The 144,179-nt window shown below is 38.5% G+C and overlaps 2 protein-coding genes across 5 annotated transcripts; both read right to left on the minus strand.

The window, feature by feature from the left end:
* Window positions 1–3,302: 3,302 nt before the first annotated feature.
* EIF1AX (eukaryotic translation initiation factor 1A X-linked) lies at window positions 3,303–13,038 on the minus strand. The gene is made up of 7 exons (XM_080349295.1): window positions 12,856–13,038; window positions 11,729–11,812; window positions 8,779–8,882; window positions 7,070–7,120; window positions 5,995–6,076; window positions 5,796–5,887; window positions 3,303–3,694 (listed from the first exon to the last, which is right to left on the minus strand). The coding sequence occupies exons 1-7, from the start codon at window positions 12,869–12,871 to the stop codon at window positions 3,689–3,691; spliced, it is 435 nt and encodes a 144-aa protein (XP_080205421.1). The 5' UTR covers window positions 12,872–13,038; the 3' UTR covers window positions 3,303–3,688.
* A 1,734-nt stretch (window positions 13,039–14,772) lies between these two features.
* Window positions 14,773–91,691, minus strand: RPS6KA3 (ribosomal protein S6 kinase A3). 4 transcript variants are annotated; one of them, XM_080340717.1, is made up of 22 exons: window positions 91,479–91,691; window positions 78,553–78,609; window positions 57,897–58,013; window positions 55,501–55,582; window positions 51,604–51,684; window positions 50,512–50,591; window positions 48,070–48,176; window positions 44,690–44,727; window positions 44,173–44,315; window positions 41,110–41,180; window positions 37,252–37,340; window positions 36,914–36,978; window positions 36,714–36,816; window positions 35,654–35,778; window positions 33,543–33,665; window positions 31,660–31,749; window positions 27,227–27,385; window positions 23,739–23,900; window positions 23,463–23,539; window positions 22,257–22,374; window positions 20,024–20,164; window positions 14,773–18,865 (listed from the first exon to the last, which is right to left on the minus strand). In XM_080340717.1, the coding sequence occupies exons 1-22, from the start codon at window positions 91,548–91,550 to the stop codon at window positions 18,743–18,745; spliced, it is 2,223 nt and encodes a 740-aa protein (XP_080196843.1). In that variant the 5' UTR covers window positions 91,551–91,691; the 3' UTR covers window positions 14,773–18,742. The 4 variants fall into 4 exon arrangements, 2 of the variants coding, with proteins under 2 accessions (XP_080196843.1, XP_080196842.1); XM_080340716.1 differs by having other exon boundaries at window positions 33,543–33,668; XR_013921911.1 differs by lacking the exon at window positions 22,257–22,374 and having other exon boundaries at window positions 18,729–18,865; window positions 33,543–33,668.
* Between the last annotated feature and the right edge of the window lie 52,488 nt (window positions 91,692–144,179).

Consider the following 144,179-nt stretch of genomic DNA (forward strand, 5'->3'; position numbering starts at 1 on the left):
ATTGTTTTGTGTCAAAATGAGAAAGCATTTGCAACAGCTACCTTCACAAAAGCCAGCAACAGGCCTCAAGTTTACAGGGACAAGTAAAGCTGCACTCAGACTGCTCCAAGATGATTTAAAATAATACTTCCTTCTTCCCACACATCTTTCAGAGGGCCACAATGATTTTAACTTTCAAGTCCTCACTTCTGTGAAGTGGTCAAACTGCCTGTAGGATTGCACAGACAAAAATCATGGCTTGAGTCCTCTACTGAACCATATAATAGAGGCATTCAAGTCCCATGATATTAATGTTCAGTAAACAGCAAATAATTATGGCTCAGACTGGATCTCACTCAACAGCAGGAACAGTCAATACCCCAACATACCTGAAAACAGGACTTACCTTGTCACCAGAGGGCCTAGGGGAGCAACAACCCAGCACTGGTTGACAACCAAGACCACGAGCCCCATCCGTTCATCACGAAGAACCTGGACAGCAGTACAGCCGACTACCAAACCCAGCGACCTGTCCCACTCAGTCACTGGCTCTTTTTCATTCATAGACATCACTCAGATTACAGAGCAATTATTGTGCCAGCCTCATCTCTACCAGCTTGTATACTCTATACTAATTGAAGTGTGTGTGAGTATATATGTTACCATATACATGTATGGCATCTATCACATACATGTGGCATTAGCATATAGTACCACATATATGTATACTAGCACATACAGTACAGAGTCATATGATATAATCTATCAGCAGTAACAAATAAATGGCATGGAGTTCAACAATCATGGCTTACTAGCTCTTCCTCCTCTTGCATAAGGAGAGGTGGTGTTTTTTTCTTTTTACTTCCCCATGTACTTTTTTTTTTTTCCAATTAGTGTGTCTGGACTATATCTGGAAAGGACTAGGGTGGAAAAGCATCAGGACCAACCAACCAAATGCACAGCTGCCCCTACTATAATGTGATGAGACAAAGAAGATTTGAAACAATGAACAAAAATCATGTTTCAAAGTTTTAATCGCAGAGAAGACCTCAAAGTAAGAAACATCTTAGAGAACACAAAGTTTATACTTTAGCTGCAGAAAATTAATTTTTGAATCTTTACTTTCAATTTTACACTATAGATAAAAAGTGAGCAGCAGTTCCCAAATTCAAACAAGAGTTATTAAAAAATTGTCTAGAAAATACTCTCTCAGATGAGCACCTTTCATTGCTTTAGTGTCTGCAGTCTTGCAAGCCTCTACCTGGCAGCTGCTGTTCTACTGCTGTTCTTTAGCTGGAGACACTGAAAAGAGAGTTACTTGTGCAAGCTGTTTTTCCCTTCCAAAGAAAAGAGAAGCAAGGAGGGACAATTTAAAACTCTCTAGATTGGGCTATGAAAGGAGTGGTCAGAGAAACAAGATGAGGAAGTGTGTTCAAGGAAGGCAATGCAGTCTAGCTCATATGTAGGAACCACATGGTGCTGAGCCAGAGCATTAAAAATAAATTAATAATTAAATTGGAAACTTCCTTAAAAACTTTGCAGAGTTCAGGGTGAGCCACGTGTGAGCCTGGGAGCAATTAAGATTGGAAGGAACCTCATGGCAAACCATGACCAATTCTGCCAGGAACAGTTTCATTTTTGTCCCATAGGTGAAGTCTCTGTTATACTGGGGAACTCAGGTCCAGTGAAATAAGTTCTTTACAACAGCACTACAATCATTTGTATTTCTCCTTACCACCGACCATTCACTTTACATTTTTCCCACATGTACAAGATTGGTTTTGGCAAGTATCATTTCTATAATAACTGTATCTTCAGTAAACATTCATTGTAATTTGATCACCAACATTTCTGTTAGCACAACTGAAAGAACAGACACTGTCTGCACTTGCACATCAAGACCAGTTTTGAGAGCTTTTAACCATTTTCCAAGCTGCTCATAGTCTACTTAGTATGTTGAGGAAACCAACGAGCTTGGGAATGGTTTATAAACCTTAGTCTGAAACATTACAGCATTTATGTTGCTTGATATAACTGAACCTTTTAGGCACATAAAGACAGTAAATTGATATACTTGGAAGATCAGTGGAGTAAGAATGCTATGTTGGCAGTATCTTTTCTCAATATTTAGCAAGTTTGTACAATAGATATTTAAAATAGATATTTAAAATCCATGAAACATTTGGCAAAATTACTTAGTACTAAGAAATCCTTATCCCTAGAATAAGATACCAGATCCACATAAGGAAAATAGACACTATAATGAAAGAAAAAAGTAAATGAGATGTTTCTGCAAAAGCTCTGGAAGTTCAAATCTAGCCCCAAACTTCTCCTTAAAAATCATATAAAGCAATGAGGCCACTCCATATTTAAAGCCATTTTGTTTTTATCTATTGGGGTAGTCACTTTACATCATAGCAAAAAGACTGTATAACGAATACAAGTGTCAAGAATCAGATTTTTATGGCACAAAAGGAAGTTTTCCATTAACCTGCTTTCAGAGTTAAATACATAATTGAAGACAAAGAAACTAAGGCTACCACAAAATAATATTTGCATGATGATGTTAGTCTTTATTCAGCTTCTTAATTGACTCCTCCAGTCTGAAGGTGGAGAAGAATCTTTCCATTAGTTTGTTTCAGTGATTTATTCTGGATGAAAAGATCCTTTTCCTACATTTAACAGAAATTTTCTCATTTATATTGTTATTTAAAGTTCACATAACCTTTAAAGTTGTACCTTACAATGTATGGAAAATTTAAGATGAAAATAAAACTCTAAACATAACCTTTTCTATAATGTAAAAATATTCTACATGTTTAACATATCAAGAATGTTAAGCATTCGCTTCGGGGAAAAACTAGTTTATGTATTTTTCAGCACAAACCCAACTATTAACGTTTTGTAGTATTGTATCCCTGTTAAGTTGGGTGCCACCCAGTGTTCATCTTCTGCAACTACAGCTTGACCACTGTACTTACAAGAGCTCTGAATGCAAGACAGTTTTCAACTGCAAAGTTGAGATGCTGCTAATTTTTAGCTTTCCTTCTCCCCTACCCCTCCGCTGTGGCAAATTTACATCTTTGAAATAATGAGTGTTTTTAATTATCAAAATCAGTATAAAAATAGCAGCATGCTACTAGACGTGAAAAGCAGATTCATCATGCATTATGAATTTAAATGCAGATCTCTGCCTTCCTTTTATATTATCAAAATCTTTTCAAAGTTAACATCAAGGCAAGGGGTATAAGGACAAACACTGCATAGTATGATTTGATACGAATCTCAACTGGGTACTTGTGTTTAATCAAAATCCATGATAATTACAGGGTAAACAACTTTTATTTCAAAATACAAGTTTAACTGGAATTGTAGTGATGAAAGCAGAAGCGGGAATGCAGTCTTTTACAGCCCATGTCACTGTATCTCACTTACATCCAGAGATAAAAGCTCTAATTGGTGAAGAGACAAAATATTTGTGGCGTTTCATTGAACCTTTGTGATAATCCAGCATTATCCATTTCTAAAGAAATATAAATACTTTAAAACAAACATTGAAAATAAATCCTTTTGATGTAACAAACTACACTCTTTACCGAGAATTTTCAGTCTTCTTAAAAGAAAGGGACTTCACCCAAAAAATAATCGAAATATCAATGTAGAACAATCCTTGGAGGAAAAACGTCGGAATGTAAACCTCTGTTCCAAATTAGATCTGAAAAGCAAAACATCAGACCATGTATTTAATTCACATGCATTTTTTCATCAAACAATTCTGTCTTTAGGCTACTTTTATGGTTCAACAGGAGACTTCCTGAACTCAGTACAGTACTGATTTTGCCTCAGCTCATATCCCGTTTCCTTAACATGTGAAAGACGACTCCTCTTACGTCCTGTGATTCTGTCCTCACCACCATCAAAATACCACAATTATGCAGGAAAGCAGTTTTGCCAATATTATGCATAAGTACTGCAGAAATAAATGAGACCATGCTTCTCAAAAATGAAAACAAAATCAAGTTTAAAGATAACTTCCCTAAGCAGTGACTATGCAAGCTGATTTGGTGGCAAAAATGAACCGTTTTCTAACCAATCTTTTGACGCAGGCAACAGCGGAAAGCTTCCGCCAAGTCTTTCACATTAACTATGACCCTGGAAGCTGCACTTCATTCTAGGCAGACTAGGATGATCCTCAGAAAGGTCATTCACATTCTATCTCTTTATGTCTTTTCCTTTCTTAAAGCACGACATTAATATTGCATAGCTGACAGAAGCTTAAAAACAATCATAGCTATGCACTTAAATACATTATCCCACACAAAGATCCATTAATTTGCAGATTTTATTATTTCAATATTCCTACAGCTACTTATCACTTTGACTTTTACAATAGTTTCATTATTAAAAGCACGCAGTATTATAAACTATTGCTAGCTTCACTAAGCTAAAACTTCAGTAAGCTCAACCACTGACAAGTCAAAAGTGAAATTTTAAGAAGCCTGAATAGAAATTCACCATTGTTGGTATTTTAAAAATATTTAATCTAATGCATCATACATTGAGAACCTCAAAGTAGTCAAAATAAAGTGAGCATTTAAAGATAATCAGTCACATTACTAACTCAGAGAGAGAGGACTAAAAAGATGAAGAATTAAAACATAATAATATACTTAGAACAGTCTATCCAATTAAGTTAACTCACTGGCTCAGTAAGTTACTACTTATCCTCTCAGCCAGTTGACCCTGCACACAGTCATCTCTCAACTGAAAAATGAAGTGCATCATCTTAGGAAACATTTCACAGCAGAATCTACTTCTGCAATTTACTATATAATTTGAACTATAACAATTTTACTCCTACAATTTAAGAGTGTGGTCAGTTACTGTGGCTTAGTGGTAAGTACTAACACAACTGATTGTGAAAAATCTGTAAATTCAGGATTACAGTTGACTTTGTTAACTACTAAAATGCAGCTTTTTATGATTTTCATGTAAACAAAAATGGAGACTTAAAGTCTTTGGTTTTTTAAAAACAAAAATATCTCAATTATTTCTCTACGTATTATTAGATAGTCAGGTTGTTAAAACTACAGAGGAATCAGAGAGGTGAAACCGGCACCTGTTTGTGCAGATTGCCAAGACACATACATAACCTGTCACTTGCTTCAGCAGCTGGTGTCCAATGGAGTTTATGGCTCTATCTGCCTCAACTGAGCTGCCTCACATGGCACAGGAGTCGACCAAGAGGTCTTTCTGGCTCACTGAGCAGGGTACGCAAGGAAATCCCAGCAGTCTGCAAAACCTTCCTAAATCTTTTACTTCGCTTTCCATCACAAGCTTGTTGTAAGAAGCTTGCACTTCAGAGAGCAATACTAAGTGCTACGTTCAGCTCCTTCAATACGAACACAGCCAGCCACATCCACATGTGGTCATCGACTTGTGTTAACTGCAACTCCTCAGGCGCGCGCACACACACAATCGTTTGAATGGATGCTGCTACATAACTCTAGGTCTTTGGGGTGAACTGACTTTGATTTTCTTTTTTAGGCATCTTAAGGGTTTTGACAAGACTACTCTCCATGTGTACTTTAAGAGTATGACCCTAAGCATACATTTGCTAGAGAAGGGTTGCAGGACAGAGAGAACAGGAAGCTGCCATGCATACATCTACACCACTTTCTGAAGCAGTCCTTGAGAAGGTGAGCTATTCTGAACATCAGTGTATTATTTTACTTGCTCTAAACCAAGGAAAAGCAGCTTATTGCCAAAGATGATAGTTTCAAGCATATGACATAGAATCTATGTTTACTACTTACATCATCAATGTCTTCATCATCATCTCCAATATCATCAAATTGGATTTCATCATCATCTCCAGGACCAAATGTGTCTGTTTCATTGATTTTAGCTAAAATGTAATTTTGAAAAGTTAAGGAGTGCACTCACACCAAGTCAAGATAGATTGAATATTCCTGTCCAATATGAACTTTCAATTTGAAGTGAAAAGATTCTTACCATGTTCTGGAAGCTCTCCATATGCTTTCAGACTTCTGGCTTCATCTGCATTGTACTTTAGAATAACATCAGCCTTGTTATCCTAAATAAGAATTTATTAGTCATCTATGGAGAAAAAAACCTCCCTATTAATCTCAGCAGACTAGTAACACCTACATTATTTAAAGAACAGGACCAATACTATTTACAGAAGAATAACACCTATGTTATTTACAGAATAATATCTTGTTCCTCCTTCCCCTTCAGTTCCTTTAAATGTGAAGTAAAAAAATCCTTATCTGTAGAATATCTCGATTTATTCTGGGCGATAACTTTATTCTCTCCTGTTATAATTAATTTCAGAAGTTCAGTTTCATGCCTTTGAAACTAATCTTTCTTCAGAGAACACACATGGTGAGGTGTTTGGTGGCTAGTCAGAATGTGTCGAAACTTCCTAGTTTGAAGTAGTTCCATATATACAGTAAATTACAATATCTTAAATGTCTTACAATTCTAATGTACATTTCAGAAGCAGAATCGGTCTTCAAACAACTGATGACACAACACTAACATTCATGAAAAAGCATTTACCTAATGATAATATGACAATTGTTTTCCATTAACCTTTACATTAGGTAAAATTGTGCTACTTCATTTTTGGAAATTTAAGTAGAAACTCGCCACTGATAACTGGCCTCTTAAGGTAAAAGGCTAAAAATCAAGGCTCCAAAATTCTCATTACCAAAAATTCACATTATCACAAAAAATGTTTGGTGCTTGACTCAGTCTCCATTATATCACAGGATCCAAGCATCAAACAGCTACACCTGGAAAAAAAAGGTCAGGTGTTACGCCAATAAGCACCTTCTCTCACAAACTCTCATGGTGCAATTCAGAAAAACAAGTTGAACCAGGATTTGTCATCTACTTATGACAATCTTTCTGTAATACAAGGAAACTAGAAGTCATGATTTAGCATCACTAAATACATATTCAAAGTTAGATGGGAGTTTCCTTATGATACGTGCTGCAATTTAACACTAAATAAAGTTGTTTGTAAAACATTCTTCATTGGCAAATTACACTGCATTTTTACCTGGTAGTCTCTTAAGCCAACCAATATAATATCAGATGTATTTATCCAAACCTGGAAGAGAAAATATGTTATATTGCAGGAATTCAATTTTTGTTGTATAACACAAGAGTCAAACAGCACAATTTGGTTTGCTGAAGGACACAAAACATTTCACTAGAGCCCCCATTTTCACTTTCTAACCAGTATACTGGAAATATCCAGTTTCATATTTTAACAGCAAAACCAGTGTTAGAAATACTCATAGATACATTATTTCACATTACAGAGCTATTACTAAGTTAAATCAAACTTCTTTGTAGAGCTTCTAGCCAACAAGGTGGTTATGAAGTCACAGCTTCTGAGAAAACAGAAATAATGCATCAAGCCACCACCCTCTCAACAGAGCTCTACAAGGGCAAAAACAAAAGAAAGGTCTGATGAAGTAGATGATGGACAAGCACAATGAAGAGCACAAGAAAATGAATAGATTTGTTTCTAGCAACTGACTATGTTGATCAGTCAAGCCAAAGCCAGAAGCCTGCAAAACAGCACAAGCTAATTTAATTGCATACAATAGTTCTATCTCACATCAGCTTGATTTTTTTGGAGATAAAAATACATTTCAGTTGAGCTTTCCTTTCTTTGAGACATGAGGAATAGATAGGTGATGCTTTCAGTAGCAAGAAATTAATTCTGCAGCACCTAGCATTTATCACTATACATCTTCCATCACCCTCAACAGCTTATTGCAGTGCATTACAGGCAGCGAGCAGGGCTCACACTGATACTAAGATATGAGCGTTCACTGGTCTCCAAAAACAGAGAGGTGGAACAATCCCAAATGAACACAGTGAATGTCTGTTTTTATTGGGAACAGACTGAGAGGACCTCCTCCATACCATACACCAGCAGAGGACAGAAAGCTGTAATATTTGACAAGGGCAAGAGGGAACACCATGCAAAGATGGCAAACACATACACCTGACTTCCCTGAAGGTATGAACTTTTGTAGGTCAGCTTTGCACAAAAGTATTTTGGGAACTTTAGGTGGACAATGAAATTATGGCATCTGAGGTGCCTGCAGGAAGCTATAAAGAAACCTTCTGAAACCACCCTTATTGAACCATTCAGATAAGTCACCCAGCGAGAAGATGATAATTATTCAGTTTCTCCCCGGATCAAACTAAGTGGGGTACCAAACCCTGATTCTTTACTGTTCAGGAAGTAGCATACGAAAATACGGCTTTGGAAAACCCTCTTACACCTTTATTTTCCAATGCTGGGAGTCAATCTTCCTGTTTGAAGTTCTCCTGCCAAGCTAAGTACTGATCTAGTCTCAGCTATAACATGCTGATTTTCCAAATAGTTATCAAGTTCCTCATGTACAATTATGGAGTTTTTAAATATTTCCTATACATATAAGTTTCTAGAATATGAAAAATTATTATGCCATAAACAGGCAAAAAAGTCCCCCCTGAAATGTGCACATCCAAAGGCAGCCCTTCAATTACCAGCTTCTCTCAAAAGCCAGAGACTGCCTGGCTTTTGCTGGCATTTTGCATTGTGCTGGCAATACAAACAGAACAAACTAGTTTACTATCAAAAAAGTAAGTTTAGTATATTAAATACAGCAGAAATATTAACTTTTGTAATGAGCTACACACATAATTTTTTACAATTACATATCCTGCATAATGCCATTCTTCTTTACTGTAACGCTTTGGAATTACCTTTTTTCTTAGTTTCCCTCTAATATGACATAACCTCTTCACGCCATCAAAACATAAGGCCTCCAGTCTTCCATTGCCTAACATCTTGATCACCTGGGCATATTCTGAAAGAGATGGTAACATATAGCAAAACTTTTAAACAAATACAGCCTCATGAAACAACCAATAGCTTTTGCCACTGTAACCAAAATTTGCTGTAACATTTTATCAAACAGGAACGGCTGAAAGCAGCTGGCCACACAGGCCACTGAATGTATCGCAGTTTTCATATTGTTGTTGACATTAACATTTTCAAGCACTGCTCATCCTTGATTGTATCTATGCTTTTGTTCCCTCCAAAATGCTTACTACAGATAATTTTTAGAGCTAGAAAGTCAGAGTTTGAAAGTTTATAACAGCATGACGGTGCCTGTCCTAATGGACAAAATCTTGTGCTATCATTGCGGGAAGAGGAAAAAGCAGAACATTCTGTACACCCCATTGATACTCTGAATCCCTTCTGCAGAGGCTCTGTGGAAACAAATGCTGTTCCTGAAACAACATGTTCTGGTGTTCCCAGAAACTGTCTGAAAGGCAAGTATCAGGCTTCATCTGAAAACTATGAAGCTTCTCTTCAACACCTACCCTCAATCTCTCATCTTGTATTTTATCTCCTTTCCTCACCAGGTTCCAGAAAATACTACTGAAGTACTTCACACACACTATTAAAAGTTTGCATTTAACTAAAAGAATAAAGTTCGTAAGAACCACAACATTATTGTTCTTACAAGCTTTATAATAATAACATTATCTGACCACTTACACACACCAGGAAAAAAAATTCCCAAATAGCCAGAGGTGCATTTCAATATTCTAAAATCTTTACTTAGCACAAGCTCGGTAGTTTAACAAACCATATGAGAATTTTAACTGAGAATGTTTCATCGTTGCTGATGGCTTGCACAAGCATACTCTTCACCGATAAAAAACTGCCTGGATGGCTGGACCCGAAGAGCTGTGGTGAATGGAGTTAAAAGCAGGTGGTGGCCAGTGACGAGTGGTGTTTCCCAGGGCTCAGTACTGGAGTCAGTTCTGTTTAATCTCTTTATCAATGATCTGGACGAGGGGATTAAGTAAACCCTCAGTAAGTCTGCAGATAAAAACAACTGGGTGGGAGTGTTATCTGCTGGAGGGTAGGAAGACCATACAGAGGGATCTGGACAGGCTGGATTGATGGTCTGAGGCCAACTGTATGAGGTTTAACAAGACCAGGTACCGGGTCCTGCACCTGGGTCACAACAACCCCAGGCAGCACTACAGGCTCAGGGAAGAGTGGCTGGAAAGCTGCCTGGTGGAAAAGGACCTGCAGGTGTTAATAGACAGCTGGCTGAACATGAGCCAGCAGTGTGCCCAGGTGGCCAAGAAGGCCAACAGTATCCTGGCTTGTATCAGGAATAGTGTGGCCAGCAGGGCTAGAGAAGTGATCATCCCCTTGTACTCACCCTTGGTGAGGCCACACCTCAAATCCTGTGTTCTGTTTTGGGCCTCTCACTACAGGAAAGTCATTGAGGTGCTGGAGAGATGTCAGAGAAGGGCAATGAAGCTGGTGAGGGGTCTGGAGCACAAGTCTGATGAGGAGCAGCTGAGGGAACTGGGGCTGTTCAGCCTGGAGAAAAGGAGGCTGAGGGGAGACCTTATCGCTCTCTGCAGCTCCCTGAAAGGAGGTTGTAGCATGGAGGGGGTTGGTCTCTTCTCCCAAGTAGCAAGTGACCGGACAAAAGGAAATGGCCTCAAGTTGTGCCAGGGGAGGTTCAGATTGGATATTAGTAAACATTTATTCACAAAAAGGGTTGCCAGGCATTGGAACAGGCTGCCCAGGGAAGTGGTTGGGTTGCCATCCCTGGTGATGTCTAAAAGACACACAGATGAGGTTCTCAAGGACAGGGTGTAGAGCTAGACTTGGCAGAGAGAGGTTGATGGTTGGACTTCATGATCTTAAAGGTCCTTTCCAACCTAAATGATTCTATGATTCAGTAGATTTTGCTTGGGAGTTGAAAAGGATTTTAAGTTTCATGGGTGCATCAAAATCAACTTCTTTTTTGCTTATAGCTGTGACAAAATATCAGAAAAAGCTTAAAAAATTAGTTCAGTGGTCACTTATTTTACAGTAATTTAAGTCAGTTCCTTTCCTGTATTTCTAACAAAGCACCTGATTAACTGGTCACTAGGCAAGTACTCGTATGTATGTGAGCAACCACAAGTATGTGACACACAAGACAGGGTAAGCCAAAAGGCAGGTGAGATCACTGTCGCTAACAGGCAAAGGAGAGGGGAATCCTAGTCATCACCCTCCAGCTGAACACTCCTGTGGCTTACCTTACCTGACAGCGTTCAAGTATGGACCTTACCTATTGCTCATTTCAGTAATTGTTAGACATCCCAACCCAGAAGCCAGTTCAACCAAACCATCAGGGAAAAGTAGAAGCGAGATGTCACTGTTCTGCCAGGCCAGTGACTTCAGAGAGCTCATCAAAGGATCCAAGAAAAGGTATAGTTGGTATAAAACAGAAAGCGGAACTGTGCATCCAAGGGACAACGAATAACTACTGGCAACACTGAACTACATCAGCCAAGACAGCTGCTTACAGATCCTCACACAGAGCAACTCAAGGGATTTCTGGGCAATGTTTACATACATACTGTATTACACACAGCATCAAAATAACGTCAAGGAGAGGCAAGCTTCATTCTTAAGTGGTGAAGCTATTTAAAATTTCCCTTTGCCTAATGTCTTCCTCCTGCACTCACTGTGTCATTTAGAATTCAAATACAAACCCAATAAGAATACCTTTCACACAATAACTTTTGTATTTCTCATACATCCAGCTGTTCTGTATAAATTTCCAATGTACATCACTTACAACATCTGACTGAAAACAATGGCATTGCTGTACTATAGTTAAAAACTCACCTTGCCCATCTTCCTTGAACACCAGTTCTCTTTTTTCTGATTCATTCTCATTCTTACCTCGTCGCCTGTTTTTACCTCCTTTGCCTAAATTACAGGACGTAAAACAAAGAGCATGTATTACTATCTGGGAATACAGTGAATCAAATAATCAGACTTATGGAGATTTCTGTGCTTGTTCTCTAAATGGTTGTTTTGAATATCTTATCCAAATCTAGATTTTTTGATTGGTGATTTTTAGCTCTATTTTTAAAACTGAGTAGTAACATCATAATTAAAAGATTAGAGCCTCCACTATTTAAGATGTCCTGGTTGCTCTGGAGCGACAGTACCCTTCAACAAGGATTTGCACAAGATTGCCATTTTCAGTTTTTGTGATGGCTGCTACCAAATACCTCATAAATAACGGTGGGATAACCTTATGCACCTAACCACCAAGGAGCAGAATAATAACCCGAGGGGGGTACGGTAGTGCTGAAATTCCTGAAATCCTCAGAGGGAAGCTTATGCTCCAAGCAAAAATGCCCTTTTTAAAAGGCACATACGTGGAGATTAGATGCTCTTCATGAAGCCGCAGACGACCAGCTCCTACTTCCCCCCCCCCGCCGCCCCGTAACAAAAAACTGCTGTTCCCTTTCTCTCACTTTCTTCTTCTTTTTCATTAATCAGCGGGGTGAGCGACAAGGGGAGCAGCGGCAGCGCCCAGCGAGCGCACGGAGGAGCACGCACAACCCGCCGCTTCCTCAGCGGCCACCCCCGAGGGGCGGCGGGCACGGCCACCCCTAACAGCCCAATCCCGCCAGGGCCTCCTCGTCCCGGTCGGCCAGGCCCCAGAGGCCTCCGGCACGTCGCTGGGCCGCGCAGTACCGGCGCCAGGCTGGGACTCACGGCTGAGAAGGGCTGGTAGCGGGGAGGGGGAAGCGGCCGCAGGGACCCGTGGGCACGGCGGGGTTGCCGGAAGGGCTCCTCCGCCCCCTCCCCGCCCCGCCCGCGGGCACCAGGCCGCGGCGGCTCCCACGTGAGAAGCAGCGGCCGGCGCGGGGGCGTCCCCAGGCCTCCCCGGCGCGGCCGGGCCGGGCCTCGTCGCCACGGCGAAGGGACGGACCGCCGCAGAAGGGAGGGCGCCTCACCTTTATTCTTGGGCATGGCGCCGGGCGCTCCGCCGCGGAGGGGCTGCGGGCAGGGGCGGCGGTTGGGGCTTCACGCGGCTCTCGCGAGGCGGAGGCGGGCAGAGGCTCCGGGCGGGATCGGCGGCGGCTCCTCGCGCGGCGGGGCCGGGGCAGCGCCTGACGCGTGCGTTCCGGCCGCTGGCGCCGATCCGACCCACGGCGCCCCCTGGCGTGTGGGCGGACTGGCCGCCCCCCGGCAGGGCCGGGTGTGCGCATGCGCCTGACGCCCTCCTGGCAGTATGTCCGGCTCCTAGCGGCGTAGCGATGCCGGGGACACACACCTCAGTGGGCGTCGTGATCGGCGGGCGCCGCGCCCATTGGCCAGGACTCTGCGCCGGGCGGGCAGAGGCCAATCAGGGGCTCCACGGGACGGCTGTGGGCGCGAGCGGCGGTGCAGGGCCGGCGCGGAAGGCGCGTGGCGTGGGCTGTGCCGGGCAGCGCGACCGCGGGGCGCTGCCGTCTCTCCCGAACGCGCACGAATCCGAATTGGCCGCTGGAGCCTCGGCACTCGCTTGTTTTAGTTTTTTACAACGCCGACCCCAAGGGACGGTGCGGGCGGGCGGGCGCCCCTTTGCTCCCCTCGCAGCCGGTCGCCACGGTCCCGCTACCCGCCTGCAGCCGCCGCTCTCCCCCTGCTCCCGTCCTGGGAGTGGGGCTCAGCATCCGCTTCGGGAACGGCAGCTCCCGGGGCACTACGAGGACTTCGGAGCGGATTTTAAGGAAAAGAAGGAGGTCCCGCCCCTCTGACCGGAGGAGCGGGCAGCGCGCGCCAACCGAGCCCGAGGGTGGGGGGTGGGGCGTGAACCTCTCACGAAGAGGAAACACGTTGTTACAAACGCCTGTGATAAACGGACACAAACGGGAGGGTACGAACGTCTGAAAGCTTAACGTGAGGGACGAGCGTATAGTCAGGATCCCATGTTGTATCGCCACCGCCCCCCCCCCCCCCCCCCCCAACTTTTTTCCTTTCCGGAGCTTCTCAAGGCTTGCGGATTATCCAGTTTACTCGAAAATCAAATTTAAAATGTTTTTATTTAGGCAGCATAAAGCCTTGCGTGGGCACAGGGCTGCACCAGTGCGCACGCCGGCTCCAAGGTGTGAATTTCGTTTAGGAGATAAGGCTGCCCTCACTTTCCCTTGTGCTTTGTTCTGCCCGTTACCAAACCTCTCTCCATGCTCTCTTACAGCCTTTTTTTTTTTTTTTAGTATGCTTAGTACTGTGACCACTAGTTACGTTCCTCATATATTCTCTGTTGCAATTATTGTAATTTTATATAGACTAAGATTTTCCATCTTTCCCTGGTTGCAAGGCTAAAAAGAATGACTGTTGTAAGCTTCAGAGTTGGGTAAGCTCCCTGAACATGTGGGCATGCTGTTTATGCAGTACTTACGCATACATTCTCATTTTTCCAAATGTGTAAAGGTTCATTAATTATCAAATATGCCTCTATTTTCAATGTCCAGAGCAATGCAGGCATTGCAAGCATTATTTAGCAGCCTCCCCTTAAGGTGTACTTTACAGGGTATTTAAATATAATATATGCACTTTAGTCTTGCTGTGCCATATACTGGGTCTCCTGAATACAAGTGTTTTTTCTTTGGTTCCTCTTTTTACCTGAGTAATCGTGATCTGACTCAAGATGCTGTAATATAGTGACATTTTAACTGACAAACATTTATTAAAAACTTTCTGGTTGGAAACGGACATGTGGTATGCTGAAGATGTAATTCAATGTCAATGATGAACAAACAATGTTTATAACTGGGAAGAAAAAGTGATTAACCAGAAACACACTTTAAGATGTTTGAAAGTTTATTCATAGTAGAAATTTCTATTTCTTTTGAAGACTACAAAACCTGCCATTAGACAGGAGTACAAGCAATGGTATCTTTCCAGAACTGCTCATAGTTACATCTGGAACAGTTCTAATTACACATTAATAGCATGATTGGAACATTTCCTAGATCAGACTCTGAATAAAACAATCATTTAAAGTATTCAGTACATTTTTTTTTACTAGCATTTCAGTTCTATGACAGCAGTGCCAAGCATCTAACAGATGCTATTGTAATGGTCTAGAACAAGGTACAAACCACTGATCTCCTGGAACAGTACCTTGGAATCACTTACATGCCATGCTGAGAAAACTAGTATAAAGTATGATTGTATAGAACTGTAGAAAAATATCTGTCATTTTGTCATTTTTTAAAAATGTTTTAAGTAGACTTCCCCCTCCCCCCAACTAGGTTGCAAAATAATTACATCCCTCATAAGTACACCTTCCCTTTGATTAGGTCAAGAGTATCAAGATAAAGCTAATCATTTACATCATTTTCATAAGTGAAAATTCATTTATTAACCACTGCTGCTTACTAAGGACCAGCGGACTTTGAATCCTTTCCTTCCAATAATAGAAAAGCACAGCTTTAGTTGGTACACCACATTTACAAAAGCAAAACACACACAAAAAAATCCCAGACACGTAAATCTATTTTCTTATGCCCTTGTCTCTTTAGAAAAACGTTTTAAATATTATCTTGAAAAAAATCCTTATAGTTTAATTCAACATTACAGTAATTATGAAGAAAGAACTTTGCCCTTACTGGATATAGATGGCATTTAAAGAGTATTGCAACTATGCTCTTCCCTCTGTTCTCTCATGCTCTCAAGCACAGTAAGTGGTAATCTCGCACTACAAAACAACAACAACAACAACAACAACACAAAATAAAAAAAATGAAACAAAAAGCCATGGTCTACATATGGAAAATTCACTTGCATCTGCAGTTCTTTTTTTTTTTATCCTCTGCAACTCTGTATCCCAGAGGTGCCTGCTGTGCTTTGCAGACCAAGAACCAGTCCGGCAATGAATTTGCACAGTGTGCCATATATACTCACATTCTAACAGAAAGGTGCTGGGATTCAAAGAAGCATTATGTGGATTTCTTTATAGCTTTTAACAACTGCAGCTACGAAAACAAAAATAAATGTGAGAGTTGTGAACATGGATCCAAAACAGGAGCTAAGGTACATAAACCCATGTAAGTCTAGCCTGTAAAATACACCTCCTGCATCAACAGGCCCTTTTATATCTTGGTTTAGAAATTAACTTAAAAATATAGAGGATCGAGACTTTTGAGATAGCATGTGCTAAACTGCCCTGTTTTGTTAACATTTAAAATGTTCATCCTATGCTGCTATATACATGACACAGTAGCAACATCTGTAAAGTCTAGATTAAACGAACAGCTTACTTGAGACGGTAGATACATAAAATGTAGGAGTTCACTTTGCTTCATTATTTGGCTAATGACCAGTGAGCTTGAGGGCCACAAAATCTGGCTAATATAAAATTACTGAAAGTACTTTTGTATTATTTTAACATAGATATTGCCTATTATGAAGGACCTTCACAATTCCTCCCTTTGCTCTGTTATTTGCCAGGTGCCTATACATATATACACACTGAGACCACATGAGAAATTCCTTCCTGAACTGAAATGCTATTATTGACACACTAGCAAGTACTGTCATCCCTCTATTTCAACAGTATCTGTTTTAAATTTTGTTTGTTGACTAGATACCACAGTCCTCAGATTAACACTCTTAAAAGCCACTCCAGAAGGTACAGTTTCTAGATTCTGATGAGCCTGACTTGCCATCACTAAACAGGGCTGAAAATCCATTTTCTGAAAGGTAAAAGTTTTACTAAATTCCTCTGGAACTGCAGACGCCGTCAAAGAAGAATTAAAATGGCATTTTTCTGCCTCTAGTTGAAGATGTTTCTTGAAGGACAGATAGATAATCTGTACAGCTAAAGGGAACTTAAATGCTAGACCATCAAATAAGGGGAAAATGCTAATTGCTTGGAAGAGCTGTGTTTTCAGATTTCTAAGATCCATAGTAATTTAAGAATCCTTGTTCATGAAACAAATTACTTAACAATTATATGATGGATTAAATATTTAACAGATTTTTGAGGGCAATAAAAGTGGGATCCTTTGCAAGTCAAACAAAGCTTTCCCAAGGAACTTGGAAGAACCTGTGGCAGAAGGAACACACTCACATTCCTTTAGAGCAAATTTGTGGTGTCATAAAGATGGATTCTCCCTTTCAGCAAACCTCTGATGATTTCAGGGAAACTAGCAAATTAATCACCATGAAAGAAATTTTATACCACTAAATCAAGAAAATAGCTTCTAATGCAAAACACAAAATTGCACCTTTCAGTTTTTAAATGGTATTGTTCACACAGAGCTTTTCACGTAGATCCATATTTACTTGAATTCCCAACAGCCACTTCTGTATCTGGAATGAGCTGATGCAGCATACCATTCTGGTGGAGTGGGACACTCACCGAATTCAAACACAATCCAGTGCATGTTCTCATGTGAGCAAAACTGATCTTTCAGGATTGGCCATCAATATGTGCCTTTAATTACTTAAGACACCAAGGGGCCAGGAGTATTAAAAGTTTATATTAGTCTTTACAATTAGTTTTTCACTCTTGTTACAAACTTGCTTCCATCTGGGCAAAAGTGAGACCACACACTCTGAACAGCTTCGTTCTACCTGACTGGGACAATAGTATTTTAATGGTAAATTATAATGACCCTTTTCTAACTGCAGACAAATCTGGATGACTCTCTTCTTGTTTTGCTTTGGCTGTTAAGTAAAATTATCAGAACTGACAGAACATTACATCCATCAGTTTTACAACCGCAGTGAATGCAGTTTAAACCTACTTTTTGCAGGCTTCTGCTTATTAGTGGACAATATGTTCTGCTTTGTCTTCAATGCTGCCTTTCTTCTTATAATGCAAACATTCACTTAACAAATCCTTTGCAGCTTAAACAGAAGTCACAGGATAGAGATAAAATATTAACAATGGATTATAAGAATAAACAATATAGAAATGTCCTCTATCAGAAAGTATTTAGCAACGATTCCTGAGTCCAGAGATTAGATGGGAGAGAATAAAAGCGAGGAGAGGGGGAAAAAGACAGAGTGAGATATGGAGCAAGTTATCTTTTCTCTGGGTTATATTACCTATTGTATATATATAGTATGGTGAGAGATCCACTGTTTCAATTTTGAATACCATAAACAGTATCCTGATTTTCATCACATGACATGCAGCGTCAAAACCACGGAAATGTAGAAAAGACATAGGCAAGGAGAAATATGTATTCATAGTATTACATTCAATAGCTGTTTAACAGTCAGGCTTCTTTTAGAGCTGTCCAACAACGCTGATTAATCCAGGTGAACTGTTTAATCAGACTTAATTGTCAAAATGATTAATAATATCTAAGTAAAACAAGGCATGTATACATTAAAGAAAACAGCACGGAAATGTACTGCTTATGAACTGTTTACAAAAACATACAAAATGTTGGATGGCACAAAGTATATAGTGCTAATATAAACAGATTGTTTAAGATAAGTGCTTAACATAAACTGTCCATTTCTACCTGTAACAAAGAATATCTTAGGGGACAAAAAATATTCCTTATAAAAATAATGCTATGTGGTGCAGAGTGCTTTTTTTCAGTGTATTTTTGACAGAGGTGGCATTCGTAATTCTTCTGGTTTATTCAATTGTCAACATGACCGTTTTCATTGTGTTTCCACTTGTCACTCCATTTGAAGCTCCACTAAGATCAGTAACTTGCCATCAACAGTTTAAAGCGAGAATAGATGAAAGCAGCAGCAGGAGCAGCAGCATTATAGGTACCCAGCTGGGACAGAGTGTGCTTGCAAGTATCTGTCAGATATGTGCTACCTGTCGCCATGATTTGTGCTATCATCTTATGCCATGGTACCAAATATCTGGTTGAGGTCACTTCACAGGGCTGTTGAGGTAATTTTTTTGATACCTCTCCTCTGAGCAAGAGTAGAACGGCCGACTGGCTCCAAAACTGGTGACTGATTACGATTCAAAGCAGAGTAAGTTGCTGCCATTGCACCCTGCGGGACAGAGGGGAAAACAAACAAGATGACCTTGTGACTGATGCACACATGGGAGATCACACAGCGCTAAGTGCCAGAGATTCTGAACAAGTTTTAACTTCAGTCTATTTTCATCTACAAAAACATACCACTGCATTACTCAAATACGAACAATGTTTGAAGTGAGCATTTTTTAGGATAAATAAATAGTTTTCAGATCAATCTAAAGCAATTTTACCTTTCTGGAAACAAAACCAAACCAAACCCAACCCAGATAGTTAAATTAAGTTCTCTCTTCATGCTTGTGATTAGCTGGGGAATGAAACCCCATCAGTGGGCTGTCTCTGCTTACCACTTATACAACCATTTCAGTTTTCAACAAAATATTTAAAAAATCACCCACACTATTCACAGCACATCAAAATTTATTAAAAAAAAAAAGTTAGAAAGGTGTGAGCTATGGGATCAGAACTTCCTCCTCTTTTCACTTGTTTTTTGATGCTAGAAATTTCTAATAGCTGACTCAGAGAGAGTGTTAATTATATTCCTCAGTTCCCTTTTATGTTGCACAACAGAGAATCTTGGATGTAGGATTGAAGGCAGGGTGGAATACAGAGAAGGGGAATTCAATTATTTTTTATTTTTCTCTGCTTGTTCAAAGTAAAAAAGTTTATCAGGGTCAAAGCCAGATTGTGTTTCAGACAGAATGCAGAACAGTATGGTACCATAGTAATTAAGACTGCCTTTTTGACTTCTTTTTAGCTTATACTGTGATCATGAATTATACTGTTTTTGTTCGGTCACTGACAATTAACCTCCTCTATTTTTCAGCTCCCTTATAGCCACCTGACGGCGTTTTCACTACCAGAATGATTTATTCTATGCCTTTTTTTAAGGAAGTTAAGCCTCCCTGTATAAGGAAGTCAAATAAATTTCAAACCCAAGAAAATGAAAGTCTTTTTCAAATGTATTAGATTTATTTCCCCATGACCGGATTCTTATGGAATCCTTTTACATACTACAAGTTCAGTTTATGGCTTAGTGCAACTCTCAGTCATAAGAACTTTAAAATAGTATTTAGAGGAAACACATGCCACAGTAACTTTTTTTTTTTTTTTAAAAATCCTTTTGTTTACATCAATTTTGGCTAAACAGCAAGCTTAAATACCTACTTACTTTCACTAAATGGGGAGCATCCTGCCTGTTCAGCTGGTATTGAGGCAACTGGTCACAGTGAACGATCCAGGGGTGACTAAGAACTTGGGCTGCAGTCAATCTTTGATGTGGGTCAACATGAAGCATTTTTGAAACAAGGTCCTGTCGATAACATACAAAGAGTCAATGCAAATAACAGTAAAACTTCAACTTTACAACAGATGACAGTTCAAAACTGAAGACTTTAGTGGTATAAAATGATGTTCTTAACAACAGTTTGAAACAGCTGAAAAACTGTCCTAATGCTGTATCTTTCAATTATGTAACTTAGTTGAAGTTTGGCAACACAACAGGAAAGTATCCAATTAAGTTAGGCAAAATACACAAACATAACAATATGCACATTGGGCTAAAGTAGAGGCACCACTATACCATGGTGGGTTTTTTGTTTGTTTCTTTTTAATATATATATATATATATTTTTTTACACAATGATAAATAGCCAATATGTAGCAAATGAGTACTGAAAAACAATTGAGAAAACAGAGATGATCCTTCCCTTTGCATGTTTCCCCATTGTCTAACATTCTTTCAAAAGCTGTGCAACTTGAAGGTTGAATTTTAGTATTCCTGCTGACCATAAATGAATCCTTAGTGATTTTTACCTCATCACCTCTGACTTATTTTGTTGCTTATATTTTTTCCCCCTCCCTTCTCAAACACCTTTCATTGTTGTTTCACAATTAAGTCGTGAACCACATGAACAGGTAATTAATTTTCTTTGTTTTTTAATTTCTGCAGAATATAACAATGATTCCTGGCTTCCCTAATAAAACCATCATATGAGAAAACAGGAATTAGTCTTTCCTTCTTTGTATCATCAGTGAAATGATATCTTTTGTCTGTCATGTCAGTCAACTTTGCTGATATGAAACACTATATTCTGTTTATTCTCTTTACATGGAAGTGGCTCCTGACATCCTGAAAAGATTTTCAGCTTCATTTTGGTACATCCTTTTCTACCACCTTTTCAACTCCTATTTTATTTTTTTCAAATTATGGTGAGAACTGCATACAACACTCAAAATGTTGAAAACAAATTTATACAGCAGCACAATATTTTATAGATGACTTTAGATGTCAGTCAGTAAGAGTAAACTATAAATAACATTTCTGCATTAAACGATCACCTGTGAAGAAACATATTTAGTTGACTACAACTGGATTTAAGATAATTTAAGTGACATTAGCAATACTGGACATTTTCATATAAAACATTCTTTGTTCAGTAATTCAAATTGAGAATTTCAACATAAAGATAGTATTAAAAAGGAATCTAAGATTTTTGGCTCATTTTAGACTCCCAAGTACGACTGAATAGAATGGCACTGGAGGAAGAAAAAAGCTGATGCTACCGGAGTTCAGTGTAAATACGTTATTCGAACAGGCTGATTTGTCAACCAAATAAATAACATAATTTGTGGTAACATGGTTGAGTTATGAGAACAGTATATTAAAAAACATGTCAGTAATTCAATTAGCAAGAAAGAGTACAATATACATAAACAATTTTTCCAGAAAACTTTAGTGCTTTACTGTAGCTACACAGAAGGCAGGTACAAATGCAGTAAAAAGAAAGTATAATTCCTATAATACTTCATATATATATATTTTTTAAGTAGATACGACATCCTTAAATGCCCAAAATTTCTTAAAGTACTTAAAAGACTAAACTGTTCAAATCCTAATGAAAGAGCACAAGATAAACTGTTGTGGGTAACTCTGAGGAACTGACCCAAACAGAAAAATGTGAAAACCCATTTATTTTGCTACCCTGCATCAGTGGAGCATATGGTAATGATGGAAATATTTTTACTATCATAATTTAAATTATCTGTATGGTTTTCAAATGTCATACTTCCACATGAAGTTTTATTACAGCACTTCTCATCACGGATAATTGTGCATGTGTATGAATACTGACAAAATACATTATATTTCTAAGGACACTTGTTAATGACTGTAGCATAAGGCACACTTGTTTTTCTTCATAGATGCAAGTAACTGGTGAAACATGAAAGGATCATGAACAGGAAATAAATTTCTAGGCACATAAAGGATCATGTCAGTAGTTAAAAATAACAAAAATAATGGGTGGAACTTACTCAATCATATATAACATAACATATACATTATAAGCAACACGTTACATTGCAATTTCTCATCCCCCAAAGGACAAAGCAAATGTACTTGCCTTAGCTGTATCTGAAACAGTATTCCAATAACCACCGCTGAGAGAGAACTTGCCACTACCTATTCGGGCCAAAATCTCCTCTGGGGTATCATCAGGACCATTTGCAAAAGGAGTGTAGCTATTTAACCAAACAATTTCAGTGTTAATAACTTCCATAACCTGGACCTCAGTAGTTATTATAAACCTAACCATAATATTCAGCAGGTTCAACATAATTACAGGCAACAGATACTCAAACAGCTGTAAAGGGAAATTATTCCTAACATGTGAAAATACACTGCCTTGACTACAGATCTGTTCTTACTGAACGTATTCCCTCTGTATTGGGTCTGAAAACTGGTTATTTCCTACAGCTTCTTAACTACTGGTGGTTCCTGAATTATGGAAAGTATCCCTTAAGCCTCCATATTTTAGAGAAGTACTAAACCAAGATGTTATAAAATCAAATGTGAAGACTTTATGATGAACCTAAAAAAAGAATAAATGTTGGTTTGATACTAGAGGAAGGTGCAGCAATTTTTCTTGCTTCACTATAAGCATTCTTGCTGCTACCAGAATATCCACAATCAGAAAAGGTACATTTAAAACCAAATACATTTGTCATTTATTTATTTTAAAATGCCAAAACATCTCTGATGATGTTAACTCTCAACCAAAGTGGCAATCTGAATAATCCATCATAAAAATATAATCTATTTGGCAAGTGCAACAGTAACTATCTTTTGAACTTGTGGAACTAGAGTTGAATTTATTATTCAACTTTTATATATGAAACAGAAATGAATTGTATAAACACATCTCTCATATCCTAACTGCATCACTTCAAACTATCCAGTTGCTAAATTTTGCACACGATCATGCTCCAATGCACTGCAATTATATTTGCAACATGTATTTCCTTCAACATATATGCTACTTAATCAGTTAATTCTCACATGAAACAATCAATTCTAACTCTTAAATCACCATAAAATAGAAATTAAACATCCAAAATAGACGAGACATGAGAAGCCAAGAATTTCTCACATTGGTCCTTGCAAACTTCATTCTACTGAAGGCAAAGCATATTCTACCCCCACTGAAGCTAAAGTTGAGATTAATCGGTGCCTTGATAGAAACACCTTCAACAGTGGGCCTACATTTATTTTTCTTTTTATTTGTATAGGTTTACTATTCTACAGCAAAGCAAACTAAAATTACCCTTACCCGGTAAGCATAGTATATAGTAGAACACCAAGGCTCCATATGTCACAGGCAGCATCATAACCTTGCCGCTTTAAAACCTGAGGAAAACAAATATATTTTTCTGAAAAAAAAAAAAAGCTTAGAAATGCTTTGATTATGCCACGAAAATAGTGAGACTTCACATTTGTAGTGTTTCCAAAGTGATTTCACTTGTTACACAAGAATGAAACAAGCCTCTAACTAGCAAAAAAATGCCATCAAAATAGATCAAGAGATATAACCTATGCTGGTATTTACCTCTGGTGCAACAAAATTTGCTGTGTAACATGGAGTCATCAGAAGACCATTTTCTGCTCGTAGTTGTTTTGCAAAGCCAAAATCACAAATTCTAATTGATTCTGGATTACCAGATTCATCAACATAAAGAATATTGCTAGGCTTCAGGTCTCTATGAACAACCTAAAAATACAAAACAAACCAGTAAATACAAATAAGGTAAATATAGGAAAGGCTTTACATTATAATTACCAATTCTGCTCCTTAATTTCAAATCTCCCATCAGCAATCAGTTTCTGGGTTTCCAACTTCTACCATGAGCTGCAGTATTCTGATGCCCAGTGGTGTCTAGAGTACTACAGTTCTAACTTGGAAACTTAACCATAAAGCCCTGCTCCAAACACTTTGTACAGACATTTCCAAATGCTGTGTTCTAATGGGTGAATATATGTATTTTATATTTTAACATGCATACCTACAAGGTTCTTTAAGTCAGAACCTTTGGCGAGTAATATCTTTTGGAGTTACAGATGACTGTAGCTACTGATGTGCTGCTGTGCTACATAACCACGGACCAGTTATGGCTGGAGTAACCCTCTATACTTTATTCTCTTAATTCAAATAACTTGAATTAATCTCACTGCAAACATTTAAGGCCTGATTAAGGAGGAATTTTAATACAGCTCTGCCAAAGAATAACAAAATATCAAAGAGGTATATTTCCAATTGACTGTCATGTCAAAAAAAGTCTCTCCTGGTTCCCAAGTGGCTGTTTTGGAGGGGCCTGAGGTGTAAAATGCCGAACAAAAACTGTAGAAGCTGTCAAAGTTCTGGCAGAGTGAATCTGATCTTACTTTAAGCCATGTTATAAACAAGCCTTAATAAAACCTGGAATGCACAAGGACAGTCTTTGAAACCAGATGACCTGTTATATTTTCTTCACAAGTTAGGCTAAAGTCTCTAGAGGCTTTGCCCTCTGTAAGGAAAAGGGTTTATACTGCTGTAAGACAGTAGAGTGGATCTAAATGTCCTCTTTTAAATATTTAAATAGACCTGCTATCAATTCCTTTATCTTCCTGGTTGTTGTATGTATTTGATTAATATTAAACACAACTTTTCATGGTTAAATTTGAATGGAAGACTCATCTTCTCTTGGAAAAGATTGGGGTGAAACATTTCAAGAAGGCAATCACACTAGAATGAGAAGATACCCGAAACTCCTGCAAGTAAGCGATGTGCAGAATCAGAAGCTCTACGCACTCCTCCAGAAAGCTAGCACTGTTTCAGGAAAGTAATACAAGATCAAGAAGTAAGAGACTGCAGAGGGTCTGCAGATTGTAAAGCCATTTAACGCAGTAATCTGTTTAGTAGAGGCTTTTTTAGCAGGTAAATACTTTGCAACTCTCAGATTTAATAAAACAAATACTTAAAATTATGTAAATAAGCACCTTGTAAGCTTAAATACACAAAACGGTATTAAAGAATTTGAGTCAGAACAGCAGATATTAAGGAGAACATCCTGCCTTGACATGTCAGTGTAGGAGACAACCAGCTCCTAATAGCCCTCATGTTTTGGTGTTTAGATAAACTGCAGAAGAAAAAAACCCCACAGTTTTATTCTACCTGGTGTTTGTTTTTTTTCTTTTTAAAAGATCCTAAAAAGGGTAGAAAGGAAGAGGTGGGTAACAGAAGCAGCACAGAGTTGGGGATTTGGCAGACTGTTTCTAGAATCAGTCTGCTTGAATTGTACTTTTTTTGGAAGAAGGGAAAGCAATTCTCAAGTGGGAGGAAGAGTAAGTGTAACAGTCTAGTTCAAATCCAAACGCTATTTCTGAAGCAATCAAAATGTTTATGTCAAAGAATAACTAAAATACTTTCCTGTATTAAGCTGTTTACCAAAGGTAATTTTTAAAAAGATGTCAGGTTGTTTATATTGATATTTTGACCAGAAATAACATTTTAGAGCAATGGAAGAGAACAAAACAATATGCAGGACATTTCAGTTCTTAGCAACATGCTTTCGATTATCTACCAGCATGCAGAAGCATTCTGCTCCAAGATGGCATGACACTTCTTGTTTATCCTTTTTATGATGTCTATTGTTGTAACCCTTAACTGTTGTATGCTGCCCTAATACTTTTAGAATGGTTTGTGTGAGAGTTGGAAGTATTGCTTATCCTGAAGAAGAGGATTTCATTCCTTGCTTAGCTAATTTTTCAGTTTATAAGTATCCTATGAATGTCCCTGAGGAAAATCCTTCTGGGAAGAGTTCTGGAGACTGCACACAGATTTATAATCTGTCAAACCAAATATTTAACTAATACCATATTCAAATGAGCTCCTCTGGTGTCCAAAGGAGCTACAAAAGGAAAATCCATTGAAGATAGGAAGAGCTCTTCCAGACAAAAATGAGACCGCTGAAGTGCTAACTATTTACATATATGGCCATCTTTCATGTGGAAGTGTACTTATCATAAGACAACCTGAAAATTTCTAAAAGTTTAAGTTCCAAAGAGCATGTGATCTAATGCAAGTTAAAATGCCAGTACTAACAAAAAACTACAGTAACGAAACAAGCAAAACCCTATAAAATCCGTTACTTGATGCAAGGACACTGGGCCTTTTTTGGCCACCTGTGGTAAGAAGGAAGCATGTTATGATTTGTGTTATTCTATTATTTATATGTCCATACAGAAGGTATTGAGGTTTATTCATAATTCCCACGGATGCTGTTGGCCAAGGACTCCAGTCCTGTGCACAGATGCTCTAATAAAAACCCACGTGTGAGCAAGTGATTGAAGAAAGCGATGAACCACAGAGTAAGATACACCAGATAACTTTGATCTTAAGTTTTCTGAAATAATTGCTCCCTAATAAATGTCCAAGAGTGCTGAATTGTTATTTGTTTCTTAAAATAATTCAAGAACTATCCATTCTGAAGCAGCTTTTCTTGGATAACATTAGCTGTTAGCAGCTTGATCTTCCCCTTGCACCTTTACTTTCTGCTTTTTCTCTATCCTCCTTTTCTTGTGTACTTAAAAATGCAACACAAGTTGTCATTCTTGGCATGCAATTGTCACACTCGCCTCCTCTAAATTCTGTAAGAGTTTACATATGTGATAGGTGGAAAATACATTTCTAGGGTCTGTCACAGGATGGGGTTGGAATTACATTATGTCCCTTGGGTAAGCAATAGCACTGGTTCTAGCACTTCTTCCAGTCTTACTTCTTCTCATACCCTATCTGTTAGTCGTTATCTGCATATTCCACAGAACTGCTGACAGACTGCATGCAGGACAAGAGAGATGGCTGCATCATCTCCTTTATCTGGACATCTACACAGCTGATGAGGAATATTTTGATTTCAACACAAATTCCTGCTGCAATGTAATTGTTTTTCAAAAATTACTTAATTACTGCACGGAAGAACGTATCAAGATATGACTTTATACTTCTGAAAGAGAAGAATATTAACATCTATAAGCATTTTGTCCCAGATGAAAACTTACCCCTTGTGCATGGAGATATTCAACCGTTTTTGTTATTGTGAACAGAACAGCACTAGCTTCTCGTTCAGAGAAAAATTTTTGTCTAAGAATTTTATCCAGCAGTTCTCCTCCTTTCATAAGTTCTGTTACTACATATACATATTTTCCATCATCATACACCTGCAAAAAAGTACATCAAGATGTAAACTTGAAAATATTTATTCTCTGCTATCTCCCTGTGAAATGCACAAAAAAGATAGTGCAGCTGCATCCACAAGTTGTTTTCTTCAATTATTTTTCCCGTATTTATCACCACCCACACTATCCAAACATTGTTCATCTTTGGAAATGGACACAAAACCTTCTACAGAAAGGTAGTAGAGTAATAACAAAAATACTGGCATGTAAATGTTTAAAGACAAAAGAGGATGAATAACATGAATTTTCCCCACACAGTTTTACTGAAACTAATTAAACTAGACATGGGAGAAATTAAGAAGTAGTAATAAATGGAACCTAGTCTAATTGAGGCAGAACTAGAGCTAATTCTAGAAGCAATTATTGCACCAAATTACAAATAAGAATAGAGATCATTCCAACTGAACAGTCAGACAAAGAAAAAATATATCAAGTAGTCCCTGTGAACACTGAATTTAATGCATACAAAAGCTGCTATGATAAAATCCTGCAACTTGTGCATTACTGTGCACATAAAGCCTAAACCGAATTCTCAAAATACTAAAACATGTATATTTTAACCCTTCCAGTTATGGAAAATGGCTTATTTTTTGCTTGGCTTTTATCTTCTAGAGAAACATCAGTTGCGAGTTATTTATATTATCACCAGGGGGCACTACAGACTGAACCACACTTTAATGTATACTTAAGAATTTAGTTTCAGTTTCACTTTCCTGGGGTTTTCACTTAATCGAAAAAGTGGTTCCTGCTTTAGATAAACCTTTTACAGATTCTGTTCCCTATTATTATTTCAACCTATTTTTTTATGGTGACGTTGGAATAGTCCTCTTCAGTAATGCATGTGAAATAAAAAATTACCTTAAGTAGAAACAATCATCCAAGTTGTAGTAAAGTAGATTTAGGAACAGATGTCAACTAAATTAAAAAGAGTTTTCATTCTCATTTCCTTGTCTTAAGCTACCTGGGAAATAAAGGCCACTAAAGTTCTAAGCTTAGAATTTTTGTGCTCTTAATTACACTGAAAGGATGTATTTTCTCACGAAATAAAAAAAAGAAGAAGTGTTAAAGAAATAATTCTGCAAGGCTTTACAAGCTTATGATGTTAAGGAGAAGACGACATGATGGGTTTTTCTGCTCTAATTTAACAGCAATGTTTCCCCCATGAAATATAAATGACTGATCATCTGAATGTGTTTCTATTAAGACTTTAAATATTATGCAGTATTAAAAAGCAGAATTATCTAATTCTAGATACTAAACTGGCATTTTAGATTTTTTTTTAAAATAGGCATGCACTCTCTTATCCTGCTATAACATGAAGAAATAAGCTTATTTCATTTGACATGACAAAGCGTATGCATTTCAGTACTGCAGGGGGCATTCCAGCAAAATTTGCGTTTAGTTCCTGTTTCATCTGCTACCCCTTGCTGGTCCTGTCTGGCTGCCAAAACCAAAACCCCACTCCAAACAAACCGTTCCCCTTGCCTGGATTTCTCTAATGGTATTATCAATTTAGTTGTTTGCACTGAAAAAATACTGTTGAAGTTTTCTGCAGTTAGGTGCACAGTATTATGCTGAGCTCATAAATGTGATGCTAGTTTTCAAAATGAACTCCTGGAACACACCCAATATGTCTTTTCTGTCAAGCAAACTGGAAGAAACTATAGTGAGAAACAGACATAGGCACATGAACAGAATATAATCTAATGGAGAAAGAGAACATGTTTTTTCAAAGTGAAGTAAGACTTCACACACATATTAGGAGCTTTTTGAACTCATAAGTAAGCACTTGGATAAGGAGACTGGATATACTGTATTTAGATTTCTAAAGCATTTCTAAAATGCTTCTGAAAAGGTTCTTCAGCCAATGCTTTAAATAACTCAAGACAGGACAAAAGTTCTGTTATGGAACAGTAACTAATAGGTAAAAAAGGGTAAAATACATGAAATGGTCTGGCACAGGAAGTTTCCAGGTGACAGTTTGTTGGAAGCTGTGTGCTTCTTCCGTTCTTACACCGTTTCCTAGGCTTCGACTAATGGCCACTGTCAGAGGCAGGATATTGGATAAGAAGGACATCTGATTTAGCACAATATAGCTCCTTCTTTTGTTAATATACAGTGTAACTGAAAAAGACCACTGATAATAATCAGAGGGAAAAACCCCAGAGGATTGTTCATTGCAGAAAAAATTTGGTCTTTTGAATTTCCATTGTTTCAATCCGAACACCTTCAGAATTAAATTACATGTAAATGCACAGCAAGAATGAAATTTTCCATCCTAAGCTAAATTCAAATATTACTGCATTTATTCCAGAAAGACAAGAAAATAAATAAATTATTTCTTGCAGAGTAATAATTTCCAAAGGAGCGCACTTAATGTTGAAACATTTTATTTTGGCATTTCAAAACAGAAACATTCAAATTTTGGTGCAGAACCGAATTAAAAATAGAGTCAAATTAACACTGAGTTTTATTCGTACAGTAGTACATAGTGCTCTTGATGAGTTTGAGGCCTGAAGGCCAAGTATTCTGTATTCATTCCTCTGAAACCTGTAATAGCACACCACTATATTGCGGGACATACAAGCAATCTGCCCTATGCATCTATATTAGGACAATGAAAAGCTAAAACAATGTTACAGTTTTACAGTAGTAGATATTATACAAGTTTCTAACATACATGAATCCTAGGCCTCTTTCCTTAAACTGGACATACTTCCATAAATTGGCCCTGAGGAACTCATCTGAAGTAGAAAAAAGTGAGAATTATAGCCTTATGTGAGAATTATAGGTCTTATCTTCCTCTATAGACCTAAGGCTTGTTGTTATTGTTGTTGTCTCCTTTTGTTATGTGTATATTACTGTTGGTGTGAATTAAAGATGGCTCCTACTGGAAGATGACTGATGAAGAATTAATTACAAAGTAGAATGATTCAATATATGTGGCAACTTTTCAAAGCTGCCTACATTTCTCTGCTCTTAGTGAAAAATATTCTTTATACTTAAGTTCAAGTAACTACTCACATTCCTTGTGTTTGTCTTGCTGCTTAGATAACATAATCTCTATTATGAATTAAAGTAACACATTAACCTAGCATGCAGCACAAAAAACAACCTGAATGCTGATGCAGGTTCTGTGTTAGCACAGTTGCTTTTGGGTAGTTCTATTGTCCAACCACATGAGACAGAACAAACAGAAACTGGGACTGTAATCATGATACCTAGCCTGCAGTAAGGTAAGCTCTATGGTGGGCTCCCTTGTATATCTGACTTATTTTGTTCTCCCACGAAAGGGCCAAGCTACATGATATTGATAAAGACAGATAACAATAGGAGAAGATCTTTAGGCAGAGTTCTCTAGTACTCATCTCCACAGTATTCACAGGCTACTGTTTTAATGACTTCAAAATGCCTGATAATCTCCCTTCAGCTGAGCTCAGCTTCCTGTAAATGGTTAGCTGTTTGGCTTGAGGTTTGGTTTTGGGGACCAGAATAGTTTCTTGTAGACTAAGTCAGTCATTAAGCATATGCCTTTTTAATTTTTAATCCTCTTTAATGCATAATCAAGGAGAGAAAGCCAATTCTCTTTTTCCGTTAGATCACCAGGATCTACCAATCACTACAAAAAACCTCTGCCTCCCAACTTATGCTATTCTCTGCTTTTTGTGGTCAGTGTTTCCATGGTCATAGCAAATATAGTAATACAAGAAAAAAATAGCTCAATAATCTTCCAATACAAAGACTAGATAAAGATACTAGGATAAAAAAAAAGTTATGGCCATAGATATGAAAAGATTCTGTCCACTACTGAGTAAAACTCATTACTGTCAATGAAAGCTACTTTGGGTATTGTGCTACCTCAAACAGTGAGTCTCCAGTTACGTAACAACTTTAAAATTGCTTTTGACTAACGTAAACAAAAGTAGACTCAAAAAGCAACCAGTAAACCTTGCTTGTTCATTTAAAAATACAGGCAACATAATATGATTTATTCCTGTGTTAGGCTTTATGAAGGATGAGCTATTTGACTGCTTAGGATTAAGTTGCACCAAAATAAGAGCACCTTTAAGAAAAAGATGACAATGAGACATCTCAGTTAAAAAATGTATATTGTTGAATAAATTGCATTAGGACACTTATTTTTAAATATTGAAAGACAGTAACATAAATCTAAAACTTGTGGTTTGTCATGTCTCAAATTAGAAAGTGACATGCAATTGTAATATACCAAAGGAAGTCTTTAACAGAATACTTACATCTTTTAGGGTAATAATATTTGGATGCTGTCCATAGCGCAGTAGGATTTCAATCTCCTCTGTTGGATCTCTTTTACTCTTGTCAATGATCTATAAGAGCAAATAGATACAAAGGCATGATTATTTTTGTGAATATTATATAGTGCAACACTTTAGAGTGCTTACTAGCATAAACAGATAAGCAGTATTTATTGTTGCTGGTAAAGGGCATGGATTATACACAAAGTTTGTTGAACTGGAACAGCAAGGCAAAGCAAAAAATATTGGAACAACATGGAAAAATCTCTCAGTTAAAAACAGTTTTCGAGGATAAGTGATCTGATCCCTCAGTCTATGATAAATAATGCAAGGCTTATTAGTAGGTAAGACTTCAGTCACCCACCATTTAATAAAATAGGATGTTCTTAAATCAACACGAGATACTGGTTTGACGATGCTAATGAACAGATTTTCACAAAGCTAATCTTAAACAAATATTAGTGCAGTAAAAGACAAAGCAGGAGAGTAAGGGAATCAAATATATATGTATTAAAAAAACCCCACCAAACCAAAACAGAAAAATTCTCAGAGTTAATTTAGACAAGCATTCCATTATGAAACTTCATTCGAATCTCTGGAGGCTTGCTATCAAGCTCTGAAATTCTCCCGGTACAAACAAGCAAAATATTATTTTGCCCTACTTAAAAAGTATTCTTATTGTTCTTTTGTTTTCCTCTCCTTCTGAACTATAGAATTTCCTCTAATGTCTTCTCCATCTCTGTCTTACTCCTTCCTCTTGACATCCTGAAGCCTTTACTTATACCAGCACCATCCTAACACACGGGACATTGATCACCGTATTCTTTTTTCATGATTCCTCAAGGTAAAAAAGCCACAACAAAGTCAACAGGAAAAAAGTGAGGCAATATGCAAAATGAATATTATGGCTTAGAAAATTAACTATGCAAGTACATTCCATCCAGTTTCAAGAAATTACTTCAAATTGTAAGCACAGAGGTCAAATCTGTTCCTCGCCAGAGCCAGAATAAAGACAAGTATAAACTGAAATTGGAGAGTTTCCAAGTAGACTATCTGTGTACAAGGATACAGCCAAACAGACTTAAATATGTAAAATGCAAAGATAAATTAAGTAGTAAACTGTTCAAGAATTCAAAAAAGAGAACAGCCTCATAGTACAGATTTTTTTTTTTTTTTGTCTTTTTGCATAACACTGTAGGGCTAAATGGTTACTCTGAAAGCAGGAGTGTGTATTAGTGGACTTTAAAAGGAAAACAAAACAAAAACTTATTCTACTCCTGGGAACTCTGCTGATTTCAACTAAGAATTCAGTGTCTTTACAGAAGTGCTAGGAAGCCCGATAGAATAACATAAAAACAGCATTAGAAACCTTGTTGAAAACTAGGAAGCAAAGACAAAGAGTTGAAGTTTATTCTGGAAGGAATACCAGACTTAAACACTGTTATGAACTCCTAGCTATCTGACAGTTCATGAATCTACTTTGGAAGCAAAAATCCCACATAACTAAAAGTAATCCCATTTTTTAAAAATGCTGAAGAGTCATGTAAGCTTGTCATAGTACATTTCCTTCTAGAAGCAGTCGTGTAACTCCCATCATTTTTACCATAATTACATAGGTGTTTCAAAGACGGCAAATTGCTTTTCACTACCCAAACCAGCATACAGATAACAAACCCCATAGCAATTCTATATACATATCTGCCAGTAAATATTCTATTTGGTTAATTAGCATAATTGATACTTGCATCTAAAATCTTTTTATATTAAAAATTATCTTATTTTGCTTTGTTTTTTTATGGCAACTAAATAATGCCCAATGTCTACGATGCTAAAGCATGAAAAGTGTTTTATAACAAAGTAATTACCTTTACAGCATATTCCATGTTTGAAGCTTTATGAATACATCTCTTGCAGATAGAGTAAGACCCAACTCCGATATCTTCCTTTACTTCATATCCATCAGTAAACTGAATGCTGTTCCTGTGCAACTGCTACCAAAATAACATTATCAATTGATGAATATTCTAAATATGTAACTGCTCGTTATATTGAAAATAAGTTTTTTAATACCTACTGATTTGCTTTGAATTTTAACCTGATGGCTGTACTAGGTCAAAGTGGTCTAAATAGCCACTACCATCCGTTTGATATTAGTATGAGATAAATTATACATTGGACACATTGTAAATAACGCAACACTGACAACATGATTTTTGTAGTTACTGATTTAAAAATAGAATCTCTAAACCAAAAAAGATCAGAAGACTGCATGATAAAATAATGATAAAATAATAGTAAAAAAGCATCACTATTTCTATTATCTGAATAGATGGATGCCAGCTGGGAAATTCAGACATACTGAATAGAATCAGATTAACTGGAAATTGCATGGAATGGCTATCAAAAATCCTTTCACAGAAATAAAAAGCTGAGAGAAGGACAAGTGTTCACTCTTGTAAGGGAAGGAAATAGTGTTCTACTATTTGGAGTTTGTGCAAAGGATGCAAAGCATTTGCAGGAAACCATCTGGGTATCCGGCAGCATAGAAAAGAGGAAATAGGAGTGAGGAAGTGGTGGAGGGGCACAAAAGAAAGGCAGCAGAGTAACAGACCCATACAAGAGAAGGAAACCATATACAAAGAACAAGAATTTCATCCACAAAAATATGCATGAAAGAAGGAGCACAGAAAAGACTACTGAAACTTTTAGCAAGACTTCAGGACCAGAACTCATTCTGACACATATACCAAATCTGATTGCTTCTTTAGAACAAAAAAAGGATCTAAAACCCCTTGAAAAGCATAGTTTATTACACATGAAACGGCTAATGTATACAAACAAGCATGTTATAACTATACTAGACATGAGAGGATTAAAGAAATAAAAGAACAATTCAGGTTCTGAATTATTTTTTAAAAAAATTATCAGATATTTCCAAAATATCCTTACAGTGAAAATATAAATAAACCAAATCCTACAGCATACCTCTTTTTTCCTACCTGTCAATCAACAACAAGTTTTCAACACAATTTAGATCAGTTGGTTTTCACAACTCAGTCTTCCTCAGTAATTAGAATTATTAAAAGCAGAAAGATGTCATAGAAATACAATTTTTGCAGAGGGCTTCCAGTTTTCTTTCCTGTACATGTATCTGCCTTTCCAACCCAGCTGGCTGGAACTCTCCAGTGCAGAAGCCTGCTTTTAGGATGACCTCAGGCTCATAAGGAGGCAAGACATGCCTTTCCCCCATTCTAGCATGAGGTCCACTTTTCTCATCTCACACAAAAATTGCACCTAAACAAAGCTTTGTTGTCCAAAAATAAGCAGCCTTGGCAATAATAGAATATATAAGAATAGCAACTGCATTAGGCTACTAAAAGTGACAACCTCACAATCATTAATATGGGAGACTGTATTGGAGTAATTCTGATGCTAATAGGAAGCCAAAGCTTGTGTGCATACTGTAACATTGACTTGCATGATACACTGGAATTGGTCACAAAATATCAGATTAGCACATTAACTTAAGTGGCTCGGGAGGAATGAAATATGTCATGGGTTCCAAAACATTCAGATACAATTCACAATTATGCTCCAGTGCCTCCTACCGCACTGTGGGAATCGGTTGACATGTGTATGCATAGGACAAAAACATCAAGAGGTCTGTTATTCCCCTCCACCTTACAAATATAGTTTGATACTAAAGAGTTAACACAGTGCAGATGGTAGAATGTTTTCATTTAAGGGTTGAAGCCTATTCACACCCAGGGCTGCTCAGTAATTTAACAGATCCTGTACCTTCAGAGCTTGTGTTTGGATAAAATAATCTGATCTTTACTTTTCTTGTATAAAGCTGATAAAGAGTTGGCCATGGTACTTCACTCTGCAATAATGGAAACAATCCCTCCACCAAGAGACAGCAATACTGTTTTACTGACTTTTTAAAAAAATTTTTATTTAGAGCAGATGTACTCACCTGGACAATTGAATGCACTCCAACTGTCTGCATTGCTTGGCTTTCATCATCTGATGCAATAGCTACAAAACTAAATCCCCGAAAAAGTTGATGTGCATTAGCACTAGGTGGGATACCAGGCGAATCTGTAAAACACATCATCTATTTACAAGCAGAGTTTTTGAAATGTAGAGATGAGATTACGTCTACTCTATAGAATAGAGACGTAGTTTGCTCTTCAAAGTACACAGAAACTGGAATTTGCAGAAAGTGTTTGAGGACCAAAATACAAATAATTATTGAATTGTTTTGCATATACTATCTAGAAACACAACTGACAGTCAATGACTACAAAGATCATACTACTGTCAGGCAATATTTTACTATACAAAGAACAGTACCTTGCAGAAAACATTTACATAAAGCAGCATATCTGTATGACATTTACAGAGAAGTACTTTAATTTTGGTAACACCCTAAATTTGTGAAGACAAACATTTGTATCAGAGCTTGAAAGGATCAGTGTAAAACTATACAAAGACAGATTGCACTGAAAGACAAATTTTGCCACCCAAAGTCTGAAATGACTAAGCTTCTACATATACATAGTATGCAGAATCACCATCATGAACTAAATGAAGCCCTATATAGCAGGCGTGTCAAACTCATTTTCACCAGGGGCCACATCAGCCTTGTGGTGGCCTTCAAAAGGGCCAAATGTAATCTTAGGACTGTAGAAATGTAGAAGTAGTTACTATAGAGTATAGCCTTTAAAGAGACACAGACATGGCTAATCTTTTTGAATTAAAATAAATGAGATGACTTAGATAAATAAAACTGAACGTATGTATACATTTCGTGGCTGAGGGTTACTTTATTTTTAACATAGGACTTCTCTATTGTGCCTCAGGATATATTTATACCAAAGACCACAAAAGCTTCCATGAACTATGGAATACTTGTTTGTGAACATTCATTTAGCCAAGCAACATCTGGAAGAACAAGACATTTTACATAAGCTGAACGGGAACAATGTGTCTAATTTTTGAATACGTAAGTTGTTTAATTCTTCTCTTTTTACCTTTTGGAGTTTTTGCTGTAAACTCAGGGTCAAAATAAAATGTATCTTCAGGTCTGCCAGTTGCAGGTTTAAAAGGGGGATGAATTTCTCTCCTGTACAATTTCTGTAGAGAAGACGTATGTCAGAATGAATTAGAAGTTACAAAACACCAAACACTTAACTAAGAAATTTTCTGAATTAATTTTGAGTTTGATACTCACATTCCAATCTATTTTGGAAAAGAATGCATGCCTTTTAATTTCTTCAACTCCATCTGGACCCGCTCCTTTTAAAAGGAAGAAAAACATCTGTGAATTATTTTCTTCTTTGTCAAAAGGACTAGCAAAATTGTATTTCTTTTTTCTTCTGCATTCATTTTAGGCATGAATAACAGAAATGGTAATATTTTGTTGATCGTTAGAAGAGCAAACAGTCAAACTATGTTCTTACTTCAAAGCCTACTTTACAGAAAAAACTAAATTTACTTGGTCAATTTAATGATCACTGATGTTATCAATACTATGATCAAATTTAAGATATTCTCCACTATACACTTTACCTAATCTGTTTGCTGGGTTTCTTTTGAAGAGCATTCGCAGAAGACTTTGTGCTTCAGGACTCAAGAACTGGGGCATTCCAAGTTTGGCCCTATAGAATAAAAATAATTAATAGCATACAAACATGTTTAGGCAAGAATTAACTGCATTCCCCCATCCTTTGTGATTCAACAAATCCATATCAAACAAAATAGCATCACTGAGAAATTGCCTTCAGACATCAGAAACAGAGTAAAAGTGCTGTCAGTCATGTAAACCTGTAATTTTTTTTTTTAGTAGTATAATACTTTCAGTAATGACTCAGGAATTTAAGTAGAGGAAGAGGTATTAAAAATGCAGAAAAGAATAGTTACAGAGTAACAGTTTACAAACTTGTAAATTTTTGTAATATGTAAACTTCAGTTATAATATTACCAAGTGACACCAAATGAGCAAATCCATTCTGATAGTAAAAGACATTTTAGAAGGGGTAGGAAAACTATCCCATGCATGAAAGAACACCCAAGCAAAACAACAGGAAAGCTAAGCTAGAAGATAGGAATTGCATTAAAGTAAAACAGATCTTGCAAGATTATCCAGTAAAAAAAAAAAAAAAGAGAAAAAGATCACTCCTTTCTTTCTTTTTGCTTCCCCCGATCCATTTCAAATATTACTTTCCAACTTGCTAATCTTGAATTTTTAGATTTAAGTTACCCTAGTTCTGTCATTTAAGTTTGTTTTGCAATTCTCGTCGTATTGTCCTCCTCTCCATTTAATGTTAAGGCTCCATCCTCTCACTGTTACGAGGTCTCTCTTTCTGATAACCATGATAATGGTATGGATTCATGCAATTCCCTCCTTTCCATCTCTCACTCAACCTGTAGCTTGTATTTTTCCATAACAATTCATGACACAAGCTTTCTCTTTGTTTCAACCAGAAGATACAATTTGCCTTGTGCTCCAGCTATTTGCAGATGTCCACCTCTGTGTCACTTTGGCAAGTGCATATACGCTGCCATTGTTTCACTATTTATTACTTTAAAACTAGAATTTACTGAATTTTCCATTCCTTTCAGCATTAAAGAAGCCAGGGAGGAGGGATCGGGAAGTCTGAAAAACTTGGCCTTCTTTGGGATCTTCAATTACAGACTACAGGCAGATCAAGAGCACCAGTGGAATGGAGGAATGGGCAGTGGGCCATCGCCATGAACCGCTACCAGCCGAATTCATACTCATGCACTTTATATGCAGTGATTTCACTGCACATTCCCTTGATGTCATTCCTGCTCACAGCTCTTACAGAGCTATGCTGTAAGAGACAGCAAGGAACGCATTGTCTGCAGAAGCACAATGGTATCAATTTACAATGTTATTGAAGGACAGAGAACAGAAAACAAAATATGATAGGACTGTGCTGGAGTGGGTAGAAATCTCTGCCTTATTACAATCCAAACTGGCTCCAACAGTAGGATGCAGCCCTGAGGGTTCAGCATGAGAGGCCAAAAGACATAACTGCAATTAATCTTACAGAGAAGTGATTCAATGAACAGAAACAGAATAAGTAGAAGAAATTCTAGAGGACTGGTATGTAATGCAGTCACACTGGAGTGAATTGGAAGCCCTTGTGCAAACCACAGAGATTAAGAAAGTTGTTGCTCCCTTTCCATTGTTAAGGAGCAACTTTTATAAAATCCTTTACTGGCCACATGACACACCAGAAGAAAAGATTACCAGGTCCTCACAGTTCTTAGGTTATACAACTACATGAGTGACAGCAATTTTTTTCTGACATTCCTGATGGATGAAGACAAATTTTATATGAAGGCATACCTCTTCAGTAAAGGAGAGAAGATGCTTTAAAAACTTAACTCTATTGCTGCAAACACTGATTTCTTCAAATTGCAGAGTTTCTCAGTTTTAGGTAAAACACACAAGAATAAACAAGAACCTGTCTTGGTAACGTTGTAAGAAATAAAGAGCTCAGAAAAACATGTGTTGTAAGAATACATATTCTGTGGATTTTCAGGAACAGAAGGTAAGAAAAGCAAAATATCTGAAATTATACACTACAAAAATATTAATTTGTATGTACACGTGTCCATTTCAAACAGTGTTATGAAAAATTTAAGGAGAAATATAGTACAGTTACTACTATACAGAAAAGAACAAGAAAACATACTGCCATTCTTATGGGGCCAGACAAAAAATGTGAACTTTTCAAAAAAGCCTTTAAAATACCTTCTGTTTTTTTAGCTATGCATATTACAAACAGCAAAACAGATTTATATGCAATAAACAGAAGTGTACAGAACATTAAAACAGAGGAAAAATTTCCTTACTTTGTACCACATTTTTTGTGCTGCTCTCCACAACTAATAACAATTACAAAGACTAGAAGGTGAGAAAAGAAAAAGATAGGAAAGGAAATCAGAGATACATGCTCAGATGAACTCTGAATGTAATTATGAATGTCAGTTAACTGGGGATGCAAGGAAGATATTCTACACAGCAGCTGAATACAGAAGACTTTTGTAGTAGCAGTGGAAAGACTGTTGGGGAACAGAGTGGGGTCACATGCAGGCAGAGGAAAGAAGATGAGACTTGTGAGGCATGGGTAGAAAAAAAAGGCATGGCTCCGGAAATACATGAGTGTAGCAAAACTATCTCAGACTAGCTTCTCATAAATAGGAGGTGGTCAGAAGGATGTTACACTTGCTGTGAATAGATAGAACCTTTTAGTTAAAGACATTCAATAATCACAACACAGAGATTTGAACTGGCATGGTGTTGAGACAGCAGAAGAAACTAGCATTACTAAATACATTTGCAAATATAAGGTGAGGAAGAAAACCAAAGGCAAAGAATAACACAACACGTATGCATTATGAAAGCAAAAGCAAGGAAAAGAATGAGTTTGTTTTCTAGAGGTTTTCACATCCTAATTATATAGAAAAAATATGAAAGAATTTAATATATTTATTTTTCGAAACAGGTTGTTGGTGCAAAAGAAATGCTGGCTTCAAATATAGGTAGACAAGTGTAACAGGACTAAGAACAATGATAAACAATTAAGCAGAAAGCAAATGAGGAAACTAAAATAGTATTATAAGCCTCCATGGGGGAAAAAAAAATGGTATTAGTAAAAAATGGATGGAAGCAGAGAAGTGAAACTATGATATGAAGAAATAGAGTTGTTTGCACAGCATTAGATTACAGTCCCAAAAGTGGGAGAATAATGTCATAGGCTGTGTTAGTTCAGAGGATATGCAGGAGATCAGCAATTAAAAAAAAAAAGCAGGCCTTCATTAGCAAAAACAATATAGCTAACGCAAAATCTATACTGCAAATAGCAAAGGGGAAAACTGGAGCTTGGGTAAGCCATAGGAAAGTAGATAAGGGAGGATGGACTTAAGAAAACAGGAGAAGTATCGGGGGAGCAAGTTGTTTGCAGCACCAGTAATAAAAATAGGGTGAGGAGTTGGTAACAAGAGAAGGATAAGGAGAGAAAATACTTTCTCAAAAAAAAAAAAAACCAACCCAAAACAAACCTAAAACAAAAAACAACAAGGAAAAAAATGCACAGGATATCAAAAAGGATAAGAAAGTTGAAAAATATTATGGAAGTAGGATGGGAAAGATCATATGGTTGGAGAAGTTATTATTACAGACTGTTGAGCTGCTATGAAGTTCTTTGTACCTGGTATGGGGGAGGAATAGAAAGGCAAATTAGATAGGCAGCAAAGGGAATTAATAGTATGGAATAGGGAGTGAGGATTTACCAGTACCTTTGGAAATGAGGGAAGAGTAGAAATTAGATATTGCAGCCCGGAGGGCATCCCTGTAGAATACCTGATGAGATATATAAATAAGAGTGTACTCACTTGAGAATCATAGTCATGGTTTCTTTTCTGTCTTTCCCTTGGAAAGGTAGAGTACCAGTGAGCATTTCAAACTGTATAGAGTAAAACTTTCATCAATTACATTACCTGGACAAAAATCTAATTTTTGACAAAACTACTTAGCATCTTAACCTTCCAAAATTCATGCATGTTAAAACCCAAGTCTGTGCAAAACAACTTCTCATTGTATGATTTAAATTACTATGAACACTGAGCAGCGTCTGCCATCTTTAAAGCTGCAAAATATTTTCCTATATTGATACTTTGCTTTACATGCTTTTATCTGAAAAATTTAGACTATAATGTTTTGTGCTTCATTTCTGACTAAAAACTTTATTCTTGTAAGAATTGATCTATACAACTTTATTTTAGTTTTCAAGAGAATGGGGGGTAGGGAAAAAGATTCCCCTTCCAAAAGTTAGTGATGATTTCTCCTCATGCAGAAATAATTAAAAAGGTCAAGAGTTTTAAAACTGGCATGTACATAACTTTCCTTGGAAAGGGGAAAAGGGTTAGTTGATTGACAAAGACATGCATGATGAAAAGTGGTTACTATATGCATACAGCAGAAATAAAGCCTGAAGGAACACGTAACAGCTACACAGTACGTTCATGCACATTCTACAGTGCCTGGTAGCAGGCAACAGACACTTAAAATACTGATTTGTTCTGAAAGCGACTGAGTAAAAATAGATAAATACAGAGGCACTTCCATTGAGCTGCAGCATACTGCAGGGATATCAGATCTAAGTAAGGCAGTGAAAGCAGTCTGGCAGCAGCCATGGCAGCCACCACTTTGAGGCAGAAATCCTGATTTTTGGTTTAAGAATTGAAAAATAATTTAATTTAATGAAATTTCATGGCATGCACTTAAAGCCATCAAAATTAAAATAATTATAAAGGAACCTTCTAAACAGCTTATGCAAACTTAATTCATCCTGAACAAAAGGTATCCTCTATTCTGTACAACCCAAACATTTAGCCTTCTAAACATCAAAAATATATACGGATAACTTGAGTGAATAATGTGTGACTGCAGTATTTTTAGATCTAAAGTAAGAGTGTGAAGTTGCACTAACAGCATTCTGTAAACACCCTTTTTATTAAAATAGAATTTTAAATTCCTTATTATCCAATAAAGTATTCAGAGAATAAAAGCTGTCAACAGTTTACTAATGCTACATATTTTGTACTCTATATATTATTTTTACATATATAATTATATTTAAAATTTTAAATTTAATATAATGCCAACATGAAAAAAACCCCTACTTTTAGCCTTAGCACTTCTTAAGACAATTGTCACGAAGACGGGAGGGGCATAAGTCAAAACTATGAAAAGTATTCACCTTTTGTTTGTAGTTTAGAATGATCTTCACGAATTGCACTTCCAAAAAAACTTTTTTAAAGGTACATTTGTAGTGCTGCGTATTTTGCTTACACTTGCTTGAAATAAAAGGTTTCTTTAGCAAGGTCCTACTTGTCACAAGCATACACACTTGTATTAACAACTCGGTATATGTGTTCCATGCTCCCTCAAAATGTACTATATTCCAACATTAACAGGCAAATAGTACTTTAAGAATAAGCCAACATTGGCCTTCTCTAGTGATCACCTTTCGTTTCAGGAGGAGAGAACCTCAACAAATACATAGCACTCCTGAAAACTTTATATTAATGTTTTCAGTTATCTGACGATCCCTTCAAACAGTCACTGTTTAAAGAACAAATTAGAATATGCTTCTCAAGAATGGTCTCAATATATTTAGTGTCTAGCAGCAGGAGAAAAGAGGCCGAATTATTTGTTGAGATATCTTTCTAGTGTCCGTTTTTTGTTAAAACTCCTGTTCAATCTAGACACTGTGTACTCATACCACACTAACAACTACTCAATCAACACAGATTCTAAATAAGAATGATTTAGAGTGGATATATACGGATTGTCTATGAAAGTTACCACACAAATGAGAAATGCAAGTGACAAAGTGTCACTATATTCCATATACTAATGTAAAAAATTTCACATCTAGCATCTTTGAACAATTTTCAGTTCTAACATATGTACTTCATAAGCACAAAATCTTTTCCAGCGTTATAAAGTAAAGATGAAGTTTTACTATTTTTGTGTTATCAACAACTAATATGTGAGGGGGGTGTGTGTGCTTGTTTGTCTGGAGAGAGTTTAGTTATCAGGTGCTACTTTTACATAGTCAGTTTTCAGACCACAACAGCATTCTAGATGACTAAAAGGTGACAGAATGACTTATTTTCAGACACAAGAGTCCTTGTTGTACTACAAAGCACACAAGTTAGTTGTGCTGTTACAGTCATATGTAGCAGAAGCAGTAAGAAACAAAAACATTTCCTTTAAAAATACAATTACTTAATCTTTATGCCAAAACCACACACATATTATAAATGTTAAAAGCCACTCAGCATTCCTGAAATACCAAGTGTGATCTATTTTTCTTTTCCAAAGCCATATTTGATACACAACATTATTTCCCCTGACCCTACAACTTCAGAAGTTAACTCCTTGCAGAAACAGCATAAGCAACTGAGCAACTATATCCCATATCAGTTCAGTGTCATTTAGATTATTTTGATGTGTGAGAGCAACAGCTGTGATGATTCCACTAAGTTGTAATTACACTGGAGACTAATTATAAAGTTATCACTCATTTTTCTCCACTTGAGAATAAATTCAAATTTAAAATTTGGATCTAAATTTCCTTCCTGCCTTGGAAAAGACAGTATTTTCCCTGTATACTTCAGTATTCCTATTAATCTCTGTAACATTCAAATCAAAATAGATGGATAATATTTCAATACAACAATAAGAGAAATATGGCATATTGTTGATGTTGATATGAGACCTAGTCCATGTTCTTGATCCAAACTCTGTGGTATTGTTATTAATTTAATATAATTTTGACTTTCTTTTGGTAGTTAGAATTCATTTAAAGCTCACCTTACAGTTCAATTTGTTTCACCAAACCTTGCAAAGCACAGTTCTGCTATTATTTACATTTACCAGAAACCTACCATTAGAACACCAAAAGACCACCAGTCTGCACTCTGCGTATGGCCTCGTCTATTAACAACTTCTGGTGCCATATACTCCACTGTTCCACAGAAAGAGTAGGCTTTTTTTTCATGATCAATTGACTCTTTACTTAAGCCAAAATCTGGAAGGAAAAAAAAAAACAAAACCTCTAAATATAATTTTTTTTAATCACTTATAGTTAATACTTTCACCCTAATGTGAAATGTGATGATTCTATCATTTGTATATACAACCAGATACACATATGGGAATTACAGAATTCTCCTCCCCACATTATCACAGGTCCACAACAACAGATATACTTGTAAAGCAGACGTTTTATTTAAATATTTATATACTTAATTTATCTCAACTCCTTATACTATTTGCTCCACAGCAAAATTTACTCAGTTAAAATTACTTAGTTTACCATACTGCTTTACCAAGAAAAAGGAAAATGCAAAGGTTTTATTATGAACAGAAAAGATCTAGACATTGCAATTTCCCTTTATTCACCTGTCAATTTGATATGTCCTTCCTCATCAAGCAGGATGCTAAAAAACAAGAAAAAGAATAAAACAAACAAATTAAAATATCTTCTAACTGTTATTTCAGACAATGTACTGGTAACATTTATGAATAAACAGAACATCATACACAAAGAAAAGCAGAATTGAACATGCATGAAAATGAGTCATTAGGAGGAGATGCTACAAAGAGCTATCAAGATGATGAGGGGTCTGAAGGATCTTATCAGAAGAGACAGAGGGAGCTGGGCCTGTTCAGCCTGGAGAAGAGAAGGCTGAGAGGGGATCTCATCAATGTTTATAAAATTTCAAGGGTGGGTGTCAAGAGGATGGGACCAGACTCTTTTCATGGTGCCCAGTGATAGGATCAGGGGCAACAGACACAGACTGAGGCACAGGAGGTTCCATCTGAATATTAGGAGAAACTTCTTCACAGTGAGGGTGCCAGAGCCCTGGAACAGGCTGCCCAGAGACATTGTGGAGTCTCCTTCTCTGAAGACATTCAAAACCTGCCCTGCTGTATTCTTGTGCGATCTGCTCTAGGGGAACCTGCTTTAGCAGGTGGGTTGGACTGCATCATCTCCAGAGGCCCCTTCAAACCTCAACCATTCTGTAATTCTATGCTTTGAGCATGTTCATTTTCTTTTTCTTCAATTATTTATTTTTTTAAAAGATTATGAAACATAATCGGCATATCAACAAGTTCAACAAGGGCAAGCACAGGGTCCTGCACCTGGGGATGAATAACCCAAGGCACCAGTACAGGTTAGGGGTTGACCTGCTGGAAAGCAACCATTGCAGAGAAGGACTTGAGAGTTCTGGTTGACAACAGGCTGACCATGAGCCAGCAATGTGCTCTTGTGGCCGAGGCAGTCAACAGTATCCTGTGCTGCATTAAGAAAAGTGTGACCAGCACATCAAGGCAGGTTCTCCTCCCCCTCTACTCTGCCCTGGTGAGGCTGCATCTGGAGTACTGCATCCAGAGCCCAATGACAGAATGAGGTGCAACAGGCACAGACTGAAGCACAGGAGGTTCCATCTGAATATGAGGAGAAACTTCTTTACTTTGAGGGTGCCAGAGCACTGGAACAGGCTGCCCAGAGAAGCTGTGGAGTCTCCTTCTCTGGAGACATTCAAAACCTGCCTGGACACATTCCTGTGTGATCTGCTCCAGGTGAACCTGCTTTAGCAGGTGGGTTGGACTAGATGATCTCCAGAGGTCCCTTCCAACCCCAAACATTCTGTCATTCTGTGATATCGGAGTTTTATTTACCTATTTGGTTGAATTCAGCACAGCATGTAGTAACATTTATCTTGACGTTTCAGTTTTGGCCATCTGTAGCATGTGTCATCACAATTGTTAAAAATAGAGATATAGCTCTATTTCTCTTAAACTGAGCAAGATATGTTAATATAATTTACGTTTGCATGTGTATACAAAATGAGTATTCATTTGTAATTATCATTTCAAAGGGTGCTGACCCCTTCAAATAACATCAAGTAGTAAGTATTCTCATGTCGTACCAAAGGACAGGAGTCATGGGCCCTATACTTAGAGCAGGCCTTATGCTTCCACCTGTTTAATCACAAAAAGGGCTGCACTGAGATGCCAACTATCCTCAACCACAACAGAATACAATCACAATTCCAAGCATGCAAAGTATTTCAGAATGGGACTCTGTAACACCACCTACACAGCAGGCCTAGTTCTTTCAGCTTGTCCTGTGGGGAGCTGTGCTTCACCGCAGGGATGAGACCTGACCCAGGCACACACTGCATGGCCATTTCCCCTGCCCTTTCCTTTTTCTCCTTTGCAGTTTCCATGGTGGAAAACAGCCCCAGAGAATTGATACAGCCCAGGAGAGTCACTACTATCTCATCTAAAACTTGAAGGAAATTACAACCTTTGATTTTTTTTTTAATCAAATACACCCAAGGCTTTAAATCAGGGCTTTTCAACAGGTATAGACACATGCAAAAAAACCCCACCACACTGTTTGAGGCAGTAGCTCCTTAGTTTTCTGACAGTTACTGTTTTGTTCTTTTCCTCTTGGAAGTAAGCATCAGCAAAATAAATAAAGTTCTCTCACTTTGCTTTTTAAATATCTTTTTCTACTTAGTAAGCCTATTTTTCCTCACTTCAGAATTACTTAAACAGAACACTCTCAAAGTTTAAACATAATTAATTCCCCGTTCATTTGTAAGTGCAACTCCATGCCAAAAGTCTCCAAATTTCTGATTTGAGTGCGAATCATTCTCCTCTTGTCAGTCAGGGCTAAGCATTTTTAAATTTGTATCTTTTTTCTAGGAGATGCACAAAAGACATGCTCTCTTAATGGAACTTTCATGTAATGGCCGGATTCTGTAATACCTGTACTAATTTTTGCTCTTTTTCACTAATACTTTACATGAGACAATTATCTCATACAGAATTTTCAGGTTCCCCATATAGCTGTAAGAGAGAAGTGAGATCATCGAGGACATCAGGACTTAAGAACTATTACAGGTTTCCTTGTAATGAGGCAGAGTATGTTCACTATCTGATTAAGCACAACAGAAGATGCATGCATTATATTGTCACTTAGATTCCTCTCCAGGTAGAGGAATAACACTACAGTATGCATTTATATCTGAAATATTCAAATGTTCCAGATGATAGCACTGACATTTTCTTCTTTACATCGTCTAAAACTAAAAAAAATACTGGAGCAAAGACATAAACAGGAGACAGAATTCAGTCATTTGAATGAAGCACAGATGACTAACACTGAGACAACACCATACCAGAATTGTAACTTCAAGCTTATTTTAAGTTTTCAGTGTAATTATGTGATCACCAATATGTTAAATAAAGCCTCCTATTTTACTTTAAAATTAAAACTGCATTCTGCTCTTACTGCAGTGGATTTTAAAAATCAGCATTGCAAAAGATGTTTGCTGTTAGGTTTTCAAATCCAAAGATACAACGTTCCACTGCAACTTTGTATAATCCATTTGTTCTATGTTCATTGCTAGTCTGGAAATTCTATAATAATGACAAAAACAAAAGGCCAAGAAGACCTCTTCTCCATTGCACACCTTAAACCATCTGGAAAGTGAAAGGCAACAATATTTCAGTGTTGCCTTTACTTAAAATAACATGGATTATAGTACTTGCCATATCACTCTGCAACTAGATGTTCATGTTATAATGGAAATAAAATCCAACCTTTTTAATTAAAAAAACCCGCAAAAAGCTTCCCCTACCTCCCTCCTTGCTCAGTTTATATAGCAAATTACTGAGCTTTAACAGCTGGAAAGATAAGTGCATAGGTAGAAGTGCTATACAAATCAAATTAATACACTGCATTCGCTGCAGAGGAGTCTTACTTTTCTGGTTTTAGGTCCCGGTATATTATTCCAAGACTATGTAGATGGTCTAAAGCAAGTGCTAATTCTGCAAGGTAAAATTTAACATCATCTTCTGTGAACATCACCTGAAAAAGCAAAACAATGTATTTTACATGTAAAATCTGTAATGCTTACACCAGCACCAACTAAACAACTGTAACACTGGTTTTGAAGAACAGTTCTTCATAATGCTTGAATTCATTTCTTTAAAAAACCCTAGAATTTCAAATTTCTTGGTTAGACAAAAACTAGGATTTTATAATCAATACTATTTCATGCTACATACTAGAAAAAGAACTTCTGAAGCCAATATCTTCTTATTCTTTCTGAGGTTATTTGCTTCTGATTGTTCAAGAGAACAGATAGACACATTGTAGTGCGACCAAAATTTTTGGGAAGTATTTAAAGAATGTGACTACCTCTTTACTGAATGTGATCATTTCATTCCAGAAAACAAATTTGGACTGAAGAGGTCCAAATGCCTGAATGTTGTCTACAAAGTCAGAGAGATGAGAAAAGCTTAAGCATCTTGTTTTTGAGGAGACTGCCTATAAGTACCATAAGAAATAATTTTCAGTGATGGTAAAACCCCCGAGATGCAGCCTGAGATGTGACTGCTGAAAAGGTAGATCAAAGAGTAAACTAAGGAAATAGCCTATGTAAGAGCACAGGTAAGACGTCAGATAGCAATTTCATATTTTCTGTTAGGAAGAGAAACTAATCCTGTTTACTGAGAATTGAGAAAAAGATGAAAATAAAATTTAAAAAATCCTCCATAATTTGATTCTACCTCACTTACTAGTCTGTATTTAAAACTAACATCTTTAGATACAGTATATAGACTTGGAAAAAATAATGGCAATGGAGAGCACAGATTAACACTGTTTTAAGCAAGTATCGAGAATGGAGAACACCACATACGTTCCTCTTAGTAGTTTAAAGGAAGAAAGTGATATCAAAGCTTGTTCAAAAAGTTGTTGCTGATGTCACTTTTTAAAAAGAGTCAACATTTAGTACAGGGACATTCAAGAAGGGAAGTTTCTATAAGAAACATTTAGAAGCTCAAATAGTGAACAATCCCAGGAAGATGATAATATACTCATACTATGTTCTTTAAAAACATTGCATGGAATTAATCTCTCCTAACCTTAAACATCTGCAGTATAGATGTCTAGCTCTGAATTAGTAACTTTTCCCTTTTTAGTCAATAGGGAAAAAGCAGGAACTTTTAGGCTGCAGTTCATCTGATCTATTTATAAATCACATGAATTGATATAAGGATGACATTGATTGCATCCAGCATGCCCATTTCACTCCATCAGTTATGAACAACTAGCTTAGATTCAGGTACCTGTAATGAATATTTCTTATCTAACCATATTACATCTTTTAAAATTTGAGTGGCTCAAGATGAAAATATTATCATCAGGAAAGCAATATACATTCATTCTTTCTTGGGAACCAAGAAGCAGCTATGGATTTTAAGAAAAAAGTATCTCAATTTTAGAGTACTAATAACTTTCTAATTATCTGTGGCAAAACAAACTAAAAGAAGCAACTTGAAACAGATGGCTTTCCTGAATTAAATGTCATCATTCATATCATCAGCACAGATCTATACACAAAATGCATTGCATTTTACTCTCTTCTTAATAACTGTAGAGCTTTGTAGTGGTGACCCAACTGTACCAGATACTCTGTAGCAAGGGAAATGCAAAACAGCTACAATTACAAGTTCTGGCTACTAGATATACATTGGATATATTTATATCTCTATCCTACTATGTATTTGCTGGAAGTTTTTGCATGAGTGCTAAAAAAAAAAATAAAAATCTGATATATGAAATGTCAGCACTTATTTTGGGAGTTAAATTAATTTGAGGTAATTAAACTTTCCAAAACCATTATTTCACACATCTACCCAGAGATATCATCAGCATGACAAAGGCAAAGTCTACTTGTTTGGAAAATTACCAATACAGGTAGAATATAATTCTTGCTTTTAAAATATTTATAAAGAATGCAATTTTGTGTTCATATGTAAATCATTAAAAAGTCACTAAATTTTGATAATAAAACCAGAAATAAATCAGTTAATTTGAATACAACTACTTTATATTAATCCATGCTCTGAGACTCAAAAATGGCAGCAATAGAAGAAAATTTTGCAAGGTGTAAAAAGCAGCAGAGTGAGACTGTCTAAGTCTTTTTTCAGAAACAATGTAGATTACCAACAGCATTTTCATGAAGTGACTACTTCATGCTAAAAACCTCAAGCAAATTAAAAAAAACCAACTATCTGATTAAAAAAAATATATTCAAAATTTTATTCAATGAAAACAGAAGATAAAAAGTAAACTCTCCTAATATAGGCAATTTATAGTCAAATGTTATCACAAATTTCAAGTTAAAAAAGTTTACCTCTTTGGATAAACGTGTAAACAAGTCTCCTCCCCTGAGAAAATCCAAAATAAGATATAGCTTCCCTTCTGTTTGAAAAGCTGGAAAGATCAATTAAAAAAATTAAACATTGTCTACTCTTACTCTTGATCAGAAGAATAACATACACAATAATTCACCTGTATTTTCATTATCAAATGAATTATTCTTCTTTCTCCTTTGCAGAAAAAAAAATATTTAAATGAATGAAGTAACTGTTCCTCTATCATAGACCAAGTAACTCTCATGCCATATGAAAACAAAGCAAATCACCAATGGAACTCCTAAGAAAATAAACTGTACTTAGGTTAGTCTGCATTTCATTCCAGATTTTAGGAAGTAAAAAGCCTAGATTTAAAAGGGTAAATTAGCAACTAATGCATATATTCTAAAACCTCTGGGAACTCATTTTAACAGGGAGATCTTGTCTACTTTGCAAAAGAGTGACAAGTAATACAGTGAAAGCTGTATATAATCCACTTCAGAGAATGAGGTTTGAACTATTGGAAAAACTGGATCCTAAAAGAAAATTCAACTGCAAAAATTAAAACCAGAAACTATTATCTATCTTTTCTCAGTTTAGTTTCTGCATGACATGTTAAGAGTACTGATTTCCTCCCCTCCTCCCCCCTAATAATTTTTTAGGACTGCCCATACTACTAAAATTAGAAGGCATATTTCCACCAATTTTGATGCAACTTGAAGTAATGTCATTGCATATGCTTTCTATAGATTAACTAAAGTAAGGATAAGAAATAATTAGAAAAAAATAAGTGAATGACATATACAAAAGAGAAGAGGTTCTGGAAAAGAAGGGCTAGATCTAAGTAGGTAACTGCTTTCTAGTAAAGCAAAGGGCTACAAGACCCAGTCCTAGAAAGACATAACACTGTGCATCAAGTTAGAAGTGTGCTTACTTTGCATGAGAATTACTACACGGGAAGTCTTTGTGGAATCAGGATTTAGATAGCACACTAATTTTGTATGATTCTCTGAACTACAAAGCAAATACTAGGTACTATATTGACAAGCACCCTTTCTTACAATATAAAACTGAATTTTTCTGCAACTCACCATAATGTAACTTGACAATGAAAGGATGGTTAACTTCTACTAGGATATCACGTTCCATTTTTGTTCGAACTCGATCTCGAACTACAACAGAACATAAGCAAGATAAAAAAATAAAATAATATCCATTGCAAATCAGTATTTTTCCTATGTTTCCTGACGTACTTCACATCGTATCCCATAATATTACAATTGCCTACAGGTCACTATACACAGAATAGACTTCAGAGAGATTTATGTCACAGTGCAGTTTTCTGATAGATCCCTTCATGCATTTCAATTTGCTTCAGTTTCTGCTATCGGCAAAAATCTGACACTGGGTAAACAAATTTAACAAAAGCACAAGAAAAAAATGTAAGTGCCCTTCAGTCAGCCCTATACTTAGTTAACCTTTTAAACAGTAGAGCAAAACTGCCACAGCTATGTATAGTAAACATAGCCATTTTCTCTACTGTTGAAAAGTAGGGAGAATTAAAGTTATAGCAAAGCAAACTTATAAGTAAAATTATACTATCATAAAGATGCTTACACTGGTTTAACTCATTCAAATAACTTGCACTATTAAGTACCTTCACAACCTGCCTGGACACCTTCCTGTGTAACCTCATCTAGATGTTCCTGCTCTGGTAGGGGGATTGGACTAGATGATCTTTTGAGGTCCCTTCCAATCCCTAACATTCTGTGATTCACAATTTGTAAGGGATTTTTTAAAAAACTTCCTTTTTTATTGTGAACTTAAAATAAAAATAATATCCATTCAATGTAGTGTGTATTTTTAAAAAGACTTACTGAAAATAAATATGTGCATGAAGGGCTATATCAGATGTCAGAAGCAGTTACTGCTCAAGCTGCCTATGCTGTCCCACCACAGCTCAGAATGGGACACATACCTGCTCCTGTGCCACTATGGACTGCACTGAGGACCCCAGGCAGATGCCCCCCATATGGGGCTGGCAATCCTTGAGCCAGGCAGGACCCACTTCAGGCACCCCAGGCAGCTCCCCCGCCTTTCCAGGCAGCGCCTGGTTCCCACTCAAAGCTCTAAATCCACCAGGACACAGTCAAAATTCAGAACTCTCACAGATGAGAGCTAACGAAGTTTGCTACAGTGGTTTAAGATGTTGCATTTCTCTTTCCCTTATTCTATGTTTTGTTACTGACCCTTTTCAGAATGTTACGAATTCTTGAAAGAAGCACCCCAGTCCAAAGTTTAAGTCACCGGCATCTCTGGTACAGTTAACAAGCCAGAGTTCTCAGATATTAAAACATAACATGACAAGAAAAAAAGTCAAGAAGGAAAAAGGTCTTTCAGAAGTTTAGCTATCTTTTCCCAGAAACTTGCACTTACAATAATACAGGCACTTGTGAAATTTAGTTATATAGATACATTTTTATGAATAAAGCTATCAAGTTTCCATCTCCCTGCAGAACAGATTCCTAAAAATGGAAGCAATTGAAATAAGTGCTCTCCAAACACAGAGCAAGCATCACATTTGAATTGTGACCTTTACATCTGAAGTCATGAAAATTTCATAGGACAGCTATGCAGTTTTGCTGTTCCAAGGGTTCATATGAATTATAAAACTGAAATTCAGAATATTTTTTTTTTTAAGCAGATTCAGTTGAGAAAATATTCAAGACTTAAGTGCCTATAGATATGCAACAGTTGCATGGATAACAAGCCTATTTCTGAAAAGCCAGAGAAAGCCCAGATTTACAAAATCTCAACCAAAAAGAACCACAAGGAACTGAGGTAATTTCAGATCTCAGTATTAGCCATTAAAAAATCTGACTTTCGTTGACTGTACTTGCCACACATGTACTGCTAAAATATCGATGCCAGATTCTCTAGCAATGATTTGGCCCCATTTCTCTCTCTCCCCATCATAAAGGGGCATTGAAAGACGATACCTTCTATCTGAGTGTATTAATAAACTAGTCTCTGCACTAAAGAAAGTTGTACGTGTATATTCTTGGATTTGTTCTAAACATTAAAAGGTTGGACCATGCAGTTACATCAACATGTTCTGGCTAATATAGTTGCATTCCTATGAAAACATTCTTTCTAAATTTGATTTGTGAATCATGCACACTGCTTTTGATAAAGAAGTAGTCTTAAAGGGCACTTTTATCTGTAATTTTAGAACACAAAAATAACTCTATGAAATAAATTTGAAAGAGCCAAGACAAGACCTTAGACAAATCGAGTAACACAGTATTTAAAATTACAACATTAAATCTCTAAAAATGTTGCAATTATGGAAAAAATAATTAATTTCAGTTAATTTCATATTACGACTTCAACAGTAACCTACATTTGCTTGCAGCTCCACTCTTTTTAAAACTTAAATCACAAACAGAAAACACTCAAAAGCATCTGAAACTTCAGAGACAAGGTGTGGAAAAATGTGGCATCTTCCTGCTACTCTCACCAAAAGGCTCAAGCCTTTTGCATCCTTGAATTCTCAGTGCCCACGAGTCTCGCTTCTCCAGCCAGAAGCCAAGCTTCAGTACTTATCAGTCTCTGCCATCTGTAGGCAAAACTAGATCCACAGCTTGGACTGGAATTTTTACATGTAAGGTTAAAACACAATCAAAAGGTGATGGAGAGAGGCCCTCAAGCATTTTAAAAAAGCAGCTGCTGAATGACCTCTGACTCCAGTTCTGAGCCATTAACAGGCTGGAGAATGAAAGGCTGTTGAGGATATCAAAGTACATTAAATGAGTGGAAATCGATTTCAGAAAAATAGGAAGTAAATAATGAGAATAACACGTGCCACAAAACACAGAGGAATCAAAATATAGGAAACTGTTCAAAAGCACTCAAACCCTCTGTAATAGTTTTAAGGGAAAGCGATATTTAATGAGATTTGTGAGACAGATGTTCAGCACTAGATCTTAAGCAGAAAAATTTCATTCAACATTTTAGCAGAAGCTCACAATCAATGCAAGGTTTTGTCCCATCTATCATTCTACGAATATTTTAAGATGAAACAAAGTTAAAACTGCAAATCAATACAATAATCAATAATAAAGTACTAGAGATTGTTGGAAATACCCCAAAACTATCACAACAATTTCAATGCAGTCATGAGTCAGAAGAACTACAAATAGAAGTCTTAAACAATGGCATTAAGCAACAAATACACATTCTGGTCAAGGGACTGATGTGAAAGATTGCCTTCATTTTGATCTACAGTAAAATATACATTTATCTTTTCTTATGGAGTTGCCCAGGACAGAACCGAGATTGTTCAGATTTGAAATTATTTTGTTCCTGATACCATTCAAGACCAAAACCACCCAAGAAATAAAACAATTTACACCTGTTTGTTTTTTTTTTTTTTTCTCATATAATTTAAGATGATTAAGATTCATCAAATATATCCTACATCCAGAACAAGTGCCAAAAGTTTGACGAAAATGTATGGTATACTTCTGTTTTAAAGACAGACAAACTCCTTTGCTTAGAACTTTTAGAATAAACCAGCTGATATAATGCACTTCTAAATATCATGATCTAAATATAAACTGAGTAAAAGGTATTAACTGTATCCTTGGTGATACACAGCAAACGAAAAATAAATGATATTAAGTTTCAAATAACAGCTCAGGAGCAAGTTGGGTGGCAGATATAACAACTACTCTATTAAACCACCATCACCTAACACACTCGGCATGGAAGGAACCTACTTTCCCCTATAACTACCAATATAGTCCTGCTGTTTACTTAATCCTTCTGGGTTTACAATATAAGGAAGCATATTTTGCTATTTGCTGTTTGATAGAAGAAAGTTCTAAGATACAATTTGTAGAACAACATGTGTGTAAAGATTAAGTTTTGGTTTTATGTCCCTGATTTCTCTCTCTTTTTTCCTCCGCTCTCTAAACAGTGCTTACCTTTCAAGGTGGCCTTTTTCAATACCTTCATTGCATAAAGCTGTCTAGCATCTGATCCTGAGATTTTTTTGACAAGAAAGACCTGCATTGAAAATTAAAAAGAATTCTTAAAAGAAAATTAAAGGCCAGTCATCAGTATACTTTGCTATAAAATTCAAATACTCAGTATTATTTAAAGTGAAAGTTGACCTTATTATTCCTTCCAATGCTATTATTTTCTGAATAGTTTTAAATTCCGCAAAGTCAAACAAAATTCCCTTGCATTTTTTCCTACTATTCCTTCATTTCATAATCTAAAAGGTTCATTTAAGGCAAACAGTCTGCCAAATTAATTTTGATTTAACTTAATTTATTCCACTGTGGAAAAAAAAAGGATGAATTTTGATTCTTTCAGAAGTCGAGACAAACTTGAAATACAAAATCCAGCTTTTTGGTTTTACTCTCTAAATAGTTTTATCTTATTAAAATTGAGAAGATGGCATAGCAAAAGTGCTAATAATTTTCAGATACGAAAATAAATGTGTAGAAAAATTGATCCAGAAAACTATATAAACCAATGCATAACAAAATAATTTTTTTTTAAGTAACCTATAAAATTATAAGAACCAACCTCTTGTGTCACAAAACCTAATGTTTTTTATGGTATGCTTTGGTTGAGTTTTGCACATATCAATAAAGTACAACCAGTCTCCATTAAAGTCTGTTTCGTCTCCTTCTCAGTGTAACGGGATTTCTTGAGTATGATTGTTTTTAATATCCTTAACATGAAATTGATTCCAGTAGAGCCAAATTTTAGATTTAGAAATGAAGAAGAAAAAAAAAAAATAATAATAATAAAAAAATATAAATATACCTGCCACAGGTTTTCTGGTTATTTATGAAAAAGTGTCAAAGAAATGTTATGGTATATGAGAATGTTAAACATGCTATATGAAGTTAGTTTTATGTTTGGTTTTGTGTCCCATTCCCACTTACATTAACATTCCTTTGCACTATCCACAGATTATCAGAATATCATCAAGAGACCTTGAAAAGCATGCAAATTAGTCTTTTAAAACTGAATGGGCAGTAGTGACATCTTCCCAAATGATAAGAAAAAAAGGGATTACAGGTTTTGCAATATTATTCCTTTTTGCATAAAGCCTAGAACAATTGCATCTATAAAAGACTTTGAGTCAGCTAGGCAGTTAAATATTTTTGCTTTTTCAAAACTTGCACCCTCCCTCAAAGTTATAGCAATGAATTAAATAATATCAATAAAATAAAAGGGACTGAGAAAATTATAATTTATCTTACTTTTTCTTGCCCTTGAATGTTTTACTTCTCCTGATTTGAAGATTTACAAATAAAAAGTTTGTTATGATTCCAGATGAAATCAAACAACATAAGAAACCACATTTAGAATTCCATTTCTCTGAATTCGTCCTAGTTTGACTACAAAATTTTATAGTTTCTAAACATCTAGATTTCCAAGGTTAACTGGACTGCTACTCCAATAATGTATCTAACAGCAACTTCCTACCACCACGAGAGAATTGGACTGATTATTTTCATTTCCCCACCATATCCAAGATGGATTTGGCATTATATATATATTAACATCACATTCAGAATTGCAATTAAGGCTGAAAACAGATGTAGAGGCTCTGTTGTCTTACATGGCATATGCCATTTTGTTTCAATTATGTGTCTTGACACATGAAGTTAATGCCTTCCTTCCAAGTTAGATTTGGACAACTGAAAGTATGAATCATGTACACCTCAGTGAGGTCCCAATGTGGGTAGTACTCATGACATGCCAAAAATGGATCTTCAGATAAACATCAAGGTACGTTGTGCCTTAACCAAATTATGACAGATAATGCCTAGCATGAACACAACTACAGTACATCATGTTTATTTCAGCAGCCATTATTGCCTAAAATTTGTTCTTTACAATTACAATCTGCTACAAAAATAAATTCTGACTATAACTTCTGTACTGGTGATAACCTAGCAATAGCAAGTTAGCAACTAGGAATACTTATTAAAAAAAAAAAACACAAAAAAAAACCCCAAACAAACAAACAAAAAACCTTCAACCCTTGCCCTCTCAAATATAGAAGAACCGTTATAGAAAAATGACATTCCATTTTAACAGTGAATACTCAATTACTTCATATCAAGCCAATTTTTCTATGGACCTTGGAGATCTACATATCATACAAACTAGAAGATGACTCAGTGCTTCAAAAAGATCTGCCACAATCACAGTGGCTAGTTAACACTAATTTAGAAAGTAGTTTTCACTTGCAACACTGCTTTAATGCAAGACGGTGGCTGTTCTAAATGTTTCACTCAAACTGTTATTCAGTGCTACATTTCCAAATAACCGGCTCAAGAGTTCATTTACTAACCTTCCCAAAGGATCCTTGTCCTAGTACTTTCAGAAGTTCAAACTGTGAAGGGTCTGCTTTCTCATGTCCTTCCTTTACGTGGTGAGTTATTGCAATTTCTTTGATATTTCCTTCTTCCTGACAGGAGAAGAGGGGAATAATTTTCTGTTAGTGGTGCATCTTCTGAAAATGTTTATAAATTCACAATATGTTGAAGAATACCAGTGCCACTGAATCCTACCAACGACACACTCCCAAATATAGATAAAAATCACTGAGCAACACTGTTTGCATAATTAAAACAGGAAAAAAAAATGTTACAGGAGGCAGTATTAGTTCAGTAACTTTATGGCTTAAACTTTCAGGGATGCATCAGAATCCACACAATAACAGAGCTGACAGTAACATGACAGCAATTCTCAAGCTTTCGTGCTTAGGCCCATATTGTTTGGTTCATAATCTCCATTCCCAATTCACAACTCATTAATGGAAACCAATCTTCTTAAGAATTTAGTCCTCTTAAAGCATACCTACAGTGCATCAAACAGATCAGATCTCTGAGGAAAGCTCTCCATTTTAACACTTGAATGAGGACCACTATGCTGCAGTGATGCTAATGTTCACCTTTATGAGACAGTGTAAGACTCGAGACATTTGCCCACAAAGCAGCACACCCTCCACCTGATTCTGGTGAGGAAAGGAATCTCATTGCCTCTCTTATCAAGGATAGTCTGTTCTATAAAACTGGCCAGTCTTCAACATTCCCCCTTCTGTCAGAAACTGAAGTCACCAGAAAGCTCTAAAGGGCAGCAGATCCAGTCTTTTTGTGCTCTGCACTTAATTCAGTATTTTCTGCCCAGAATTTAAAAATCTCCTGAAAAGCAACACTCTTTGCCACACAAGGAAAGAATTTAAAAACTTATCAGCAGCTGTTCAAGAGCAAGTAAAAAACTGCATTCTTATCAATGTCATCTGAAGAACCATCTAGGCATTACATGTAATCCAACCAAAACAGCACTGACTATAAGCTAACTTACATAAACCTACTAACTACAATTTCAACATCTTGTGCATTCTCTTCCTATTCTTTCTATGTGCTATACTGAATTAAATAAATCTGATAATTCTCCTCCTCTATTTAATGAGGAGGTCTCAGATTTGTTTCACAGAATCACAGACTGGTTGACCTCTAGAGATCATCTGGTCCAACCCCCTGCTCAGGCAGGGTCACCTACATCCATGACCATGTGCAGGCAGCTTTTGACTTTCTCCAAGGATGGAGACTCCACAGCCTCCCTGGGCAACCTGTGCCAGGGCTTGGTCACCCTCACAGTGAAAAGGTGTTTTCTGATGTTCAGAGGGCACCTCCCGTGTTTCAGTTTGTATCCATTGCCTCTGGTCCTGTCATTGGGCATTGCTGAAAAATGCCTGGCTCCACATTCTATGCATCCTCTCTTAGGTGGGTCAAATTTGACTTTACTGTTGTAAATTCAGGCTGACTAATCTCAACAATTTTTTTGTCCTTTTTGTACATGGAAATGGCTTACAGGATTACTTGGTTCCATGACCTTTCCAGGGATGGTGTAACTGACCACCCTGTGGTTCCCCGGGTCCTCCTTCTTGACCTTTTTGAAGAAAATAGTGACATTTGCTTTCCTTCAGTCCTCAGGCGCCTCTCTCCCAGTCACCATGATCATCAGAAGATAATAAAGAGTGGCCTCACAGTGACATCTGCCAGATCTCTCAGCACTTGTGTGTGTATTCTATCAGGACCCGTGGACTTATGTACATGCAGTTTTCTTAAGTATTCTCTAACATGACCCTTTTCCACAAAAGGTATGTCTTCCTTGCTCCAGACTTTCTCTTTATTTATATACACCAACAGGCGCAGAAGTTAGCTATAGTGATGGGAAAGTAGAGACAGCATTCTGAAGCTGTGCTTCTGAAGCACCAATTCATGCATTTTTCAAGTATCAAGCAATATTTGTGTGCATGAATTATTGCTGAAAATATCCTTTTGTATTTGGTCATTTCAGTATCGTGTATAAGTGCACAGAAACTCTCCATACACATCAGCATGCTCAAACACATGCTTCTCCTAGATCAGCATTTCTCCTTCAGAAGATTCCAACCAAAGTTGGAAACAAACTGCACATAACAAATCCTGAGCACCTATGTGTGAGTGTGTACATATACATACATAAAAATAATCCAGTGTACACCTTGAAATAATGCACAGCACATTCTGCCAACTTTCAAAATCAGAAAGTGAAAAAGGATATTTTAATGTAAGGGACTTGGATTTGTCTTGGGTGTTCTAAAACTAAGATGACCGATAAGGTTAGGTGGCAGTTTCCAATGTAGGACAGTGAAAATTTTGCGTGCATGTATGCATGCTGTGTACTACTCCTAATAAACCTAAACTCCTTTTTTCATTGAGGAGAAAACGCTACCATCATTTACTCAAGGCTGAATCTTTATAGAGTTTCAAAGAAATATTGATTCCTTCCACTTGTCAAGGGAATTATTTGCTGGTGGACATCTGTATTTTCATCTTTTAAATTAGTACGTGAACAGTTGGACTACATACTACTTAAACCACCCACTGCAATCTTAGAGAATCGTGGGGTGGAATAGAACAGTAGAACAGATTGCCAAGTACACATTACTTCAGATACTTTGAATCATTTCTGTTTAACTGTTTTTATCTATTAGCTCCCTGGCAATCTTGGGAAAGTAAAAAATGTGTGCAAGAACTTCCCCGAATCTCTCCGTTATCTACTCAGATTCAGGGACACAAAGCAATGAGGTGGACACATTGCTTTAAAAGCATTACAAAATGTAACAAAAACAAGAAATGAATAAGAAAAGACATTAAGTTGTTCTCCATACACAAACAAAAAATGGAATGCAATTATTATGCAACCAACTTTCTGGTGGTTATTTTGGGCACCCTCTGGAAAAACAAAAACAAAAAACAAACCCCAAACCACTACTTCACATTCCCGATACTAAGAGAATGTTCCCAGCCTTCACACTTTCTCAGGGTTCCAACGCTCTCCAGTTCTTATAAGGCAGACCCAATACACCTCTATTTTAAACAAAATGAAACTCTGATCATATACTAATTTAGTAGCTTTTTCCAGAACACAGGCTTGGGAGCAACATTTATGATGAATAGGTACCCACAAATTTGCAGTTTCCTTTTTTGACATAATTGCGAAACGTTCGTTATTTTTACCTAAACAGCATTTTGCAAATGCAGTTAAAAATGTAAAAGAGAGGATATTCAACTTACATGCAGAAGTAATCAATCCTCACTTTACCCACTATCTAGCTGAATCAAAATACAAGCCTTTCACACTGTAAGAAGAGAGATCTCTTTCTGAGCTAATTGCACTAATCACATCAGTCAATAGATGCTGTCTTACAGGAAACTGGAAGAGAAACCAGCCATCCGGTGTGGTACAGAATTTGTCTTAAGCTCTGCCCCTGATCATTCCCTGATATTCAGAGAAAACATGCTGCAATGGTGAGATCTTCTTTCCAGTCATAACTACACCCTGCTGCCTGTATTTTATTTCTGTCATTTATAGCCTTGGAAAGCTCTCTTTTCTCAAGCCTTATACTGTGGCAACGTCTAAACAGAAGTCCCAAGACATAAATTTCTTTTTCTAGTTATGCAGCTCTCACTTAAGGCCATCACATTAGAAAGTAAAACTCTCGCAGGAAGTCACATTAAACAACAAAAATCCAAAAACAAACCTCAAAAAACTGTGTTAGTCAACTTAAAGTGGTTGCTACTGGTTTCCTTTTTCACAAAACTAAATATAGAACACAAGGAAATAAACAGAAGGTAATACTACTCTGAGTTTCCTTAACATTTCCTTAACAGTATAATAGCATTAAGTCAACACTGGCCTGGAAGGCAAGTGACAAGCTTTAGTATGAATTTAAAACACCACTATTTCAGAATAACTTCCTGTACTGATATAGTTCACAAGTCCAAACTATTCTAGTCAGTAAGTATCTCAACAAAAGTAAGCTCTTAGTAATGTACCTCACAATATATGTCTATGCACAGGAATGCATACTCACTTAGGAAAGAACAGTGGATGGACTATATTCCACGGACAAATCAAATCTAAAAGAGAAGAGCTACCAAAAAAAAGGGAATTTATGCTAATTTATTTTATGTTCACTTTCAGAGACTAAATTAATTTTGTTGTAAAATCAAATATTTGTACTTATTTCTGAGATCTTATTACAGGAACACCTGCTAGATAATGTACTAAACGCAAGCAGGACTCCAGGCCCTAAAGGAAGTAGAAGCAGAAGATCCTTACTAGTAATTCTTTCTCAGTAGTAATGAAAGAGCTAAAAAAAGCAAGAGAAAAAAGTGCATTTATTTATACATATCTGCAATTTATCCTTTGGATCTCTGAATTTTCACCAGGAGATCTGAAAACAGTTTTGTGTGTAAAGAAATGGCCCATGCAGATCTGTATGGCAAAACACACTGCTTGCTTTATATAGTTTATATAGTTTATCTGCAGACCTTATTCTGAGGTTTATGTTCCAGGGACAACTGAAAAGCTGGTCTAGGACTAGTAAACTGGGCTCCGAACTGCTAGGAGGGCTGCTGGTATCATCCTCATTATCGTTCCTGTTACCATTACCATTCCTCACAGGCTTGTAATTTCCACTTCTCTTATTACTCCTAGTAATTCCAATCTTTTTACAGATCAATTTTCTGAAAATAATGTGACAGTGGTATGAAAGGAAAAACAAGTAAAAGGGATCTGTGAGAGAATTCTGGAGTCTGAGCTTAAACTGTCTGCAGACACCTTACAAGGGGGCTGCCAGACATGCACTTACAATAAGTACTACGAGTGCCATATGAGAGATATTCTTATGACACAACCTAAATCTGATAAACTTAGAAAATGCAACAAACACTCATTAGAATTTAAATATTATAGCACCTCAAAAAATATAAGTATTCTTAGTCCACAAATTTTATATGAAAAGGACACAGAAACCACCAACTAAAGATAAAAATAATTAAAAACACATTTAAACGTATGCTGTGACACTGACAAAATAATCCACAAGGAAAAAGCTCTGAATTATCTATGTATAGTTACAGACTTAGTTATGACTTAATTTGCCCCTTAAGCTAAGTGAGAGGTTTGGTTGGTTGGTTGGTTTTGTTTGTTTGTTTTTCTGTAAAGAGACCTTCCAGCTACTTGTCTTCTAAGGTCTTCTCTGAATAGTTTTTTTTATTTTTAATACTTGATTTTTCTTTGTGTGTGTGTTATTTTGGAAGTCCTTGCATCCCGGCTAGACGCAGTAACAAGGGACTGATTTTATGCCATGTATAGAGTAATGGCCCCTACTACTCTTGGCCACAATCTTCCTGCCTCGACCTGCAGAGACAGCCGCTGCCAAGGCACCAACCAGAAGGCTGCGTTCAGCTGGGTGTGCAGTGGTACTGGTAGTTCTTCTGGAGCCAGAAACCAGAATAGGAGGGGGAAAAAAAAAACCCACAAAACCAAAAAAGCAACAAAAACCCTAAAACAAACAAACCAAACGAACGTACAACTTTCTGCTGCTTTTAATCACAACAACTAAGTTGGATGTATATTGCCAGCACTGGTGAATAGCCTCCTCAAATATTACCCATCTTTCAAGATGACAGCCATAAAATAAATTTTAGAATTTAGTTTCTGAAATAAAGATATAAATATTTCAACAGTGTGGAAGTGCAATCCTCTTCTTTAAAGACAGGTCATAGTAATTTGTATCGGTGTAAAGGTCAGTTCACAGTGTACTTCCCTGTAATACTTTTCAACTGCAATTAATGAATTTTAAGTTATGTGACAAACACACAGCTATATCAGTTTATACTATTTTTGACTTGAAAGTAGAACAGCAATGAAAATACTGCTTTTTTTTCAGTTGTTTTTGTTAGTATTAGGTATGTGGCTACACTGATTTTTCCATTTCCATTATGGAAGCAGCAGCTTTGTTTTCACCCCTCTCAATCTCTTTTTTCAGGAATGTTTTGCTTCCTCTAGACAAATGCACATTCTTGAGGCACATGTACATTCAGTACAAGTGAAGATAAGGCTGAAAACAGAAAAATGGATTCCCCAGCAAGTTACTTAATGCTGTTCCAACCACAGTTGCAGGTTTCCTTTTACTACTTTGTCAGCCGTCATTGTACTTATCAGAGCTCAGTTAGACATTGCAGCATCTGGCAAAATATTTTTCTATCTGCCACAGGCAGAATAATGTCGATCCCTGTAATCAAATAGAAACCACTTCTGAAATATTGGCTATGGTGTTAAAGCTACATAAAGCAGTTATGTCCTGTAAGGACAGTAAGCTTATTGGATATCAAGTGATTTTAAAAGGATGAGTCAGTGTTGGCACAGTTCCCAGCTCATATACATAATTTCCTTTTCCTCCCCTCCCTTGAATCAGGAAGTCTCCTGATGCATTTTTACTTTCCCAACTTGTTATGAAAGCACGATGAATTTTCAGTATTACTTGAAGAAATAAAACCCAAACAAGCTATGTTTTTTGAAGTAAAATATAACCAACAAATATAACCAATCACTTTCACTTTTTGTATTAGGGCTTATAGAAATCCTTATTAAGTTAAAAACAGGAGTTCAAAGTGTGAGAATTGCACCACTCTAGGTATTTTTTAAAATCTCAAACACATTCTGTATGCATTCTATGCTCATTATGCTCCTAACTTTATATTCAAAATTGTCTTTGAAAAAAAGTAATTCAATGTCCAACAAGCATTTCACAATCTCCTGTTACTTCAGTAAGCAGTGTTAGCGACCTAAATCATGGAATAAAAACATTCCTTATATTTGTGACTAATATTAAATTTGAGTCACTTAACAGAACTAATGATTACTTAAATGCTTGTACACAAACAATTGTTCTAAAAAGCTGATTAAAAATTCTGCTTTTGAAGTAGTAATTATTCTAATACAACAAAAAGCAAAGCATTGCCATGCATAAAGTCAAGCTGACCTGAGGATATTCTGCGTATGTTGACTGTTTTACACTAATACCAAAGAAAAGTAGATGTTTAACTAACATGGACATTTAAATTCAGTAATACAGGTTTTCACAATTTATGTTTTTGCTTCTTTTTAAAAGATGGAAAAACATATTCAACTGACATCAAATTTCTTGTTGCAAATAGTATCTATTGTTATCTGTCAGAAAATAAGATTCCCTAAAAGCAAACTCTGCAAAGGTTTAGTTTTTGTTTTGTTTGTTTTTGTTTGGGTTTTTTATTTTGTTTGTTTGTTTAATTATTAAACTGTTAAGTGTCTAGGAGAAAAACAATGCATAGAGATAATAAAGAAAAATTGCTGTACTTATTCCTTACTCTCTATACCTTCTACTCTTTTCCATTCCTGGCTTTCTACTGCAACAAAGTTGAGATCTAGAAGGAGGTCTATTTCGGCATTTGTTCCAGGTGGCCATCTCACTCACATAATGATGACTGCAGACCTGGTTGCTGAGACTGAGCACCCCCCATTCTTTTGGTGTTACAGGTGAAGCAGATGGGAGTTTGAAGAGCAAGTCCTGTCCCAGAGCAACTATTAAAAGGATGAATGAGGCCCTCTGGATAAACATGACTGACCAGGCTAGGAGGGGAATTCTGAAGATGCTTTCCCTCCTCAGAGTGAAAATACAAAGGCCAGGACAGAAGTAGGACTTTAGTCCTTCCTTCCCAAAGGAACTCTGAGTAGTAGGTTGTTTAGCAGCATTTTAAAAACTCAGTGTTGGTCACCAAGCGCAGTTTTGTAATGCAATTCTCTTTTGATCAAACACCACAAAATTATCTCATGAACTAGACTGTGCATGTCAGCATTGGAAAAAAATACTCATTGGGTGTAACTTTCATTTCTCAGTAACTCTCATATACGTTTTATTCCTACTTCGTAAGCAGTAACATTTCAGAGCATCACAATTAAAAGAAATAATTCAAAGTTAAATAAAATCTATAAGCATATTCAGCACTAGCCTCTGAAAGCTATGGTCCCTGTTTTATTGAGATAATATCTTAAACATACCCTAAAATGTATATGGGCTGAAAACTTTTAGTTTGGTTTGCACTGTCTAGCATTTTAAAAAAATTAACAGAATGTTAAAGACCATATAATCAAGCTGCCGTAAGTAGATAACAATGTCATTTTTTTTTGTTCAGAGACTTCTAAGAAATAACCTTTCATGTTGCCTCTGGCAAAGAACTAGAATTCAGGACTATAAGTTCATAAATGTGTATTTTAAAAGGTTTACATTAAAAAACTGTATATAAAGCAGCTTATGTTCTATTGTTTTACACACCTATCTTTTCTAGTGTTTCAGTCATGGCAAGCAAATTCAACTTCATTTCCTAACACATATGGCGAAGTATAAACCAATACATAGACTAGTGGGTAATAAATTCACATCCCTTTTATTTACAAATTAACAGACCTGCTTCACTTAAGATGTTAAGACAGTACACAAGAAGTTGGTTCACCCTTCCCACCACTGAAAAGTGTTTGCAGACTTACAGAGGGAAAAAATGAAAAGTTATTTTAGTTTTAACACTAAAAAGCTCTGTCACATTGCATGTCTACATGTATTATTAAATAGTTCAGAAACGGTGCTCAGGATAATACAGTTCTCTGCTAGAGATTTTTCTCAACAGAAAAAAAAATCCTTTTATGTTTAAATATATGCTCAACAACAAGACAAATTATACAAATTAAATGTCTGCTATAACTCTAAATTACCATTTAAAAGCTGAAATAACCACAACATTAATTGTAATCCAAGAGTGTCACTATTCTTAACACTGTTTTCAGAAGTAAATTAAAGATATTAATAAGCTTGAGTTATTTTAACTGTCACTCAACACATAAGCATATTTTACAGTTTAAATTACTACATGAAAAATGAAACTATTAAAATAATCACTACGTATTAATTTTAAAAATACCAACATTTTTAATAAAATTAGACTCTTAGTGAGAAAACAACATAAAGCTAAGCTCATACAGTTTTGGAAGAAAAAAAAGTTAGTTTTACAGTATTTACATACAGGTAAACCTTTCCCAATAAGGCTAAATTATCAGCAGGTACCTTAGAAACTTCTACTAAATACAAGCACACCAGATTTTTTTTTTAAAGAAAATAGAAAAGGCTTTGTATACAAACAGCACTAATTCCAAACCAGTGAAAGACTAAAATTGCTAATTTCCACCTTCTCCCCTTATTCTTTTAAATAATAAACTACGCTCACCCGAATTGAACGAACACGTAGAGAAAGAAACTTAAACATGACTAAGAAACCATGATGTTTAGATTTTCTGACTGAGCGATCATAAGTCCAGCAGGGAAGACCAACCCTGGCGTTTTTGCTGTGACCAGCTGTTCCGGCAATTAGAAAATTTCCTGTCAGGCAAGTCAGACACAGTTGGGGGGTGGGGAGAGAAAAGGGAGGGGAAAAAAAAAAGAGACATTGATTCCCTTCCCTTGCCCCACGGTAAAGAAAAACTGGGCAGCAGTGGCACTCATGTTGTTGATGCTGTAGAGATCAGCACAGGAAATTTAAGCAGATTGTCTGATAGCAACATGCTGTTGCAGATGTTAATTTATTCCTGGTTACCAGAAAAGAACAAAAAGAGATCAACATCTATTTCAGAAATCATGCTACTATGCCACATTTCACTAGTTAAGCAGAATATCAACTATTTCAAATCCTACATGTGATTATTATATTTTTATGACTTTAAACTTAATTTCACAAAATATTTTAAGATTACTTTTTAGAGTTAAATGCAGAGAAAGAGGTATGCTTGTGCTTAAAGACTATTTTTATTCACTAGAGTTGTTAGAGGACCAAACAGACCCTGCATATAGCCCTTTGAAATCCTGCACATCGAAAATGCTACACAGATGTTATGGAGGTTAGGTCAAGACAGACTGCAGAAATTATTTGAACTGGATTGCTCAGTTCAAATGTCTAACTTACACACCAATATAATAATGTTCTGTAGAGAGGGAAACATTTCTTAAAGTACTAAAATACCTAAGCTTTCTTTCAATTTTAAAAAAACCTTCAAATATTTCTAAGAATTAGAATTCAATCTAATGACTTTGAACAACTAGAGATGAGGTTTTTAATTTGACCTCTCTCCAGATTTAGTAAAGAAGTTACTGTTCTGAATATTGAGAGTATCTTCAGCTTTTTTATATTTATTAAAAACACTGAGTTGCACAGTGCATGCTCCATTAGAACATGGAGCAAGAATGCTTCTCCTCAAGCAATAAAGACGGACAAGTAACAACATTTAGTCAAAGGCATATACAAGTACTCAGCTATGAACAGATCCAGGTGACTCCATTTAGTGAATCTATACCAAAGGAAACGTACAGCAAAACACTGTACTTCTTCCTGCACAAGATACCGAAACAAACAAACCCTCCAAGCTCCCTCCCTTGACTGGGTTCTAACAAATATCTGGATTACTGCAATTTTTTTAGATTTGCATTCCTCTTCAGAAGACAAAGCAAATAATTTATTTAAGTGACAGAACATGTTGCTTCTACCTCTATATCTCACATCCTGGACATTTACAGTATCGGTTTCTAACTTTGCCTTTACAACCTGGATTACATGTCTACCCAGTGTAAGCAAAAATCCTCTTGCCCAAATGCAGAGATGAAGTAAAGACCCTGGCTTTATCAGGAGCCTGCAAGCAAAAATGTGCCTTTTTTTGTGGTCTCTTGTACTACTCTGGCTGTTTCTTTATGTTACATCCACAGGGAGGGATCTTTCAAATTCTATGCACTGCATATATACAGTTATTATAGATTACACAGGCATTCAGTAACTATTACTACACCTTGAGTACTCAATTACAATGTACTCTTTACAGTCCAGTGTGTTACAGCCTTTTTGGAAGAAACAGCCTCTACTACAACAGCAGTAACACAGCATGAAAAATGATTCAATATTTGTTTCAGGATAGACACACTTCCTGAACACAAGGAGGTTCCTGCAACACAAGGTTTTCAAGTATTTGATAAATGGTACAAAAATTTCTTGAAGTTTTTCTCTCTTCAACGGTTTTAAACCCCCAGTTATACCCTCCTCAAAACCGAAATGTCTCAAAAATCGCAGTTTAACAGCAATAGAGTTGTTTACATTTTGAAGACTTAAAACCAGCTTAATTATTTAAGTGGTAGACCATTCAATCTCTCTGCCTTACCTTGTCAAGAACATGTATGAATGCACTAAAAGCAGAGTCATCAGGAATCTCCGAATCACTAACTCAACTCTATGGTAGCAAGGGGAGCTAAAAGCAGGAATGGAGAGTAAGTGGTAAAACTTACACTAACTATAACGTTCTTTAAATCTGAAAAGACACTGTGGCTAAATAACGATTTTCTTATCTTTTTTTTGTAAGAGTATGAGTGTATTCTGCTGCAGATAAGCTGTATCTGCTAAGGGTGATGGGAATAAGGCATTTCAACTGCAACATTCGTACAACTATTGACTACTGCTCTCCCAAACCTTTTATGTGACCTCCCAGTCAAGTACAAAGCACAGTGCTCAGAGGTCAGCGGGGTTACTTCACAACAATAGTTCTCTTATAACTGGCATGGGTCTGCAGCAGGTGGAAGAAATTTCTTGTGTTCTGGGAGAATAAAGCTTGCATGGTTCCCAAAGAGCACCACCAGCCAACCAGAAACATTAAGATATATGCTCCATAATTCATTTTGAGAATCTCTGAGAGCTTGCCCTTTTAAATATTCCTTCGTATGAGAAGGAGACAGGTTAGAGGGCAGCAGTCCCCAACAGGGAAGTCTGTGATAACAAGGACAAAAACTGCTCCCCTTACCTTGAAGTCTTTGATAAGGATTTGTGTTATACATGTTTACTACGAAACACAATTGTTTCCAAAAAAAAAACCAACAGGAATTTGCTATGCCTATCAGTGACAGTCAATTGCAGAAATCCACTTGTACAATGCATCTCCTCCTCCAGTACAGAAAAACAAAGCAAGTTAATCTCCCATTCTCCCCTCCTCTCCTTTTAAATTGGATGCTCCGAATTCACAAAAAATAAGAGAAAATGTTATGAGACTTGCTGTCCAAGCATTAAAGAGAATAGAGCTCACAGCCTCCATAGAGAGCAGGAGAAGTGAAAGATGCTCGAAAAACTCACAAAGCGGTACAGAACATGTGGGAATTCATAGGTTTTCCTGAGTAAAACATGCACGCTACAGAGGGATGCTCACTTTTATACATAACCAGAAAAAGCTAGGTAGACTGACAGTCTTCCAGGAAGTGTACTAATGCAAATTAAGTCTTTATGCTGCTAGCCAAACACAGCTCTGTAGTATGGTTTGCTTTCAATTATCCAGAAAAAAAACAGAGTACACATAAGAAATGAGAAGTCCTCATTTGATGAAGGTCAAGAGTTGAGGAAGAGAGAGCAACTTTTTGGAGTTTCCAGAAGCTGAATAATACACTTCTCTTCACAATAAATACGTTTGTATACCCAAAGCAGCAATATTCTATTAATCAGGGGGTGTGGCAGTTTCCATCTGCTAGTTTACAGGCTTTTCAGGGCTACCATCTGTTTTCTTTTCATGTAAGAAGTAAGCAGCTTGACTTCTAATGTTGCTTACACTGTAAAATTATCCAGTTTTCTGATCAAGATTCAGAAAGTATGCTGCACCTAAGACACTAACTGCAAAATAAGCCACTTTCAAAAACCATTAGAAGACATGAACAGAAGAGCTTTGCTGTAACCTTTCCTCCACACCTGATGACATTTTGGGGAAGAGATATGTTCCAGGAATTGCCTTCTTTACGTTGGTTTGATATGCAAGAGTCGACATCTCTGACTAAAAGCTTTGCACTGTCTACAAGCCTGCTGTAACTTCTTATGTGAAGACCATTGAGTCCATTCTTACACAGGTAAGGTAAGTGCACTTCACTGTAAGATTCTGGCAAAATTCACCCAAGTTATAGCACAGCACAGTACTTTGGAAGCTAATGAACTTCCAATTTCATTACATTCAAAGGATAAAGGTATTCTGTTTTTTACAAAGGAAAATTGAGGCACGGAGAAGGGATAACTGGATTTAAGTTTCAGAGACAAAAATGGTTTGCCTGGCAAACTTCTTTGTCCAAGCAGCAAGTTATTTGATTGTAAAACAGAATTAAATATATGAGTACAAATATATAAGTATATTTAGTGAAATACATTAAAAGGAATGTAAGGATTATGGACAAACTTAAAGTCTGAGTTTAGTACTGGTGACCTAGATTGTTTCCTTCACTCCATTACACAATGGATAGTTTCATTACATGGCCAGGTTATCAGCTAGCTTTAATAGAAACTACAACTTCACAACAAGGAACATGGTGTTACACTGCATTATGTAATATTATGGTTTAAAACAATTGCATTGCTATGGCTGTAAAGAAAGCTTCCTTGCTTTGATATCCATATGAACAGGCAATAACTCCACATTCAAGAATGTGTAAGCAATGTGAAATAATAACTTGACTGTATACTTCATTTCTCAGTAAAACTATGAAAAGTTTAAATTGTCACTGCTTTACTACTGATAAGCTATCCAAGTAGCTGTCTCAGCTGATATTATTAGTCTGTAAAAAATGAGAAATCTCAAACTCAATAGTCTAAGAACACTTGTGAAAGTAAATAAATCTGTAATATTTAACAAATTCTAGCTATGTCTTAAAACCTCTACCACAGACCCAAGAATTTACATCAAAATACTGACAAAAATGTACACAGAAAAAATTGAAATGCAAAGGTTATGCCAGCAGAAGGAAAACAAACATCAAAACAATCAGAAATATGTTCAGTCATCTTAATACCAATGATTTTTCTTGTAATTGGTAAACCCTTACTGAGCACACGAAGAGCAATATCCAACAGAAGTTTGGAGCAGTCCCGAAACAGTGCTTCAACCTGCCGAAGTGCTAAATTTTTGAAATTAAGAGTTCTCACTAGTTCAATGCTATGACATTAAAAATTGAGGTGAAACTAAAAATCAGTTAAAGCCTCTCTCAAATGTTTTGAAATCTAAACATTTGTCAGTTTCATTACATGCTTTTTTTGTTGAATTACTTCATTTTAACATTCTTATCTTTCATTATTTTCATGGATGGTGGCACAACAAATGAGATTACCCCAGATTATTCTGGTTTTAGTATTTCACCTGGGTGACAGGGGGGATGTTTTGCCTGTGACTGCAACTGGTAAGCGATTTTCCTGTCCTTCTCTTGACACCTCTCTGTACCCCCCAACAGGCTGACCAGTGTTATATACATTCATAGTAAATTGTACAGTATAGATGCATGTATAATAAAGAATCTCAATGTTTTACTAAATATAGTTGAGTGATCAACTTCAGTACTGTGACAAAGAGACTATATTGTTCACATGCTTCAAAATATTTTTCTAATCTATCTTTAAGCCTTTACTAAGATCACATTTTCCTTATAAACTCTTCTATTAAAACATTAATTGGCAACACAAAGGCCATAATTTTCATCTCTCCTGATTGAAAACAGTCGATTTACATTCTATCAGAGAAAAATAAATGAAAACGACATTTTTAACTACTGACTTTTCTTTGAAAGCATTTCTTACACTACCTTTTGACTACCCACTGACTACAGTCTTATTTATCTTAGTTATATATTTTTAGTAAGAGGATGACAACTACTGAGATTTAGTTTTTCATCATCCAGATCAGCATATTTTAATATACTGCTTTAAGCTTTAGTGCTATTTAATTCTATGTATGCTTTAATTCTCATTTAAAAGTAGCATTTTAAAAAGTTTTACCAAAGCATACAAGAAGTCAAGTGTAATAAATAATATTACCCAACCACCTCCACCAGAAAGAAAGTTTACTTTTTCATCCCAGTTTGAACCTGAATAGGTTCCACTCCCACCTGTACTGACAAAAAGCAACCTTCAGTCCCTGCCGGTTACCCAAAAGAAATATTAATGAGTTTTTCTGCAACTTACAAAGTATTACTGAAAACAACTTTTCACAAATGCTTAGAACCTAATATTTTTGTATGTTTAATAATTATGCTTAAGCTAGTGGGCTGCAAGGGTAATACATCAGTTGTACTAAGCGTTAACAGCTAAATTGAATCCAGATAACAGAACGGAACAAAGAACAGCACACGCGACATGCTCTTCAGATACACACAAAAGATACTTGCCAGACCAGCTGTAGCTTCTGGTTAGCTGTAACTAGTAGTACAGCATAGATCATGATTTTAAGAGCTCAAAACAGTTATTTTGCTCAGGTAAATTACTTAATCTCTATTTACAAAGAGATACAAAAAGCAACGGTAGACAGTAGAAGAGTGAAAAAGGTAGCAAACAAAAGGCTTTAAATAGCTTCCCCTCTTTCAGTAACATTCACTTAAGCATTCACATTAGGTCAAGCTTCAGCCAGTTGTTTACTTGTTCTTATATTTATTTCCTGCTGGAACCAGAAAATTTATGAGATACATCAGATAAAAACCATTCACAGCAAGCTATAAAGCCAGATATAACCAATATATTAATTGTAATAAAACTAGAATATTGAATGATTCCTCTTAGGAGGAGTGAGACTTTGAACTATATAGCATCTTGGACTCCTCAGAAACAGGCAGGTACCAGTATAGCTCCTGTTTTTCTTAAAACAAACTACCGAGAGTCTGAATCAATGCTACACAACTCAGACTCTCCTGCCAATTAACTTTACTTTTGACCAAAAGAACAAAATGTAATTAATCTTTTGATATGCAGAATACTAGAAAGACTTCCTATGCAGATTTAACTGGTAACCTTTAACATTTATTTTAAAGTTCTTACCTGATTTGCATAATGAGCATACTATCCAAACATGCATGCAGTACATCAAGTTTTCAACATCATCTATCTCCACAGAATGACAGGAACTCTCTATCCTGAACTTGCATACCTTATACATCTATCAAAATATTTTGTCTTCTTACATGATGTGCTAGCACATGCTAGGCCCATTCACTCTACTGTCCTCAGTTACAGCTGAGAAAATTCATAAATTGTCAGTGACCACAAACTGATAAAAGTTCATTTCAGTGTGAAGTTAAACGGGAGAACTTAAATGAGTTTCAGTGGTAATTTAGAATTAGTCTTTATCTTGCAGCAAAACAGATATGAAGCACTGAAAGACTATCACATCCCAGCTCAAGTGGTATTTTATTAGCTGACAGACAGCAAAGACTAGCTACCAGCTAGCTTCCAGCTATAACTGAGTAGCTGTAGTAATTTTTTGTGTAAAACACCTGGATTATTTTACATCACCACTGGCAACCTTTTACTCACTATAAACCAGAAATAAATGCAAAATAAATTCCTAAAACACTAGTCTGAGGCACTAAAGAGCTAAAAACAATCTTAACAAAGTAGCTGAAGCATGACAGAAAGAATATTAAAGAACTATTTTAATTTTCTGACTGTCATATCAGGCCCTGTCAGCATGGGTTTAAGAAAGGCAGGTCCTGCTTGACTAACTTGATCTCCTCCTGTGACAAGATGACCCGCTCAGTGGCTGAGGGAAAGAAAGGCTGTGGATCTTGATTACTCAGACTTTAATGAAGTCTTTGCCACTGTTTCCCATAGCATTCTCCTAGAGAAGCTTGCAGCTCATGGCTTGGACAGGCATATTCTTCCTGGGTAAAGGGCCAGGCCCAAATAGTTGTGGTGAATGGAGCCAAATCCAGCTTGTCATGAGTGGTGTTCACTAGGGCTCAGTACTGGGGCCAGTTCTGTTTAATCTCTTTATCAGTGATCTGGATGAGGGGATTGAGTGTACCCTTAGTAAGTTTGCAGAAGACACCAAGTTGAGTGGGAACATTGATCTGCTGTAGGGTAGGAAGGCTCTGCAGAGTGATCTGGACTGGCTGGATAAACGGGCCAAGGTCAGCTGTATGAGATTTAACAAGGCCAAGTGCCGGGTCCTATGCTTGGGTCACAACAACCCCAGGCAGTGCTACAGGCTCAGGGAAGAGCGGCTGGAAAGCTGCCTGGTGGAAAAGGACCTGTGGGTGTTGATCAACAGTTGGCTGAACATGAGCCAAAAGGGTGCCCAGGTTTCCAAAGAAGGCCAACAGCATCCTGGCTTGTATCCGAAACAGTGTGGCCAGCAGGACTAGAGAAGTGATCATCCCCTTGTACTCAGCTCTGGTGAGGCCACACCTTAGATACTGTGTTCAGCTTTGGTCCCCTCACTACAGGAAAGACACCGAGGTGCTGCAGAGAGTTCAGAGAAAGGCAACAAAGATGGTGAGGAGTCTGGAGCAAAAGTCTGATGAGGAGTGGCTGAGGGAACTGGGGCTGTTCAACCTGGAGAAAAGGAGGCTGAGGGGAGACCTGATCGCTCTCTGCAACTACCTCAAAGGAGGTTGCAGCATGGAGGGGGTTGGTCTCTTCTCCCAAGCAAGAAGATGAGAAGAAATGGCTTCAAATTGTGCCAGGAAAGGTTCAGATCGGATATTAGGAAAAATTTCTTCATGGAAAGGGTTGTCAGGCATTGGAACAGGCTGCCCAGGAAAGTGACAGAATCACCATCCCTGGAGGAATTTAAGACTCGTAGATGAGGCTCTTAGGGACACGGTTTAGAGGTAGACTTGGCAACGTTATGTTAACAGTTGGACTTAATGATCTTAGATGTCATTTCCAACCTAAATGATTCTATGATATTGTGTTGAAACAGGTAGTTTGTCAAAAAAGCAGCAGTTTGAAAATGTCTGAAGAAAGTATAGAAAACCACTTGTAAGTAATTCTGCAGTTATCATCCTGAAAGAGAAATTTGATAGTTGTGGTGGGTTAACCTTGGATGCCTGTCAAATACCCACCCAGCCACTCTCACTAACCTTCCTCACTGATGGGCTCAGCTTTGGCCAGTGGCAGGTCCGGTTTGGACCTGCGAAGAACTGGTTCTATCTCACATGGTGGGCCAGCCCCCATCCCCACCAAAACCTTGTCATGTAAACCTAATACAATAGATAAATATAATTGTAGCAGATAAAAACCAAAAAAGTTCATAGGAAGAACGTGAAGTTACAAACTCAAAACACAGAAATCATCATCAAGCACTGGCACTAGTCAGAATAAATTAACAAATGAAATGTGAACACCTTGCCCAAAAGAAGTGTTCTAGTTCAAACAAGAATTCAAGCACTGTAGTCTGTGTTATCTCCTCCTAGTGTTGCCTTCTAACCACACAAATATTGTTCCTTTCTTACTCTTTTACACTGCACTACTTTAGAGTCATCTGTCAGCACTTGCCTTGTTTCTTCACCCTGTCTTAAAGACAGCAGAGCCCTGTACGGTATGAGGAGCAACCAAAAGCCGTTATGTAGTACAAGCTTTTAATCTCTTTTTCACGTCAGCTTAAGAGCTACATCTATTACTGGTAAGTTTGAAGACAAGCATGGTAAAGGCATAAAGGCAACCTCACTCATTATCTAAACTGGCTCTCTCCATGACTGCTATGGTGTTGCAATTATATCCATGCTGCATAGATGGAAACAGCTTTGACCACCTCATCACAAGCTAAAGTCTGCACAATATGCAATATCAACATATGAACCCTGAACTCCAACCAAACGCAGAGTTCCAAAAATTGTGTTTTATTGGTAAGGTCATCTATCACCAGGCCTAACATAAGTCAGTTACTACTCTCTGACACAAAACTACAAGTAAACACTAAAGCTGCCATGGTATCTGAGTGAGAGTCACAGGCACTGCAATAAGTAATCTGAATTCACTGGTGTCTTCACATTATAAAATTTTGTAAACTGTAAGGTCAACATGAAGATAAGGAACTTACTCAAATTACCAATGAACTTTCCTGACTTTGATCTTCTCTTTAGCAGCAACTTCTATTTTCAGGAAATCCAGGTTAAGAATTCCTTTGATTAAGGCCTTTCAGTAACAAGAGCAATGGAAATTACAGGTTCACGGTACTGGTTCACCCCAGACAAACTACCAGAAGCAGGCAGGAGTATAAGCTATGATCTTTTAGAATATACAGATAGCTGAAATCAAACCAAACCAACAAGTTATGGGGAAGAAAGAAAAAAAGGAATAGATATCTGGGGTGTTTTTTTGTGTTTACTTGCTAGTTTGAGCTCTGAGTGATCACTCTACTCCTACGTGTGCTTTACAACGTATTAGTTCAGAGCTCTCTAATGCTTACTGTCCAGATCTGATTTACAGCAAAAACTCAACATCTACATTAATACTTCAGCTGCTGCCTTTGGCTATTCTATTACTATGAAAATTTCACTAAGCATGTTTCAGCATTCAGCATCTTACGGGAGGCAGAGAAGGGGTCTTAAGTCACCACCTAAATTGATACAGCTACCATCTTTGAGTATCTCCATGCAAACATTTTTGGAGCCCCATGCCTTGTCAGCTCTGAACCAATGTAGAGAAGTTCTCTTCCACTCTAACTTAGCCATATTAAAATCACAAGATGAAAGTTGGAATCCACAACAACAGAGGAAAGACTAAGGAACCCCCTGGCCCTCAATGGACTAGCTTTACTATTACTGAAAGTACACCAATGTGACACATCTGAACTTTTCTACTAGAAGCCCAAGAAGAGGACCTAAAATTTTGTATCTTGATTTTATGGAGAAAGGGCAGAGAAAGAATCTTTCAGGCTAATGAAGATTTATTAAGCAAACAATCTAGTTTTACACAGGTCAATATGGAAAATATGAAATGACGAATGCTAACAACAAAAAGACACAGACAGATACTGGCAAGAAATCTTATTACAGTATGGAAAAACAAAGGTGATGACTGCTGTTACACATTGTATATCAAACTAGAAGGGGGAAAGCAAAGGTGTACACTGCCAGGGTGAAAGAATTCTATTTCATACAGTACGTGCACGTGTCTGTAACTGAATCTGTGTGGAATTTAACCATGAGACAATCCATTGTTTTGACATGACAAAACTGAAACCTTAACTATTAATAAAGCATACTTCTGGAACTCACAGATGTAAAATATTTTCACCTATGCACTGATGAGACTAACAGCAGTCAATGGAAGCACTTTCCTCATTGGCACTAAGAAAAGTGGATAGTAAAAAAGAACTACATGTTTTTAAGGTTGCTAAGAAAACGGGAGCTCAACCTCCCCATTCAGGAATGCTCTAACTAGCCACCATCTTACTACCAAACTCAACTAGCCACCACCTTACTACCACTCCTCAACCCAATTGTAACTTCTACCATATTCAGCTTTGTGCTTTCCACAGGAAAGCATACCTCATACTAAAAATACTAGGGAGAGCCTATATCATCCAGAAATACTAGGGAAAGAATAAAACTTAATCAGAAGAAACAGTAGAATACTGAACCAGACAAGATGGCCAGTGAGAGAGAATCTCTCAAAAATATCAGGATCCTAGATTGCACCTCATGTCAAGCAAACCTAAACAACAAAACATTAGTGGTAAACCACCTGTAAATGAAAGATCAGTGTGCTACAATATTGTATTATCTATCTTTATAACAACCATCATTTACTCACAGTTTGTGGGTTGATATCATCTTCTCCCATAGGTTCATCCACAATTTGCTGTCCATTCTGTAAAAACAGACACAGCAAGTTACTAGAAATGCTGAATCTAAGTACAGAAATAAATATATTGCAGCTGCGCTTTCATGGTATGCTACTGTACAGGGTCAAATGTTCTCTTCTCCATGTTCTATTAAAAAAAACCAGAAAGTAAACACAGAAGATGGCACATTGCTAGCACACAATACCACTCTCACTTTGATCCTTGTGTATTATCAAACCTGATGTCACGGTACGAAATACATAAAACAATCTGGCATTAGAATCCTTACTACTACACAGCTAGACATTATTTTCCACTACTATGACTTCTGCAAAAGAATTAAACCTGATGAAGACTGAACAGCAAAAAGCCACAACAAAGAACAGATGAACAGGTTCTTTCTAAGAGCAAGACCTTATGTAGAAACACTCAGTCCTTACTCTACCATGACTACTTCAAGAACCTTTAGAACTATAGTATAGCCGTAGGAAAACTATGAATGCGATGCTTATTTTCTTATCCAGCATTTACTACTTTCTGTACTCTTCTCAGGACCATTCTAAAAAGTCATACAAAAATAAGTTTTTAAATGTGAAACTTAGACACATAGATTTTTAAAAAGCTTAAATACCTTGTTGGTCAACAAATGCTTTATTTTCCTCATCAAAGAAAATAGGAGAATCTCTAAGAGACATTTTTCTCAGAAAGACTGAGAATGACCTTGCTTACACAACAAGCATGAATATTAACAAATTGTACGGAAAAATATGTATTTCCTAAGTTATAATATGGGATATCACCTGGAGCATTAACTCTTAGTTTGCTCCTAAACAGCAATTCAATATGATTTTAGAAACAAATGAAAAACTATTAAAAATTGTTATATTTTCCATTAGCACCGGAGGAATAATTTAAGTTCATTTATGCATTGTTTCCCTAGAGAATACAAGGCCTAATTAATCTATTTTTTTAGAACTGAATTTACTTAAGATAAAGTTACATGCCTCTCTGGATAGATATTTTCTAGTTGTTATAAAGCTAAGAAAAGCTGCTCAGAGATTTTAGCTTTGATATATACCTTCCTTCCCACAGCTCAGTTTTTCAGCACACTTCATACATGGAACCTTCCTTGCATTTTTCTGTAAAAACTTCTGATTAGTCTTCCAGCTTGCACATGGTTGGAGGAAAATCTTTTGTATGAAGTGACAGATTAAATTCTAAGAATTTATGAATTCAATTTTCAAATATTGCAAACACACTGAATGTTCAATCTCAAATGACTACCAGCTCTCTACTAAGTTTTCTCCTGAGCATATTTTGCTAAAGATGCAGCTGGATAAAGCTAAGTCATGAGAATTATGGATTGTCCAAAGATGACACAGGCTTTTTTTTTTTTTTTTTTTTTTTCTAAAGGGGATGGGGAGAGTAAGAAGGTTCCGCTTCCGATAGTCTATCTAGTGCAGAGTTCTGGCACATGGTAACTGCCATTTTCTCAACTAGCTTCAGGAAGATACTAGAGACTTCTAATACGACTCCAGCTTACTCTAGAAGTCATCTTTCCATGAGAGAGGACTAGTAAGAAATCAGTTTCACATGTTATACATTACTACAGACGTGGATATAATTTTCATGAGCTCAGTTAAGAGTAGTCAGCATCACAACTTCTAGTTGTACAGCTAAGGGTAATTTGTCAAGATGATGGTCCAAAAAGCCTAAATTCCTCTCACTGTAGCATCTTTTACTTACATACTAATGCACAAACAGTGAATATTGTACTATTCTTCCTTAAGACACATAAAAAGTTGAAATAAACTACCATGAAAATACCAGCTTAGCTAAGTAACAGAAATGAGTGCTTTTAATAAAGCCTATTCTCAAAGAAGCATATTGTGTATACACACATCATTACCATCAAGGCCACAGTTCACATACTTTCCCTTTTCTCAAATCTATGGCATGTATTTAAATTAAATTAACAATTGTATTTTAGCTACATGTCTCTATATACTGTTCATGCTACAAGATAGTTTCCAAAGTATCTTGTCAATGTGAACAAATGAGAAGAACAGTAGAACAAATAAGACAATTGACTTGAGCTGGAAAGGAGGAGTCTACAATGTCCTAACAACTAACGACAGCTAAACTCTGGGGCCTAGAATAAGGCAACTTGTGTATCAAAGGCATGTGGTCTAAACTGACTCCACATGCAGATTTTCAGAAATAGTAATTTGTGCTACAACACTGAATAATAATGTGCATTAACTGCAGGTTAAGTAATAATTTACTATACAGTAAACTTTAATATCTCATGCTTACTATTTTAAGTCAACTGAAACACAGCTGAAAGTGGAACACACTATCGGAGACTTGAGACAAGCCTCTCTTTGAAGACAAAAAGGCAAAATCAACTGCTGTTTTAAAAAAGGCTCTAATCTTTAACCTCACTGACTTTTTCAACATTTTATCAGTCTACCAGAAAAAACACAGCAAACTTTTGCATAATGAATTAATTGTTTTGTACAATCTAGTTTTTCTGTGCAGTCCTGCATTGCCTTCAGTTGCTTTTCAGTTGAATTCAAGCAATACATTCACTACACACTTATTAGAATGAACTCAAGAAATCAGTGTGTGTGCCATGCGGTCAAGTCTGAGCCAGATCACTGGATTAGCAAGATCTTTTTAAATAGGTCTACCCAAGCAATGATTATGCTTAAGGAATCACTGGATGGTAGAACCAGTTTTTCTCATAACAGTCTGAGCCATGTAGGTAAAGAAGTATAAGTATATATGATTTATGGTTTGCTGGTATATGATAGTTTTAAATGGAAAGCAGCTGTGCGTTCAGAAAGTCTACAAAGCATACTGCCCTTCTTATGAGTTAAAACATAAAGCCAAAAGGTCCCTACTGGAAGTGGCAATATTTAAATGACTGTGTTGTGAGGAGGTCAGCAGCATGCTTAAGAGGTGAGTGAATGAAATAGGTTCCATTTTGCTGGTCTTAGACTTGCTCTAGTATTTAACTAGAATGAAGGGCATCTCTCCATGACATAACTAGTAGTCAAACGAATACAGAAGAGGAGAAGGCTGACTGTATCTGTCACGTGTACAGGTTGGTCTAATTCAAAAGGCAGACTCTAGACCTTGATTATTCTTCAGCTGCACTCCTCCTGTGGTGGGATGCTAAGCAAGCAGAACAGATCAAAGATCTGGTTATTTCCAATATTCTGGCTTCAAAAGTACAACATATTTCAGGCGATGGCACAAGAGAACTCTTAAGGAGGGGGGAGAAAAAAAAAAAAAAAAATCACAGAAATGTCCACAGAAAGTTCCTACTCAGACCTAAACATATTAGCAATCGCAATCAATTCATGCCATGAAAGGAGTGCACATATCCCTCATAACAAAATGCTCATTCAATTAACTCAAATTCTGTTATCCAGTGGAAACTGTGATGTTAAGTTAGCCACAAATTTCACTCCCAAAAGCTTTTAAACTAGTTGCCATATTTCACTAAATTGGTAGAAATGAATATGTAAACACAGTTGGGTTCCAGCAATTTTCCTGAAGGCACATGGAAAGGAACACAAAAGAGATCCTACAGGCTCCCTAATTGAGCATAAAGCAGACAAACATCAGGGAATCTGCACCAGGCTGTTGGAACATGAATGTCCCCCATATGAACCAACAGAACCTCTGACACAAAAGACAATCAATGACATAACAGGAAATCAACCACCAGTATTCCTAGTAATCAAAAATTACAGGATTAAACCTGCCAAACTCTTAGTGCATAATCAAGCACTGGATTTTCCTAGCAAAAATACAGTTCCACTTCTTGACCAGTAACGCACACCCATAAATCACTGCACTGGAAGGGACCAAGAGGTAGCAAGTAGTGGCATATGCAAGGGTACTGGTATAGAGAAAATCTAGTAACACCAAATCCTTTCTAAGAACGGAGTACATCAAGAAATGCAGTGCACATCCCACACGCAACCAATTAATCACTTTTTTGTGAAGCAGGGAATATCCTGCACTCTACACACTACAAATACATATTGATCTGCAGTCTTCATGTCACCTTTTTTTTTTAATTATGGTTCCAAAACGTACCGCAAGAGATCCAATTCACCTCAGAAGTCTGGCAAAACTGTAGTATCTTGGGCACAATAAACCTAATGCTGTTCCCGTCCATCCTTCTGATTCAGCACTGGGCTCACATGGATGAACTTGTATGTAAAATACACCATCTAGCATCTGTAACAGCAATCTGAATGTACCAATTCAGTGCAGAATATCTTACGTTAATAATAATTTTAGGTATCCATCATTCCCATAACTATTTTTTACAACTATCTAAACCATATTAATGATTTGTCCAATTAATATTTCAATTATGTTTCATGTAGTGCTCACTTTTTCCTATTTTCCATATCAGTTTCATCAATGATATTACAGACAGTATATACTTGAAGTTTCTAGATTTAGTTTAGTATCTGCATTCTCACATTTGATTTACAAACCAAAGTTCTGCTAATTTGGACTTGCCTCCCTGAACTTTATGCTCTTTCCTACAGTCTTAATAGACTTTTTTTTTTTTTTTGAAGGACATAAGTTTGTCTCCAAAGCTTCTTCAACATTAGATACTACCATATATCTTCTTCCTCCCCCAAACCATCTCTGCTTTGTGTTTAGACTATTGCTAGACTATTTTGGGATGTCTAAGTAGCCTCTCTGCCAACTATTTTAACTTTGTTAGCCGACTATGTTTGTCAGTTATTTTAAAACCCCTCATGAAATTGATACCAGTTACAGCTTTTAGTATAATTCTTCTGCCATTAACCTCAAAATTTCCTAAATATTAATACTGGGCTTGAGAATTTAAGTTAGTAACCAGTCTTGACATTATTAATAGAGTTCAGTATGTTATATAACTATTGAGCTTTCCATATAATTGGTAGTTTTTAGGAGAACCATACCCCCCAACTAAAATATAATTTAAAAAAACTGTTATATTCTTACACTTACTAATTGGACAAATCAAGAATTATGAACTATGTATCAATACAGGATGATGTTTTGAATACACAAATAAGCAGACAAGATAAGATGTCTGAATCATGCCACTTAAAAATCATCATCTAGACGCTGTAACATGCCAATGAGTAACACAGGTGATGATTTAACTATGCTTTGGAATTATAATTTAAATAAATTACCTGGGTAAGTCTGAAACTTCTCCCAAGTAATTCCTAGTTTTCAGCTACCAAAACTTCCAGACTTATCCAATAACTTTTAAACACAATTATAGGGTTTAACAGATTCTACCCCTCCCCGCCATTTAAGCCTTCTGAAAGACAGTTTAGGGTACAAAAAATAAGTAATTCAAAACACACAAGAACTTGAAGTATTATTTATTATTTAATCATTAAAACACATATGTAGATCAGAGCACTTATACTCTGGTATTTTCAAGGTACTCTCAACTGGCAGATAAAGCTCAAGAACCCTGTGATCCTTGAATTGAGTACAACTGTAACAATGCTGCTGGCTTGTTTCAAAGCAGCACAGACTACAGTTTTCCTACTGAACATTCGTAACAAATTTGCTGTTAGCAATGCCAAGGTGCTGCATGGAACTACATTCAATAAAAGCTTTCTGAACTGTACACGTTCAAATTTGCTATTCTAAACAGCAATGAGCTACTCCAAGGAAAAAAAATCGTAGGTCCATAGAAAAATAGTTGAAAATAGACTGAGGGGACCTTGAGAGGTCATCCAGTCTATGTCAGTACACCAAGGCATGACCAGCTAATCCTACAATGTTGCTCACAAGAAATTTATGTCTAACCCCTTCTTAAATCTTCAGTAATGGAGTTTTTGGAATGTATTCCAGTGCTTAACTAAAATACCAGGCTTTATGAGGATGTGAATTAATGACTTATGCCCTAACTCCTGAGCTGTGAAGCCACACTGATCCAAAGCACTTACCTAAATCCTAATCTGATTACAATTTATTATATGCAAGTGGCAGAAATGAGCTATCATTTTAGACTTCTTTAACTTTCAATTCCTAACATTCTGTGATTCTGTGTTCTCTCATAGCAGATATACATCTTGCATATACTATGTTAAAAATAGTACATGCAAGTATTAAAAAGTCCTTAATTAAGAAGAAAAAAAAAAAAAAAAAATCGAGCAAAACCCTAAAGACAGGAGCCTTTATTTCTATGAAACTTAAAATCACTACAAATATTTATTTTATATAAAACTTTGTTACTTCAAGATCCATTAATTGCATATAATTTATTCTAAACTTCATTGACTAAGGTGACTGACTTCTTCCTTTACTGAGTATTAAAAGAAACAGCAATAAATTGAAATTTGCCTTTTCTGTAGATAATCAACCTCAAATATTGGCCACCAACATGCAGATCATTTAGGTACAAAGCCATTATTTCCTTAAGCTGGGATACTTGGGCAAATTTAACCATGTGATTTTGTACACTCTACCTACTTTACACTATCACTTTCTTATCTGCTATGACTCAGTATAGTTTAACAATACAGAAAAGCAGTTCCCTTTCCTCCACTGCAGTGGTTTCCTTGGCACTGGCATATGTCCAGCTCTGTGCCAAGATAGGTCAGAAAAGGAAACTTAAAAAAAAAAAAAAAGAGTTTACAGTTCTCCGTAAGTTTAATCCTCTAAATTAACTCAGTTTAAAGTCAGAAAAGTGCCAAGGCATTAGCCAAAATGCCAAACATACAGTATCATTAAATCTTTGTCCAGGCCAACCCCTTTTTGCAGCTAATACAAGCTCCAAATCATGTATGTTCATTTGTTCAGGGAAAAAAAAAAAAAAAAAAAGAGACAGGGAAGTGAAATTATTACACTTTACACACAAATTCAACAGCCTCAGTAAAAACAAAACAAAAAAACAAACCAACAAAAAAAAACCCAACAAAAGAACAGCAACAAAAACACCAACTAAAAAAACCCCTTCAAATACATCATCTATTCCCCCTTCATTTACTCCAAAAGGAAGACGACACATACATGTAGAAATCGCTCACTTCAATATATCAAATCACTGCTGCATATGTGAAAAAAAAATCCTTCTTGGCTCACACACATCATCTTAAGAGTGACTACAGCACCTGACAGCATACAAATCTTATTACCAAGGCTGTACTTGCAGAAGGTAGGGGTACACACTTCACCTTCACTGCCCTCTGCAGTCCCAGGCCTACCGTAACGCCCTGCACCGGGCTGGGCTCCTTCCCAAGGGGACCAGGGCACACGCAAGGGAGAACGTGCCATGTCCCTGCCCCAGGAGTCGGGGGCAGCCAAGGGGCCCAGCAAGGCTGCGGTTCCTTACAATGCAGACACAGGTTTTCAGACATCAGTTAGTTTCTTAGAATCTCTTCGCATGATAAATGACAAAGGTTGAAATTTAATACTGAAGTCAATGAAAGCAGTACTCGTTTATTGTCATTTAGCTACTTTAATAAATTCTTCAAAGAGACGAAGCTATGGAACAACTTCGCCATTTCCTAAAATTCAGGATTTCCAAGGTGACTACACAACAAATGTCAACTGCTGGAAGACAGAAGGAGAAAGACTTTCTTTTAAGTGAAAAAAAACCAAAACAAAGCAAACATGTAAGTTCTAACAGTAACTAATTTTGGCAACCATGTTTTGTAAGGAATAATGCAAATAATACTAAACCTGATCTGATTACAGGCTGAAACTATCACCTTTTAAGCCTGCAGGACAAAGAAGATTTTATTTTTCCAAGCTGTGTTTTGTTGGACATTTAAAATCACAATAGAACACCATTTCTCCACAACTTCTGTATATACATAAGCATGTTCCAATAAATTAATACTTGAAATTAAATCTTAAATGTAAATGTAATTAATTTAGTTAAATGGAGCCTCAGAAATTGTGTCAGAAAACAGACCTAGGTAATAATAATGTATTTAGAAGACGTGCTACTTTTTACACAATTGATTGTTTCACTCTTTTTTTTTTTTTTTTTTTTTTTTCAAGGCAGCACATTTCCTTCAAAAAGAGTCAAGTAGAGCATTAGGCATACCACAGGGGGTTCCTTACATCAAAGAGAACATATGGTAACTGTTAGTGATAAGAATGAGCTAGCAGTTAACTTTGTGGTTGAGCCACTGGAGTAGGTCCCTCAAAATCAGAGTTCACCTCCTAGTTCTAGAACAGACCCCATGAATTATGCTACATGAACTCACTAAGCTGTTGAACCTCATTTTCCCATCTGCTACACAGGACTTTTTTCTCCCTCTGTTTCCAATACATGAGGCGTTTAACCTTATTTCAGAGACTAAGGAGAGAATAAGTAGCACAGTATCACGTATGCAAGCATATAGCACAATACTGGCAGTAATCAAACACTTCAGCTTGTCTAAATTTAAATTTAAAAATTCCCTTAAGATATTCTAACTTACTGGATTTTACTGATTAAATTATTGCCTTGAAAGTCACCAAGAATGAAAAAAATATCACAAGGTTTTACTGTTACCTGAAAAACTGCTTAAAAGTTTCACTATCGGAATATGACTATGAGTTTTATTTGGAAAAAATCCAAACAAACAAATAACAAAAAAACAAAACAACCACCAGAAAAACAAAACAAAACAAAAACAAAGAAACAAAAAAAGCCCAATTCAAAACAAAAAAAATCCACCACAACAAAACACAAAACCCTCCAAAACCAAATACCACAATAAACCACAACTCAAAACCGGTATCTTGAATGAGTTCTTACAGTTGATAGATCTGTCCACTACCAGGATAAATCAACTCATAAAGCTAATATTTCTGATGTGCAGAAATAATTAAATGCTCACCTTAGTCTATGTATCATTGTGAATCTAAATCAAGCATTTCAAATGTCAAAAAACTGCAGTTACTATGACAGATCAAAACCAATCCAAACACTACAGACATGCCTTTAAATGTGTCAGTCTGCTTATATCTGCTTTGCGTTAGATGTCGCAGCTGTGGCAAGAAATATTACCCATGCTATACTGAACAAAACAATAACAAGCTAAGAACTGCTGATGTCATTAAAAAAAACTAAAGGAATGCTTCAAGAAGTCAAAATTAACACCTTTCACGAGGAAACCAAGAGCTGTGGAGCACACATGATACTGCATGAAGGTACTGAATTCAGCAAAGTAAAGCACCTGCTCCCTCCCACCCCACCCAGCTGACAGCATGACATAGTAGGAATGTATTAACTAAGAAACAGTAAAGGTAAAATTGTACCATTAAGGATCTGAAAAAGCTGATGAAAAAAATTCTGCACACCTAAACATCTTTCATGCAGGTGATATGTTTCTCAAGACAGTATTTACACATATGTAGCATGTTATCTGTCTATCACAGTAGTTTATGGAATACAGAGTGAACTATTTATTTAAATGAGAACTAGATGGCGAATTGCCACTTTTAACCCATTGTAAGATAATGTAACTCCACAAATCTGCAAAAAACCCAGACTTCAGAATGCACTGTACTGACAGCAGATCAGTTTGAGAAGTGATAGCCGAGTGCTGGAGATAATTCTGCCTATAATGGAAAGATGACAGATAGTCATCAAAATCCACACAGACCAGGCCATTTGGGTGATTCCATTTTGGCTTTGAATTGTTTACCTGTGTGGGCCATACCAGAAATTACTGTAAATACAGCCTTTGTGCCTGTGGAACATAAGTACAACACCCATTACACAGACTGGTATAGAATGTAAAGACAATCACAACCATAGCTTCATGGCTACAGGTAGCAAGACATCTGATAAATTCCAGATTGCACACCAAAGGTGTACATTGATATTGTCATATGGACATCAGAATTAAATTACAAAGCAAAAATTACATTATACCAGATTCTCTAAAGCATTATCATAACCTTTAAATGCTAGCACCTCTTGTCTCTTGCAAGGTTCAAATAATTCTGGATACAGAAGATAAACCAAGGAATTCTGCAAAGGGGGGTTCATACCATCTATTTTGACACCTAAATAGGTGATCATAAATTCCCTGTCAAGAGCAGCGGAAAAAACTGAACTTTCTCCACAGCCAATTTAGAGCACCTAAATTAAAACTCCTAAAGATAGGTGGCACAAATGCTTCCCAGAAAGTCTAACAAATGGTATCTCCTTATGATGGCCATCTCTTTCAACATACTGGTGTCCAAAATTTCACTGCTATAACTATTCATTCTGCTCCAGTTGACATTAATATACACTGCTGGGAGTACACATCAAAGGATCAGGCTAGTTATTTAGGCATTCACATAGAAACTCAAAACATCAATACTTAATTTTCTTGAAAGCAGACAACTTGAAACAACAGGAACATTCTTACCATGAAAAACAAACACATGCTTATTAACTATACTGTATTCCAATGTAATGATATTCTAACATAAAGGTATTCTATTCCTCCTAATAAATTTGCTCACACATCACAACAAATCACCTCCTCAGTGGTACCAGTATAAAACCAAATGCAGGATGGCAAGTGGAAACAAATGAAAAAGTAATCCAGTTAAAACCAAGTTTTTAGGACAAGAAAACTGAGCTGAGTTTTAAAGCTTAATTTGTAATTTCATATGGATCACACAATGTTACAAGAACTGAGTCAACAAGTCTGAGAGGTTAGCAGAAACTTTTAATCTCACTTAGTATTATAGCTAAAGATATTATTAGTATCAAACTATGACTGAAATCAGAATGAGTTTCCAGGTGGATGTAAAAAGTACTTTTGCGCAAGGATACTATTGCAGGATAGGGTTTGGTATTAGTATATTGCTATGCTACAGAAAAACACAACTCATGCAAATTTAAAATATGTTATGTATTTAGGTCATTTGTTTATGTGTTTGACTTATAAAAAAGATATTTTAGTGAGAATAGATAAGTTAACAACTCATTTCAGGTAAGCAATGTTTCTCAGTTTACCTTTTAAGGGTGACCTGAGAAGCTTTTACAGGTGCAGCCTGGTCTTTTCAAGAACTGAGTGTTTATTCTAGACTAGGGCCTTAGAGTGCAAACTTGTCAGTTCATTGCTGTTTCATGTTTTATTAGCGGTCCTAGAAGATTTTTCGGTGATAAACTGTTGTAGACTTATGCCAGTGTAAGTGTTTAATTATTTTTTTAGTAAGAGGTAAAATACACTTGTTTCAAGAAGTTTATGACAGCAGTTTAAAAACAAACAACATCAGAAATACTCTAAAACAAATAAAGTAAAATCAACTGTGCACACACACACACACATTCCAAATCATGTAATTTCTTTTGCTACCTTTCCAGCATATATGCCATTATTGAAGTTACATAGATTATATGTAGCGAGCATAGAATACTAAAGTAACAGTACAGATATCTTCTCTAAATCATTAGTCTAAGGGGTCTTGCAGAAACATCTCCCCACCAACTTCTCCTCTGCCTTCAAGCATCACACTACTACTGTAGTTACTCTCCATTAAAAAAAAAAAAAAAAAAGACCTCATCTAAGATCACCACTTTAGAAATCGGTAAATAACTGGCAAGAATTTAAAAGCAACTACAGTAACTGGCAAGAATTTAAGACCAATCTGCCTGTCAGATCAAAACTGCAGTCACTTTAAGGAGAAAGAAGACAAGACAAATATTAGAAGGACAGATACATCTGATACTGCAGAAACTTTGCATCAGTTCCTCTTTGCTCCACTCACTTAGGAATAAGTCCTAACCTTGCGAATAATTGTTGTAAACTGGCCTGAGTCCATACCATTCATATTCAGCATCACTTGAAGCAGCCTGGCTCCATATCAGCTGGAGCAAATTCAGGTAGAAGCTGCACTGTCAGAGGAAGCTACTGCTTTTCAGATGGGAGTCTGGTCGCAAACTAGCATATACATTGTGGGCTACGAGGGAATCACGGAGCAAACACAACCGACTGTGTAGGTGTACTATTTACATAGATCCAAACCAACACAGTAGTACACTGTAGGAAAAAAATGAAAGTAACTGAAGGCATCTATGGCTTCGGTGAATCTAATTTCCAGCCACCCTCATTATCTCAGCCTAAGAAAGCTGACACGCGTCTTGCCTAACAAGGGCAGCAGCATAACACGAACTCCCCGCTACCGACAGCGGGAAACCACACTGCTCTCCATCCCAGGGATGTTCCCAGAAACGCCACCAAGCACACAGCTTCACCCATGCGAAACGTCCCTGCGGTTTCCCAAACGCTTGCGAAACTGCAGAGACAACCCCATCGTGCTTAGATAAGGGAACAGCGGTACCCGGGCGGGGATGGCCCTTGGCCATCGTGGGGAGAGCCGCGGCAAAGCGAGGGCACCGGGCACGGTGAGGGCAGGCCTCGGCCCCCCCGGGCCGTGCTGGCGGAGGCGGCGGGGCCGCCCCGGGAAGGAAAAATCGCCGTGACAGTAACCAGACACCGCACTGGAACAAAAGCGCCCGAGTCGGCCGCCGCAGAAGCAGGTTACTCCCTCCCGGAGAAGGGGGCGGAAGGGGAGGGAGCGAGCCGGGAGCAGCCCTGTCCCGTGAAACACGCCCCGAGTCCCGGCGCGGGGGAGTCCCGGCCGGTCCCGGCCGTGAGTCAGTGCCCCGGAGAGGAAGCGGCGCGTCGGGGCCGGCCGGCAGGCGCCACCGTTCACCCCGAGCGGCCCGGGGGTTCGGCGCCCCGCAGCGCCCCGTCCCCGCGCCGGGCCACTGTCCCCCGGCTCCTCCTGGCCCCCCGCCCGCGAAGGGAAACTCTGCCCGTCCCTTGAGCGGCGCCGCCGGTGGGAGCCCGGGTCCCGCCGCCTCTTCACAACTTTCCCCGCAGCACCCCCCCCGCTCGCCCCGTACCTCGGTGCTGCTTTCGGCTGTGCTCTCCACAGCCATCTTCTGCCACGGGTCCGCCAGCTGCGCCAGGGGCATCTTCCCCGCCCGGCTCCCGCAGCCTCCGCTCTCCGCTTTCCCGCACCCCGGCGGCGAGGCGGGGGAGGCGAGGCAGACAGCGAGCCCTCCGAAGGACGCGGGACACTCCGGCTGGCTCTAGCGGCGACTGCTGCCCGCTACCGCCGTCCGTCCGTCCCTCCTCCCGCCCCCTCCCCGCTGCCAGGCGGGGCCGCGCTTCCGCCCTCCCCCCGGCCCGCCGCTCGGGCCTGGCTTCCGCTCACAACATGGCGCCCGGCCCGTACCTGCCCGCCTGATGGCGCCTGCGCGCGCCACGGCCGGGCGGGTCTGCTGCCGCCGCGGCCCTCGCCGCCCGCAGGTGCTGCGCCGGGCCGCCAGGCGGAGCGGGGCGGCGAGCCGAGCCGAGCCGAGCCGAGCTGAGCCGAGCCGAGCCGAGCCGAGCCGGGCTAGACTTGGCCCCGGGGGTAGGGGCAGTGAGGCGCGCCTGGCTCAGCGGGAGGCAGCAGGCGCGCACGGCGGAGCGGAGCCGTGCCGTGCCGTGCCGAGCCGAGTTTAGCCGCGGGCGAGAGTCTGGATGGACCGGGTCAGTCACGGGCGCGGTTCTGCCGCCGCCTACGGCCGGCGGGTGGGGAAAGCCCTAGGTGACCGCAGGCAGCCGGGCCGGTGCGGGGCCGGGGCTCCCGGGGTGAGATCCGTCCGTGCTTCGCCGCTATCCAGCCTCAGCCGGTTTTGCCCAGTGCTGTGGTGGCGAGCAGGCCCGCCGGGCTGAAGGGCGACAGCGGCCCTTGATACGAAGAGCCCGTGTGGGGTTTCCCCCCCAGCGCTGCTGCTGCTGCGAGGTTCAGTCAGGCCGGTCCCAACGGAGAGATGAAAAGTTTGTTTGCATAAACAGCAGAGCAGATGGAGAACCTGGGAGGCAAGTGAATACAGGGCGGAAGGCATAGTGTTGTGCAGAATATCATTAGGCAAAGAGGGAGAAGAATTGAGATGCAGGAATTTGTTTTGGGAGCAATACTATTTACATAGTGGTTGGACTGCATGAGTAAGAATTGCCTGGAAGCAGGAAAGTCATACTTCTGCAGGCCAAGAGACATGAAGATAAAGATGTCAAAAAAACCCCCACAGGTTCTGAAAACAGCCCTTATCTTAGAATCATAGAATCATTTAGGTTGGAATAGACCCTCAGGATCATCGAGGCCAATCATAACCTAACCTAACGCAACTTTAGCATTAAACCATGTCCCTAAGAACCTTGTCTAAACACCTTTTAAACCCCTCCAGGGATGGTGACTCCACCACTTCCCTGGGCAGCCTGTTCCAGTGCCCGACAACCCCTTCCATGAAGAATTTTTTCCTTGTATCCAATCTGAACCTCCCCTGGCACAACTTGAGGCCATCTTCTCTTGTCCTATCACTTGCTGCTCAGAAGACCAACACCCTCCATGCTACAAACTCCTTTCAGGTAGTTGTAGAGAGCAATAAGGTCTCCCCTCAGCCTCCTTTTCTCCAGGCTAAACAGCCCCAGTTCCCTCAGCTGCTCCTCATCAGACTTGTGTTCCAGACCCTTCACCTACCTCATCACCCTTCTCTGAACTCTTTCTAGCACCTCAATGTCTTTCCTATAGTGAGGGGCCCAAAACTGAACACAGGATTTGAGGTGGGGCTCACAAACAGCTGAGTTAAACATATACTGAGATCCACTAACATATGCGGTCTTGCAGCATTCTCTTGAAATGTTAAGCACTTTAATAAACACTCATCCCATTGCAACGTCAGATGGCGTGGCTAATGGAGGAGAAATGTTAAATCAGCAACGAGATGGGTGCTGGTTTTGGGCATCTTGCTGTCAAAGCCAAATTTTTCAAAACTCTTTGAGAAGGACACTTTATTTTCAACAGCCTCGCTGTCCCAAAGCATTTTTAAATTTTGACAGGTCACGTGCTTTGCTCCATCCGTGATAAAAGTTAGCATTCTTTTAATATTTGGAGGAGTTTGGGGTGTGGGAGGAATGGCATGAGTGCTAGTAGTTAAAAATATGTGTTTGTGTGTGTGTGTGTGTGTGCATGCACACAGGCTACTTCTGTTTCTGCTTGGCAGCATTTTTGATAGTACTTTATATTGACATAAGTGTGAATACCAATCTACAAAGAGGTACAAAGAAGTGGATAGGCAGTTGCTTATAATGAATTAGACTTCAACTAGTACCTAGAGAGGCTTCCATATCTGGAGTAAAAGGTCATAGCTGAATGATCACTTGAAGCCATCACTACTGCCAGGAGCAGCTGTGTCCTCCTCTTGCTCACTGCTATTCAGGCTGACCCTTGCATCAGCTTCTCTTTTAAAATGGTGCAATTGCTTGTGCTGCCACTTGGTGAGTTATAAGAGGGAATAGATCTATGTCAAAACTAACCCTACCCTTTTTACGTCCTGCTGTCTGAAAAAAAAAAAAAAAGGCAACCAACCCTATAAAAGTTGAGTTGGGTTGAAGAGAGATCAGGGATGTGTCCTTCAAAAACGGGCAATTTGCAAAACTCTGTCCAGCTAATGGTGCGACATTTAGAAGAAGGTAATAGAAAACAGATAATTCAGTAGTGCTTGGCAGTCTCTATGCTTAATTTTTTGTAGTCTGATCAACACCAGGTCACTTCAGTCTCAGACTGTCTGCTGGAATGTTAAATAGAAAACTCATATTCACAGCATTTGTATGTTATGTGTTTGACACACAAATTGAGACTTTAAAAAAAATCCTTGAGTTCATGTAAACTCTATAATTAAAAAAAAAAAAAAAAAAAAAAAATCCTTCCATGCCTCTGGAAACAACAGTTTCTATTCCCTTTCAGGGATAATTCACTTTATGTTATCAAAGCTAATGCATTTGTACCTGCATCAACTACACAGTCAGGTACATACATCTGAGACATGCTGTTAGGGAAAAGAACCTGAGCACCTGAAAGGTGGCAACTGCAAGAGTAAAAAAACCCCATAAACCTAAGCTTGCATTTAACCTGGTTCAAGCAATCTCTTTTTATATGATAAGACTTCCTCTAAATAAAAAATCCATTATCTCTTCCTTTCATAGTCATCTAGTCCTTTCCTGCCATAGGTACCTATTCCAAATTATTTGTTTGAATTAAAAACTCTTTTAGAAGGAGAGTAGGTGTCACATTTCAGTTAGTGTCTCTACATTTTGTATGTTGGTCATCTTTTGTCCCTCCCTGTATGTATGCTACAAATCCAGAAAAAACAAGGGCAAAGATCTTATGCACTAGCTTATAAGAGGGCTGCAAACAATAGAAAGCTGACCTTTTCTCGGGCACTGGAGTGCAGAGGGTAGGCAGAAGCATGCCATTTCATTGTTTAGGGGTTTGAGTATTACCACACGTTTAACTTTTATAATGGAGAAAGCTGCATCAGGATTTTAATAGAAGCTACTATGCAAGAACAGGCTTCAGGGCAAGAAAATAATCTGTAAATTGTCTCCACAGGGAAGAGAAACACAACAGTTAATCTCTTGGAGATGCAGGGGATTCTGACTTTCAGATCCTGCTAAGCTCAGAGTTAGGTTGTCATCCCTGTGAGAAGTAAGATGCTGAAGATATTTTGCCTCAGGACAGCAGCTCCTATTTTTCATTCCCTTTGTCTCAGAGTGAAGCAAGATCATGCTTTCACCCGTGGCAGAAGACCTTTGCTTTCACCCTCTTTCTCTCTAGGCACAGCCATCACCACTTGACTGTAGTCACCACTAATAACTGTCTGTCGCCAGACTTGCTTGTGGAGGTTGATTTCACCTTTGCATAAGTGGTTGCAATCGTATTGCATCCAAACAGATGTTTTACATGCATTGCACTGGAAAATTTGGTCTTTAGGGAAGGGGTAGCATATGGCACTGAAATGACAGTGCTGTATAAAATCCTGTTAAACTGTCCTCATGTGAATTAGGTGGACTTCACAAGTGCCACCGTTTTTTGATCTCACTTCTTACAAATCTCACTAAAATGTCACCTTGTTGAAAAGGAGGCTTCAGGTTAATAGGATTTACCTGTCTTTCCTCACAGAAGGCATCTTGATGTGCAAATAGAAATTTGGGAAGGTTGCTTACGGCAGGTGGTACCAAATGCTTTGTCTAGGTTTGAAGTAGTACCTACTTACTCTTTGCAGAATTCATGACAGAGTTTGTAAATCACCATAGTCATACCCCGGAAATCAGTTAATGAGAATAAAACATGATTAGTTTGCTAATATTACTATCAGAATAATATGTGGGAGCTTGAACTTGCATTAAAATACAAATAAAAAGGGGGAAAACCAAAGCAAACTACTTAGGGCGTTGGAACATAATCTGACACTCATCTAGAAGGTTTAGCAGTTTATTAGGTGTGCATTATAATGCAGTATTTTCTGGGTTAAAATGAATAGAATATGAAAAGGAGTGAAATTCAGTTTCAAGTATTACAACCATAGTATTGAAGTGTATAATTTGATTTAATGCACAAGAAAATAGACAGAAGTTACTGTCCAAATTTACATGAGAAAAATCTCCAAGGAGTTAAAAAAAAAAACAAACACAATTTATTTGTATAGCTAGTAGATGCAGAGAGTCTCTTATTTGTAAGACACCTGGATATAATTCATAGCAAATCACAAAGGACAATTGTGTAATTTAGTAGAGTCACTTAATATAGATGTTTCAACTAAGGAGACTTATTCTTGCTTAATGATGTTTTCAAAAGTGTGAAGAGGCCTTGATTGGAGAAACATAAATACATCCTGCCAAAATAGACTAAGGAAGCCTTTGTGCTAATTAGAACTGGTTGCTCCGTGCTTTAGTTGCAAATGTGAAGAACATCTCCTTAACCTCATTGGGATATTGAAAGGATGGTTTCATTGATGTTTGGAGAGCTGACGAAGACCAGGGAGAGAGAGACAAAGTGCTGCAAGAAGTTTCCAGCTGGTGTAAGTTGTCATAGCAGAGACACCAACATGATTTGCTATACGAACCAGGGTTAAAGAGAGTTATAAGGGATAATTAAAAAGGGAAGGACTGAAATTAATGTCTGTTGTGTATTAAGACGTAACCTGACCTTTCAAACATCTGCTGAAGGGTATTTTCACCATTGCAGACTCCTGCATGATGGAATCATACAGGAATGCAAACATTTCCTACAATTTCCTCTGGCAGGCTCTTCTTTGAAGTTCTGATCCTGCAAGTGTAGTAGAAGACATGATAATGATAATAAGAATACTTCTAAATCCTACATGTATTAGAGATATAGTGTCTGACTCACCACTTAAAACTCTAGCTTTTCTGGATGTATGTATGTTTACACAAAACTGCACTGAAAGAGTAAAGCATAATGGATCAGGCTCAATGGTATTACTGCTCTGAGTTTTATCTGTGGTCACTGTACTAGCAGGAAATACTGTGCCTGTGGTTTCTACATCCTGAGTGGAAACCTGGAGTTCAATAAAATATGGTCTAATTACAGCATACCTGTCTCCAACATATGTTCTCATTTTAGTGTTTCTGTACATATGGGTAGCTCAGATTTATCTTCTGAGTGACAAAGATCATCCTGTTCACTGCAGAGTATGAGAAACCTTTTGCTGAGCTTTGAAATCTTACATGGAAACCTGCTATCAAATACTGAACACAAGCTGTCACCCTGGAACAGTGGATCAGAATTGCAGATTGTGATATTTTGAAACAAAAAGGAAACAGTAGAGTATGAAAAAGGATGTCTCAGAGGGCTGGGGTTCTCATGGGTTACTTACAACACAACCTAAGTTCACAAAAACAGAAGAAAAAATACAAAGGTGATAGAGGTAGAATGTGAAATTATATTATACAAGATAGTATAGCAATAACAAACTTGTCAGCTTCAGAAGTCAGTGCTATAAAACACACCAGACATAGAGGAGACTGTAGCATTATATGCACCCTACCTGTCTCCTCCTCCAGACCTAGGAGTTTAAAGGTTACATACCTATGATTGTTGTCAAATGAAGTCTGAATTAAAGAGACTACTGATAAGCAAAGCCCGGTTTATCTACTTTTCTTGGGATCTAACCTTACTACCTCAATTTCCTGATTTTTATGTCTTTTCTGAAATACCTGCTGTTGAAGTGATCAGACCTAAAATTATAGGTTGCTACCTCTACTGATTTGAAAGATCCATGTATTCTCTCAAGACAGTTCACTCGCTCTTCCTGCAACATCTCACATTTGTGTCTTGCCTTTTCCACTGTGGAGAACCAAGCAGTACCATTTAGAGGGGGGCCTAGGTTTGTGGTCGTGCCCGTGTTTGCCTGTGTTCAATAAAACTTGTTGTATCATCAAATGTAAATCACAAAGGATCATAATTGTGCAGGTTGTACAACGGGCTGTATGCATGTAGTATTTTCCTCTTCTCCCTGTATGATGTCTGCTGTTCCCAGTGCAGCTGGGCAATTCCTGCCCTGAGCCCTCGCCCCCTCATAGTTCAGGTACATGCTGGGTTCACACTCCCTTCTATTTGTTGTGTGCTTGTTTGACTGAAAGTGGGTTAATTTTCTTCATGCACTTAGAAGCTTTTCTTTTTTTTTTTTGTAGCTAGCACAGTTGTTTGAATTGAGTTTGAGAACAAGAATGTAATATCTCGGGACAGGGTTGATGTTTTTCTTCAAGTAACTTTCCAGTGTTTGTAAGTTGGAACAAAGAGGATATAAGAGCTTACTGTTATCTTAGCTGTTGTCTGGGAGCCAAAGTCTTTCTGAGTGCTCTGCCCACAGGTGTGAGGCAGCTGGGAAGGCAGGCGTAGATGGGATAGACCTTGACTGACATCCAGACTGATCAATAGGAATATTCCATGCCATTAGCATCATGCTTCATATTTAATGAGAGCTGGGTTTTCTGGCTAGGGAGGTGGAAACCTGTTCCAGTTCTGCTCTGTTTTGATGGAGTTCCAGTCAGGAGCATGTTTTAGTTTGGCCTTTTGCCATCCTGCCATTTGGCAGCTGACCTCTGGGCCTTTCTGCTTTTTTGCTTCTTTTTGCTTTTTGTGTGTGTGTGTGTGTGTGTGTGTGTATGTTTTTGGGAGTTTTTTTGGTGTTTTTATTGTTGTTGTTGTTGTTGGTTTTTGTTTTGTTTTGTTTGTTTGTTTTCCCAGGATCCTCTGGTTCCAGGGTGCTCTCTTCCTGGGACTGCCTGTTCAGCACAGATAGAGTTTGTGAAGAATTGCATTGAGTATCTTTAATTTTATATTCTATTTCCATTTTACATATATAAGTTGCAGTATATTATTATTTTCTTTTTTTTATTAAACTGTGTTTATCTCAATCCATGAGTTTCTCTGTTCTCTTTTGATTCTCTCCCCTATCTGAGAGTGGGGGGAGTGAGTGAGCAGCTATTGTGGGTTTGATTGCTAGCTTGGGTTAAACAGTGACATATTGATATATGACTTCTGTGAAAAAAGAAACTTCACTGATGGTTGACCTACCCTGAAGTATTTCTTCACCACTTGGCAAAATCCAAAACATACTGGCACCCTTCCTTGTGTTCCATGGGTGATTTACTGGTGAAAAGGTGCCGACTCTGGATATGGGTATTTTAGATCCCCAGCAATCATTCCAGGACCATATGATGCCACAGTTCCACAGTGAGTGCTCGTTTCCGTCACGCAAAGTCCGTGCTTTCTAAATGGAGGCATGAATGTGATGGAAACCAGCTCATTATCTAGAAGGAGTGAAGAGAAATGTGTTAGCTGAAACAACTTGGTCCCCCTCATGGGTACCATGCTATGTCCCTGCTGTGTTGACCCACTTTGTCCTATTTGATGGGACAAAGACATCCTCAAAGCCTTACTTCAGAGTCACAACCTTGCCAAAAGGAGTAGCAAGATGAGGAGGCAGGAATATTTATCCAGTATGGCAGAGCAGCTGAAGGCTGTGTGAAGACATGGTCCCTTATTTCGGGCTTTGGTGTTGCAAAAAGGTCTGTATGTGACAGGTGAGTCAGAAACTATAAAGTCTGTGCTGTCTGAGCTGTGAAAGGTTCTCAGCTATGGTGTGCTTAAGGTAATAAGTGGTATGGACTTGACCTGCTACTAGATCAGACAAGATACCTTACACAGAACCACAGAATGGTTGGGGTTGGAAGGCACCTCTGGAGATCATCTAGTCCAACCCACCTGCTAAAGCAGATTCACCAGAGTAGATCACACAAGAATGTCTCCAGGTCGGTTTTGAATGTCTGCAGAGAAGGAGACTCCACAGCCTCTCTGGGCAGCTTGTTCCAGTGTCCTGTCACCCTCAAAGTAAAGAAGTTTCTCCTGTGCGTGTTGCCCCTCATCCTGTCGCTGGGCACCACTGGAAAGAGTCTGGTTCCATCCTCTTGATACCCACATGTGAGATATTTAAAAACATTGATGAGATTCCCCTCTCAGGCTTCTCTTCTCCAGGCTGAACAGACCCAGCTCTCCCAGTCTCTCCTCATAAGAAAGATGCTTCAGACCCCTAAGGTGGAGAAGGGCAGGTCATGGAAGATTTTAGGCTTCTTGGTCATTCTGCATTAAGTGAAAAGGAAGGTAGTATAAGATTTTGGTAGGAAACAAAAAGGGTAGGCTGAGGAGATGTCTATTTAAAGAGGGAAGAAGAAAAAGAGCAAAACAATTCTAAAAAGCATATAAACAGCAGTTGTGCCTTGGAAATGAATAGCCAGTTAATCCTGTATAATAATTTTTGTGTCAATGTTTAATGAATCACAAGGAATTGGAGAGGCTGATGTGTTAATAGTGATAAACCATAGATAGGCTCTAAGCAGTTTTAGACATCTGCCAATATTTTCTTTTTTGGAGTCATTGATACAAGATTAATGAAACAAACAGCCATTCAGTGTCTCCTTCCATCAGTTGCAACCAGATAAAATTTCCAATGGCTTCAGCTAAATGTTTGCAGTTAGAAGCAAATTTTCAGCTCATGAGTGGGCCCACAAGTTAATAGAGTCTTTGGTATTACATCACTTCAGACAGAAGAAAGGATTAAACAAGTTGCCAGGATTATATTCCTCCTCTACTGATCCACTTTCAGCAAAACTGAAACTTTGTCTGACTTCAAAGAAGCTATTTTAAAAATCACAATTTTCAGGAAGGAATGACGTTATTTTGCCTGCTTCACCAGAATGAATGCTCCTCTGCTGTGCACAAATGAGCTGCTTGCCCTAGTTGAACAAAAGCTACGATGAGGGCTTTGATCAGTGTTGACAGTGTTCCTGCAGTATTTCAGTGTCTCATTCCTTTGTGCTTTCTAGAACCACTACTAATGACGTTGGTTATGAGAGAGTGTAAATTACAATAAGATGGCCATCTCCAGAGAGTGCTGTATTGGTCTGTTGCAAGGATTCTTTAATTATTAATTTCATTGCTGCAGATTTTTTTTTGGTTTATTAGTGTCTCAGGACAAAGAGATCCTTTGTGAGCTCCGTAAAGCACCAGTCATCTATATTACAAAATTTGTCCACTTCAGTCCACAGGAACCCCTTTTACATTAGTGATGCACCAATGCTTTTGTTTAAAGGGTTACATTCCACACTGGGTTTATTTTTCCTTGGAGACAAGCAGGAAATCTGTCACTAATTTCCTTCCAGCCAGCTCTGACCGCCTTTTCTCAGTCTTCTTAATTCTCTGTATATTTCTTCTTCTCCATTTTATCTTCTGAAGACAGGCCTGGTTCTCTTAACTTTGTTCTTGTGTTTCTTTCAAGGTGTTCTTCCTCCTTTTGACACGGGTCCAAGTTGGCACTTGGCAGAAGAAGCAGGTTGTCTGCTCTCCCTGCAATACATCCAGTGGATCTGAGGTGGTCACCGACCTTGTGTACATCTATTTTCTTATTGAGCACACCTCCTCTTTCTTGCCCAGACATCCTTGCTTTTACATATCTTTGCATTGCATGTGGCACATCCAAAACTTTCCTTCCCCTTTTCACACCTAAACCCTTTCTCTTAATACCTTCCCATTTGCTGTGCAAGAAACCTCTCAAATCCTCCGTGTCAAGTCATCAACTTCTCATTAAATCATGTACCTTCAGGAGCTACGTATTTGCAATTCAGCATTTCCTGTTGTTGCCATTGCCAGGAGTTGCAGTCCTGTTGCTGCAACATTCGCATAACCTCACGTCTCATCACTCACTGACAAAGCCAAACTGCTCCCATCTCTCTTGGCATTTCTGCACCTTCAATTCTTTCTGCTTCTTGCTTGGGTTTAGCTTTGTGGCTCAGCAGAACTCTGTCCTGGATTATTTCACTTGTCCCATTTTAGTCTTTGCCTTATTCATGGTGCCCTATCATTCTGTATCTTCTTTCTTACTGCTTCTCAGCCTCATGCATTTTTTATGTCACTTTGTTCTTCAGGCTTCTCAGGCAGAAAGCCCTGCTCTTCCCTGTATCCCCTTGAGTCTTCTTGTATCCACCTTAATAGTGTCTCTCAGCTGCCGTCCTAGAAAGTGTATTTTTTCCAAGTTTGAAAACTTTTCAAAGTACATCCTTTGCGCTGTCAAAAAGCAGAAGCTTTTTCACCTGCTCTTTAAAAGTACGGAGTGCACTTGAGAGAGGGGTATTTTTGCAGATGTAGAGCTACATTCTATACTGTTCTCCAGGGCTCATAGGTTGGGCATCTAAAGACTGACAGACTCCATGTAAGGTCACTTTTGAACATTTTGGCAAATGGTTTAAACTCTTCTGTATTTTATTTAGGTGCAATTCTAAAGTATTTGGAGGACTTGTTCCCACTTAATACAAGGCTAAAATTGCTGTTAAACTTAGGTGTTGGTGTTCCCTAGAGAAAGAGAGAAAAAATCTATTCAGTTACAGGCCTTTGAAAAATGCATATATACTTTCAAGCATGGAATGACAATTGGAAAAAATACCTAATTTGAGGGAGTAGGTGCAAAGGAAATATATTAGGAGTAGGCATGAGAAAAAGTTAGGCTTCCCTTTCTCTCTTTTATGCTTCTCCTTTACCAGTGCTGTGGAGACTGAAAATAACTCCACTCTCAGTGATGTCATCACCATTAGATGCCTGCTGTCAGCTTAATTTGTTTTCTGACTTCAGCAGAGGAAATAGAATCTGACTGCTGACTCACTTGTTAAGTCTGAAGTAAAGTACTTACTATTTGGCCATGAGTTTGGAGCTTTAAATATCCCCCCTCCTTTGTAGCAGGTACAGGTACTCCTATTCATGAAGGAAAAGGGAAGTGAAGAGTCTGAAATAGCTCTGCACTTTGTTATCTTAGAGAAGATGTTGTCTAAAGCAGGAAGAGATAAGATTTTCACAAAGTTGCCCTACTGAATACTTTTTTTCTTTCATACTAGGCTGCAGCAGTGGTCGAACTGTTGGTTGTCTGGGGTGGATGAGCTGTTGTTACCTTAACCTCAGCCTCAGCAGCTGACGCAGTAGCGCTGGTGTCAGCAAGCAATGGTTTGGCTGCAGATCCATTGCTCAGATGCTTTTATTTTACTTTCTTGGCCTGCCACCTAATGTCTCTGCAAGCTGAAGTGAAGATGTCTTGTGGGAAATGAGTGTGCAAATGGACCCCTCTTTTGTCTGTTTCATTATCCTTTGTTTTCCATGTATCTGTGAGGTTGGGCAGAATTTCTCTTGCCCACAAAGAATATTTTTGATGTCTACGTGACCTATTTTATGAAAAAAAAAAAAAAAAGGTTGCAGTTTAGTTTGGACTGGCAAAGTAGCAGCAAATGGAGACTTTTTCCTGACAGTGTACTTTTTTTGGCTGTTCTGTACTGAAGTACCCAGGGCCAGATCCTCTGCTGGCAGAAGATGAAAGGGGCTCTAGATTTTTTAACTAATTTGCATCTTCTGGGGATTTAAAGCTCTGGCTGCCACTGACTCACCTAAGCAAAGTGAAGTTGTGTCCATAATCAGAAGATAAGGCTTATTTGAATGCGATGAATGGCTCTAAATATTTAGAGCAAGGAAGAACACACAAAAGAAATAATAATAAGAAAAAGGATACCGATTGTTTCAGTTGTGTGGTTTTCCTCAGGATGTTTAAGTAGCGTTGCCTTAGTTTCAATTTATTTTTCTGTAATCCTTAGAAGTTATTTAATATCAGATCTAACATTATTTTCTGCCTTTAGCTTGTTTGGTTTTAGTTCCTCCTTCTAGAGTTTAGGTTGGGAGCTATTCTTTCCTGGTGTTTTACCGTTTTGTTAGCATACAGGAGAAAAACATGCTGGCATATTTCTAAACTCTCAAGGACTCAATGAATCAATTTTTATTTTTCAGACTTTTAATCATGTGTGTGTATTTTAATGATAGAACTGTGTATTTCTGTAGGAAAAAACCAATGAATTCTAGAAATTGAGGTCACAACAATATTAACAATACTCTTATAGCTCCTCCTCCAGGGATTAATTTAAATTGTAGAATGTATCTTCTTATAAACAAAATGTGAAAACTAATGGCAACATTTCATTTAAATATGGGGTACATGGGAAAGTAATGTACTGGTACATTAAAACAATGAATACAATTCTTTTCCCATTGAAACCATAGATATAATTCAAATACCTACAAGGGAAGAACTCAATCTAACTTTTACACTTTTATTTTAAAATGGTGAAATTCTTTTAGATGTAGAGAATCACTGTCTAGCATCCTTCAACTTAGGAGCTGTCAAAACAGCTGCCTGGTCTAACATCATGCATTTAAAAGACATTGTGCTCAGCATCAGGTGCTGGCTCTGTGGGCGTTTGTAGAACAGTGTGGAAAAGGCTTTCATCCTAATCCTGCTGACTCTGGTAGTATAATTTAATCCTTATTTAGGAATCCCTCTAGGTTTAAGTTAGGATGAATGCAGGATGAGGAGAGTTTACAGTGATGGCTTAGATATTGTCTCTGGCTTTAGTGGATTACACCAATACACACAGTTTCTGTGGAAACATCCAAGTATTTCTTTTCCAGCCTGTAATGATTAGTGAAGATTAATCAATACTTATTTTTGCTTGTGCATTGGTAAAGGACTTGAACTTAGAGAACCAAAATTTCCATACTTCAAGGGCCATATGTCATAAACAAGACTAGGAGAGACTTCATCTTCTGTCCCCTAGTGGCATCTAAAATTTTGATGCTTAGCCTTGCTTTTCAACTCTGCAAACAGTTTGGTGAATTCTTTACATAGACTACCCTGCATCCGGTAAAATGGCTTATACTCCTCTTTTGAAAGGCAAAGACCACTGAAAGCTCATGGAAGTTTTGTCTGACAAAGAACCAAATAAACTTTAAGTAGAAACCTCGGGATTTGGTCCAGAGAAAGCTCAAGTCATTCTTCACTGTTACTATTGGCAGTTACTGAGCTTGGTAAACAAGCTGAAGGAGATTTCAGCTAAAGAAAGAATATCTGGAAAATAAAAAATGTTAGAAATAATAAGTAAACAGAATTACAAGAATTAGGAACTCAGTCTTCTTGATGGTTTTTAAGTTGTTCAAAACCATACTATAAGCGTAGTATTTTGTGTACCATCATATTGTTCTGTTTTGTATTTGGTGAAGTTTAAAAATTTGTAATAACTGTATTGAGTCTCATGCCTTCATAGGGGTGTGTTCAAACTCACTGAATTTCTGCACCTAAAGGCTGGAGGAGCATAAAGGCCACTTAAGCCATTTTTATGTTTGATACTGTGTACATTAGCTAAATGTGCATACAAAATGCAACAGAAGCGAAGAAACTATGGAAGGAAAATTTTTCTTGCCTTATGCACTGTGTGATTTTGCTTACAAAACAGAGTAAAGTCCAGGTATTCTAAAAGTAATGTCTCAGATAGGGCCCTGAGATAAGCTGTGTATTTGTTTCATTCATTGGTTCCTGAACATCTGCTGATTTGTCCTGTTGCTTCCATCTCATAAGTTAACCATTTGTATGAGCAATATTCAAAATAGTACCTGGGCAGCAGCTGACCTGCATGCTTTCTACGTGTAAGCAAAGTAAAATAATTAGAAAACCCAACACAAGTTCAGCAAAAGGTAGTTCAGCTTGACTTTTTAGCTGGAGGAAGAAGCTAATACTGGTGTTAATTACATGCCTTTAAAAATGCAAATCTTCATTACAGATATTGTTCCCAACTCAAAATCAGTTAGATTTACTGTCTGTCACAATTCCTAGCTGCAATTCTTCAGCACCAGGAACTGCCTCCATACAAAAGGATGTAATCAAGGACATGCCAAAATTAAATAGATGCATGCATCGACATGCTTATTATAGCACTTATGATGTAATAAGTGCCAGGTGGATGCATGGACTATAACAGAAAAAAAAAAATACAGAGCTACCCCAGCTTCAGACATTTGTATTGTTTTTTAAAGATATCTAATGCCCTTTTTTCAGAGGCATTGAAACAACATGCTTTCAAAAATTTTTCTCTAGGATGGAGAGGCAGGTTAATTAAGGTTGAGGAGTGCTGTTTTTTTCTAGCTTGATTTCAGCACACTTTGATGGCAATGCAGCTAAACATCACTGTCTGAAAATTATAAAGTAGAATGTAGCAATTATCATTGACAATTTTGTTATTTTGAGATACATGCTGTTAACTTTTAATGGTTTTTGAAACCTGTACACAATAGAAAGACAGATAAACATTTAGTTTATGTGTGCTTGTATATTGGGTCACTGCCTGAAGATAAATTTGAAAAAGTGAAGGAAAAAATGTTAGTTGTTTGAAATCAACCTTAACATTTTATCTGGAAGAGACCTTCTGTACTCAGACAGTATTTTCTCAAGTGGGACAACAAATGGTTGCATTTATCATGGACAGGCCTCTACCAAGCTTCTCAACCCCTTGGGGAGCCACTGGCAGGGCTCATGTCTCAGGCTTCTACTTACACATACAGACCTTTCTCACCACCCTAAATTCACTAGGTGCATGCAGATATGAGGAAGAGAGAACGTAGCTGGCAGAAGTCTCTTCTCTTGCATGAGATCAGTGGTGTATAAAACAACTATCCAGTCATTTTAAGGACATGGTGGAAATCCTTCCACTCAGTGCCACACAGCTCTGCCCCTAATGTTGAACACTTTTTGCCCAGAAAGCAATAGTGCCCCTCCTTTCTGCTCTCAGCCGCGTATCAGGTGGCATGGCAGGAGATGCCCATCTGTCCTCCATCCCGTCACGTCTTAGACACAGCCTTGAGTGTCTGGACAGATTTCAGTGCAGCCTCAAAGCTGAGTGGTACAACGGGGTTCCAACCAAATCAGGTCAAGAAGCAGACAGGTGGATGCACCTAAATATGATGTATCTTTCAGAGTATTGCACGGGAAGCCCCTGTGTGCTGGCTGACAGTGGTGGGCAGGCAGCAGTGTGCTGGTGAGCCTTCACTCTTTGGGCTGAAATGTTAAAAAAACAAACAACCTCTAAACCAAACAGACAAAAAAAGTGAGTTCCAGAGCTTCAAAGTGCCAAAATACCTGCAGTTATAAGAGCAGGAGGGTTGTGGCCGGGGCAAAGCCTGGGAGTGGGCCTGATAGCAAAACTCAGAGGAGGGCCAGCTGGGCAAACTACACCAACCAGGGAGTTGCTCAAATAAGCGGGTTCAGAGAAAGTCACAGTATCTACCTTCCTGATCCTGGAATGGATGGACAGACCTGGACCTATCTTGTTCACCTGCCTTGTCTGATAAGACATTACTGCTGGGCTCCTTAACCTGGGATTTTCATGCAGGAAATCACTCAATTTAACTTCTAACCATGATTTTCTTTTAGATAGTGACAACAGCTTTTCCACAGATAGTGTGGGGTTGTCCTACATCTGTCCTGGCTTTGCCCATTTCAAACAATGAGAAAGAGCACGGAGGTGCAGTCAAAGGCTGTTTTGCCACCATTTCTCTAGCCCTGCTTGGCCTTCCCATGCCCACACTCAGGAACCATCAGAGAAATGATCCTGGAAGGAAAAAGTGTGTGCTCAGGTAATAAAGAAATGCCTATGTATCGCTTCCTCTTTAACGTTTCTGAGTGAGGAAAGTCATGGTAGTGAGTATTTATTGTTTCTTTGGCATCTAGAAGAAAGTGTTTTCCTCAGCAGCTCCCTTTGCCCTGCCTGCAGCTATGGCCCAAGCTGTCCCATGGTCTGTGCTCTCAAGGATTCCCCAGAGCAGTTCACCAAACTTCAAAGCTGTCTCAGGTCTAGATCTTTCCATCCATTTGTTCCAGAACCAGGAAAGTGAACAGTAGCCTAGTCCTTATCTTCGTCCTAATATCCCTTCCAAGCCCTGTTGCTGTCTCCCAATCCATCCTTTTCTATCCCAACTTAACATCTGGACTAACTTAGTCTAAATCATTTTTGTGAAAACACATCTCCTGTATTTCTTCGGTGTTGGGTAATTCAAGGTTGAGGGCGTCAGTGCTCACATAGAGTGGGTGAACCTGATTCACAGTGTGGGAAATTGGGTTTTCACATGTTTGGGTTGGCTAGAGATGATGGAAGCTCAGAGAGAACTGGGGAAACTGTGGACAGAAATGGGACTTATAGGGCTAGTGTGAGACAGAGAACTGGCCCCAAGGTCCTGAGCAAGGGCTGGATACTTACATGGGAATATGGCTTACATGTCCCAGAGTCTGCATGACCTTTGGCTTTAGACATCAAGTTAGTACCAGGGATTTACTGGAGATAGATAGGATGAAGCACAGTGTAGGATTTATCTGCCTAAATTACATTAGACAGATACTTTAAAGTTGATGAGCCTGGCCACTAACATTTAGAAGGCTAAAACTGTATGAATGCAACCGTTCCCTGCAGAAACATCCTGGGAAAAGTGTTGTGGGAGTGCCAGGTGGGAATGATGGAGGGGATAAAGTGCTTTGGGGTATAATAACTGATCAGGATTTGACTATGAGCCACTAAAGAGAAGCTTCCTTGAAGCACAGTGCTTAAATGTATCAACTGAGGTAGCTGTAGAAAAAAATTAGACATATTCATGCAGGTGTTTGTGACTCTGCCAAAACCTTGTCTGGATTGTGTGTGCTTCTGAGCATCAATGACTGAGGGAGAGGGAATTCAGACTGAAACAGGTGCAGAGAAGTGATGACTGTAATGAAAAGTGTTTTAGAGAAGACAGCTTGCTCAGCTTAGAAAAGCAAAGGCTGAAGGAGGTCATGGTTATTCTGTGAATGCAAAACAGGTAAAACACCTGGAAGGTAGGGAGCTATTTATGCTAAAGAACAATACTGGCACAGGAATGAATGAGTGTAAATTAGCTATGAATAAATGTAGATTGAAAGCTAGGAGGGTTTATAGCCATCAGAGCAATCAAGTTTTGGTTGTTTTAAAACAGTGAAAATAAGAGAGAAGAGAAACTATGTAGTTTTAAAACAGAATGTGGCAGGAGTATAAAAAGGAAGACAAGGGTTGTTTGCCTGTAATAGCAGATAGGTAGAACTTGATACACCAGGAAATTCCACCCAATCCATTGCTCCTGGGTCAGTCTTTAACCCTTCTATTTGGGCAGACATGGCCAGTGTCAATTACAGGTAAAACTAAAGCTAAGCTAAAATTGAAATATTAGTGGCTTGCTGTGAGAGGATGGGTAATTATTTAGAAGACAATATGCCCCTGCAGATACCAGAATCAAATTCCTGCTGGCACCACTCAGGTATTTAGGCAACACACAAACATGATTAGATGAAGACAGCAAGGGTAAGGTAGGGAATAAAAAATAATGCATTGTAAACAGAGATTGTGTTATAGAGGTGGCATCGCAAACACCATTCACCTAGAACCTTGAAAGCAAACGAGTAAGAAATTAGGGGAAAAAGTATTTTCATTTCTGCATGTTCCTTAGAACTTAAACTACTCAAGGACTCCAAACTTGCACTCTACTGCAACCAAGACAGCAAAGCACCACACAACTTCTGTGCTCTGAAAGAAAACCTTTCTGGTGGCTAATCGTCATGACTGGAATAGGGTATGTTGGACTGGATGGCCTGGAGTTGTCCATTTTTAAATCTCTATTATAGTTATTTCTGAGAACTAATGGCATTTCTATACCATCTTCACTTCAGTGTATTGTTCATCCCCAGGAACAGAGAGCTCATTTTAGGATCTCTGATGCTAAAATTAGAGTCTTGGTTAGTGAAAGTCTGCAGAGTGTGATCCTCAGGGGTCAAAAAGAATGGTATAGAAAGGAAAAAAAATAGATGTTAACATTAAAACCTGTGGATGGGTTTCTATTAGATGGAGATTTGTTATTGAACTAGTTAGGCCCAACGGAATTTCAAGGCCACCTCGGAAAGCTGAAAACAGGACCTGCTATGGGGGTGAAGCAGTTCTGTGGCAGCAACATGATGTAAATCAACAGACCTATCAGCAGTGAGACTCCAGTGTGTGGACAGCTCGTGAACATAGATGATATCGAATCAATTGATGCATGCTTGGTGCGCGGAAACGTGATCAGGAAATAACTGCATATATAAGGAGGCTTGTTTCTGTAATAAATGGCTTTGCATGATTCACATTGAATCGGAGTGCTAAGTCCTTTATTTGATCCAACAAAAACCAACATTGTCCACCTCTTTTTTTTTTTTTGACCCCATGGATTAAAACTACTTACAACACTTGTACCAGACTCAGCAGCTCTGTAGGATTAGTACAGGGATTTTTGTTTTTTCCCTGTGGAAGAAGTTCCCCAGGTTCCAGTATAAGTTGGGGAATGACCTATTAGAGAGCAGCATAGGGGAAAGGGACCTGGGGGTCCTGGTGGACAGCAGGATGACCATGAGCCAGCACTGTGCCCTTGTGGCCAGGAAGGCCAATGGCATCCTGGGGTGGATTAGAAGGGGGTGGTCAGTAGGTCCAGAGAGGTTCTCCTTCCCCTCTACTCTGCCCTGGTGAGACCCCATCTGGAATATTGTGTCCAGTTCTGGGCCCCTCAGTTCCAGAAGGACAGGGAACTGCTGGAGAGAGTCCAGCACAGGGCAACAAAGATGATGAAGGGAGTGGAGCATCTCCCTTATGAGGAAAGGCTGAGGGAGCTGGGTCTCTTTAGCTTGGAGAAGAGGAGACTGACGGGTGACCTTATTAATGTTTACAGATATATATAAAGGGTGAGTGTCATGAGGATGGAGCCAGGCTCTTCTCGGTGACAACCATTGATAGGACAAGGGGTAATGGGTACAAACTGGAACACAAAAGGTTCCACTTAAATTTGAGAAGAAACTTCTTCTCAGTGAGGGTGAGAGAACACTGGAACAGGCTGCCCAGGGAGGTTGTGGAGTCTTCTACCCTGGAAGCATTCAAGACCTGCCTGGATGCCTTCCTGTCTAACCTCATCTAGGTGTTCCTGCTCCGGCAGGGGAATTGGACTAGATGATCTTTCGAGGTCCCTTCCCATCCCTAACATTCTGTGATTCTGGGATTCTGTGAGTCTTAAATTCTTTCAGATGAGAAGTGCCTCAAAGGTAAACACTCTTCCATCAGGTTCTGCATTTTTGGATCTGAATTTCAGCAGTGAAGATTCTGGATGCTATAAAAATGTTAATGCAGTGCAATATAGTATTGAGGCCATGTCTCACTGATGCAGACTGCACTGGTTTAGCCACCCAGCCTGACAAACTTCTGCCTCTGCCAAGCCAATATATCTTTTTTTCCCCCATAATTATACCATTTTTATCCCAGGGTGAGATTTCTCAGACATGCTATTGTTGTCAGGGACATAAGACTCCACTACCACTATGCTGAAAACTCTTCCCTGCCCCCACAATGCATTCAAATAGATCTTAGCTTTTACTAAACAGTGGTTTCGTAATCACAGATTGAACAAAGTGTAGTTGAGCTTAATAGAAGTGTCACAGTACAGACATAGCCATTTTCTTATTTAACTCTGAAAAAAAGTCTCTGTACAATACTATTTGTTCTTTTTAACCACCAGCATTCCCTCTCAAGACCCAGATGGAGTATCAAAATTAAAAAAAGAAGTCTTTGACTGGAGTAGGGTAAGATATATGGGTGTCATGTCAGAAAAGAATTAAAAATGAAAACAAATTGGAATGCTGTATTGCGTGTAAACCACCTCCCAATTACACCAACAACTGATAAGCATTAATTTGAGCCGATGTTGCTGTTATTTTCAGAAAGGAGTTCAAAGGTCCAGATTTTTAAAAATGATCATTTTCATGTATTAAGTCTCACTGTAATTGATAGAAATGCTCTCACTGATCTAAAAATAGAAGACCAGCTAGCCTTTTCAATGGCAAATTATTATGGAAAGTCTTATCACATTCAATAGCAGCCATGGCTGGCAATGCCTGGTGGTCCATAAAGGCAACGCTTCGCCATGGCAGAAAGGTGCTTGCTCCTCAAGAACTAGCACAAGCTTCTGACTAGCAGCAGGCTCCTGCTTGCAGGTTCTCATCCTCAGGGTGGGGGTTCAACCACCCAGACACCTTCTGGGAGGACAACACAGCAGCTGGCAGGAAACCCAGGAGGCTCCTGGTCTCCATAGGTGACAGGTCCTCATGGAAATGTCAGATGAGCGAATAGGGTCAAGGATTGATTCAACCTGCTGCTCACAAGCAGCAAAGAGCTCATGGCAGCTCTGGTGACACAGGGCAGCTCTGGCTGTAGCAACCACAAGATGATGAAGGATGGAGTTCAGAGGAAGGTTGGAAGGTGAGCAGAGGACCCTGGGCTTTGGGGGAGCAAATAGAGGCTTGTTCAGGGATTGCCTGGCATGATCCTCTGGGGAGCTGCCATGAAGGGGAAAGGTGCCCAGGACAGCTGTCTTGTCTCTAAAGGCAACTTACTGAGAGCTGAGGAATGAACCATCTTGTCATGTGGAAAAACTGAGCATTTCAGAAGAAGGTCTGCACAGCTAGAAAGGGAGCTTCTCATTGAACTAGCACACAAGAAGGGAGTGGAGAAGAGGTAGAAAAAAGGACAGGCAGTATAAAGCAGTGTTTGGTACTTAGTGTTGAAATCAGGAAACGCAAAGCTCCGCTGGAGCTGAGACTGCTGAGGTGCACTGAGGGGAACAGGACAAACTCTGAGAGAATGCGAATTTCAGAGTAAGTTCAGGAAAAGCACAGACCCATCAACAGGTAGAGAAGAAATTCTAGTTACAGTGGACCAAAAAAGGCTTAACTCTTAAATTATTTCTTTTTGCCTCAGTCTTCATAAGCAAAGGCTGCTCTGGTACTGGCATGATTTGGGATGGAGAGAGGCAGCCCAGCATCAGTGGGGAGGGGACAAGCAAGTTAGATACTTGAAAGAAGTTGGATGTACTCAAAACCATGGGGTTGGGTAGCATTTACCTGTCCAATGTGAAGTGGGACCAGTATATGTGGAAAACATTTTAAATTGAGGTTTTTTAAATAGCAAGGGAGCTGTGCAGAAGAAAGTGGAACATTCTTGTGAATGATTTTAGCTGTAACTGAGCTACATTAGCTGCATTGGCTATTATAATGAAAGAAATTCCCAAAACTGAGTGAGCCATGGGATTTAATTTTCATATTTCTTGTCCTACTTTTATGTTTATAAGACATTACATACAGCAGCCTTAATTTCTAAGAGCTGGAGTTTGGTGTATCATATTTCTGAAACAAAATAGAAAGTTTTGCTGAATTTATCACTGGGGGAAGAGGGAAGAATCTAACAGCTGGTGAAATGTTGCTTTCAGAACCTGGACTTGATATGAGCTTTCACAGCTTCCCCGGGTGACATAAGCTGGTATTCTGGTGAAATACTTGTTTGACATCTGGGGAGGAACTGCTGTGAGGAAGTGAGCTCTTACCATCTGTGGGCCGAGTCCTAAAGTTTGTGCTCAGTTTTAGCTCAGCCAAATGCTCATTTGACTCAGTTGGATTTCTCTTCAAAACTTAGATCTGCAGATCTGCACAAGGACTGTAAGTTGTGATCAAACTGACTCCCTCCTCCCCCCCCCCCAATTTACAGACCATTCAGCTTATGAGTTGTCACTTTTGAATATTAATTTCCACAGTCTGGCATCCAATCTGCCTGAGACTTCCATCCCACTCATCTCAGCTCATCTTTCTCTGTATTTTTAATACCCGGCTACCAACCTTGCTGTCCATGCTTCCCAAGTACCGTCTTCCCAGACGGCAAGAATGGCAAAAGAGAGGGAGTGGCTACCTATCTCATACTGTCATCTTTCTCCTAGAGGGGTGACCGATTTGGCTGTATCTTCTCTGCTATTTCCCCAGAACGTGTAGAAATATAATCTCTTGGAGATCAGTAGCTCTCTCAAGTTAAGGTAGGTTTAGCCAGAGGGTTCAAAAGTGAAGGTGGGCAGGCAGACAATGTGGTCAGATGAGCCTCATCTCATTCAGAAACCAAGCTTAATATATAGTGAATCTAAGAAGGAAGAGAAAAAAGGAAGCTAAGGCTGTTAGTGAGAGATACAACTGAGTCTCATTTTCCCTTGCTTTTGCATCATTGGGAATTTTGCTACTTGGTTTGAACACAAACAGAACTGGACCCTAATTCAGCTATGCATATTTCAAAGAAACGCATTTAATTTAGGAAGTGAATAGTGAAATTATAATTTAAAAAGAAAAAGGAGATATTATAAAAGAAGCAATGATGCTTGTTCCTTTTTAAAAATTTCTGTTTGATATTAATATTTGGACACCTATTGACACACTAATAGCTGCTTTGAGGAACAATTAAAGGAAAAATGACTGGCTCTAGGGCTAGGTGAAGATATAAAATAAATGTCTTGATACACTGAAAGAAATAGAAAAATAGGGATAAATGTTATATTACCAGTTAAGAAACAGTGAAAGGGACTCTCTTAAGACTGAATGCTTAACTTTAGCATTACTATTTTCTATCTTGCTGTGCTTAGGCAATTTACACGTTCTTTAAATGTATGTGCTTTTAATGAACATACAGAAGATACAGTGTCAACGTATACACTGAGATCAATTAGCTTTCACCAGCTGTACATTCTGAATGCCTATAATGGCATCCTGGGGTGTATTAGAAGGGGGTGGTTAGGAGGTTGAGTGAGGTTTTCCTCCCCCTCTATTCTGCCCTAGTGAGACTGCATCTGGAATATTGTGTCCAGTTCTGGGCCCCTCAGTTCCAGAAGGACAGGGAACTGCTGGAGAGAGTCCAGCGTAGGGCAACAAAGGTGATGAAGGGAGTGGAGCATCTCCCTTATGAGGAAAGGCTGAGGGAGCTGGGGCTTTTTATCTTGGAAAGGGGTGACCTCATTAATATTTATAAATATGTAAAGGGTGAGTGTCACGAGGATGGAGCCAGGCTCTTCTCGGTGACAACCAATGATAGGACAAGGGGCAATGGGCACAAGTTGGAACACAAAAGGTTCCACTTAAATATGAGAAGAAACTTCTTCACAGTGAGGGTGACAGAGCACTGGAACAGGCTGCCCAGGGGGGTTGTTGAGTCTCCTTCTCTGGAAACATTCAAAACTCGCCTGGACACATTCCTGTGTAACCTCATCTAGGTGTTCCTGCTCCAATGGGGGTTATTGAACTATATGATCTTTTGAGGTCCCTTCCAATCCCTAACATTCCGTGATTCTGTGATAACGAAATATAGTTATTATAGAGTTTCAGTCTCCTAATTTTTTAAGCCTAAAATTATATTAGGATATTTTCCAGCAACATCATCCATGTTAACAAACTTTCAATCTGCTTCCTTCAGATTCAGTACAGGACAAGCACTTGCTTTGTTATTCTGACCACACAGTTTCATATTCATTGAGCACTAGTGTTATTAGTCCTTGTGGACTTCATTTGGCAGGGTTGAGCTAAGCAGCAGTTAAGGCTTTCATTCGGGTAAGAGCTTAAGTGTATGTTTAAAGTTACGCGAATTCTGCTGGACAAACATATTCCCTCTTCAACGCATGCTGAGGGTTGCCGTGATTCACCACACATATTTATGCACAAGGGAGAAAAGGCAAAAAGAGAGGCGAGCAGCTTTTCTGAGACAAAGTCATCTTCCTAGGAGCCTGCAAATGACTCTGGGCACCTGCGATGTGCAACCTCCAGATGTCTGGAGGTGAACCAGGAAGAAACCGATTCTGCTACTTCATTCCTTGAGGATCCAGAGAACGAGCAGTCATGTTAAATAAGAATCCATGGAGGTTTTCTACTTCAGGGTTATTGTGCTGATGTTTTCAGGCTATAGGTTTTAGAAAATCGGACTAGGCATCCTCTAACAGAAGAGTGTCTACGGCTTGACAACCTTCTTTGTACCTGCTTCTTTCTTCTTCCTGTCTTCTTCCCAAAATGGATCTTCAGTGTTATTCTCTCCAGGTGTCTTTGTCAGGGGCTCAGCATATTCTCACAACATCATTTTTGACTTAGTTATCACTGACCTCAGGTATTCAGAGCTGAATGACCCGGGCAATAGCCAAGGATATCCAAGAGTGACACATTAAAATGACTGGTCAGGTTTTGTTATCCCTGCTCACCCTGTGCTCAGTGCAAGAACTGTCCTTGTCTCCTCACGTGGATTCTGTGTCACCTGGGAGGCCAAACAGCAGAGGAGGCAAAAGAGACCCACACTCAAAATTACGTTTTGAGCCTGACCTCTGTATGCAGACACCTGATGAGATGTAAAAGCCAAAGAGAGAGACATTTCACAGAGGTCTGCAGTAGTTGGGGCTATTTGTTGGGCTGCCATACGTCACACAACTTTCAGTCCTAGGCAGTAAGCTGTCAAATTGGCTGAAGCATCACAGTAGTTTTAGGGAAAACTCACTATATAGGATGAACAACTATATACAGTGGAGTTTCACGAGCTTATAAAAGCTGCTCTTGATTTTGTAGGAAGAGAATGACTAGGATCTGAGACTGAACTGCTAAAATGCCACTTTCTCACCTGATTTGAAAATTCCAGTTTTGGACTGTACTTAGAGCTGTAATCAGTGTTTTGAAAGGAGTTAATCTCAGAGCATGAGGAGTGACTAATACCGTTATTCTCCTTTTAGATTGCTTGTACAGTTTCTCTTCCTGATCAGTAAGAAGAATTTTCTACTCAAAAGGCCCATCTACTTGCAGCATTCATAGTCAAGGATTACTTTAATTTAAGACATTAGGTGGATCATTTTCAAAATCTGCTCATAATTTACCTTTCCCATCTCCTATGTCTCCTTTTGCCCTTATTCTCCTCTGGCTTGCACTTCACAGAGTGCTGTCCAAAAGGGAAAGAGGTTGCCGTGACCTTGACTCTCCTCCTGCAATAGTTTTAGTGTGGGGTTTCAAAACTACCCCTCTTGTGAATTTCCAGCTCCATTTCCCTTCTCTAAAGAAAGGGACACCATTAAAAAGGCTGTCACCTCCATAGTCTAGAACTGAGAAATTCAAAAGCCAGGAAAAAAAAATTCAAATTCTTCTGCTGCTCAGGAGTTGTGCATTGGCTTAAATGTCAAAGTTAACAGTCAAAATTATGTGCAGGCAGTGAGCACATCCACACATCCAAATCCAGCTTGAAACACCTGTGCTTCAGAAAAGGGAAAGCCTTCCTTGTCTTACTCCTTTCCAAGACATTAACATGTCTGCTTTTAATAAGCTCCCTGTTTATTGCAAGGCAGTGCAGTTACCAGTGGCTCAAGCTTCGGGACTTTGTGGCTACTCTTTTTCTACTTCCCAGTTTCAGAAGAGATCACCACATTGGGTTTGAACTTCCCTTCCTGCAGATGGTTGTCTCAGTTTCCCAATTAGCTCCTCCAGCCTCGTCAGGCCTGGCAACACTTTCTCTTCCTAAAGGCACTTGAGCAGAAAAGCCTCTGACCTTTGCAGTTCCTTTCTGGGGGTGTTGCAGCCTCTCAGAGGGAGGCGGCATATTTGGGAGTGCGAGGGAATAAAGCTCATCCTTAGAAATGCATCTCGACCCAAATACAGAGTTTCTCTATCTTGAGAAGCCACTCCTGGAATGAAATGTTCCCATCTCTGATCTGTACGTAGCAATTGCTTTGAGCTTAATCTTCATTTGTTCTTTATTGATTTTACATTTTGAATTTGTTGAGAATTACAGAGGTTTGATGTAGAACATACTTAGTTACAGGAGTCTTTTTATAGGTTTCAAAGAGCTCTTTATTATTTGACAGTTCTCATTCAGTAGGAGGTAGACATTTCTGGCTCACAAATTGGTAACATTATTTTGTTTTTGTTTCATAAGTAACACTTAACTAGTGTTTCTAATAACATTGCAGCTAAACAGATTCTAAATATGACAAAGTGTTGAAAAAACTGATGTGCAAGGGAAGTTGTATAATTGAATATAATGTTCACTTCTTATGCCCAACACTTTAATCTAATCCATCCATTCAAAGCCTAGAGCTTTCTCGGTCTTTCAGCTGCACTTATCTGATAAATGAGCTTTTAAAAATAGACGTGGGACTAAATTCAAAAAGAGTATTCAAATATCTAAGTACTGGGAGGGTGTAGATAAACTGGAGCTTATATTAAAAGCAGCTGCTCTGCTAATAGTCTACAAAACCAAAAATAGGCCTGAAGTTGAATCATTTATTGAAATATCGTATTGGTTATGGTGTAATCTGGTTCTCCATGTGTTATTCTACCAAATATAACCCAATTCCAGTTTAAGATCAGTACCATTATCTTCTGGAAAGCATATCATGCTACTTGTGCATGCTGACAAGCTAAATACACATGTGCTAGGAACTGGCTGTGGCTTTGACAGCTGGTCCTAACTAATTGCCACCAGCAAGATAAACATGGTCCTGGAGTTTGATTGACTGCTTTTTAGGATAAGGCACAAATGGAAGAGAGCTATGTGCTGTGGGAATGCAGGAGATGATTAATAGGAAAAAGATTAACACTGTAAGAATATTGCTGTCTCAAGGCAAAAATACTAATGTATTTTGTGCTTATAAGATATGTTCTATGCAAGCAATTTAGAACGATTTGTGATTTTACCTTTGCTACATCCCACAAAGAATATCTCCTTTCCTGCAGTACCATTTTATTCAGTTATTGTACCAAGCCATTATGCTTCCTACACAACAATTCACAGTCAGAAATGTGTGTGAAGGGAAACACATTACTTCAGTTTGTGGAAGAGTACGTACCCTACTCTTGCTTGTCATGAAATTTTGATGTGATTTATTTGCAACTTCCCATACAATCTACTCGGGTTATTTAACTTTGCACATGAACTTGAGTCTTGAAGAAAAATTCGCCTAATTCTTTACACTGCTGTTGCACAGACATGGACTTGACAGATCCATCTCTCTCTTCTCAAGCCAAACCCAGGTCACAAGAAAAATAACATGAAAAAAGCTGAAATTTGTTGTGAGTTAGGTCTGGGTTTGTGTTTTGTGGCATGCACTGAACTCTAATATTCCATTAAGACATAGCATAAAATTCAGTTTTCACTGTGGATTTATTTCAGTTGCATGCAAATTTCTGGTTGATGAGGCTGCTATGACTTTTCAGCACCAATGAGGAGTAGAATTATCTTATCACAAAAGAGAATTTTGAGAATATGAAGCTCAGAGAAGCCAGCAAATTTAACTTCAATGTCATCTGAGTTTGAGAGAACTAATATTCCTGCTTGCCGGCTATCTCATGATCATTCTACCGTTAGCTGCTTTTGTAAAAAGCCAGAAAGTTTTCTCCCCAGAATATGCGCTAGAACTTCCTCAAGGACAGAGGTGATAATAAACAGAGTGAACCATTAGCACTTTGGTGTAGCACTGAAAGGGTAATGCCAGCCTTACAAAAACATGAACACAAAGTACACGAGCATGTTTGCTGTACAATTTTTCTGTGCAGTCAGTTGAAGTAATTGGATAAGTAGGTCCACAACTGCCTAACTACATCAGTAACTACTCATTACTAAATTATATGTGAGCAAGGTATAAAAAGCTCCAGTGTCTAAAAGCCTTTGTTACAGAAACTTCTATTTCATGAGGGCTCATCGTACTTAAAAAAAGCATGCCTGTGTACCATGATCTTTTGTTTGTTCATTCTCTATGAACCGGGAGAGTGTAGACAGAAAAAGAAACACAACTGAATGGAAAAAGAGGCTGTTTTGAGCATGGGCTCTTGATTTTCTCTTCTGCTGATCCACAGAGCTTTTCAAGGAATGCCATGGGAAGTTAAATAAGGGGGTTTTAAATATCCAGCCTTTGAAAGGAGCATTCTGACATGGTCTTCCAGTGACAGGTTGTTATGTTTTTTCCTCTCCTGGCCTTTTCACAGCTCTCATTTCAGTCACTTTCCTAGGAATAAAGAATGACTTCAGAATGTCCTGAACCTGGATGAATGAGCCTTGGCAATTGCAAACCCATGAAAAGACAGATTGCCGTAAGTGACCACCACATGGAGAGTTAACAGAGTTACCAGCAGGACCATATTTTTCACCTGGGAGCTCTAAAGAGACGCAGATGTAAAACAGCTGAACTACTGGTTGTAGTGTACAGTCACTTGTCTCCAGGTTATTGGATGTATGTGAGAGATCAGAAGAATGGAAATGTAGCAAATGATGATGCTTGTTGTTGAAAGGAGTTGCAGGGATTTCAGAAGATTACATGCCAGTGTCAAGCATTAATAAAATAGCAGAATTATTGGATATGTAGGTAAATATGATATGTCAGGCAAGATTCTTCATGGTTTCATAAAGGGAATTTATTCCTCATAAATCTGTCAGAGTTCTCTGAAGGAATGAACAAGCATGTTGCTACAGGAGATACAGCTGATATGGTCTTCTTAGATTCCTGAAAAGCACTTGACAAGATCATTCCCCAAGGGGTCTTAAAGAAATTAGGATTGGGATGAGAGGGACAGTGCTGACATGGATATGCAACTGATTAAAAGAATAAGTAGCTACTTCTCTCACCAGAGGGAGCTTACCACTGTGGTCCCACAGGGACTTATCTGAGGAGCCCTGCTCTTCATCACATTCATAAATGAATGGAAAAGGGGTGAAAAATGAAGTGACAAAGTTCAGTGACTGTTCTGAACTTTTCCTGGTGGAAAAAGCAAAAGCTAGCAAAGTGTTAGAGTTGCTATGTCTTGTGATACTGAGTAAGATGGCAGGGCGGGGGAAGAGAATGTATGAAAATATAACGAGTTCACAAGAGAAATCCTAATTTAATATATGCAATTACAGACTCTGAAAAAGCTATTATAAACTAGTACAAAGATTCTGAAGTTATAATAGCAAGTTCTGTAGGAACATCAGCATAGTGCTGAACAGCAGTCAATATGAAGCAAATTACTAGGGAACGGAGAGCAACCCATAAAACAATGTTAGGCTAAAATATCTTGAATACTGTGGGCATTTTTATCCCTCATATCACTACATATATATTTAAAAAAAGGACCAAAAAAGGAGCATAGTAGAGTGATAAGGACAATGATATGTATGAAATAGGCTCAGTACAAAAAATCGAATGTACAAGGACTCTAGCTATGAAAAAAATTGCCTCAGAGGAAATATGAAAGAGAGCTATACAATCATGTACAGGATGGAGATCAATGAGAAAGGACCGTTTTGCTCTTCTGAAATAAGAGAGAGCATCCAAGGAAATCACAAGACAGCAGCTCAGCAGTAGAACCCAGGCCTGGGGATATTCTAGGTACTAAAACTTTACATTGATACAAAAAGTGACTAGGCAAATACATAAAAAACCCAACCCAACCCAACCCAGCCCAAACCAAACCACAACAAACAAACAAAACACTAAAGCCTGTTTAATGCTGAGATTAAACATGCACCTCTGGCCCAGGAAATGATTGTTTATTGCATTGCCTTGGATGGGCAAGTATTCTGGGAGAGCTTCTTCATATGCTTGTCCTGCTTTTATAACCTCTCTTATCTCTGCTTTGGTTCACCATCAAATACTTGACTAGATGGCTTTGGTCCGGTTCTGAAGGACTATTCTTACTATCAGTGCAGGGATCCTATGAAGTAGGAGATGTCTCATTAGGAGACTTTGGTGAAGATAATGAGCAACGTTGCTGCTTCCATTGTCCATTTATGATGACTTTAACTTTTAAAGAAGAGAAGTGTTTCCCATTGACAGTCCTTACCTTTTTTTGGCACAGAGTTGCTATGGAACTGAACAGTATCTCTGCACGGATCTATGTTCTTTTTGTTTTCATGGGTAATCTCTTTGAGAAACTCCAGATCAGTGAGTGACAGGGACATTTCATGAATGAATTTCATTTTGTAACCTGCACACACAATTCTTGAGCTGACAGGAGAATAGTTTTAGAGTAACTAATACATATCAAAACCAGTCACTGTGTAAGGGAGGTTTTCAGTTTACCTGTTGCAGTATCATGTTGAAAAACAAGCAAGTGTCCCAGTAGGAAAGTAAAAAAAAAAAAAAAAAAGGAAAAAAGGTTTTCAGATTATTTAAAAAATATTTCTCAACTTCTGCAATCGGTGATTCATAAAAGGGCCAGTGCCAGTAGGCAGCAAATCTGACAATCTTCAAACAGTTTTCATTGTAGTGTTGATCTCAAGTGTCTGTGTTTTTCTTTTTTATTTTTTCTTTTTTTTTTTTTTTTTTAATGCATGCAAGCATTTTTTATCTTTCTTGTTCCGGCTTCTAGATTTTATCTCTGTTGATTTTGCTTTTTTTCACCATAATGCCAGCATTTGCTCGATCTGGGCTTTAACAGTCCTTTCCTTCTTCGCATGTACTTGACGTACTTTAAAGAGGCTCCCTGATTTTTTTATATCTGGAACATTATCCTTGTCCTTTTTCCTTCCAAGAGCCCTCAAAAAGTCACATTCACACCCTCACATTGAATGCAGTGTCTCAGAGAAACAGCGGTTTCCCTGTAGATTGCCATCTCAGTGACTGGGCTAGCTTCTGAAGACGATGAAAATGAAGATGGCATAACCCAGGGACTTTCTGAAGTGCTGAAAATTTTACAGACTGTGAAAGTTATTCAGTAATTTTTAAAACGGGAAACAGTTCTGGGTGATAGTACCACATAGTTACTAGTAGATGAAGCTGCAGACAAATAAATTATTTGTTCCTTTTTTCTTGGGGAGGGGTTGTATTTTTTGTGGCTACACTGCTGAAAGCACCGCAGTTCTGCCTAAGAGCTCTGGTTTATGACTCTGTCACGCAAATGCCCCGAATGCTCTGCTCAGCAGCCAGGCCTGGCAGGTGGGAAGACCACATCTCACAATACCTCAAGAGCCAAATACTTCTTCCTTTTATGCATTTACCTCCTTAATACACATCAAATAAATGCAGCTCTCTTTGTCAGAGTTCCTAGGAGATACAGCACAGCTTTTTGAAAGTATGAACTGGAACATGCTATAGTCACATACATAGAAAAAGGAAATGAGAATTATAAAAATAAATGCCAAGTAAAGCAAGACTTTAGTTTTGGACTGAGTTCACAAAATATATAGTCACCAATAGATTTTATGAACATCCCACACCAAGTTGCAGATGTTAAACAGATTTAATATTAATAGAGATATTAGAGGACTGGTGAAGAAGTTGCATCCTAACCTATGGCCTATTAAGACTGTTGTTCCTTGCACCTCTCAAACCTCAAAGTTAATGCAAATTGCCATTGGTGTTATCACTAAAGGCTTAACAGGTATAACTCTGTGACAGTTGTGCCCACAGTCTGTGGGGTTGCAGAGCCTGGAGCGAAGCTAGCAGTTGGGTGCTGGTGGGTTTGGTGCCATGGCACATGCCTGCTGGCTGCATCTATCCTGAAGCTAGTCTTGGTTTCCAGCCATCATGGAGATGGCCTAAAATGCCAAAGGAAGTGACTTGACAAGGGCTATACCTTCTGGTAAAGCATGACCGAAGCAATCCTTACTCTGCCCTGATGAGACCCCATCTGGAGTATTGTGTCCAGTTCTGGGCCCCTCAGACAGGGAACTGCTGGAGAGAGTCCAGTGTAGGGCAACAAAGATGATTAAGGGAGTGGAGCACCTCCCTTATGAGGAAAGGCTGAGGGAGCTGGGTCTCTTTAGTTTGGAGAAGAGGAGGCTAAGAGGGGACCTTATTAATGTCTATAAGTACATAAAAGGTGAGTGCCATGAGGATGGAGCCAGGCTCTTCTCGGTGGCAAACAATGATAGGACAAGGGGTAATGGGATCAAGCTGGAACACAAGAGGTTCCACTTCAATTTGAGAAGAAACTTCTTCTCAGTGAGGGTGATGGAGCACTGGAACAGGCTGCCCAGGGAGGTTGTGGAGTCTCCTTCTCTGGAGACATTCAAAACCCACCTGGACATGTTCCTGTGCGACCTCATCTAGGCGTTCCTGCTCTGGCACAGGGATTGGACTAGATGATCTTCTGAGGTCCCTTCCAATCCCAAACATACTGTGATACTGTGAATGCAACAATGGGTCAGTGTGGGGTGCAGAACACTCATGCTGCTTGGGATGCAGTAGTACAGCTGAGCAGCACAGTCCTCTTTGTTCCTCTGGCTCCAGGGTGCCCTGCCCATCCCTTGTGCCTTCCCAGCAGACTCAAACAGTTCCACTTCAGGAGGCCAAGATTTCATAGATAAACTTTAGAAAGTAAAATGTCTCACAAACTCTTCTTTATCCTCTCAGTATCCTCACATTTTAAATGTAAAATACGAGAGTATTTTTAGTTCCAGCTCTGTGTGTGTTAGTTTTCTCAACTTACTTAAAAAAGACATAGGAAATCACACAATAAACAATATAAATATGCCAGCAGATTCAGAATCATGAAGCAGTATTTACTGCAGTAGTTTAGCTTAGAATTGGAGTCAAGCAGCATGACTGCTTTTTGCGCTTCATAATCTTGGAAAAACAGCCCTGTAAAGTAATCAGGCTCATGTGCTCAGGCTTCTATGGATTAGCATTTTATTCTGCTGAAAATCTATTATGAGCTGAGTTTTCTTGTGGCTTTTAAACATAGGAGAAGAAGTAATTCCTTTCTGTTTTGAATACATTCAGACAGCATCAGCCTCAGCAACCACAGAGCAGTTATCAAAGAAGAAGATCAGTGTTAGCAGACGTCAGACTTGTGGCTCTCAGGGGTATCATCTCCTCATCTCTGAAGCAGTCAGCATGGCACCATAGTATCTTGTGCCTTGGTGGGGCGGAGTAGAAGCTGCTTGGACTAAAAGCCCATTTACAATGTCCGTCACCTGTAGTATCTATGTATCATGTATAATCTCTATGAAAAGACAAAGTAATGGTAGAGATTGTTTAATGACACATAGTAGGAGTATGTACAACTAAAATGTAACTAGTAGCATACAGGATCAGACCTGTGAATGTTGTAAAAACAAGGAAGCACTTTGAATAGTTGAGATAACCCCTCAACCCAAGATAAGCCATGAATACTTCACCTGTATCTGAACAGTTCTCTGGAAGCTGATCATGATGTGCACGAGTAATTTCCCATCTGAATTAGGGAAATAGTAGAAGGAGCCAGTAGCTCCAAGATCAACATCAAAAGCAACCTTGAATGTTAAAGACAGCCATTTCCACGTAAAGCCTGAATACCTCATTGGCACTGAGGAAGGAAAATTCAAAGAGTTATATTGGCAAAGCTAGGCAAGGTTGGCATTCATGGTTGGACTCAGGCAGACCAGGCCAAGTTAGAACCAGGCTTCATTGCTCCACTCTGCCTCTGGGAACATCATCTCCAGTTTGCAATGAGGACATCAACCTTTGGCCCTTCCAGAATAGCCCCTGCTACTATCATCTGCAAAGCGCCAAGTCCAGAGCAAAGCCAGGAGGTTTGGTTTATACTGTCTTTCAGGAGGCAGTAAAGCCAAATCAGCCAGCACACACTTGCACCCAGAGATGTGTTTAGTGGAGCCAGATGTCAAAACACTAACACTGGTCAACTGGGAAGGAATTTCAAAGCAGCAAGGAGTGGGTATTTGAAAGACACTTCACAGCTTCAGAGAGACCCTAACCCACCACGGTGACATCTCTGTTCGTTAGTAGAAATAATTACTTTCTTCTAAGGATTCAATATTTCTTTCTAGTAGTCAATCATGGCCTGAATGCTGTGGGGATCTTACAGCAAACCCCACTGGTGAGAGTTTGTGTGACACTTGTCTGGCTGAAAAACCTCTCTGATCAGTTAGCAGATTGTAATTGTTGGCCAAAGTTGCTGGATCCCCCAGGAAACTCCAGCTCTCTACCTGTATTGATGCCATTAAGCCACTTGTCAGGAGACAGGCCGTTCTGTATGCAGGAGCTCAGTGTCTCAGTGGGCCAGTCACAGGATCCGGGCTCTAACTCTTCAGTTTCCCCCTGTAGTACATTGTTTAAACATCGAGCAGTGGCAGCGCAATCTTCTCACTTGCAGCTGAAACCCTCAGGAGCCACAAGACAGACATAGACATACCTTACAGAAAACTTGCACCCATGCTGGTACTGTACTTGAGATGGTATATAGAAAGCACAAGCTTACTCACCTTTCATGGGGCAGCCGAAGACAGAGTCTTTCCTCATTCCATGTAGTAAGATATGATTGTAATATAATAATAAAATTTTTCACAGAAACAGATTATGTATAATTGCATGACCTTTCCTTCGCTGTTCAAATGTGGTTCCTAGAAATCGGTAGGTTTAGATTTATATGTGGTGTTGTCACAAAATAATTAGCTCATTAGCTCATTGTTGGTAAATAATATCATTTGTGTATGATCATTTTGATAATTTAGTTGTAAAACTGTAATGCAGTTTGGCTTTTTACTGGCATTTGACTGTTTTTCTAGGAACAGTAACAGACAATCAATACCTTAAAGATGAAAATGCAGCCTGCCCTTTGGGTTATATTCTGTCAGTGATGTTATAGTTTCATACCTTTAAACCCCTCTGAATGCTTAATGGATTTGCTTAGTGAAGATAGCTCATTGCTATAGTTTTTACTATAGGTGAAACTCATTAATCCTTCCTAAAATGAAGATATAAATTAAATGAAGCTGATTGATGCTTAGCACATCTCAGGCAGCCCAGCTGCAGTGGTTTATCAAAGCAAATCTCTCATGCTCCCTCCAGATTTACCATTCATTAATGCTTCAGCCTAGCTGATGTCCTGTCCCCACTAGGGAAAAATGATGTTTTGTGACTATGAATGATCATGTGCTGAAATCCTCAGGGATCCTGGTCTCTTGGTGCCAGTGGGAAAATTTTAAGGAGGAAAGATTCAGTCTCTTCTATGGAGGAAGAAATGGAAGTTGTAGTGGATATTATTAGTAGCTGCTCGTGGGTTAACATGAGGGAGTTCCTTCCCACTGTTGAGATTACAGCACAAATTAGCTGAAAGTGTCAAAACGCTTCATTTTTACCCTAGTATAGAAATGGTCTTAGTTCCAAAATCTCAGTGTTAATTTCCTTTTATGCAAGTTGAGGCACGCTTGGCCCGGACGGCAGACGAACTGCTGCAATTCACTTAGTCTAAAGCTAAGGAGCAATAAAATGCTGAGCGTTTCATAAGCCAGGAGACCACACACACTCTTTTCCTCCTCAGCAGAACAAACCCAGCAGAAAAGTGGCATTTTTCCTAGTCCCCAGCGAAGCCTCCCGGGTGCAGGGTGGGCAGGGGCAGCCTGTAGAGCCCTCGGGGCTGCTTTGCCCCCCTCCCTGAGCCCAGGGGAACCTCACCCCCATCCCCATGCCCTTGGCAGAGCTGTCCCCCTGCCAGCACCTCAGGGGGATGGGACACTTTGCTTCTTATTGTCCTAATTCCTTCCACCCTTCCGCTCTGTCTCTCCTTCTGCATGCTTTTCTAGCCCTGGCCGAGTGTCCCTGCGCAGGCCGGCCTGCATTCAGACTTGGGAATTTTGGCAAGTGACAGGAATTGAGCTTCCCATCATTCAGTGCTGGCGGTCCTTCCTTGCCCTCCCATCACGTCTGACAACAAAGCCAAGAAACTGCAGATGGGGATGCTGCTGGAGACCACCCCACTCACTGCAAAGTCACAATAGTGTCATGAAAAGCCCACCCATCTCCCCACAAATGTGGATTTGGTTAATTTTGTTAATTATGGCCTTAGGGAGGGTATATAAGTTGTATAGCAGCATTTGGGCTTTAATTACTATCTCCATGTGCCTTATGCAACAACACTAAATCACCCTATGTAAGAAGCTGTTTAGTGTTCTGTAGGGCAGGTACTTTTTGTAGTTTCATTGTGATGGCAAAGGCTGAAAGAGGAAGAAAGTCACTGTTGCTTATATTTATGCTTGCCATACCAGTATAGAAATGTCTGCAATTACAATTTTAAAGCTGTTTTCCCTTAATTCCCTTAGTAAGGAAGTCTCAAAAGAGTAAAAAATGGGCAACTGTTCTCTGATCAGACTCACCACAGGTCTCTTCCAAGGCTTCTCTTCACCAGGGAAGGTCTCATAGGTGTCTTCTGCAGGTATCACCATGTTGGCAGTGGTGGTGATGGCATTTGCCAGAAATGTACTTTAAAGTCACTGGGTTCCCCATAGTGACATATGGACCCTCCCTGGCGACTCCCTGCCTCTGGTAGTCAAAAAGACAACGTCACTGTGCGCATCCTATCTGGGGGGCAGAAGTACTGCATGGCCATTGACACCACATGTGAACCCACCCTGCTGTGACCTTTTCCTGGGCTTGGCAGAAATGGGGCAGCTGTCACAGCTGCCACATTGCTCCCCGTTTCTCTGGTTGTGAAGCCTGAGAGTGACCAAACATGGGGAGAGGTTTCTGTTAGGTAGCCCTCTTCATGAATCCTCCCTCAGGATGTCCTTCCTTTCTTCTCCATGAGAACACTGATGTCCCAAACATATGGCTTTTTAGATCAGAAAGACTTTTGGTTAGCCCTTTTGGTTGGTACAGATGTGACCTAGAAGTGAATTACATTGCAAATTTCCTTCAGAACATATTACCCCACACAAGACACTAAATGTGCATATGCTTTTGAGAAGTATCTGCAAGGATTTTTTTTCTTTTCATATCCTTCTCTTGTTTCAATGTTTCAAAGCTTTAATATTTTAATTTCTGGTGAATTTTATTTTCTTTTGACAGCTCGCCAATCAAGTAAGGAAAAACATAGGCACTGCTTCTCAGTGGCAGTTTTATGTTCTTTTGTTGCTTAAAGGAAAGTTGATAAGATTTACATCAACTTGGTGTCTAAAGAACCATAATACAGTGTGAGTTACATTCCTCATCCTCAAACCCATTTAATTTTCAAACTATATAGGTAATTATGGGAGGCAGAATTCACTTTGCAATATTGAATTACTATCATCTCATATGTATACATAAATGCCCAGATCAGCTCAAGCACCTTTGTGAGAAATGATCTGTCAGGCCAAGTGTAGGAAATACACTGCAAAACAACTGCCACCAATCCTTTTGTAGATATAACACTGTATTTCAGCTGTTCAAGCATAGGAAAGCCTGTTATCATGAAAGTAGTAATGAATGCAAAACTTTTTGGTCATGTGGATTAAAGTGCTTCCTGATGTGTAGCATTTGGCAAAGCTTCCTGTATTTTTTCTCAAACGATTATTCATGCTTATATTCTTGGCATGTTATTCCTACTTTGAAAAATGCAAAGTAAGGTGTCTTCTGCTTATTCCATTGTTGGGATTAATGCTCTCATGCGAAAAAACTGCAGATGATGGTCACTTTTATGGGTCTCTTGTAGATGTAAGAATCCTGCAGAAAAGCCCATTTACACCCATGGGACTGTGCATCCTCCCTTCCTCCTTTGCAGAGGAGTTTTAATGTTTTCTTTCCCTCCCAATCTCTATCTGTTAATGGGGATGGGAGCAGAGCTGGCCTGTGAGTACACCCTCTGCACTGCTGAAGGTGAGCTCAAACTCCCATGCAGTCCTCACACCCAGATGGTTCATACAGGGAGCCAGGACACTGGATCCTCCAAACTTAGGGTACCCTCAGGACAACCCTGTCGGAGCCGCGCTCTGCTCCTCCAGTGTTGTTGTGCTCATCCTTGCAGCTGCAGATTTCTTCAGATGTGTTTAGCTTATACAGGCATGTGAAAGCATGGTCAAGGACATGTTAGAAGCATGGCCAAGGTCACTGCCTCCTCTTCCTGCAGCTTTTGTCTCAGCACACAGTGTACTTATTAGTTTGCAAGAGGGTATGTCCTTCTCTTGTTCTTATGTAAGTCACATTCCTCGTCCCATCAAAGAAAGCAATTTCATTCATGGCCAAGGCACTTGGACATACCAGGCGCAATTAAGGCCTGCTTATGTCCTCTTTCATCAGGGTAGTCAGTGCAAGAGTAAGCCTGGCCAAGGGTGAAACCTCTGTTCAGTGTTGTGCTCCTCACGCATGAATGTTATTGCAGCACCTAAAGAACAATAACTTGCTGACATCATTGCTAGCAATAGCAGGGCATATTTTATTAATGCAGTCACTCAGTGTATTGGCCAGCTTTGTCTAACAGCTGCCAAGGGTTACACTTGCGAATGCCTGGGTACAGATGTTGGACCTGAATTACCTCTCAGCACAAAGTCTCTCATCGTCTCACAAAATATGTCCTAGCCATTTAATTTCTTCAGGCCACCCTCTGTACCTGGCCTTTAGCTAGCACATCCTGACCTGCTTTTCCCAGCGGGAGCAATACTGACTTGGAGCAAGGATTGCATACAAGCTGGCACAGGGATGGCAGCACCTGCACCCCTGTGCAGGGTGCCTCTTAAATGGGAAAAATGACAATGTGAGGGTTGGAAGAGCCATGCGAAGGATCATTTGAGCCTATTTCTAATGTCTGTCACAGGCTGGCTGAGCCATCCTCTAATGGCTTTCTATGTTGAGTCCAAAGCCTGCAACCAAAATGAGACTGTTTGGGTCTTAGAACTCAGCCTGGCCCAAGTGCTGGAGAACCTGTCCTGGGAGAGGCCCAGCTTTGGGTTTCCTCTCTTCTAGGTGCTTTAGCTCAGCCCTCTTGGGCATGCAGTGGTTGAAACAAAGCCACCGAGCTTTGCCAGACCAGATATTGAGGCCACATGCTTTGCTCCAGGGGTCTGTTGCACACCAGCACACCAGTTCCTTCCTCAGTTTCCTCACTGTACCCAGGGATCTCTGAGGTTTCTTCATGCCTGCAATCAGGCACAAACACGTGCCCATTCAGTGACTCATTTTGACTTCTAGTGACAAAACAACCCAACTCATGGGTGGGTAATTATAATAGTAATAACAGTTTGTGCTACCATGGGAAGATTTAAAAGTGCTTTCTAAACAGTTTTCCTTATCAGGGTTCCTGTGAGAGATGGCAATCATACAACTGATATTTTGTGGTCATTTCTGTTTATTATCTTTTTAAACTGCTCATTGCTTTTGCTGCTGAACCCACAGCACTTCCGAGAGCCTTCCAACTCCTCTCTTCCCCCAGCCATAATCAATAATCATTTCCAGTTTGGGAAATTATACAGTAAGTTACACTGCAGTGAAAGTAAACTGGAAGCATAAAATACCCATCTGTTTTCTAATGCAACCTGCCAGTTTTAAAAACGTCAACTATTGCAATGACTGCAAAATAATCAGCTGTCAGAGAAGGCAGAGGAGCCAAGTCCACCAATTTAAGCCCTTGGGACTCCTCAGGTACATCTCTGGCAGAAAATAAGAGACAGCTCAAGGAGGCAGATGCTGTTGTAGTTTTACATTTTATTAATATTAATTTGGGGACTTCTTCAGTCAGTTTTCCTCTTGGCACTTCAACTGTTCTTGCCAATGCCTTGTGTATGGTAAGAATGTATATAGGAGACTCTGAGAAGTTATACTGATTATAGATAGATTCTTGATTTAATTGGGAGACGTAATGGACCAAACCAAAGCTGCTTGGCTGAATGCTTGGGCTGTGTTTTGATATGTATTTACAAGAAAGATGGCAAAAGGACTATTCTTCCTGGTCTATAAGCTAATTTTATTGCTGTAAATTGAATCAGTAACGTCTGAAGATTGTACTGAGGTCTGTGTGAAGGGGACTTGCTTACTCAGCCCCTTTCCCTCTGCACTTTAACAGCTGTTCATCCTTGCTTGGATCTTCTATTCATTTTTATGAAAGTCTCTCAAAGTGCAGAATACAGATGAAACAACATGCTATTTGCTTGCTGGTTTTCAGGCATCATCAGCTTAGTGTGAGCAAGGAACTCAGCATTAGTGTAGCTTGGTTGGGATCAACACACGATTATTGTTCCCTAACGCTACCTCCACTGCATTCCCCTTGTCCCCCAGTCTCTAATCAATAAATTCACAAAAACAAAGAGAATGAATCAACTGCCCACAGTGAGATGTTGTTTAAATAATGACTCAGATTAGAGAATTATTTATTTAACCATTAAGAAATACACTTTACAGGAAGCATAGAAAAAGTATGACATGGCTCAGTTCTGACTTGGACACCATAAAAGGCTCCTGTCTCAGGAACTACAAATGAAATTTGTAATAATTCTTAATTCAGGTGTACATATACATACTCATATATATATATGAAATATAAAATATATACTTTATTTATAAAGCTGTTATATCTACCAAAAAACGCCTTACTACTGATGAGGCACACTATGTTTGTAGTATTTCTATATAAAGTAAAAAATATAAACTGTAGGTTTTGCTAAATGTAAGCCATGTTACCCTAGATGGCAGGAAGCAGTTCTTTCTCTAGATGGGCCATCAACCCATAAATATCTATAAAATGGCCTTGGCATTTTTATGGCTTTCATATTGTTATAAAAGCTGAAAATGCACACAGATAATAGGGAGCCATGGTTGGCTAATTGATCCATTCATTTTGTTTCTAGTAGTATTTATCGCATGATGTCAGACTTGTATAAAATGTACGGGATGTTATAGTTAGATACTGCTTCAGGGTTATATAGCAGAACTGGGTGAATTAGCAATGACCGATCCTCTTGGGTCATCAGTTTTACCTGCATGTTAATGAAACTCTACAAACATTTTTTTCAGGAGCACCAAAATACTTTTTGTTTAATAAGTTTTGAAAAATCTGTCTAGCACTTCTTTGGACAATGGTTTATAAGAATAAAAAATTTGACTGTTACAAACTAGACTAATTTAAAATATGAGTATGCTTTTTCACATAGCATTTTAAGCATATTTCTATGTACGATTTAGCATAACTACATTCCCTCCCTGGAATGTAGCCCCTTTACTTGTTGCTATATTTTATCTCAGCTCTCCATAAGTTTATTTTTATTTCTTATTTTTCCTCCATTTGCCTATCAGTCTGTCTACATGTCTATCTTTCATCATATTAATTCTGCTAATCTGTGCAACAGGGTACCTGAAATTCAACGCCATTTTACAGTGTAGTTTGACGAGACCTGTAGAGTTGCTATTGCCTGCCTGAAGTGTTACACAGAGAGAATGTCTGTCTCTTTTACTGCTTTCAAGTTTTGCCCTCTCGGATATTTTATCCCTTTTGCTAATAGACATCAGGCACTTCTAGTGTTGATGGCTTTTAGTCCTGGAAGTCAGTCTCATTTTATTCTGTTTTTTGAGAACAGGGCACAGTGGGACATCCTAAGCTGCACTGTTGCTGCAGCAATTTCAGCTGTATAGATACGGCTATAGATAAAATCAAGTTGCATCTAATCTAATTGTTTTTTCCGATCTTGTTTGCTGCTTTGCAGGGTAAGACTTAGGAGCTACAGAAAAGGTTGAAGCAGAGGGTAATTAAATCCACGCCAGGTTGCCTTCAGCTAGACTATCCAGTTCATTACTGATGCCCCCCTGGGCATTACACTAGAGCTCAGGTAGTTCAGCTCACTCCTTTCTGTCAATCTCATGCCTCCCACTACTGAGATCAGGGAGTTTTTCTTACATATTTCATGTCAGAGTGGAGGTCTGCACTTATCCTTGCAGGAACACAGGAGAAACAGCAGAAGATGAATTTGATTCAAGTGGCTCGGCCTCAGCAGCACAAATATACGCTTGGCAAATACTCACATAGGAACACCAGAAAAATCATCTAAAGCTAATCCCATGATTTGCCTTCTATCCCCTCATTTAATGAAACCTGAATTTGTCAGCTGTTAGCTCTCAGCTGATCAATCAGTTGGGTGCGTTGGCAATAAAAACATCACCCCAACAGGGGATTTGCAGCAAATTGATAGTGTTGAAATCTTTTTATAGTAATGACAGCAGATATATTTATATATATCACTGAATTGTCAAAGATGAAATGCAATAAAACAAGATTGTCTAATATATCTTATTTGGCCTCTTCAATTATTTATTTTCTACAATATCCCAGCTACTTGGAAAATACCTACAACTTTCATAATGGCATCATATAAGGTTCTCCCAAACCCAACCCCAAATTTAAAAATGACAGGAAGAAGGTCTCTCTTCCCATTAAAACTATGGGCAAACACACTGATACTATTGTGTGATTCTGACAAGTAATCAAACTGAGTTTATTCAAGGGTTCTCTTTTATGGGGAAATCTTACCTGTACTTTTTTTTTTTTTTTAAAACGATTTTTTTTTTTAATGGACAGGCTATTGGAAATGATATGAATCAAGTTAGTCCTATATAGTACCGAATGGTCTATAAAAATAGGCAGATACATACCTCTGTATAGACAGTAATCAGTGTTACAAAAATAAATATTTTCTGATTACATCAGAAGCTGTAAATTCAGTAAGAGGGTCCTTGATGTGCTAACAAATTATTTGGAACAGACAGTCCCCAATGCTGCAGAATACAGTATATACAGTGTACAAGATTTTAATGTAGTTTTGTGAACCTCCCTTTCCAATGCTTGGCTTTTTCCCATGGGTACTGGTTTTCTCCTTTGTTCTAGACTACATTCTCTTTTTGTATGGAAGGAGAAAAGTGGTTTTGCTGGCTTCACTTTAACCCTTTTCATAGGATGTTACCATCCCTGAAAAAAAAGCACTAATCTACAGACCACAAAAATAAATATACATTCACATAGCAATCTTCCACAATCCTTCAGTTTTAAGGCTAACAATAGTGTAATATAACTGCGACACAAAGTAGATTTCCCATATTACTACACACATAGTTCACAGTTATCCAGCACTGCATTGCTAGTACCAAGTAATACAAATATTCAGGTGATTGACTGAGGAGTGGGTTGTTGCATAATGGAAAGCTGATCTTGATGACATATGAAAGGAACTTCAGGACAAAATGTCTGAAATAAAGGAAAATGGCACAAGACTATGAAGCTGATATGATATACAAGTGAAAACATACATGATGTACATGGTGAAAAGATCCAGTTGTCATATTCTAGGTCCAAGACTCTTACATGTCTGGAAAACTTAATCTCTGAAGGTGCAGTGCATCTGGCTAAGTGCATCATGTTTTTAAAAGATGGGTTTACACAACTACATCAACTTGAAGCACAGCTCAGGGTACGATGCTTCGGGTCCTGACTGCATCGTGCTATATAACAGGGTGAAAATAGTTCACACATTTGTTGTAACGTGGCCTAGCATCTGTAGCTACACAATATTCCCTGCTTTTGGGGTTAGAGGTTAGCGGTTTCATAAACAGATTCATATGACCTATAGTTATATTACACAATAATAATTCTTTTCATAGTATATCTCTTCAGCAAGGCCCAAGTGCAAATCACTCCTCTTCCTATTTTGCTTTGTGCAAGTGAATCATGCAGTCTCTTTATGATCTGCCTGGTTGTTATTAAGGTCTTTTCTCTGCAAGTTTAAGTTCACAGTGACATGTTCCATCATGACTAGCAAAAGGGGATCCTTAGCTCAAGAATAGTACACCAGTGGCAAATAATCAACAAAACTCCTATTTTGCTTCAGGTGTAACAGATTTGAAATCACTTCACCTTTAACTTTTACGGTGGATTATTTGCTGTTGCACCATCCATCATCTTTGTGATAGAAGAGGCATTAAAAAATATTTATTTATTTATTTATTTATTTATTTATTTATTTATTTAGGTCTGTGTAAGCAAGGTTGTGTATTATAAAGTCTACTGTGGCTCTACTGCAGCTCCTTAATGTGATTTCATGGAAATTGTGTTTTCTTGAGCCTTTGTCTTAGAAAAACCTTTCTTGTCCACTAGGTGGTTAGATTATGTGAATATATTTCTTGATATGAGTTATTCACTTGCCCAATCTTTCTTCTGGTTTTGAACGGTATAGAACAGTCATCAAAACACCAATGAACTAAACTGATTTTTTTAAAAAGCTAATTTAAGTTTTTCCTCTCAAAATAAAAGAATGATTGCAATGCCTACCATGGTCACAGTTTGACATGTTGATGTCTCACATTTCTCTATTGAAGCTGTGTTACTGCATAGACAAAAACATCCAGTTCTTTTTGGTCTTTTGAGAAATAGAACTACTGCTGTAGCCTGTTGTGAAATTAATTTTATTAATTTGCTTCCTATTAAAAGGCTGGGTACATAAGACAGCAGGGGATATAATTAAAAGCCCTTTTAAAAAAGTCATGGATATAATAAAGTTAAACAAGCAATTTCAGAAATATGGTTTGTGTAACTGAGAAATAATTAAGTGATGCTTATAGAGGTCCATGCTGGCATCTGCTCTGAAATTCAATAAAGCATTTGCAAAGTTTAGGAAGACACATAAATAGGAAGATCCTTGGACGACAAAAAGTTTTCACTCCATCTGACAATATAGCCAGAGCACATTATGACTCGAAGGGAAGAGTGAAGGGAATGTTTCACTCGGCATGAAGCAGCATAAAACTCACCCACACCCTTTCTTCTGAAAACAATAGCTCAACAGCTCCAAGTACTTGGCAAGTTAAGCCATGCAGGCAGTAGGAGGTATAGAGATTATGTAATTCATCAACTATCTCCCATTTTCATTGAAATGGGTCAGCACAGTTTGTATATGAAGTCCACTACAGACCATATTTTCAACTTTATCTATAATTGCCTTGCCCTGCTATGCTCAATACTGTTCTCCCACAGCCTTTTCTGGGGGTGAAAGGCACATATTTTATAGACTTGGCTTCCCTTAAGAGCAGAGATCAGAGGAAGTTTAATGCCTTCAGAGTATGGCTGTCAAAGGTGGCTGAAAATGGTTCTAAAGGGAGACAGATATGAAAGGGAAACTGTGAAGAACTGGCTGCTCCTGGCCACATCAAAGGAAGCGCAGGCTGAGCAGGGTGGTTTTGAGGAAAGGGTGATAGTGCATGGTGCTGTTGGATTGGTACAGCCACCTGCTTGGCTCACAGATCATGAGAGCACAGGCTATGGGACTTGCATTTTGCTGAGTTTCTGTTGGCATCTGTCATTTTACATTATTTTCAAAGTTGCCTTTAAATAGAAGTAGGAGCTACCTTAAAGCCATATTGCCCCCTGCATTTATATTCTAGTATTACTCTGAGCACAGAGACGGAATAAACCAGGATCAGACTTGTATTTTTCCTCTCCTTGTCTCCCCTTTTCCTTTATATGTCCCAAATCAGTGAGATCTCTTCACCTGTGACCCACTTTTATAGAGGAATTTGCCTAGGCTTAAGATCTAATAGCTTCTTAGTAATGACAGCAGACTGTTTTCCAAACCTCTTGTGTAGCATTTCTTTACTATGCATAAAAGATTTCCTTCCCCTTCCTGAGATTTTTTTTTCAGTGTTTTTTGAAGTCCTTCAAAAGTACACCCACATGGCAGTTATTCCATTATCTACCTCCTCCTGTTTTTTTAAGAGGCTGTGTACAACAATTATCCTCCTGAGATTATAAATACCTTCTCAGCTGTTTACTGGCCTTTATCTTTGGTACAGTCATAAAACAATTTTTAAAGGAAGTATACTCTTCAAAATTTTAATTCATTGTGATTATTCCTGCTCTTTCAGCTGATAAAGTCACTGAAGCAGACCTGTGTGATGCCATGTTTATGGAGTGCTTTCTCAGAGCATAACAGTATGTTATAGCTTTGGCCACAAAATGCAATCTAAAAATAATTCTGCTTTGCTCCAAAGACCTGTTTGGTTTTATTATTTTTCTCCTTCACAGTTGATTTAAGCTATTAAAAAAATAGGATAGGTTCAAAAAAGGGAAATGTGATTAGATCAGGTGGATTTATCTTTATGAGCTTCCAGCTTTCTTGTAAGAATTGTTAGTTTTAGCTTTGAAATAAATCACTTATCACTTGTATATTTAAATAAGACTTTACTTTTGGCAAACAAGTAATGCTGAAGTTTTAATGAGGAGTGGAAATGAAAACTATGACTGTCAGGTAACTTCAGTTAATCTTATTCAAGCCAGAGCTGTAAGTGTTTAATGCAGCTGTTCATTTTTTTTTGGCATTCAAAATAAACCACTTTTCACACAGTTGCTACAGTTTGCAGCCAACTTAATGAAATACCTTCAGAAGCTGAAGTTCAGATCCACATTTTGTGCAAGGTGTAAACCCACAAGGAAACAGAAAGAAACAGGGAGGCTGTTTGCTGAGCTGCTGGACGAGGCAGGAAGAGCAGCATGTTCCTGACAATGTGTCAGGTTCTGGGGATGCTCAAGGAAGGAGAGGGAGAGTTGCAGGAATTTGGGGCTCTCCCTCACTCCCCAGTTTCCCAGATGCCTCAGTCGTGATCCCCTCTGACTGACCTGTCCTGCAGTGTGCTCTTTCCACAAAGCACAGACACTTAACCCTGCTTAACTCCTCCCCTGTCCACCTTTGGAAAAGTGTCTTAAAGTACTGCAGTTTCTTTGCCCTTGTCTCTTGCCAGTACGCAGGTAGCCGAGAACACCACTGTCTCAGCTGGCCTTCATTCAAGTCCTGGAAGCAAACGAGATTGTAATTACCTGTGAGATCTCTGTATTAAGAGCAACAGAAATCTGGCAGAAACATTAGCTGCGTTTTTGAAAACTTTTTTTTTTTTTTTTAATTAAATACAAAACAGGACAATAGTACAACTTGCACAGTGGATACTATGTCATGGTTTGAATGCTGAAAACAAACAGTAATTTGAAAATACGGTATAGTCCATGATCTGTTTTTAATCCTGTTCTACAATTTCAATCTTAAATTCTCTTGAAGACAGTCCTAACTTAGTTGATGAAGTTGCCAAAGGTGAGCCGCAGCTTTTGGCAGCTGGCTAGAAAGCGCCTAAGATGTTTGATATGGGAGGGTTTTTTTGAAAATGAGCAAAGATGCAAATTAGTTCCAACTTTATTAACGTCAATAACTAGAAGGTGACAAAAAAGTTTTCCCATAAATTGTCATCATTTGGTGTTTCTAAGATGAATCAAGCACCACAAAGCTGGCAATAGTGCTGCTTCGGACTGACTACAGACGTGGGCAGCTGGGACAGTAGCACTTTAAAAGATTCTGTGCTTTTGAAGATTTCTTCATAACCACCAAAATTGTAAGTGTGATTATACTATATTTAGAAATTGTGAAACGATTCTGAAACAATCCTTCACGAGGGATAAGAGGGTGGTAACGAGCCAGGGAGTGCACACAGACTTGTGATTTTGTCACCAACAGTGATTCATATTTGGGTAGACCCAGAGGCTATGTCTAAACAGGAGACCTGGAATCACTGCCATACTTATGGGTCAAGAAGTGTACTGGGGCCATCTCTAGAGGAGATATGAATTGCTGACAGTGCTCCCACTCTTTTCCTGCTTCCACAGAAAATGGGATGGATGAAGCACATTTAATTCCTCTGTTTGTACAGTCCTGTGGTCAGATGCATAGTGTGAATATAACATTATAATTCTTATGGATATCTGTATTTCTCATCATTTCATCTAACTGCTGAGTTATACTGAGGGATTTAATAATATGTGTCTGATTTATTGTCCTGGCTGGAAGTCAACAGAGTCAATCGGCAGCAAAAATGCCTATTAGTATTGGCATGGCATACAAAGATGCTTGCACCAGTTGTTCTGCAACATAGTGTACCTTCTGAAGGATACCAGAGATATTTGAGCAGCACATTTCCAAATTAGAGATAGTATTATTCAGAGAATAGAAGAATTTAAGTGGAGAAGAAAATCAGCAGTTGCTTAGGTTGTCTCTTGAATGGAAGGTTATCTTGAAGGAGACTGGCAATGAGTTATTAACTCAGCTGCTGTGGTTAGGGCTTGTTTTTTGAGAAGGTTATATACTAATATTTTGACTAAACTTTTTCTTTACAGATAAATGAGATGATTGTATCATAAAATACTGATAAAGCTGGAACCTACTATGAAATCTCCCACCAAACCCATGTATTTTCTTTTATAGTGAAGAGGAATGAAGTGATTTTTTTAAAGATTTCCCTGTTATCTGGGATGGAGATTGTGAACTTCTGTATGTTTAAGGAAAGGCCTTAACAGATCAAGAGTTACACTACACAATCGGCAAACTAAATCATGTGCTTATACCTCACAAACGGCCATGCTTTGGGGAACCTTCTTTGTTCTATTAAATGCTAATTTCTGCACGTAGGACAATTTTCTGAGGGGCCAGTTAGCAAACTGAGGGATTTCTGGAAGTTTGAAACTCCCAGTTTCTGTTCTGATTGCAGGTGGAATTTCTTGTGCATTTCTCCAGAAGCTGGATGCTCACTTTTCTCTCTCTTTCCGCTCATGATGTCACATTTCCAATGAAATAATGACTAAATGAGCAACACTGACATTTCCAAGGAGACTGGCCAACAACAAGTAAAACTTGCAGATAGTTATCATTCTTTCTCTGTTTCATTTCGATAAGACCATTTGTGTTTCGCAAAGTGTTTTTCAGTGGGTGCCCATGGTCCCACCAGCACGGTGCCCCAGGGAGAGGGGGCTGCCCAGGGAGGATTGGGCTCAGCACCATCTCCTCGATTCCTTTGCTTTTCTGCTTGCCATCAAGCTCAGAGAAGTTCAAAGCCCAGCACTGATGATGGTGCATTAGTTTTTCCTCCTGAGTGAACATAAGATGACCTAAAAAAAGGTCATCTTTCAGCATAATGACATTATCAGGCGGGGTGGTTTACTACTGGGGAAAGAGTCTGCTGCAGCTTTTGTGATTGTGTTTCAAGGTTTTGCCTGTTTTCTCTCCCACCCTCCCAGTAACAATGATGTAATGTATTAAATTAAGTGGTAACAATGTATGAAGCTGTGGTTATCATGAAATATTTACACCCCTGGAGTGTTGTAAACACACAGTGGAGCCCTAATTAACCATAGGTAGTCTACAATTATCCCATGGTAATTACCCTAATTGGAATTGGCTCATTATGGGGAATAGAAGAGAAATTGTTTCCTGTTGAGTACTGAAAAATAGAGTTGGGAATTAACTAAAAACAGCAGCCGCTTCATCTGACTTTAAAAATTAAATTGCTCTTGTAGAGCCTATCACTGTTCCCACAATCTGAGCAGCTTTACAAACAAAACCAATAATCAGATCAGTTTCCAAAGCATGCATACTATCACAACCTTGTTTCTGTGTCAGTATTATCAGTGAATCAGGTGATTAATAACTGTGATGTACAGAGGTCCACAAAAAAGCCAAGAAAGGCTATCCAAAGCAAATATACAAATAATTTACTCCATGAAGCTATTAGAAGAGTTGTGGGAGCAGAAAGAGAGACCATGCACTATCTTTAGCTGTGGGAATTATTCAGCAGCAGAGATGGAGGGACCCTCTGCCTTGTCAAAACAGGACAAAACAGTATTTCTTATCAGGCCTTTTCTCCCTTGACCTCTTGGAAATCTTGCAAGTGTAAGATCCTGGGCTATTTGCAAGGGAGGGATCCTACACCTGTGGAACTGTTGCAGGCTAATGGGACCCCTCCCACAGCCCAGGGCGCTTGTCAGTCACCCTAAATCCTCACTCCTGTGCTCCTGCTAGCAAAAGGGTGCAGGACAATGTGAGTATATCAGTCATAGAATCATTTTGGTTGGAAGAGGCACGCAAAATAATCTAGTCCAACCATTAACCTAACACTGGCACTAAACCATGTCCCTAAGAACCTCACACCCATGTGAAGCACCAAACACAGGAGGGTGGAAGTCTTGGCTCCCTTTTCAAGTGTTGCCAAATGCTGGAGGCAGCTGGCATGTGTTCATCAGGCTAAGAAACCTCGTGCCTCTCCACTGAGGCTGGCAGAGGAGCACAGGGAAGGAAGGGTCACCTGCTGTTAGATGCCATCCTGAAACAAAGAGGAGATGAGATTTCTGGAACAGACTGATCTTGCTGGCCAAGGCTGTGCCCAGGGATGTGACTCTGCTGCTGCTCAGCTGAGGAAAGGTGGTGTTGTCCTCAAGTGCCCAAATGCCCATCCCTATCCCTCCTTCCCCACCAGACAGCCCTGATCCTTACACCCACCAGCTGAGAGTACAAGGGAGCAGGAACAACTTTACCTGGGGCTGCTACTGGCAGGAGAGGATCTGTATTTGCAGCCTGAGGATTGAGGACAGCACACTGCTGCTGTGAGGAATCTCCTCTTTCTAATTTTATTTTCCTATCTGTTTGTAAATGTCATGAAAAAATGAATTAAAAAAAGAAGTGCTGGGTGTTACAAAATCCTGTCATAAAAACGTGTCTTCTAAGTCATAAATTAATGATTTGTTTTCTCCATCTGGTTTGCCTGGTACAAACAGGAATGGTTTGCTTTTGCTGAGAGTGGAAATGCCTTCACTGAAATGATCTTACAGAAATAGGAAGATGCAAGAAAAAAAACATTCACGTAGCCTGTAGCAGTATGCACACTGCTACAAACAGAAGGAAAGGGCACAGAAGGAAATATGACTTGGAGGACAGACACAGCTGGCATGTTATTATTGATTACTCCCTACCATACAACATGCTCTCAGCTGGTAGGTATGTAGCTGCTTTCCACAATTCGTGAAAACCCACTTATTTTTGACTTTCCTCCTAAAACCATGACTTGCCTACCTTTCTGTCATGTCTGTGGCTTTCAATGTTGTTGGCTCCTCAGGCCATTCTTTTCAGTGCTATTTTTATTTTTTCCAGCAATTACACTAACTGCCACCTGCAAAGAGGAAATTAGTATTGCTGGTTATGAACGAGGTTAACTGTGCAAAGTGAGAAAAGGAAGAAGCTGCCTAAGCAGTATTTCTAAAACACTTCCAAAAGGAAATGCATCCTTATACTTTGGAGACAGTGAACAAGGTGGCTTTTGGTTAGACTTAATAAGTCCTTAATTAAGTCCTGTATATCTAGACACATTATTTATTTATTTATTGTACAAATAAAATATACCTAAATCACTTTTCTCTATTTTTCAAATATCTTGAAGTTAGATGCTAGCAAAATGTTGTGGTTCGATGTTAGCTGTTTGCCTGTGGTTATGCCTGGGAAAAGGAGGTAGGACTATTGCACAAGGAGGTTGTTGGTGAGGTTTTCTACATAGGCATGGTAGGTTTCAGAGGACCTCAAGACCAGCAGGAGGGGAAATATGTTGGTCTCATCAGGAGAATTAGATTTGAGTTTTACCATGATCTTTGCTTCTCCTCCAGCCTCTTCCCAAATTATCTTGGGACTTTAGTTTTTGGGGCTGAGGCACGTGGAAGCATAGTGGAGAAAGAGATGAGATTATCAAAACTAGTCTTTTTGCTTGTCAGGATCTCAGTAAGAAGATAACAGACACCTAACTGGAGAAAGAGCAAAAAGAGACAAAGCTCTGTGCAAAGACCAGTTACAGACTGTATTGAAAAATGATTGCTGCCTTTCACATAAATATTCTAAAAATTGTGTTTAAAAAAGTATGTACATGCATGTCAAATTAATCTTTTTGTTTTTCTGTAGCTTGTCCACCTGTTTCTACTTCTTTTACAGTCCCTTGTCTAAAGCAGCTTAGTTTCAACAGTCTTTTCTCTGTTAAACTCCTCTTTTGCTCCCAAGCATCTTACAGCAGATCTCAGTGCAGTGTGACTGGTCTGCAACACCCTGATCAGGCTTGTCAAGTGATGGAGACCCTGTCCAGGTAGCTTCGTGGCCAAGGAGAGCTGCAAAGTAATCTGTCAAATCAATCTCCTTCTGTTGTGTTGTCCAAGATGTTTATGTTTTTATGAAGGAGACAGTTCACTTAGCAAGTATCTCTTTTTTAGGTTTCTGCTAGCAGCCCATGGGAATTTATGTTGAAGACAGAGATGAAAGGATGTTTGTGAAGGTGAAGGTCTGCATAGACAAAATGGAGTTGGCTTTCTGCCCAGTACCCCCACAGGGACTGCAGACACACAGTTTATGAGGGGTATGAGTTGTCACAAGAGCCTAAATACACTTACTTGATACTTTTTCTATTTATTTGTTTTTGAAATACCCAAAGCTTTTTAGCTTGGACAGGCATCAGTTGCATTACATGAGCTTGTCCCACTTCAATGTTGTATAAAGTATATGGAGGAACACAATGGCAAAGAGGGAAAACCAAACACAGTGTCTACAAGACTGCTCAAAACCCTCTGTAAACCAAGAAGAGGTTTAGAGAAAATGTCTTGGGTGAACAAACCTTCCTTTGGGATTACGCAACAAAGGGCAGTGCCATCCAGAAGCAAGGAGACTATCGATGCAAATATAACCTGCTACTGCTTAGGAAGGGAGAGTGCCATCCAGAAGCTCTTGTTAAGGGCTAGTCTGGGCATCTGTACATGATACTGCATTGTGCTATATAAATATAAGCTTTATTTTTTTGTGTCTTTTGAAATAAATGTAACCAAGATGACATTTAGGTTTCACTTTTTATTTTGAAATACAAATACATGTTTCAATTCTTTAGTAAAAATATTGTATTTTTAATGGGC

The sequence above is a fragment of the Nesoenas mayeri genome (assembly GCF_963082525.1).
Source record: "Nesoenas mayeri genome assembly, chromosome: 1".
Taxonomy (NCBI): Eukaryota; Metazoa; Chordata; class Aves; order Columbiformes; family Columbidae; genus Nesoenas; species Nesoenas mayeri.

Excerpts from the sequence above, each read along its gene's own strand:
- EIF1AX (XM_080349295.1), bottom strand. Across the intron at positions 6,077-7,069 it reads TTGGCTTAAGAGACTACCAG|GATAACAAGGCTGATGTTAT; the intron begins GTAAAAATGCAG and ends ATTCTTATTTAG. Across the intron at positions 5,888-5,994 it reads TGGAGAGCTTCCAGAACATG|CTAAAATCAATGAAACAGAC; the intron begins GTAAGAATCTTT and ends ATTACATTTTAG.
- RPS6KA3 (XM_080340716.1), bottom strand. The coding sequence starts at position 91,550 with ATGCCCCTGGCGCAGCTGGCGGACCCGTGGCAGAAGATGGCTGTGGAG. Across the intron at positions 51,685-55,500 it reads GAAAAAGGCCACCTTGAAAG|TTCGAGATCGAGTTCGAACA; the intron begins GTAAGCACTGTT and ends GTTCTGTTGTAG. Across the intron at positions 33,669-35,653 it reads GAGTGCATTCAATTGTCCAG|CAGTTGCACAGGAACAGCAT; the intron begins GTGAGTACATCT and ends TTATTTTGGTAG.